General features: G+C 36.7%; 1 protein-coding gene and 5 long non-coding RNA genes across 7 annotated transcripts; 4 read left to right on the top strand and 2 right to left on the bottom strand.

Annotated features, from left to right (window-relative positions):
* Positions 1-50409: 50409 nt before the first annotated feature.
* Positions 50410-52403, bottom strand: LOC149623845 (uncharacterized). Its single transcript, XR_016374640.1, has 3 exons — positions 52022-52403; positions 51209-51322; positions 50410-50865 (listed from the first exon to the last, which is right to left on the bottom strand). It is a non-coding gene; the product is annotated as an uncharacterized LOC149623845 (long non-coding RNA).
* A 26046-nt stretch (positions 52404-78449) lies between these two features.
* LOC149623844 (uncharacterized) lies at positions 78450-79168 on the top strand. Its single transcript, XR_016374665.1, has 2 exons — positions 78450-78830; positions 78927-79168. It is a non-coding gene; the product is annotated as an uncharacterized LOC149623844 (long non-coding RNA).
* A 2742-nt stretch (positions 79169-81910) lies between these two features.
* Positions 81911-86704, top strand: LOC149623843 (uncharacterized). The gene is made up of 3 exons (XR_016374663.1): positions 81911-82173; positions 83182-83438; positions 86651-86704. It is a non-coding gene; the product is annotated as an uncharacterized LOC149623843 (long non-coding RNA).
* An 8801-nt stretch (positions 86705-95505) lies between these two features.
* On the bottom strand, positions 95506-96727 carry LOC149623842 (uncharacterized). The gene is made up of 3 exons (XR_016374646.1): positions 96577-96727; positions 95829-96483; positions 95506-95729 (listed from the first exon to the last, which is right to left on the bottom strand). It is a non-coding gene; the product is annotated as an uncharacterized LOC149623842 (long non-coding RNA).
* Positions 96728-98244: 1517 nt separating this feature from the next.
* On the top strand, positions 98245-105842 carry LOC149623841 (uncharacterized). The gene is made up of 10 exons (XM_089852200.1): positions 98245-98260; positions 100289-100455; positions 101990-102073; positions 102416-102477; positions 102577-102783; positions 103549-103615; positions 104230-104643; positions 104880-105083; positions 105244-105415; positions 105490-105842. Exons 1-10 carry the CDS (start codon positions 98245-98247, stop codon positions 105840-105842), a joined length of 1746 nt encoding a protein of 581 aa, XP_089708326.1.
* A 14659-nt stretch (positions 105843-120501) lies between these two features.
* LOC149623840 (uncharacterized) lies at positions 120502-121184 on the top strand. Of its 2 annotated transcripts, none has more exons than XR_016374661.1 (3): positions 120502-120612; positions 120843-120904; positions 120974-121184. It is a non-coding gene; the product is annotated as an uncharacterized LOC149623840 (long non-coding RNA). The 2 variants fall into 2 exon arrangements; XR_016374662.1 differs by having other exon boundaries at positions 120970-121184.
* Positions 121185-144179: the final 22995 nt, after the last annotated feature.

Below are 144179 nucleotides of genomic sequence, written 5' to 3'. Positions count from 1 at the left end.
CTTCATTTCTAAAATTCGAGTTCCGTTAATTTTCAATGATTCAGGTACAAATTTCTCGTCCCTATTAATTATTTCCCTAATTAATAGCTGGTTGTCATAATTGCTGCCAAAATGGGATAATACAATAACCTTCTTTACGTCGAATAAGCTGACTAAATAATCTAGGAATAAAGCTATGGGTTTTCCACCAGTGAAACGTTGTTTGCGAGGTCCAAATTGGTTGCATCTGACGCAATTAAAATCTAGAGATTGTTCTTCTATACAGTCTTCGCAAACAGAGATACTGACGCATAAGATAGCTTGATGTTCATACGCCCCCAGCTTCTCTTGACATATTTTCGTCTGTATACATTCCACATCAAAGAAAACATACATTAGTTCAGGTATATTACGACGAGGTCTTTTCGAAGGGATAACGCTGGGGTTTTTGTCCTTTATCACTTGAATGTAGCATAAATGATCGCTGGGTTGATGTTTTCCACATACTTGACAAACAATTTCTCCACAAGTATGGTTAGTCTTGCGGTTTGCGAAATCTATTGTTTTAAAACAATTTTTACAAAGGTAGAGCCTCTCACAAAGAGGTTTTTTGTTACTAGTTGGAACCAAGTGACTGTTATAACAGTCGTCACCCCAGAATTTTCGCAAATATGACCCACATGTTTTTTCACGGCCATGACAAATAGTGGGAGGCATACATTTAAAGCACCAGTCGTTGCATTTATGAGATTGAATACGCCAGTAGGGAGTGAGACACTTCTCGCAAAAATACTCGTGACTAAACAATGGTTTTAAATTTGTAATAACGTTGTAGTGATTATTTTCGTTAAGTAGAAAGAGGCGTGGTCTGGTGTCTGTAGGGTCATTTTCGCCTAATATTAAAATGGGTACCCTATTTTCGAATTTATATACAAAGATAGAGTAAGCCGATAAATATAGTTTAAATTTCTGGAACGAATCGGGTTTCCCGCATTCGTCTAAGGTGACTCCCGCCTTACGACATAGCTCTAAAGCGGCTTTTTTTTTGCATTTTGTTGTGAGGACCTGGTCTGGCTACTGCGATGTAATGGGTTTCGGCCTCTTTGTTGTTTTTGTTGTTCATGTAGTCACGATGCGAAATAGGTACACAAAGACTTCGGGCCAAACAGAGATTATCGGTACTCGTAATCCGACGTATTCCACGCCTATCTTTAGAGAAAATATTGAAGGGTTTAAGATGACGACGCTTAGATCTGCCATACCCTTCAGGAATTCTCACTATATGGAATATTATTTTTACGGGTCCTTGAAAAAAATGCTCAATTTCATCGTCGTAAAGCAATTCGGCTAGTTGGTCAAACAGGATAGAGGGATCTACTTGGTCTAGTCTTTTAAAGGATAATTCTAATTCAGACCTGCAATTTGTACCTAAGCTTCTCAATGTTATTTGGACATAATCATTCGCTTAATACGTGATCCGTAATAGTATTTATGCTATCAACGGGGTCGTCAGTAATGTTTAGAACTAATTCTCTACCGTACATATTAAATTGTCCATAGAATTTTTCGCTCTGTTCCAAGATTTCGCAATGGGGGACGTCCTGAATAGGTGAAGGTGGGTAGCCGCCACCCCATTGGTCGTACGCATCGGCCTCGGCTTCTTCCGAGTCCACAAGAGACTCCTGTTCACTGGGTAGGTAGTCTGAGAAGTTCAGAGACAGGTACTCAAAAGGATCGTTTTGTTGACATTCCTGATTCAAAAATGCCGCCATCTCTATATCGTATTGTGGATTGTTGAAATCGGCGATTAATGTTTCTTCCTGGTTAGTGGGTAGTAATTCATTCCGGCGTCTTTCTATGCGATCGGCGTAGGAAATATTTAGAGGTCTAGGGATTAAGTTACTTAGGTGGTCCAATTCGTCTATTGTATCGCAGTCTTCCGGTGTTCTAGGGACGGTTCTCATGTATTCAATGACATCAAGGAATGTCTGAATTATATTTAGACCCCCGTTCATAATAAAAGTGGGTAAACTTGAGGGTACATTAGCAGGGTCGATGTGTAAATAGGCACATAGGAAAAAATAAAACTTGTATAGTGAAGTTAGGGGCCAAGGCCTATTTACAGCTAATTCATCCAAATTCCAGCGAAGTGATTCAGGATCCATCTTGATGTTACGAGATCTAAAGTTCGAATGCGATATTCTGATTTTTTCTCGCGTTATTTTATACTAAATTTCTCTAGGCTTATTAGCAGGGGGGGGATGGAAGGTTACCTAAGCTTCTATTGGCCAATGGTACGTTGACCTACCAGACGTGTTTAAACACGTCTAATATTGTTTGTCGATCAACAATAGGTGATATAAGATTGACAGCCGAGTGATTTTAAAAAGTGGCAGATGGTAACAAAAGGATGAGCCATCAATAGATTTGGTAATTCAACAAAAGGATTGTAACAAAAGAGATGATGCGTCATTCCATTAGCGGGGTTTTTACGACATTACGTGAAGATGTATTGTTAAGAAAGTATTTCTTCAATCATTAAAATATTGACAGGTTAGGGTTGTCTCTATTAATAGATAAATAGGTCAAGTTTACTATTGTATAATTTATTTACTCGTAAGTTGTTACGAAGTCAAGTACACACCCTTATAAACCCGTGCTTAAACACGTCTAATATTGTTTGTGAATCAACAATTGTTGACATAAGATTGACATCCAGGTGGCAGATGGTAACAAAAGGATGAGTCGTCAATAGATTTTTTAATTCAACAAAAGGATTGTAACAAAAAAGATGATGCGTCATTTCGTGGGTTTTTACGGCATTACATGAAGATGTAAGAAAATATTTCTTCGATCAATCAAATATTGACAGGTCTATTGATAGATAAATAGGTCAAGTTTACTATTGTATAACTTATTTACTCATGAGTTGTTATGGAGTCAAGTACACAAAGGATGTCGAGAATTCGTCAGATCTTGGAGATTAATCCTCAAAAACTACTTATTGTATTATTTATTTTATTGATTTTGGGGGTGCTGGAATTCCATAATCTGTGGTTTCAGAACTTTGACATAAAAATACGCCTACAGTCTAACAATGGAACAGTTAAGGACAATAGATATTTCGCAATAGCTACGTAAGAAATTTTGTATAAAAACCCCTGATTCAATTGAGTAGAGCATCATTATTCGAGAAGATCTTAAACCTGCGAGATGGAAAATCAAGAAGCTCCCAAAAGGAAGATAGGTGTGACTAATGAACGTAAAATTAACGGCAGATTCCATATATCTAAAGAGTTGTTCTTAACAACTGGATTCGTGAACGGAACCTTGGATCCTGAGGTTCGTCTATGCCGGAAACAATCTGTAAAAAGCTTCGCCATTTCTACGGAAACCTGGGAAAAGCTGATGCCGCGCTTACCCGTTTTAGCGGGCTGGACTGCCGCCCATGAAGCCAACAATTTCGAAATGGTTTTAAACGATACCCCTAATGTAAAGACAACAGTTGTGGCGTACCATAACACATGCCATATTAAAGACTTAATAAAGGAGGACTCTATTGTTTTGACCAGTATGGAAACAGCGGCATTGAACCGCGTTTCAGGAGCTGTAAAGGAGCATCACGTCAAGATAAATAACCATGCAATTGTGTTTACACACATGGCAGATATCATTATAGAAATTTATAATGATATTTATGACAATTTATACGGAGACCCCGATCATATATCTTGCTTAGATGATCAACCTGAAAAATTCGACGCTGTGGTGGGGTACTTCACCAACTTTATAACGTCATACCAGGTCGTGACGAAATTCAACAATGTTCTACAAGAAGAAAATCTTGAAAATTATTTTTATAATTATAATTTATTTTCTGTAATTTCGGGGCAATGAACTTATTTAAAAACACGTATGCATTTATTAACTCATTTTTAATTTTATTTGTATTTAATTTTATAAGTTTTATGTTTAAAATAAATTGAATTGAACTAAAAACTGTTCCATTTTATATAGCTAATACTAAACATATCTTTTTTTCTTCTACTGTTTAAGCCTATGAAATTAGAGTTTAGAAAAATAAACTAAACTTTGAAGGTAAAAATATAAGGTAAAAAGTTTTTTTTTTTTAAAAAAAATTTACAAAAAAAAAAGATTTTCTTTTACATTTTTTTTTTAAACCGCCCACCCCCGCCGCCTCACGGCCGGCTGAGGATCTGCACTAGTGCCGAGAACCCATGGAATAGTACGTCATCCCAGTTCTCGAACACTAGTGCAGCAGGCACCGGCACCTCCAAAAATCGTACCCGGCGGTACAAGGCCAACTGCCCTAGCTCGAGGGTTACACTAAGGAAGAGAGAGAGTAAAATTAGTTATTACTTGTTAATATTATGTATAAGAAATGTATTTAGCTTACCGGAACCCTCGGCAGTTAAAGGCTAGGAGGCTGTAATAAAAATTATAAAATTTGGTTTAAAAATTTGGTTTAAAATTTTTTACCGAATAAAACCTTTTAAAAATACTTACTCATCAGGGATGAAGATCGAATGATTATAAATGACCTGCCGAACCTGATTCAGCAGGTCATTTAAATAATCAGCATCCCCAATGACCTCCGAAAGTACCACCAGGTACAATTGGACTTGGTAGACGAGGCTACGAATAAATAGAAATTATAATTTCGCGTTATATTACCCCCAAAGAAAAAAGGTTCACTTACAAGTCACTATTGACATTTAAGTCAGCCTCTCCCGGCCGAGCCATGGCTTGCCACGGATAGTGTATGGCCGGGAGAGGTTGATAATAGTGTTGAGGTTCGGGCGTCGGCGGTGGGGTAGGCGGGAGTGACGGGCTAGTCGGTGGCGGTGATGGGCTGGGCGGCTGCGGTGATGGGCTGGGCGGCCGGCGCTGCGGCCCGACGACGCAGTGAGGGCGCCGCTGTGGGAGTCCCCGAAAGGGATGTCCCCTGTGAGTCGGAGCACTCACAGGGGAGTACGGGGTGTCTACACCATGCACATAACTATAGAGAAAGATTTTTTAGGTCTTCTCTCAAAAAAAAACTAAGTTTTAAAAAAAAAAGTTTTTTCTTACCTGGCTGAAGAAAGGTCCATTGGTTGTTGCTGGTTGTTCATGGCTGACTTTGGTTCGAGAGAAAAGTGATGTCTTTGGGGTCTGAACCTCGGTCTTTTATACCTTTTACTATGGTCAGGGCGTGTTCGAGATCAAACACGTGTCCCCAAGATGGTTAGCATGTACAAGGGTAAAAATTTTCGCGGGCAAATTGGTCCGAAGCCATGTCATTGGACCACAGTATATCTCCTTTTAAGGATATTTTTGAAAAATTTCCCCCAGCATTTCTTTATTTCCTCATCCAAGCTTCTTTGGTTATCAGTACAAGCTTCTTTAACCGTATTTACCATCTCGAATAGTGACAGATCATGTTAAAGGCTTATAGAAGATACTTTAGTGAAAGGCAGGACGATGTCAACGCGCTTGTGGTGCTGGCCTACCCGCGTGAACCGCGCTTTTTCCCCCCGCGAGCCGTTTGGGGGCGTCCGACCGCGTTTAGGGGGTGGGGGTCGCGAACCACGCGCGCGCGTTTTAATTAATCGTGTTTAAGTATGAATGATAATTACAAATTTGTTTCATTCAAGTATTAGACATGATACCATTCACTACACCTGGAAACTTAATTATTTTTGGTCCTTCGGGATCAGGTAAAACAGTTTTATGTAAAAGAATAATAGAAAATAAGGATAAAATGTTTCAACCTAAAGTTGATTTAGTTGTTTGGCATTATAGTATATATTAGAATGGTTACGATGAATTAAAAGAAATTGGTGTAATTATGCGTCAAGGTTTACCCGACGTCACTATATACGATGGTACTCAAACAACATTAATCGTATTAGATGATCTCATGTTAGAAAATAAAAATAATATTTTATCAGAAATATTTACTAAACAATCGCATCATAGGAAATTATTCGTAATTACCCTTTTACAAAATATATTTGAAAAAACTTGAGAACGGCTTCCTTAAACGCTCATTACATGATTCTTATGAAAACCGTGAGAGATCTTATGCAATTAGTGGCCCTTTCTAAACAATTGGCACCCAAAAACTCTAAATTTATAGTGTAATGTTATTTGGATGCGACTAAAAAACCACACGGGTATTTACTTTGCTATTTAACCGAAAAATGTCATTCCGATTTAAGGTTTAGAACAAATATTTAACCGGAGAACAAATCGTCACCTATACTCCCAAGAAGAAAACTATATAATTAAATAACATTTCCGAGATTTAATCATTCTTTACGATGTCACCACCGAGAAAGGTCAAGAAAACATCGTTGAATAAAAAGAAAAAAGTTTAGCCGCTAAAAATATCAATTTAATAGCCGCTTTGGGGCAATTAAAAAAACCTCAAAGACTAGCTACTCTTAAAAATTCTAATCGAGAAATTATTGATTCAATTGGCGAGTGTTGTCATAACGCCTTACAAGGCGCCATCAATTTGAAACCAGTCGTTTATAATAAACTGTGTAAGCATAAGAAACCTATTCGTAAAATTGCTTGCAAAAATACCCGTTGGAAAGACAAAAGAGCTATATTATCTAAACAAACCGGAAGTGGTTTCTTTAGCGTCCTTTTTCCAGTAATTTCGTGCCTTTTAGGTGGATTATTCTCAAAATGATTAAAATGCTAGTTTACGCTAATAAAATGACCTTTGTGCCTTTGGAACAACAGCAACAACAAAGTCCTAACCCAACACCCCATCAATTAATAACAACAACCAAAAATGATATTTCAAAAGACAATGCAGTGTTATCAGAGTTGGATAAAGAGATGAACCTAATTATCTCAAATCCCGCTTTAGATGAAAAACCAAATGGGTTTTTTACGAGGTAGCCTTGAAACGCTACCAGAACATCTTGAAACCCCGCCCATCGAATAAACACGACAACTGGATTAATATCTTTCCACTGAAATATAGGGGAGCAGCGAAGAAGATATTTGATCATTTGACAAGTAACGCTCATAGTATACGTTGGGATGATGCGGGGATTCTTTATGTGAACGACCTTAAGATCCCTGATTCAGATATAGTTCAATTAGTATATTTTACTATTCAACCTATGCTCTTCAACAAATACGGGGTAACTCGTTCGCTTATGGGGATTCCCCCAACAGGATGGACAGAATTTGAACCTTTTGTTGAAAACTTTCTACCTTCAAAAAGTAAATCAAAGCCCCTCTCAGCACCGCCCCCATCAATCAAGACATCGCCTCTTTCCAAACCTTTAAAAAATAGGCTTCGACCCCGAACGTATTTAAGAGCGAAGAAAAGATTAACCTTTGACAATAAAGCCAGCCCTTTAATATTAAAGAAACAACCTTTTAATACCAAGGGTACAGTATGGGAGGACTATCGCAGCTCCAAAAAGAAGAAATCTTAAAGGATACTTATCTCAATAGTAAACACAAAGCCGCCTTCACTGGACTAAACCCTTTGTACCAAGCAGTCCGACATCTTGACATTTCGAGAAACGATGTCAAAGCCTTTCTTGAGGCCACTGACGTTTACACACTAAATAAAACTGCTATAAATAAATTCAAAAGGCGTAAAATACCTGTATTTAACATTTCGGATAGGGTCGAAGTTGATCTAGCTGATTTAGGGTCAATCGCCAAATACAACGATGGCTACAGATACCTTATGGTAGGCATTGATTGATTTTCCCGAAAAGCTTTTGTAGTACCCATGAAAAGAAAACACGCTGCCGAAGCTACGAAAGCTCTCGAAATAATCATCCAACAAAGCAAACCTAAAGCCATCTGGTCCGATTTAGGAAAAGAATTTAATAATAAAAAGTTCTAAAGAAAAATAAAATCAAATACGGTTCTATGACGTCAGAAAAATTCCACTGTCCTTTTGTAGAACGATTAATTAAAACTTTGAAACATCGAGTATTCAAAATGTTGACTCATTTCAATTCTCATAGATATATAGATCATTTGACAGACATAGTTAAAGGCTACAATGCCTCTTATCATTCCGTAATAAAAATGGCACCCGATAATATTTCCCCATCTAACGTTCTGGAAGTATACAAAAACATTTACAATCCAGAATTGAGTAATAAGCCTACTAAAAAAAGACGTCAAATTTCGTGTTGGTGATTACGTAAGAATAAGCAAGCTTAAACCAGAATTTTCTAAAGGTTATGAGCCTAATTTCTCGACGGAAGTATTTGTCATTTCCTCTATTCTGAGTTTCAGAAAACCAGTGTTATATCGTCTGAAAGATTTGGACGACAAGCATATAAGCGGGTTGTTTTACTCTGATCAGCTCATTCGAACAGTGGAACCCAAACTGTTTAAGATAGACTCTATTCTCAAGAAACGTAAGCGTAAAGGAAAATTAGAATATTTTGTATCGTTTATCGGTTTACCTTAATCACAGAACTCTTGGGTAACAGCCGAAAATGTCGAGGAAATCTGAATTCTATTTAACGCTACCTAGCGACGCCAGTATGGATATCTACCCTAATAACACTATGGGTAGTTACATCACTAAACTACCGGATCCTTTTAATTTACAAGGACAATGGGAAATTTCGTTAGTAGAAATAATATATACAAGCAGTTTCTACAATGATATATACAAAACGAGTAAGAGGAAGGTGAGCAAGAGAAAAACACTTGAAGATTTAATCGAAGAAAGTAGCTCTAAAAAATTTAAAAACCCAAAGGAATGTGACGTAACCGACCTTGTTGAACGAAAAGATGGGAAACTGACCAGCTACGAAAGCTACCATCTACATAATATACCGGCCGGCCATTACAAATCACTTAACCACATTGTGGAAACTGTCAATACTTCCAAAGTATGCGAAAAAACCGCTTCTTTATTTCATATTAACGAGACGACGGGGCATGTAAAACTAAAAACCGATGCCACTGTAGATACCAAAATTATCTTCAAGACACACGAATCATTAGCTGCTATTTTGGGGTACAGAAACCCTCTCAATATACAAGGGTTGAGCGATAGACCAGCCAGGTTAAACTACCACGTACCATCTCAATTATATCTTTATTGCGATCTGGTCGAAGGACAAATTGTCGGTAACACCCACGCCCCCCTCTTACGTATTATACCCATCGAAGACAAGAAACACGGGGATACCGTGTCTTACGTTTGTCTCACCCCATTACGTCCCTCTGTCAAAACATTATATTAGCGAGGTTGGCATCCATATAAAGGACCACATGGGTGAACCGGCTTTATTTCAGTTTGGACTGTTGCAATGTAAAGTTCATTTAAGATGCGCAAGTCCAACGCGTTAGATAACAAAAGATGTGTTTACACGGATTATTATACCCAACAAGCGCAGTCAGGATCAGGTCTGACTTTTTACGTCTGGAAACAAGGACAACAAGGTCATGGCCAAAACGGGGAAGGCATTGGCTCTTTCTTGAAATTTTTCGGAAGATACGTATCACCTTTCTTAATTAAAGGGGCAAAGTTCCTTGGTAAACAATTTCTGGGCACATCTTCAAATATCATAAGCGACGTCGCCTCTGGAAAGGATCTGAAAACTTCGGCTAAAAGAAGGTTCACCGAAACTTTGGATGATGTTCAACAACAATACGGTAGAAGGGTTGCCAAACAAAAGAAAATACTAGCTAAAAAGAAAAAAACACCAAAGAGAAAGAAATCTATAAAACAAAACAACACAAACAAATTTAAATCAGATAAACGTAAACTTTCATTCAAAACGGTTCGTGATATTTTCTCTCCCTAAAAATGACTGAAGCTTGCAGCACGGGTCTCGATATTTTCGCTCCCCCTCCCCTTCAAACAGCCATCGAAAATTCCAAATGGGTTCCTTATCAACCTTTGACATCTTTGAAAGGCGACCAACCTATTGAATTTGAAGTAACGTCTAGCGGTAGGAAATACGTGGATACAGCCTTAACAATGCTGTACACCAGAACTAAAATTGTAAATGAAGATGGAACTGCTTTAACAGCTACTGACGAAGTTGGACCCGTAAATAATTTTCAGCATAGTCAATTTGAGCGCGTCGATTTGGAGTTGAGAGATTGCGCAACAACACCAGCTGCTAGTAACTACGCGTACACGGCTTTGCTTTTGGCCCTGACGTCATACGGTCCGGCAGCTAAAGAATCCCATTTGGGTGCCTCCTTGCTTTACAAGGATACAGGCGGAAGCATGGATTCGCTTACAGAAAATATGGGTTTTGTTAAACGCCAGAAACTCGCAGCATTATCCGAGGAAATTGAAATGTATTCCAGCCTTTACGTAGATATGTTCAATATCCCCCGATACCTGATAAACGGCGTTTCTATGAAATTAAAATTACATAGAAGCAAAGCTAATTTTTGTCTTATTTATAAACTTAACGCGTCAGGCAATGGTTATAAACCCGTATTATACGTCTCAAAGCTTCAATTAGCTCCTAAAATTCTATTTGCTCACGAACAAGCTTTAAGCATTAAAGCCGCCCAATATAGTTACACTAGAACGGAAACTAAAATATTCACAATTGCGCCAAATATCTTAAACACATCAATCGGAAACATCTACTTAGGTACCCAGCCTTCACAGTCGTTTAACAAAAGAAGACTACAAAACTTGTCAAGTTCGACATGCGGACTATATTGTATCGCTTATATAATACAGAGAACAAAAAGAAAGAGCCACAAATCATTCATGAAGCAGTTTGGACGAGATGGTTTAAAAAATGACATCATTGTTACAAACATGTTGAAACGCGCCCGTAAAGAATAATTTAATCCTTTTGTTAAAATAAGACTCTTTGCAATCTCTTTTGTATTTTTAAAAAATAAATGTGTCACCTTTTTTAATACTGTTTTCTTTTATTTCATATATTAAGGAATGTGGGGGGGTAGGAATTGAGAGGGGATGTAAAAAATGGGGGGGAATGTTTGGCAGAGGTATAAATCAGATATTTCCATAATCATTTTCATTCCTCATCATGAACTCAGAGCTGCAAAGATATCGTACTTTTTACTCCTGGCCTCAAGACGGAAACTATATAAAATCTTTAAGCAGAGCGGGATTTTATTCCCTACATACCGACGATCTAGTACAGTGCTTCGAATGCGATGGAATATTATTAGCATGGAAACCCGATGATAATCCCTACGAAGAACATTTAAAACATTTCCCCAAATGCATCTTTATTAGAGGACGCCCGACAAAAAATATACCCTTCAGTTTTGATGAAACAGAAACATACACCAAAAATATAAATAACCACATTAAAACCGAGGAAGAAACACCAGATAAACCCATGGAAAACACCGAAGAACTTTATCATACCTTTGAAGTCAAAACAAAAGATCTCGAAAGATTAGTTTTGGAACTCTAGGCGAAAAAACAACTTAACGCTTTGTACATCAAAGAACAACGTAATGCCTTGCGTAAGATTTAAAAATAGTATTAAAATTTATCTTCTTCCTTACGAAGATAGAAGAAATTATTTTAGAATAAATCAAATGCATTTTAAAATGAAAATTGAAAAAATATCTTTAATATTAGAACCTATATTTTTAAAGAAAATAAATAACGTTTTACTCTATATTATGGTCTTCATTTATAAGCCTACAAATTGAAAACTTATCTTTAATATTAGAACATACACTTTTAAAGAAAATAATTTTTTACTTTATATTATGGTCTTAAGCATACAAAATCAATCAATTATTGGTATTCCTCCAAAAAAGAAGAGAAAACGTAAAAACTAGGCTCCCTCGTCTTAACAGTGGCCGCCATTGTTGTACGCTATACTGGCGTACTACTCTCTGAAGTGAAAACCACCCTTAGTAACTTTACTTTTTATAAAATAAACTATTAAATGGATATCTTTGACATTTTAACCATATAATGAGGGCCCAAATTTTAGTTCTGAGGAATTGTTTTAAAACAGTTAATACGGTACAAAAAAGTTATATACAATCAAAAACTCTTCCTTATACATAAAAGCCAGTATGAAGTTTGGTTTCCCAACTGGTTTTTTTTTGGCTCAAAGACCATTTCCAAAACGTTTGTTCATTGGTGGAATACCCAGAACTTACGCCAAGTTCAACTAAAAAAATATCAAACACGTTCTGTCCAACTGAACGGAAATTCCGTCATGCAATTGGCGTGAAATATTTCTGTCGATCTTCCTCCCACCGTATTCCGTTCTGATTTTTCCGCTCAGTAAGATCTAAGGTTTAAGCAATCGAAACTTTAATTACCTATATACATGCTATTTTTCCTAATATTGAACCATCATTACCAAAGCCATCATTGCAGCTTTTAAACAGTAAACAAAGGTTATATCCGTGTCTCTAAATTAAGGGCCATTTTCAGTCAACTTTTTCCAAGCTTTTTGCCTTTGGCCCTTCCTTTCGAACTTTTGACCGGCTTTCGAACACAAAAAAAATCAAAATCGAAAAGCTGCAACTCGGATCAATAAAAAAATTGACTGAAGATGGCGTATCTCAATTACTTTCACTTTGAGCGGTTAAAACTTAAAGAAAATGAGAAACAAATATCTTAACTCTTTTAGATATCCGCTTCTTGAACTGAATTTGAAGCTTGTTTGAAAACCATCTAAATTTTGTGTTACTGCCTTTGACTGAACATTGCATTTGACGCAAAGGCTTATTTTTTATTCCAAAAAATCTTGATTGAAAACAGGCCTTTAAAAATGAACATTTTAACTTCACGGCGTCGAAACGCGGTCGAGTTTCTAGTTTTGATTTCGCAAATGTGCGTGCAAAACAAGGTGGAATCTAAAATGACTTTAATAACAAACTGTGATTGCTGCTTGTAAATGCCATCATTTCAAAAAGTAATTATTCAAACTTGGTGTCGAGGGGCCAGCCACTCAGAGTAATCAGTGAACCTCGCTTATACAAAAATGATTACGCCTAATCTTTAAAGCATAGCGCGGCTCCAGTGGATCCTCTACAAGTTGACTTCCTTACGAACTCCATTTTTGGATTGGCGAAGCTAGCGGCATTTGTGGGCGGGATTTATACGTGCATGTATAAATCCCGCCCACTAACCTTTGCCAAGCCAAACCCGGAGATCAGGAGGAAAGTCCTCTTGTAGGCGATCCACTGGAGCCGCGCTAAGCTTTAATTGGTGGAGGGGGAATCTGAGAGTGATGAGCTCCTCGTTTGGCGCTGTTAATCCAAGTCTGTTTTCGTGTTTAGAAATGAACGTTTTAAGAAACATTATTAAGGCTCTGTTTTGACGGGATAATGATGCGACAACAAAATGAGCGTGCGGATATAATTGGACTCTTCGGTCGATTCCGGCGGTAAAACTCTTTTTGACTTCTCCTGGTGAGGGCACGCTGTAGATTCGATCATTTCGAATATTCAAGTTTAGCCTAAATTTTTTGTTGGACAAGGGGCTTCTATTTGCTTAACATATGGAAGAAGAGGTCTATAACGTAAGCGTAATCAGTGGCTTTGAAAAGGTAAGTTATCAATATCCGAAAACGTTTTAGTTGTTGTTAAGTGTTCGTATTGACGTTAACTTGACGCTGTTAGATTGCCGAAATCGAGGGGTCGGACGTTTTTGAAAAAGTGTACGTGATTTCTAAATCCAATTTGATTTCTTCGGATTTCGTTTGATTTCGACGGATTTCAAAATTTGATAAAATCCAAAGGATTTTGTCGGATTTAGCAATTTTTACCGTGATTTCGTGGGAATTTTCGATTTTTTCCCTTGTTTTCGACGGATTTTGGGATTTCTTTAGATTTTTTATTTCATGAATTTTGTAACGGATTTTGCGATTTCTTCATTGATTTTTTGATTTTGCTTCTGATTTTATTATTTTGCTTCTGATTTTATTATTTTGCTTCTGATTTTATTATTTTGCTTCTGATTTTATGATTTCTATACTGATTTTATGATTTCTTTACTGATTTTATGATTTCTTTACTGATTTTATGATTTATTTACTGATTTTATGATTTATTTACTGATTTATTTACTGATTTTATGATTTATTTACTGATTTTATTATTTCTTTACTGATTTTATTATTTCTTTACTGATTTTATGATTTCTTTACTTATTTTGTGATTTAGTTGCTGATTTTTTAATTGATTTTGAAATCAGTCTTGATTTCGGATTTCTAAATTTGGATTTCACGGGTAGCGTACCGAATTTCATGAATGACCGAGCCCTCGGTCGAAATAGTGCATCGCAGTTTTTTGAGTTTGAAGAAATTTCGCATTGAGATTCCGTGTTCCAGACTTTAGTTGTGAACTTTATAATAACATATTAAACTTAATCCTCTAATTTGAATGAGATTTAAATTTGTAAAATATAATTTAATTGCATAATAAATTTTAATTTCATAGCCGCTTTGGGATTTTCCTAAATTCTCTATCCAAAGAATGTATTATTACGTTTTTGAAAACACTAAACGTCTCCCAAGAGCAAATTTAGGTGGAGTACAATTCTTAGCTGTTAAAAATTCCCTTGATTACGAGTCTAAGCAAAAACAAATTTCACCTTGTCCATAAACTGTAAGAAATTACAGCAAAATTAAAGGAAGCAAAACGATAGCAAAAAACGAGACTAACAGAAATGAAGTTCACTGGCATATCATAGGTAATTAATTTTCATTGAATAATTGCCATTAAATTAACGGTTTGTTGCGTATGAAATTTTGGGTTACATCTTCCCCAAAATAAGCTGTTATCATGCACTCAATATTTATAAAGGCTGGGTTGCTGTTATACTAAGAGACTTCATACTGGCATAAATGTATAATGAAGGTTTTTTGTTTGGATGTAGTTTTTGTTGTGTTTTAACTGTTTTGAAAAATTCCACAGAGCTAAAATTCGGACCCTCATCGGGGGCAATTCTCTAACTTTTTAAACGAGTTATCGCAAGTGATAACTATCGTCTAAAGCGTTGTTGTCAACCTAGTACCGTCTATGAGAGAGCGATATATAAATAGGTGATTGGTCATAGGTGTCTTCAAACCTTGAACGAAAATCGGTAGATGTCTCGTGAATTCCGCTCGTGCTAATAAAAAACAAGGTGAGCAAGTTTATTTTTTACCGTCTTTAATATTCACGTGAGTGATAAATTATCGAAAGGATTAAGCAGGTCGATAAGTTATCGCTTTCTTTATAACTTAAGACGGTAAAAGTTTGATTTAACAACCTTGTTTTCATTAGCACGAGGAGAATTCACGAGACATCCACCGATTTTCGTTCAAGGTTTGATATCACCAATTTAGATATCACGCTCTCATAGAACGCACGAGGTTGACAACAACCCTTTAGACGATAGTTATCACTTGTGACAACTCGTTTAAAAAGTTAGAGAATTGCCCCCAATATGTAGTTAAAATTTAAAAGATATCCATTTAATAAATTATTTTTTAATAAGTAAATTTCATAAGCATAAAATTAATCAGCCCTTTAGACGAAAAACTCGAACTTTTTTCCATGTAAATAACGCAGAAAAATATTTGACAATTAACCATTTTGTGGAAGTCGTTATGAAACAACTATACGTGATTTGAAAATATTTTAAACGAATGCCTCATATTTAGATTTTCCGCTTTCCAATTTTCATTGATTAAGTTTAAATAAGATTAATTTTTATTTTTCAAAACTATTCCAATCTACGATATTTTAGCATGGATTTTCGCTATAAAGAGTCAGTTTATGATCTTAGAACGTTTAAACTTATTGGGTCCAATTTTCGAGGTGGCTGTAAAACAAAAGATACCCAGCCTTGTGTGAGGTAACAACTTAATTTGGAAAAGGACCCTCACTCAAATAAATGAAGTTACCAGATGACAGATTACTGGTAATTAATCTACCAGATGAGCGTTTGCGGGTAGTTAAGCTAGATGACCGATTACGGGTAATTAAGCTAGATGACCGACTACGGGTAATTAAGCTAGATGACCGATTGCTGGTAAGCAAGCTAGATGACCGATTACTGGTAATGAAGTTAGATGACCGATTACTGGAAATTAAGCTAGGTGACCGATTACTGGAAATTAAGCTAGGTGACCGATTACTGGTAATGAAGTTAGATGACCGATTACTGGAAATTAAGCTAGGTGACCGATTACTGGAAATTAAGCTAGGTGACCGATTACTGGAAATTAAGCTAGGTGACCGATTACTGGTAATTAAGCTAGGTGACCGATTACTGGAAATTAAGCTAGGTGACCGATTACTGGAAATTAAGCTAGGTGACCGATTACTGGTAATTAAGCGAGATTTCTGATCAAGGATAATGAAACTAGATAAGTCCATGACATCTGTTGGTGAACAGGTATACGGAATCATTTTGTGCATAGGTCCACGCATAATTTTTGTGCACAGGTCTACTTCATCTTTTTGTGGCATAACTACCGCTTCCTCTGTGAATGGCATGTGAAAATTAGAGTTTGATTGTGCAGTCAAAATTGTCAGTTACATAATATATGGTTCGTTAGTCAAACGCGTTAACTTTGGGACGCGCAACGCCCCAAGACTTTTTCTCTCATGTGGTTTTTAAACAATTTAATTAATATTAAGACTAAAGTTCCAGATATTATTAAAAGCTGTCATTGTAGACAAAGACGGGAAAGTGTAAGAAATAAGCGAAGAAAATTAATTGTCTGTATGTAACAGATATTCAAATTTTTACTTTTGAAATTATTATCGTACTTTTTTCACCAAAATTTAATTTTCCGAAAATATTTTTCAACACTATTTACCCAAGTATTTTGCTCTCAAAAGTATTTCAGGAAAAAATGTCACCTCAAATATTTTAAGGGATACTAGGTTTTACTTTCGACTAGCATTTGCTTTTAGGAGATTCTAATACTCGGATAACTGAAAAAGTTTGCTTGAAGAATTTAAATTTTTATACTTCAAAATTAAAATATTGCGAAGCTTAAAACAACTTAGGCCTTATGACTGTGATGTAGTTATTAGTGTCGAAAAATCTGCAGATTGATCGTGATCTTTTGTGAGCTATACAACACGTTAATTTTTAAAACTCCGAAAACTTTGCAATTAAGGAATATGTTTTGTTAAGTTTTCGTACAGTTTTTGTTTTAATAAGCTCTTATTTTATTCTCATTATAGGGACGAATTCCCAACCTAATTTTAAATTTTTGAGAGAAAATTAAATGCAAACGCGTTCTATTTTTAAAAAAGATGCGCATGTTTCATGTTTAAATATTATACTGAAGTAATTTTGGTGAAAAAAAGTAAGATAAGAATTTTTTTTAAATTATTGATGTTTTTAATATTGTCTTAGAAGTGAAAATTTGTATATTTGTCACTTTAAGCAAATAATTTTCACATTCTATCTTTAACAATTTCCCGTCTTTTTCTACAATGACAGTTTTTATTAATTTATTATAGTTGTCGTTGAAAACTTCTCCTGACCCATATATATAGTTGTAATCAGTTTTTAGCTACGAGTGTGATAGACCTTTCAGATTATGGCCTGTGAATATGTATGTTTGTGGTTTGTCTGTGGAGGCTGGATGGACGAAAAGTCCTTTTTTTTGCCCTAGAGGTGTGGTTAAGACCTTTATTTACCCCAACTGTTGGGTCATCTCGAATATTACCTTGTATTATATTGAAATTTGTCCAAGGTATATGGTGGGGTACTTCTGCTTTGTTTGCTCTTGGTGTTGTAAAACACGTTTTCCTAACTGAGCTTATATTTTAAGGTACATACACGTGACAGAGAGAACTAACGTTTCATTTAAGGTTTGTCACTATAAATAAAACATTTTAGCTCTAAGTTTTGAAATAAGTGCCCCACCCTCAGTTTCATTATATACTATTCAAGTTGTCAAGCAGACCTAATCCAGATAAAAGAGTAAAATTTGAAAATTGGCACAACTCCCGCTGCGCAGTCTGTCTTTAAGTTCAGTCAAATCTCTCCATGATAAATTGTAAACCATAGCGCGCTATTGATATCGAGAGTGCAACGAGCATTACCTTCCCTCACGCGCTAACGCCTTGACTAAAAACCTTAGGGCTCAAATATTGTACTTATGCATGAACTAAAAAAACATATATTCTCACTTCGCTAATCGATTAAGCTTTAAAAAGACTGCTTGATGGATTGAAGAGAGGAACTTGGTAAGATTAAAAGCGATGTCCACTGACTTGCTTTAGGGCACTCTAAGCTCACTCTGGGCGATTTTTAGTCCGCCACTGCGAACCCGAGTCTGTGCGAGTACTCAATAAGCAGCTTTTGAAGGGCTTGAAAAGTTTTCGTGCCTCTGGAATAGCTCGATGGAAGCTAGAGACCAAGACTTAGGATTATCGAGCTTCAATCTATGGCCTTTGTGATTCTAGATTAGGTTGAACATCGGGAATTACCATCTAAACCCACATTTGATTGGCTCTTAAAGCTGTTTTAAGTGACTTTCACTTTTGGGTAAAGAAAAAAAATGAAGAATCATTCTTCATGTTTTAGTTTTACTATTACTTTTCGGTGTAAAAAAGTACGCTTGGTTTGTATCGATAATGTCGGTGCACGTAAGCACTTTCGATTAGTGATAATTATAGTCATATAAAAAACTATCTGTTTTATTTACTATATGTTCGTTACTAATAATTGCTCAGCATTAGTTAATTTAACATAAAAATATTTATTCTACTCGTGTAGCACGTCAATTAAGCTACATTAGTATGGTTCGTTACATAGCCCGAAGAGAAGCGTCTGATAACAATAAAGAGCTCGCTTAAATATGGTTCCAGGTGGCGCTACATCACATGATCAAAAACTCCGATAGATAAGATAACGTAAATAGACTAATTAAATCATAGATAGTAATCTTAATCATAGAGTAATCATTACATCTATAACATTTACGAATTAAAAATTTTTTTTCTGTACAAAGGACAGTAATTGAAGTATAAAGGTATAGCATTGCAAATTAAGAGCAACAAATGAAAGTCGTTAGTTAAGGCTCGCCATAGAAATTGAAGGCTCGATAAATGCTCGAAACGAGATTTTGAACATGCAGCTAAAGGCTCGAAGCTCGACAGCCGAAAAAAGCAAGACTCGGTTCGAACCCAAAAAATCAAGGCTCGCATAGCCCTACAAGAGCAAAACTCACCCAGAGTCGCGATTTCCCCTGACCCCAAAAACTGCCAGAAAATTGCTCTTTCTTTTTCTGAAAAAAAATCAAACGGAGCGATGGTGCTCGAGTGCGACGTAGAAGCGTGTTAGATCGTGCTCCACTGCCGAAAGGTTCTACGTCATAACTCGTCGAGGGAGGTGAAATCTTCTCAACCTGAGAGCACTCTTGCTGCTGTAGCACTAAAATAAGCCTGGCTGTAGTTTACCCTTTTTCCCTGGCTGGTTTACCCCACACGTCATAGGCGACTTGAAATATCTTCGTGGGGTCCACGTGACCCCAACCCGAAAACGTTTAGAAGGAGACGAGGAGGGACGAGAGAAAACCAGAAGAGCTCTAGAGTCCAACCTAGGAACAGGTCAAGAAACTGGAACAAGGCGAGCGAGACGACAGAGCCGCTGGGGGATAATTTAATTATTAATAAACTTTACAATTTAACTTAACAAAATGAACTTATAGAAAGCAGTAGGAAAAATGTCACAGTGTATCCAGTGAAAATTGATATGAGCTCCTGGTTTTCTTGACAAAGCCTATTTCAAATGGCTGGTCGAGCCTTGCTATGAAATTCAGAATAAAAATGTTCGGGAATACATTTCAGACAACATGAAAATCGTTTAAAAAGCAACGCATTAGCTTTCGTTGAGCTTTTCGAATTTCACTGTATAATTTCAAAGCGGAGGAGTTCAACTTGTTTCAACCCTTCATGCTCCCATTAAGGGCCAACTACAAACTGTTTTTAACATACGCATTTCCAGGAATCAGACCTCATAGCAATTCCAATGAAATACGAAGCTGCGATAAGAATTTTTAGTTTAACAACATCGACAGAGCCATTCATGTACGTATATCAGAGATTACTGTCTGCCAAAAATCTGACGTTCAACGCTGCTCCAGTCGGAGCGTTCGACGATTTAAAAACTATTTCCATGGGCGTAAGTAGAGATGGAAGTCAGTGATTTACTGTCCGTAAATTACCGGTAATTTGCCAAATGCCGCGTAAATTACCGGTAATTTGCCAAATGCCGCGTAAATTACCGTAACTTTACAATGATAATTTACCGGAAAATTACAGCGGCAATTAGCCTGTCATGATATAAAATACAAAAAATTACAGTAATTTTTGTTATACCAAAATTTTAATAGGCAGTTACAGGTAATTTTTCGGTAATTTACCCGGTAAATTACTATTTTTGCTAGGTGTGTTTATGAAACCAGACCTTACTTTGTGCTGATGATTTGTGTGTGTGTTTGTGGCCAGAGTACGCCAGGAACAAGTGTGGCTAGATACCGATTAAGCAAAGTGTTATGTCTCTTATAAATAACTATATTCGTTGTACATCTTAACTTCAAATGCTTTAATACAAACAATGATATAGTTACACGAATGGGTTAAACAATGTTCCCGACATAGTTACTCGTAGCCTACTGGCTCTGCAAGTGTAATAATGTTCTCTACTCAACTCTACGTTGTATGGTGCCATCTAGCTAGGGCTATAACACAAAGAATTTCGATAAAAAAGTACATCGGGGCTTTTGTTTGCGTTTGCAGCAGTTTAACTGACTTCAGACGGACGAAAAATAATTATTCGGGACCCATGTTAAGAAACGGTCCTCTTCCGGCTCTTGGGAGTATTGGGAAAGAAACAACATTGATATCGTCAAAGAATTCGCCCTGTTATATCGCGGAAACTCTCAAAGGTTTAATTTGATGGAAAGCTGTGGCGAAGCCTATTTGTTGAAAGTGTTTCAAATTAAAATATTTTCTCTTTACTACGGTTTCTGGGGTTAGCGCGGGGAGGGGATATGGAATGCGGTCAAGGTAGCTAGAGTGAAAGATTCATTTTTAGGCGGAAAGGGCACTATGTGTGAAGGCTGGGTTACGATCTGCGAGTGTGTATGTTTGTGGTTTGTCTGTGGATGTTGGGTAGACGAAAAGACCATTCTAGCAAGGCGTGGAAAGACCTTAACGTACCCCAATCGAATATTACCTAAAGTGTTATCAGACTTTGCTGTAACATGATTACACAACGATATTGAAATCGTTCCCTTCATGTAAGCTATGACCAAACGTAACGTAACAATTTGAGTTACGAAATGTCAAACTACTCCAAGCAATCAGATATACTCGTCGACCAAACCAAGGAGTTACGATACGGGGCAAACATTTTCCTTTACTTCCAAATTATCTACTGTTCGTGCAAAATATTTCTTTCAAAATAATGATGTAGAATGGAGTGTATATAAAACATGTAGAATTTTATCTTCGTGTTAATCTGTAGAATGTATATCTTTAAGTATGTGAAGCTTATCCAAGATCTCTGTTGTTAGAGCCGGTGATGTTAAGGTTAGGCCTTTGGCTTGAGAGACATCTATTTTTTTGCAAAGTAATTCATAATCGTTGCTTCTCTGAAAACACTTTCAGGTTTGGACCGGGTTGCTTTGCGTCATGGGAGTCTTAACGATGATTGACATCGCACACAAGCGAGTCAAGGGAATTCCAGGATCAATGATGTCCCACGTTGTTCAGAAGCAATTTCTTTATTTCGGAGCCATGTTGGGAAAAGGTAGAGTCTCCAGAGGCGATAAACGATTATTTATAAACAAAGTTGTGGATATAATAAGATTTAAAAAGTAAGTTCCGAGAACAAATTTCGGGTAAATATAAGATGACGTTGACAATAGAGAGATAATGCCGAGTTCTAAAAAATCCGTCCTAAATACTTTAAAGCCACTATTAAACGCGGAATAGCCAAGGTAGTGAAATTAAACTTTTCCGAATTTCCCTGAAGTATGAATGCGGTCCAGAAAATTTAAACATGTTTGCTTTGATTTGAAAACCGTGAACGCGCTCCCCACACGTCCAGTACAGTGAAGTAAATGAACAGTGCCTTCAACCACTCATTTTTTCTATTGGTTTGTGTTGGTGCAGGCTTTGACATTCCTTCGTCACTGACGATTCGCTTCAGCGTGGGAGTTTATCTCTTGATAATAGTGGTTTTCATCAATTTGTTCAACGGAGTCTTGAAAGCAAGTTCTCATCTCAGAAGATAGAGAACATTAACGGAAATCCCGATTTATTGAAAGTTCCCGATGTCAAAGTTTTCATTTCTGAGTCAATAGAAGACAGTGTGAAACATCGGTGGAGCTTTTTAAACACTTTAATATCATTTTTAAAGTCCTTTAATAAAATTTTAATCCTAACAGACTGACGATGACATGAAAATTCTCTGGAATCAGCGACAGACAGATTTCTACGTTAATAAAGCGAGAGGCTTACTGTCAGGAAAGCAAATATGGTTTGGAGATTTACCTTCTTTACAGATGGGCTTGTTAATTTACTTCGATGAGCCAAAGCTGAAACTATTGCATTTTCATCTTGGTTTGGTCAAGTACTTGCAACAAGCTCTAGTGTTCCCAGTTCGTAATGCAACAATTAATCCGAAAGCTCTGAAGTACATCAACCGAAGGTTCGTTAACTTTCTTAATGCAAGAATAGTCTGCGTTTTCGCCTTTCTCCTTCGCATATTGACGATGATCTTTGACACGAAACGTAGTTAGTCGAGTCTTCTTCAATGATTCTATACCTTAACTGGCGTTCGCGTGTGCATTGACTAATAAAGCTGGAAAGTTTCTAATTATTATAGAACTACGTGTGAAAAAAAACTCTTTCCACAGTAAGTCCAAATTGTGGTCCACGGGCCCCTATACTCTATACTTTAGTTTCCATTAAATGATTAATATCTACCCAAGGAGATTTTTATATCTCGAAAACGTTATTCTCAATTCTAAATAACATGGAGGGTCGGATCACTCTCGCATTTCACCGTAACCAATTTACGCGTTGCGTGTCCAGTGAGACGCGTTTAAAAGATAAATGCGTAAACTTTAGGGCTCACGGGAACAATTACCTTTTCTTTCCATTATGGTCTTTATAATAATTGAGAAGCCGTCGCCATGTAGGTGGCATCTGCTAAGGTTTTATATTACTCTGAAATTTTGCTCGAGCACATAATCGCGAGTTCAAGAGCCGCGGATCGCTTTATGTTACTCGCGTATTTTAATCGAAATCAGGAAAATTATCGTCAACTCTTCATTGTGTCACTTGAAATCTTTGGGGAATAATATATTCGAGACCTTACCAAAATTGTCTTGTGTACCTTGAAACTATCAAAAAAAGTCAGCATTAATCACGCGGACAAATTTTGCAACCTGATTTAAGTTACTAATTTGAAAAATTAAAGTATTTCACCCATTCATGATTGCAGATTGCGATCTTTCTTGGAAACCGGCCAAATCACAGCATTTCACCGCGTGTTCGAGAAAGACTTTCACATCGAATTGGAACCTCAACATTCGACGGCTGAGAATGAAGTACACGTACTCGGGTTCAAGGACATTGAAGCCAAGTTCAGATTGTGGGCGGCAATGCTTGGAGTCGTTTCTTTCGTCTTCACCATCGAGCTACTGACAAGATTCCAGTTTCAAGAACAACTGAACATCATTAGGATGCAAAGAAAATTGTTGGGAATGTAAACCCTCTTTAACTTAAAACCGGAAACTGATTTAAATTATTTTGATCCATACTCATCACTAAGAGTAGGTTCAGACTAGTTTTTGCACGAAGCATAGGTATTTTCATTTTTAACATGCAAAATGAAACATTTGAGGCAGTTTTAGCATACACAATAGCAGGCGATGGTAACCGCGAACTAGCACAAGGCCTACTTTTAGGGAATGAATAAGCCTAATAAAGCTATGCCTATTCAACAGCCAATCATGGCAAAACTCTGATACCTCGCGACTTCTGGCCTCTTTCTAACTTTCCCCTCATCCACTTTTGGTGATACTAAGCTACTTTATTTCTTATTATCGTTCGCGGATGAAACCAAGTTTATTTAAAAAAGTACGACTTGGAAATGACCATAAGCTAAAGTAACTATAATGAAGTGTAAATAGCTAACGCAATCTTTGACAAAGACTCAACTAACCAAAGTGCTAAGTGAAACAAAATAGAAGTTCTCACAATAATTGTAACCGTAAACAAATTCTGTCAGCGGTTGAAAAAGGGCCTAGTCTTTTACAAAATTTTTAAAAATAAGCATGACCTAGTGATTGTGCGTTCCAATTAGGGAATCCAAAGTTAATAATACATACTACTAAAATTACTTAGAATATTGGAATTACTAATATTTTTGTAAAATCGCGATGACTCTTAAAACGAAAATACGCTTAAGAATTTGTTCACGAGATATTTAAAATACTAAATAGATATTTATTGATGTATTCTAAGATATAAATGGAAAATAAATAATTACTAATTGTGTTTGTGGGAAAATAAATAATTACTAAATGTATTTGTGGGAAAATAAATAATTACTAAATGTATTTGTGGGAAAATAAATAATTACTAATTGTATTCGTGGGAAAATAAATAATTACTAATTGTATTCGTGGGAAAATAAATAATTACTAAATGTATTCGTGGGAAAATAAATAATTACTATACAGGGTGTTTCTGAAAAGTCCATCACAAATTAAGGGGCGTGTTTATGGGACCAAACTGAGCGGAAAGTACCAAAGAACATGGGGTGTACAACATTTTGTTACGGAGATATGGCCTTCCAAACATTCGCCCCTAAAACAAGGAAATATCCAAAAATGAGGAGTAACACTTAAGACCGACTAACCAGCTTGTTTAAAATTACTAGACAATTTCAATAGCCTTTAATCGAACAATTGATTTCTACCTTTACTAATCAGAAGCGTATAAATGAGTAGAAGTATGCCTACGGTGGTAATGTAAAATTAATCCCAAGTGACATGATGTTTCAAGATCTTCCCAGCACCAAGTAAAATGGTTCTGATTGAAGGGACTTTTATTAGCACAGCGTAAACAACGTTATTTTCAGGAATTAGTCCAAATGTCCACGGGCGGCATTACAAAAACGAGGCAGTCTTTCGAATGATACTTGGACATGTTGGAAGATCCCTGGCTTGTTCCTGTTATCTCAAACCGTAAAAAGCTACGCAAATCTTCATCATCACGGAAAACACTCTTGTACGTTAGGTATGACCTTGAGAAAACCTAAAAGGACATCTCGAATGTATTTGAAAAACCCATCTCCAATTAAGGGGCGTGTTGTTTGTTTCCAACAGAGTAAACTCGCCCAGAGAACAATTACAATGCAGAGCCACGTTTCGGCGTTAATGGCCCACAAAGGTGGTCCCAAAAACAAGAACAAACTTTAATTTGTTTCGTTCAGTAAGTGTTTCATGTGTCATAGATAAAACGCCATGATTAATGCACGAAGAAAATGAATTTATTGACAAGTTTTAACATTTAATTGCAACTAGTTACAAAAATTGTTCAAAGTGTTCACCACCCGCGTTAAGGCACACATTAGCACGTCTTACAAATGATTCCCTTACACGTTGAAAAATGCCTGGAGTTTCGCGAATTGTTTGACAGCCGTGAATTATTCGTCGACGTAGCTCTTCAACATCGGGCACTTCAGTCTGATAAACTAAGTCTTTCAGGTGGCCCTAAAGAAAGAAATCACAAGGGTTCAGATCGGGTGATCGAGCAGGCCACTCCACAGGTCCACCTCGACCTAACCACCGCAAAGGGAAGGTCGCGTTAAGATAATTTCGGACCGCGATGCTGAAATGTGGTGGTGCACCATCGTGCATGAACCACATTCTGTTTACCAAACCTAAGGGTACGTCTTCGAGTAGTTCCGGTAAATCGTCCCGTAAGAACTGCAAGTAAGCCACACCGTTTAACCTGGGCTCTAGGAAATATGGCCCAATTAAATTGTCACCCACAATACCACACCACACGTTTAAACTGAATTGTACTTGGTGACTTCTAACGCAAGTTGCGTGGGGGTTTAGCTGGGACCATTGATGTTTATTATGTAAGTTAATAATACCATCCCGTGAAAAGTTAGCTTCGTCAGTAACCAACAAATCCCGTGGGAAATCGATATCGTTTACTTTAGCCAGAAACCACTGACAAAACGCCGTGCGTCGTGGGTAGTCCGCTGGATTCAAACCTTGAACTTTTTGAACATGGAAAGGATGAAACCGGTGGCTTCTGAGGATTTTCCACACGAGCGTGTGGTTTACGCCTAATCGGCGACCAACTTGGCGGGTACTTGATTCAGGCTCGTCCTCGAAAATGGTGAGAACTTCGTCTTCTACGGCCTCTGGGATGGCTCTCGCTCTAGGTTGAGGTCCAGCCGGTTGGATTCGTCCATCTTGCCTCAAACGTCTGTCCACAGCCTCGAACGTCAGTCGATTTGGTAGTCGCCTCTGCGGAAATCTTTCCTGATACAAGCGTACAGCTGCAGCGGCATTCCCCTCGGCTAGTCCATACATTAGGTGCATATCCGCATATTCGGCATTTGTGAAGAAAGGCATTGCAACAGACTTCGTTGAATTATGAGTTTAATAAAACAAACACATGTACGTGAAACCTCTTTTATTCCTTTCTTAAAAAACATAGTGCTCTGTTTTAGTGCTCTGTTTTTTAAGAATAGGCGAAATTCTCACTATTTTCGAGGACGATCCAAAAACAAGCAGCCGCCAATTGGTTTGCTGATTAAGAAAAAACCACACGCAACTTGCGTTAGAATTCACAAAGTACAATTCAGCTTAAACGTGTGGTGTAGTATTGTGGGTGACAATTTAATTGGGCCATATTTCCTAGAGCCCAGGTTAAACGGTGTGGCTTACTTGTAGTTCTTACGGGACGATTTACCAGAACTACTCGAAGACGTACCCTTAGGTTTAATAAACAGAATGTGGTTCATGCACGATGGTGCACCACCACATTTCAGCATCGCGGTCCGAAAACTTGTCAATAACATTTTCTTTGTGCATTAATCATGGCGTTTTATCTATGACACATGAAACACTTACTGAACGAAACAAATTAAAGTTTGTTCTTTTGTTTGGGACCACCTTTGTGGGCCATTAACGCCGAAACGTGGCTCTGCATTGTAATTGTTCTCTGGGCGAGTTTACTCTGTTGGAAACAAACAACACGCCCCTTAATTGGAGATGGGTTTTTCAAATACATTCGAGATGTCCTTTTAGGTTTTCTCAAGGTCATACCTAACGTACAAGAGTGTTGTCCGTGATGATGAAGATTTGCGTAGCTTTTTACGGTTTGAGATAACAGGAACAAGCCAGGGATCTTCCAACATGTCCAAGTATCATTCGAAAGACTGCCTCGTTTTTGTAATGCCGCCCGTGGACATTTGGACTAATTCCTGAAAATAACGTTGTTTATGCTGTGCTAATAAAAGTCCCTTCAATCAGAACCATTTTACTTGGTGCTGGGAAGATCTTGAAACATCATGTCACTTGGGATTAATTTTACATTACCACCGTAGGCATACTTCTACTCATTTATACGCTTCTGATTAGTAAAGGTAGAAATCAATTGTTCGATTAAAGGCTATTGAAATTGTCTAGTAATTTTAAACAAGCTGGTTAGTCGGTCTTAAGTGTTACTCCTCATTTTTGGATATTTCCTTGTTTTAGGGGCGAATGTTTGGAAGGCCATATCTCCGTAACAAAATGTTGTACACCCCATGTTCTTTGGTACTTTCCGCTCAGTTTGGTCCCATAAACACGCCCCTTAATTTGTGATGGACTTTTCAGAAACACCCTGTATGTATTTGTTGGGAAATAAACAATTTTTAAATGTATTTGTGTGAAAATAAATAATTACTACCAAAAATGATTCTCATTTTTCAGAAATTTTAAAATTTGTTAGAGCAATTTTTATGGCGTTAAAATTTAATTGGCAGAGAGGAAACAACATATCGCAATTTTGCATTGCTGAACGCTCAAGTATAAAAATAAAACATTAAAAGACTCTCATGCCAAGAACCGAGAAAGTTGACGTATTTAACAAACGTGACGAAGACGTATGTACCTTGTGCGTCGGTTGACTATCGGTAACTGCATCTTGCGAGGGAAGACTTAATAAATCAGTAAAATGTGTAATCGTGTTAGCGCGGTGTTAAGCAATATGGATTAGAACTTGCTCATTAGTGATAAAAATTCTTCATCATCCAATTCCAACTTAAATTATTTTCTAAAAGATGTTTCATATGTTAAGATACCTTATTTCAGTTCCCCACTTTATCTCCTTGATTTACGGAAGTTTATTCCAATTTCAACCATGATTAATGATGATCCTTGATTGAGAAATACCCGCTCAATTCAATACTCACGGGATACAGTGTCCACGGCAGTATAAGGTGCCATTTCTAGTTTAGCATACATTTTTTTAATTTCATAAATCGTAGAAAATCAATACACCCACAAATAAGAACGTAGAGTAAGAATTTTGTTTGCCCAAAAAATTAAATTCATCAACTTTCTGGTCAACTGAAGGTGTTCCATTTGTTTACGGAATTTCGAAAGCAACCTCACCGCCAGTCCGCCACTAATCGGCTCCTAATGAAGGAAGGCTTTTTGTACATGTATATTTTTACGAAAACTGGCTCTGAAGTTGTAAGGCTGGTACAAGCCGGGAAGATACAAACTCACGCGAAATTCTTCATTTCCAGGACGAGTATAACAAGTCACGAAAATTCTTTCGTATTAGCTATGTGTGTTTGGGATGGGGAGGCTTGTCATGCACGACGTGGAAAAAAGATTGAGGTATAACTTAAATTTTAAGAAATTCACTACGTGGGTTACCCTAACTAAAATTGTAAAGTTTACAATGGGTTGCAAACATTTCAATAGCCCGTTTGTACAACAAATATTGAACTACCAAAGTACCAAAGTCTTCACTTCACCAGTACCCTATAACGTTTTTATAACGCATAGCATCTCGTGCCCTCCCTTGCATCACAACTTACTTGAATTAAAAGTATGATGACTAAGTTAAGGATAACAAAAATTGACTCGTGAGAAGGGTGCAGTATAGTTCACCATGTTGTTGGAAAATTATGAAAATTTATTGATATTCTAGGAGAGCGGTAGCTCTCTTAGATAAGACCTCATACTGACTTTAATGTATAAGGATGGTTTTTTGATTGGATATAACTTTTTTTGTATTGTATTAACTGCTTTAAAAACATTCCACAGAACTACAATTCGGGCCCTCAATATGTGGTTAAAATTTCAAGAAGATCCAATCATTAGTTTATTTTATAAAAAATAAAGTTGCTAAGGGTGGTTTTCATTTCCATAAAATTAATCAGCCCTTTTGGTGAAAAAGTTAAATTTTCCCATAGAAATAACATGGAGTTTTTTTCAAATTTGGCCATTTTGTCGCCACCCTTTTGAAATGAAATATTCGTTTGTTACGTTTGGGAACGGTTTTATATCAAAATTTAAACCTTTTTCTAGGACCATTTTTAAGGTTTTTGAGAAAAATTAATTTTAAGTATGTTTAATTTTAAATTTTAAAAACTACCCCAAACTGCAATATTTTAGCATTTATACACTGTTTTATTAGGAAATATCAGCGAGACCAATGTTGGCCTTTTTTACCGACGACCGGTAATTAAGCTAGATTACCGACGACCGGTAATTAAGCTAGATTACCGACGACCGGTAATTAAGCTAGATTACCGACGACCGGTAATTAAGCTAGATTACCGACGACCGGTAATTAAGCTAGATTACCGACGACCGGTAATTAAGCTAGATTACCGACGACCGGTAATTAATCTAGATTACCGACGACCGGTAATTAAGCTAGATTACCGACGACCGGTAATTAAGCTAGATTACCGACGACTGGTAAGTTAGCCGCATTACCGACGACCGGTAATTAAGCTAGATTACCGACGACCGGTAATTAAGCTAGATTACCGACGACCGGTAATTAAGCTAGATTACCGACGACCGGTAATTAAGCTAGATTACCGACGACTGGTAATTTAGCCGCATTACCGACGACTGGTAATTTAGTCGCATTACCGACGACTAGTAATTTAGCCGTATTACCGACGGCTGGTGTTTAAGCTAGATTACCGATGGACGCGCAACGCCCTAGGACTTTTTCTCCCATATTTTCTAAAGAATTTTAATTAATATGAAGACTGAAGTGACAGATATTAATAAAATCTGTCATTGTAGACAAAGACTGGAAAGTGTAAAAGATAAGGTTTGAAAATGAACTGCCTGAAGTAACAGATATTAAAATTTTCACTTTTGAAGACATCATTATAAAACATCAATTATTTTAAAAAATTCTTATCTTACTTTTTTTCACCAAAATTACTTCGGGAAAGTATTTTAAAAAGGAACATGCGCGTTATTTTAAAAATACTACGGCTTTACATTTTATTTTTTATCAAAAATTTAAAATTAGGTAGAAAATTGACCCTATAACGTAAGAAAATCGTTGAGAGCTTACAAAATATAAACCGTATTAAAACTTTACAAAACGTATTCTTAAATTGTAAAGCTTTCAAAGTATTAAATATTAACGTGCTGTGTTGCTCTCAAAGATCACGATCAATCTACAGATCTTTTCGACACTAATAACTAAATCACAAAGAAAAGGCCTATATTATTTTCCGCTTCGCAATATTTTCAATTTTAAAATATAAAAATTTAAACTCTTCAAGAGAAATCTTTTCAGATATCCAAGCATTTGAATCTCCTAGAATCAAATGTTAGTTGTAAGTAAAACCAGTACCAAGCTAGTATCCCTTAAACCCTTCTAGGTGACAACTACTATTGAGGACAAAATAGTTGGTAAATATTGCTGAAAAATATTTTGGGAAAATGAAATGTTGGTGAAAAAAAGTAAGATAAGAATTTTTTAAAATAATTGATGTTTTATAATGATGTCTTCAAAAGTGAAAATTTTAATATCTGTTACTTCAGGCAGTTCATTTTCAAACCTTATCTTTTACACTTTCCAGTCTTTGTCTACAATGACAGTTTTTATTAATTATAATCAGAGCTGTGTAAACCTCATAGTAAAATATTGAAGCCATTCATCAGATAGTTCGGCCGCCATGTTGGAAAATGGCCGCCGGGAATGTCATTTAGATAAGAGTATATTATTCATAAATTATGAAAATTGGTAATAATTAAGTTGAAGACAGTCTAAACATCATTATTGAATATTGAAGACGTGCTACTGCTAGTTTGGGCGCCTTCTTGGAAAATGACTACTGGAAATACCAGAAGTCCATTAAATTAGCCTAGGAAGTGAACAATTACAATGGCTGGTATAGCGTACGTCTCTGCTGGGATAAAAACTCCTTCTAACTCCATGGATAGGGGTTTAAATTTTTTCCCCTTTCCTAACACAGTTACAAATTTCGAGCTCCTCTCTAGAAAGTCTTTCTTGACGTGAGCAGGGCGTGACTTCTTCAGCCCATGATCGCTGCATCTCTAAAGGTTAGATTGTTTGCTTTATAAAAAATTAAAAAAAGGAACAGCCACGGTTGTTAAAGGGAGGGTGAAGTAGAAAATCAAGTGGTTTTTTAATCGATTCTTCTACTAATTATAAAAAGGCAGTGGGTTACGCGATTGGTCGGACGTCCTTATTTAATATTATCTTTTAAATCTGAACATAATTTGAATTTTAAAATCATTCGGAGCTAGTATTTCCTGAATGTTTGACTATGCAGACTGGTCTTGTAAATAGTAGGGGAATCGATAAAAAACCACTTGATTTTCTACTTCACCCTCCCTTTAAATAGTTTTTTTCAATAGGTTTATGAAGAGTCATAAAAAACTGAATGACCTTGACTGTTCCAAAATTTACACCCCCATCCCTTCTCCTATTTTTAAGCGCGCTCGGTTTTACAGTGGAAGGGGGCGTTTTCGGCCAATAGTTTTTTCTCTCTCGATAGGGCAAATTTTGGCGTAAGAGTCGCACCTAAACCGGAGATCTGAGAAAAATTATCGCGAGGTGGCGAATGTGTCGCCCTTCTTCAGTATTGCTACACAAGAGAGGGGAGTACCAAACCCCGCTTTTGGTTACTTCCTAGGCTAATTTAATGGACTTCTGGAAATACTAAATATATTTCAAACATATAAGTCTTTTCGAAATTCCTATATTGAGTAGATGATATTCATTAACACCAAAAAATAGCCATCTTCAAGTCGATATTATCGACGCCATCTTTAAAAATGGCCACACAAAAATTAATACCCTAAATTCTGAAAAAAAAGAAAAATTATTCAAAGCTGTAATTCTCAACATGTTGATTAGGGTATATAATTTAATATTACGTTTTATACATTCTCGTGTTGTTAAAGATTAGATTTAAGACAAATCTCTAACAAATCGTTCATATTTATCTCGTCAGCCTGAAGACTTTTTTACAATAGTTGCATGTCAGAGGCCTTAAACAGGCGCAGCGCCTGGCTGGGGCTCATCAAATTCCAAATTGAACCTGTGGAAACGCCGTCAAGGCACACGGGATCGGCCAGCGGCCCCGACAAACGCAATTGATGTCGCAACCTTTGATGTCGCACCTCCCCCCGGCGGTTTAGTCAAAACCGCAGTTGTGGGAGAATTTCTTCTCCCACTAGATTCACGCGAGGTAGACTTTGCCCTTTCGGTAGGATACAATGAGCTAGAAAGGGTCGCTCGTAAAATTTCTTCTGTCACGCGGCCCTTTTCTATGAAGCTGCGCATTGTCCTTATGTTGTCGTTAAAGACATGGATGCGTATTTCGGGGAGGATATTTTTCTTGCAAATACCAACTAGTTCAGAGTCAGTGTACGGAACGCGTAGGTTTTGATTCAGCGCGGTAATACTGGCGATATACGCGTCAAAAGATACATCGGAAGGTTGTTTAAACTGCGCTATTTCTAGGCGGAGGGATTCCTCCGCTCTCAAAGAAAAGAAATAGTCTCTAAACGCTCCATTGCATGTACGCCACGTTTGTGCTTGATTAGGCCTATTCATGTCTCTAAACCAGGTTAATGCACGGCCCCTTAATTTTTGGGGGAGAAGCGCGATAATGTCATTTCCAGTCATGCCGTGATATTCAGCGAACTCCGTCAAAGTCCGAAGGAATTCCGGCGCGCTTTCACCTTCAACACCGCTAAATATTAAGTGAGGGCGTAGTTTTGGCCTATTTTTGGCGGCTGGTCTAGTTCCTGTGTTCTCTAACGTAGTCGCAAGCTTTTGAATAGTTCGAATCAAAACATTGGACGCTGCACCTTGCGGTGGCAGTGGCGGAGGTGGGATTCCTCCTGCCGCTTGTCCTTGTCCATGCGTAAGACTAGTACCAAGGCTTGGAGGAGGAGTGTTCCTCCTCGGGGGAGTATGGGATCCCGGTAACAGCGCGTTGAGCGCCGCGATCAAAGTTTGCGGTCGGCGGGATTCATGACGCGACAGTTAATTAATTCAAGCAGTGGCACAAGTAATTGTCACAAGTACGCGTGTAAGTACAACTGGTAATGTTAGTCTTAACGAGTCCTGGCAAGCTCGCCACTTTATGTAACCGTAAAATTTAAATGTAGGAAAGGGGGCCTAATTTCACGGCTCACAAAGAATTTAAATTAAAACTAGAAAAACTAAGAAGTGCCCACGTTACCCGTTTAAAGGACTTATTGTCCATGACTAAGATATAATTAGCAGGTAGTCCATTGTTGAGAAGAAAATGCAGTTGAACTACACGCAGTTTAGTTAGAAATAATTACTGACTTATTGAGAATAAACAAAACTCGTCCAGACAGGAGCGCGTGTACAAATTGACTGCTGACCCCGTTACAGCACGAGGCGGAAGCTTTTATTCCCGCGAAAACGTTTTTTGTTTTGACAGCAGTGGCCACTTCGGGACAATTTAACATTATACAAAAATAAATGTAAAAATGAAAAATGAAAAATGAACAAAGCAGACGACGCGGTTTTCCCCGGGAAGGAGGTGCTTGAAGTGGACGGTTAAAACTTTCTTTGCTTAATTATGTCAATCGCCCTCGCGAGTCTCAGCGCCCTTATAAACATGAACTACCTTGACTACGCAAACGTCACAATGTTTTTCCAGTCACGACGATTAAGTTTCGGCTTCATACACAAGCAACCGCATCCTTTCTTGTTTGCTTAAAAACGGGTCTTTATTTTATATGCCCAATTCCAGGGTTTGATAAGAATTGAAAAGAACCAAACCGTAATCTTCGACTAGAATAGACACGAAACAAATAACGATAACTGTGGGGAATGTTAAAATCACCAAGGAGACTATTCAATACGGAGTTGTCGATCGACATATTTCTCGATCTCGAAGGTATCAGCTGAGTTCTCGAAAAACTCTAGTCTGTAATAATTTCTGGAGCGAGATCTCATTCGATTTTAACAGACTTGCCGACGTCAATCTCTTCGACTTTCTTGGTGGCGAGAACCACAACGAATGGGATTTCATCCAAGCAAACGAGATTGTTCTATTTATTCCCCTTTTACTTCCACGTTTTTGTAAGATGCCGCTGCTGGGCTCGAGATGCTAAATGTAGCTTATAATAATAGAAAATTCAAATAATAGACGCAATTTACGATGAGAGAGTAATAAAAAGTGGTAAGTCGAGGTAAGTGACTTTAACGTTCGCATACTATTAGGAATTTGTCGGGTATGAGGAAAACAAATCTAATGTTGATTCCAAACTGAGTAATATCTGTTTATCTTAGAAATCTCTTTCCTCACCAACAAAACGACTTCATGAATGTTTTGATATTTCTTCACAGGACCTTTTTTTGAAGATGAGATTGAGTTAACAAATCTGTCAGGTGACTTTTGGTCACCGAAATCGATCAAAGGTAATGATAATAGAAATAGCGATGTTAAAAGTGAAAAGTTAAAGCCAAAGTTGGACAATAATGTGATAATTGTCTCTGATTGGCGTGATGCCGGAGATAAAATAGAAAAAATAGAATGTGAAGGCAAAAGGAACTTTAAAAATAAACAAGAAGAAATTTTGGAGGAAAATAACAAGGCTGAAAATAAACAAGAAGGAAAGTCAGAGAAAAAAAAACTAAAGAAAAAACATTAAAAAAATATTCAGCAACAGTTTATTTTTGGAAAAAAATAAATAAGTCATTTATTAAGAGCCGCCAATGTTTCATTTAATTTTTGTATGAGTAGTGAGAATGAAATAAGTTCAAATAATCGAGAAAAGTCTTTTCAAGAGTTAGTTTAGTGACCTTAAAGGGAGGGTGAAGAGAATAATCAAGCGATTTTTTATCCTTTAATTTATTGATCATAAGACGAATCTGCACAGTGAAACGTCCTGCCTTCTTGTCAACAAAATTCTCGTTGCACGCTTCATGCCGAATGAAATTTAACGCGATATTTCATAAAAGTTGCGCGATGCGACAATTGTGGCGCGAGATGTAGAGCTTGCAATAGAATTTTTTTAACAGGAAGAGCTTTATTTGATTGGTCGTAGGTGGTTATTTAAAAATATCCATAAAATGTCAATCTAGTTTTAGTTTCAAAACTATTAGGAGGTGTTTCCTGGATGTTTCACTCTTTAACCTGGTTTTGTTATTAGAAGAATCGATAAAAGGATGCTGTAAATAATTCAATGAGCCGACAAATTAATTTTTCAGTTTTTTACTTTCCCATCGAGCTGCGTGTTTCCCAACATGATTAGCAAACTTGCCTTAAGATATGGATGCGATTATTGGAAACACGCTCTCATGAACTACTAATAGGATCGAGAGATAAACATCGATCGCTATAGAAACTAGTAAATTGACAAGTTTTTTAAATATTTCATATTTTTAAACTCTTTATCGAGAAAATTTTGACTACAGGACTAGGTTTTCTTATTAGAGTTGTAGCCGTGACACTTTCTTAGTTTAATATTTAGTCTTTTATTTATTTAAATAAACAGGGAACCCAAAGACTCCACTTCTTTGCAGCTTGCGCTCCGTATACCAGAATGCCCTCCTTAAGTGGCAGGCCCCTCCTTTTATAGACACAGGGTCTCGAGTCGGGTCTAAGGGTTCCTTCCCCCTTGACTTTTGGTCAAGGGGTTAAGTCTCTGTCGGGATTCCGACGAGGACAGTTGCGCGGTGCAATAGGACTTTCTTAGACCCCCCTGATAGTTTTACAAGCGTATGCTCGTTCCGCTGCCACCCCAAGCTCGCTAATTTTAACGTTATGGGGAGCAACGGCCTACCAGGGGTAACGCCATTTCGCGTTTGCGATATGGCCGTTACAATAGTGATACCACTATATTGAATTATGCCGGAAACTAGATCCGGGGTTACCACTAATAATGACGAAGGCGCAGTGTCCGGAGATCCGGCGCTACAAATGAGTCAAATTATTAGTGATGCCCTGCGTCAAGCCTTCCAAGGTTTTGTCTCAGGTAGTGGGGTAGCTAACGTTGGAAATCCAACGCAAACTCCCCAGGTAAGGTTGCGAGTAGACGCTCCAACATATTTAGGACCCGCAGATGAGAAATCTCCGATGGATTTCCTCGAGGCTCTCCTGCGGTATCAATCAGCGACCGGCTATAGTGATAAGGATATCCTTTTTCACGTGATCCCTTTGTCTTTACAAGGGCCGGCCGATCGCTGGTTTAAATTTGTGGGGGGTTCAGCCGCTTTCAAAAACCATTCGGAATTCCGAGATTGTTTTAGAAAAGAGTATCAGGCTACTGATTACTCTAAGCGCATTCAAATTGAGTTGGATAACCGAACTCAAGGAGAAAATGAACCGTTGACTCAGTACATCCATTGTTTATCGGAGTATTCTCACCGATTAGAAACACCGGAGTCTGAGTCGGTACAAATTCAGCGCGTCCTACGGCAGTGTCATCCGACATACCGTAGGATGCTAAGGGGAAAAGCTTTCGCTACCCTAACTGAATTGGCTGAGGAGGCTAAGATTATTCAATCTGATCTCCTAGCCGAGGTAATGTACAGACCCCCACCGTCAATGGCGGAATCCTTGGAACCTGGTTTGGCATATGGGGCAAGCGCTACGATTGAGCAATCGCATCAATCGGTTAGTAAAGCCGTCACTATGTCTGTTTCTGCGGATGCAAATGCATTTGCGGGAAACCAGGTGGGAGTAGGATTGGCAGCCTTGGATCCGTACTCTTATTTTAGAGTACAGAGACAAGTGATGAGCGGAGTAAATACTCGCTCAGGTAATAATTCTGGTGCAACTTTTAATGCACAATCCAATGGCGGAAATCCAGTCCAAAGGAGAGGTAATCGGGGTATTGGGCGCTGTTACAAGTGCAACCAACCCGGCCATTTCAAAAGGGATTGTACTAATCCGGGAAATGGGCAAACGAGGCAACCAAGATAATCGGAAATCCGAATCATTCTTGGGAGGGGCCTCGTGATAAAATTGAAACCAAAATAACGAGGGCCAAAAACCAGGCAAGAAATTCGAAAACTCGAATTTTCGCGCCATCGGTTAATCGCTGTTCCGATTTTGGCGGGAAAACTCCCCCATTATTGAGATTTCAAGCTATGGGGCAATCGTTCCTTGGCTTGTTAGACAGCGGATCGTCAGTTTCTTTGTTGGGCGATGAATTCATACCCATGTTTGAAGAACGCGAAATGGCGATAAAAGCTAATAGGACAATGGTTAGATTCGGTCGCGGCACATGCCGCGTAGCCGGAGATATCCGTCTACAGGTATATTGGCCCGGAGGGAAAAGAAGGCAGCGCTTTCTTATTGTCCGAGGTCTTACACCCTCAGTTATTTTTGGGAGAGATTTTCTTCGAGGAACGGGGATAGACATTAGGTTAAGTGAAGGTGGGTGGTCAATCGGCCCCTTCCCTCAAAAAGTCATCCCGTTCGATACCGAAGAAATGGAAAAAAGGGCGTCTAATTGCTTTGGCGAAATCGTCAAAAGTGAAAAAGACCCCTTAAATGTGTTAAAAGCTTTGGCGTCGAAATCGACCTTTAGCAAAGATGAAAGAGCTAGGTTGGTGGATATCCTTTCGGAATTCCAAAGTATATTCACAAAGAAACCTGGCGAAACCTCGCTAATTGAGCACTCTATAGAGACGGGCGACGCTAGGCCTATAGCGTGTCATCCCCGTCTGGTTAGCAATAAGAAGAGGGAGGAGATCGACAGGGCTTTTGATGAGTTGTTGGAACTGGGAGTTATACGACCATCCAATAGTCACTGGGCGTCCCCGATAGTTCTTGTTGAGAAAGCTAACCCAAAGCCGGGTGAGATCAAACGGCTTTGTGTAGATGTGCGGAGGTTAAATGACGTGACTACCGCCGATAGGTATCCAATGCCTTCGATACCTGATATCTTAGCGTACTTAGGGAAGGCGCGGTACTTTACGACTATAGATCTCACAAAGGGGTTCCTCCAAGTGTGGATGAAAGATAGCGATATACAAAAGACAGCTTTCGTGTGCCATAGGGGACTTTACGAATTCGTAAAGATGCCCTTTGGACTTAAAAACGCACCGGCAACTTTCATGCGATTAGTTGACCGTGTGTTAGGACCCTGTAAATGGAATTTCGCTCTCGGTTTTTATGATGATATCACCATATATTCCGAGACGTTTGAGGATCATTTGATTCACATTCGAGAAATTCTAGGCCGCCTTAAAGATGCCGGATTAACTATTAATCCGAGCAAGGTGCAACTTTGCACAAATACCGTTAATCTTCTCGGTTATAAGGTTGGTCCAGGGCGCTGTATGCCAAACCCGGATAAGTTTCGAGCGATTGAGGAATTCCCCATCCCTCGAGACGTGAAATCATTACAAAGATTTCTTGGCATGATAGGTTATTACCGCCAGTTTATACCGAACTTTGCGGGAATAGCTCGTCCTTTGTATAACTTATTTAAGAAGGATTCCACGTGGCGTTGGGAGGAAACCCATACCAACGCTATGAGGGAGTTAGTGGAAAAGGTAAAGAGTACCTCGGAATTAGCTCTCCCGGATTTGAATAAGAAATTTCTTATTCAAACCGATGCTAGTAGCCACGGCTTGGGTGCAGTATTGGCACAAGAGACAGATAGAGGATTAATGCCTATCTGGTTTATAAGTCGTGGGCTGACTCCAGCAGAGCGTAATTATTCCACTACAGAGTTAGAATGTCTTGCAGTAGTATTCGCTCTCAAGAAATTTAAAATGTACGTTGAAGGTACTGATGTGATAATCGAAACCGACCATCAGGCCCTTCAATGGCTTAAAAAGATGAAAGAGCCAGTTGGAAGATTAGCCCGCTGGTCTCTAGGCCTCCAACCATTTAATTACGAGGTGCGATACCGCCCTGGTAAATTAAATTTGGTAGCCGATGCTCTAAGTCGGGCACCAATCGAAACCGAATTGGCCGATGAAGAAGCCGTCATATTGGTTGCAAATGAAGTAGTGGGGGGTAACACACCCAAGTTGGGTTTACCCTTTAATAGAGAAACCATAATAAAATCCCAAGTTACTGATCAAGAGTTATCTCGTTTAATCGAGGAATTAGAGCGGGTTAGAAGCTCTGTAGACCCGGAAACGGCGGTTCAAGCAGGGGCAGTTTTAGATCAGTACATAATGGATAAGGATGGGTTGCTATTAAGATACTTTGCACCATGGGACGAGGAGGATGAGGATGCCCTAGAGAAAGCTTGGAAGGTGGTAATACCTCGAAGCTTAAGACTAGAGGTAATCAAATATTTTCACGACGAGCCCCTTGCCGGCCACCTGGGTGTTTGTAAAACGTATAAACGTTTACAATCCCGGGTCACGTGGTCGGGTATGAAGCGCGACGTTTTAAAGTATGTTCGGGGTTGTGAGATGTGTCAAAAATAGAAGCCATCTGCACAATTAAAGCCCGGACTGCTATCAAGCGTTCGTAGCGAAAGGCCGTGGGAATTAGTGACCTGTGATCTCATGGGTCCCTATACCCGCAGCTCCAAGGGTAATCAATACCTGCTCGTCATCGTGGATCATTTCACTAAGTGGGTAGAAACCTACCCCTTACGAAAAATGACTACGGAGAAAATATGGGAGAAGTTATTTGAAGTTTTCTGTCGATTTGGATTCCCAAAGGAACTGATTACTGATAATGCTTCTGTGTTTTCCAGCCCGAAATTCAAGGAGACATGTAAAAGATTGGGTATACGCCCGAAAAATACATCTCCGTATCATGCACAGGCAATCATTACTGAGCGCATGAATAGGAATATCAAGCCTATGATTATTTCTTATATTGAGAAACATAGGGATTGGGATGCTCGTATTCCTGAGTTGGGCTTCGCCTTAAGGTCGGCTGAAAACAGCTCGACTGGGTTCACGCCCGCGGCGATGAATTTCGGTAGGGAGCTGTGCGCTCCGTTAGATTGGGAATTGGAACCGGTAAATACTTACCAGAACCGAGACCCAGATCTGTTTGCTGAGAGACTGAAGGTTAGACTTCATGATGTTATCGATCATGCAAGGCATAACCTGCAGGACTCGAAGCTGAAGCAGAAACTGCACTACGACAAGCGTCGGAGACACGTGTATTTTCGACGTGGCGACCTTGTTTTGCGCCGTACGCACCCACTTTCCGATGCGAGTCGTGGTTTCACGGCTTCGCTCGCGAAAAAGTACGACGGCCCATTTGTAGTGCAGGAAAGAACTACCCCGTTGACGTACAGGTTGGAGGAGGAAACTACGCGAAAATTCGCTGGTATCTCTCACGTTTCAAACTTGAAACGGTACACTCCACCTTGGACGGGAGACTCTCCACAGGATAGCGAAATCGCAGGTGAAAACTCACCAATAGCTAAGCCTAAACGTAGGAGGAGAGAGCGGAGAGAGAGCGAGAAGAGTGTTCCTCGCCATAGGTACAATTTACGTTCCACCAGAGGAAACCCTTTGTAACGTTTTTGGGTGGGGGAAACCACGACACTCTTTTCATTTAACCCTTGGGAATTGTAAGAAACCTTACGATTACCAAAAGACTAATTTATCTTGCGCATACGCGCGACTTAAATACTTGTACCAAATGCCGTTGCAACGGCAACGGAAGTAGCGCCCGGCGTCAAGGGGGCGGACCAGTGGTGGCGGTGGCCCAGGGCGGCCAGGCCCAACACCAACCGCCGCAACAACAAGGCGTCGCGGGACAGCGGGTGGGAAGGGCACCCGCCCCACCGAAGAAGACAACAAAAGGGCCCCAACAGCCAAGTAGGCGAAGCGTCGCTACTTGGTGCCACTCGGGCCAAGTGTATAGCAGTGACGCCAGGTGGCCGGCTGGCCAGATGACCAGCCGTGTTGGGGGCCCAACCCCCAATGTTTTTAGGGGGAGGACTCTCACCCCTGACGACCTCGTCGGGGTGAGTGGAGTCGAGCATGGTGCCGCAGCCGCGGCTCCATCTCCACCGGGGGCCCACGCATCGAGCGCGTCCGAATTCTCGGACGCGTTAGATTTTTCGCCATTGCTGGAGGAGGAGGAAGACCTGTTCTTCCCAGCGTTGGAATAGCACAGCCCTACCCATTAAGCATTTTTTGGGTGGGGGAGTTGTAACGGCCATATCGCAAACGCGAAATGGCGTAACCCCTGGTAGGCCGTTGCTCCCCATAACGTTAAAATTAGCGAGCTTGGGGTGGCAGCGGAACGAGCATACGCTTGTAAAACTATCAGGGGGGTCTAAGAAAGTCCTATTGCACCGCGCAACTGTCCTCGTCGGAATCCCGACAGAGACTTAACCCCTTGACCAAAAGTCAAGGGGGAAGGAACCCTTAGACCCGACTCGAGACCCTGTGTCTATAAAAGGAGGGGCCGGGGACCAGGAGGATATCTTTTTTCTTTTGGCTGCTCACCGAAGAGAGGAAGCTCTTCTTTTTACCTTTTTGTATTTTACTTTTTATTTTAAACTTTAAACGATGACTGGGTGAGTGAGAATAAATTATTGTATTGAAAAACAGTGCTGTATTAGTCTAGGGTAAGCCTACCAGTTTTGTAGGGCTTACAAGTGGCACACTAAAACATTGTAGTATACAGTTGAAGAGAGAAACAGATAGGCGATACAAAAGGATGCGAAAACGAGTGTGGACATTCGGCTCTTTTGAAGAAAGGCCATGAGAAAGCAATTTAGAATATGGGACCAAGTGTAAAGTTTATGGGAAGTAATTGGGCAGAGCACTTAGGTATCGTCGGTACGGTTTAGGCTAAAAATCAATTCAAGAACGAATTTTAGAATTTAACTCAAAATTGGTTCTTTTAAATAGTTTGACAATAAAGCATAATTCTTGGAAAAATATAGGATAAAAGAAATAACATATCCCCGGTTACATCTGTGGTCAGAAGTTGGATCATTGTGGAACGTGCTAAGAATAATTGGATTTATACATTGCGGTTTTACAAGTTGGGAAAGCGATTTAACTATGTTCCTAAATAACAGTCCATTATTGATATAAAACTCGGCTCTAAATTTCCAAAGAGGTTTCACATCCGGTACTGAATTTCCCGATTCTTCTAAAGCAATAGTCTTCTTATTTCCAAGCCAAATTTTTACTTGTCTGATGTGTGGATTCCTTCTGCTAAAGCTCAGGCTTTTCTACGTAGGAGTGAGTGGTTTCCACTTTACAAAGAGTTTTCTCATATACGTTTGAAAAGGTGCGGTGTTCAAGGTCTGAATTAGGTTGTTCTCGGTAGGTAAAATTAGCATTGTCCTGGACAATGCGTCAACATTGGTGTGATTTTTCCCGGTCCGATACTGAATCTCGTAATCGAACTCCACCAATTTGATAATCCAACGGGCAAGTTTCCCTCTCTTTTCTTTCACATTCTTAAGCAAAACCAATGGTTTACGTTTCCCAGCGTTAATGAAATGTCTTCCGAACAAGTACGGTCGAAATTTTTCCATAGCGTACATGACAGCTATTATTTCGCGTTCAACAGTTGAGTATTTTTTTTTTCACTTCTTCGAAGCATTCGACTTTCATATACTACTATTTGTTCAATGTTATTTTTCGCTTCTGATATAAAGCAGCCTACTCTCGTTTCAAAGCCACGCCTACAATACTGGGTAACACCTCATCTAAACGTTCAAATTCAAAGCCACACCCACACCTCGGTACAACAAAGCGCAACAAATCTATCCATTCTTGTAAGAGTATCTATAAATTCTTGACCTTCTTTCTTTTTACTTTAGCGTTTCCGTTAACTAGTTAAAAATCTTTGAAAGGGTAAAAAATGATGCATATATTTGATTTGGCCTAGTATAGAAGCCATTCTAAGCACTTTTTCACACTCTCTTATTTATTTACATTAAAACTCTTTTGGTATTAATAAGTTTTAAAATTTCAAATTTAAAAACTTGTACTTCTCTTTATCTCTCTGCATTAATAATAATGGAACAATAAAGAATGTCTTTTAAAAAATAAATTCAATCAAAGACCGAGACCAATATGATTTGGAAAATAGAAATAAAAAAACATTGTTATTTATTTTGGAAAACTAAAGTGCCAGTCTCTTCGGAGGCTTGGGTTTGAATCCCACCGCTGCCACCAAATGTAACGTGAGCGTAAGAAAACCAGCACTGTTAACATTTAGCGATTTTCAATATTTCTACTTTGTACAATTCTTCCTAAGCTTAGCATTATTCTTTAAGCTTTTCCTTTTTAAAACATACCAAAACCATGCGACCGTACTCGAAGTTAAAAAATACACTCAATAACTACTCCTAACCTCGCGCATAACGGCCAGAAATCTAAAACCACTCTCACGTGTACTCACTAATACAGCCTATATTAAAAACTTCACGCGCTTCCTTAATTTATTTTTATCCAATATTGTTACAGCCCTATATCAATTCTCTGTTCCATTGGTATGATTTTTGAATAAATCATGTACAAATTTATATACACTTGGTTCTTGAAGAACATACCAGATTCACAACATGGGTTTGTGAAGGTCAAATCTGTGTAAACAAATCTTATATCATTCTTGAACCAAATAAAGCCAAAGGTCCCCCAAAGAGGGCAAGTTGACGTTATATACCTAGACTTATAAAAAGCCTTTGACCGCGTATCGTATCCTGTAATACTAAAAAGCTTAATCCCTACGGCATAGATGGCAATATGTTATGTTGGGTGAGGAACTACTTAAACGATAAAACAACCAGCTAATATGCAATGGAGAAATAACCTCCATAAAATAAAAAGTGTCATATATGGGATTCCACAAGAATCATCCCTGGTCCCATTCTATTTAATATCTACATTACATGGAATTTGGAACCGAAAAGCAAATTTATTAATTACTCCGGATGTTTGGTTATTTGGCGATCAATTAGCTTGCATTTGATTTAAAGCAATTTTCATCTGATGTTGTTGACTTGTTACCATAGTCAACTGATCTAGTAAATTTGCATCAGCGTAGCAGAAATAGTTACACTGCCACTACATTTAACCGATGCACGGGGTTTAACAAGAATCCCAAAGCATAATATTTAAACATATATAAATAAAAAAGAAAAATAGTATTGAATTCATTACGTTCAGTTTCAACCTGTAGTTAAACACTCTTCTTTGAAACGTCAGCTCGTGTTTCGAAAACGGTCTCATAACATTAGGTTTTAATGTAAATGCTTCATCCCCAACAATTACATAGGGCATAGGTTTTTCACGGTCTGTTAATGCTTCGGGTTTTGTCATTTATCTTTATCTTTGGTAAGTGCTTCGTGGAGTTTTGTGTTGTCGAACGTGGCATCATCATTACATCGACCATTAGTGCCACCGTCAACAAACATAGCCTAAAATAGAATATAATACTTTAAATATCATTAAATCCCTGGACAAAATGGGTTTCGTTGTACTTTAGCATTAGCATCTACAAGAGCTAGAAGTATCACGCTGAAAGTGCCCTTATAATTGTAATAATAAGAGCCAGAGCTTGGTGGTGCTGTTACATTTATATGTTTGCCATCAAGAGCTCCAATACAATCATTACAATGATCGAGTTGCCACTTAGTTTTAAAGTCTTCCGCTATTTTATACCAGTCTTCTGTTGATTGTGGGTAGAGAATGTGGCTGTCAAAACAAACAAAATTAAGAACAATTTCAGATATTTAAACCCCGTGGCTTTAACTTTACAGTGGCGCTAGTTCATCATATATAACTTCACAGGTCTCGTACACTATGTTGTGAATAGAACTTAGGCCCAAACGGAATTGATAGCTAAGGGAAGGCATTGTTTCTCCTAAATGAAGACCAAACAGTTTTATCCCATTTCCACAAAAGAATCCCAAATGAGCAAAGGGATGTAACAAACCTGTGGCAAGAAATCTCAGTGATACAGCGAGTCTCTCTGCTGCTGGTACTGCTTCTCTAAATAATGTATCTTGTTTTTCAATTCTAAATTTGACAGCGTTTAAAATGTAGGTAAAGGTCTCGTGAGACATTCAAAGATAATTCCTGTAATCCAGGGAATCTTCAAGCCTAAGTTCTTTAATTAAATTAAAAAATTAAAAGCTCCTTTCTCGTTTCGTCTTGATATCCATTCTTTCACCCATATTATGCGCTTCGTTGTTTTAAGTTTACGTTTCTTTTCGGCTAGTATCTTGATTCCCAGCAACGAAGCTGATTGTTTCCTTCGATGATCGGTATAGAGATCCATTTACATAATGGCTTTAAAATACGCAATGCAACTTGGAGCTCAATCAAATACTACCCCAACAGTCGATAAAAATAATAGTAGCAGACAACTATTCAGTTTTATTTCAGTTCAGCTCAGTTTATTAGGGGCATGAGTAAGAACAAATATCAGACTGACAAGTCAGATAGTGTGAACGGTGGGCCTGACTCAAGGCTGACCTGACAAGTCGGTTCGCGGAGTCTGGAAGACTAGTCGGCCGGCTGACTAAAGTTGGTAGTGTGAACGCTATTTCAAGGCGCATTCACATTACCCAACTTTTGTCAGCTGACAATTGTGCTCCGATTAGTCTGTCGCACAAATCAGGTGGTGTGAATATACCGTATGACCTGATTTTAGTCATGTCGGGGACCCGTTTTAATCGCCTAGGGACCCGATTAAAGTCGGGCTGACAATAATCGGGTAGCTTAACAGTGAATCACAGCGCGACAGATTATGTCGCCAGAATCACGTGACTAACGAGCTTTTGGCTCGCAGACGACATTCCTCGAGTTTAGACCTAGGCTTAACGAGTGTGATGATGGCTACGAAGAATAAAACGGTAATGCTACGATATTTATTTGTTGTGCATGCATTTTATAATGCTTTTAATTATTTGTAGAAGTTTACTTGGGGGAGCTCCGATAGCCGACGTTTGATAGAAGTTATTCAATCGCAAGAGTTTATTTACAGTCCGAAACATGTGGACTATAAAAAAACGGGCCTGAGAGATAAAGTTTTTGAAGAGGATTCTACTTTATTTGGCTGTTCTGGTATTTTTCATTCCGTATTTATACATTTGATTGTTAAAACGTGTATATTGTTGGCGTTATGGATATTTTATGCTCTTGTTGTAGTGTCTGATGTTAAATCTCGTTGGCAAGGTCTGAGAACCTATTTCTCTCGTGAGTTGGTGAAGGTTGAATCCTCCAAAAAAAGTGGTGCAGGCACAGACGATATATACGAGCCGAAGTGGGAGTTCTTTTCGGACTTGCTGTTTTTAAAATCATCTTTGCAACCCAGAAAAGCTCGTTCAAGTCTCGACGTACTTCTTCCGAAGGGTGTGAAACCAGTTCAAACGGAAGATAACAACGGGCCAACATTTTTTAGTGATGAAATTATTGAGCCCCTTGAAATAGATTCTGATAATAATGAACCTGATAACGAAAGCACCACAAGAGTACCTTGCTCAGTACCAATTGATGGAGAAAGTTCACGACCAAGTTCAAGTATGCACTCTGAGTACGACACTTTTGAACCAAAAAAAACGAAACAAACTACCCCCAAATCCATTACTGATGAATTTTTGGGAGAAGCACTGTCGTGCCTTAAAACACCGTCGCAGCCTAGAGAAAAGGCAAAGGTTAATGACGAGCATGATATTTTTGGAACTTTTGTGGCAAGCCAAATGAGACTTTTGGAATCATAAGGTGCCGACATACTGCGATGTCAAATCATGCAAATGATTTTTTAAAAAATACATCAAGAGTTTAATGTTTAAACTTGATTTGATTACCAATTTTACCTTTGAGGTATACAAGCCCAAAATGTTTGTTTTTCTTCGAAGTATCCAAAACTAAACGACATATATTCCTTCACCTTTTAGGTTAGGTTTGTGTGTCAAGGCTTCTGGATACCTTCCAGTACAATTTAACCCTTGAGTTTCCTACGTTTGATTGTTTATCTACTTCAATCCTCAAAACATTCATGGTATTGAAATTATTTACAATGTTGAACGACAACTGTATTTTCCATAATAAGAAGTAAATCAAATCAGGATTTATAAAAATAAATCGGGATTTATAATTTATTTATTTTTATAAATCTTGAATTATAATTCCTGAATTTTCTTTTAAAAGTCCTGAATTATTGTTAAAAAATTATTGTTATAAATCTTCTTTTTACAAATCCTAATTTAATTTTACAAATCCTAATTTATTTTCAACTATCCCGAAATATTTTTGTAAATCATGAATTATATTTAAACATAAAAGTTGAATTATGTCCTGTTTGGCGTGCCATACAAGTCTATAAACCATAGATTGATATTTATAATTTAAATTAGGGTTGGACGTTTCATGCATATAACGTTTACTTTACTTTATAGATATAATATTTGCGATGGGTCGATATGCTTGATAAATTTTATATATATCACAATATCGGTTAATTAAAATGAACGCGTTATATTTCTCCGGAAAAGTACAAGTTATTGTTAATCATATCGAATTCGGTTCCACTGAAATTCCAGTGCCCCCTCATTTCAGAAATAGTGCATAAATTCTTCTTGAACCTGTTTCGCCTCATTAGAGAAGATGTATCACTATTCAAGGTAGTCACTCTCCATCCCTGTAAAACAAAATTAAAAACAAAATCTAGTCATATTTTGATTATGAAAAGGGTATTTTTTTAACCTTGGGTCCGCTCATTTCTATATGAAGTCTCTTTGGAGACCGATCTCGATTACCGAAAGATGAACTTTGCCCCGAGAGAGTTGAGGAAATAGTAGAACCGGACCACGTCAGAACCGAGACTCGAAATGACTTAGTCTGGCGAAAGCCAGCTATTCGTGACGTAATAGATCATCACGTGAAACGCGGAGGTGCCTTATCTTCTTATCATATCTTATCTATTACTCGTGTCCACCAAGGTCTATTGTAGACCACTTTTACATAACTAGGAGGGAAATACAAGGGGGTGAAACTTTGCCTTCCGTAGCGCGGGTATTGGGAATTTGCACTATGCAACCTTCCGCCAACGCCTTATTTAAGGATAGTCGCAAGTTTCTGCTCTAGGGGTGTCAGGTAGAATAGAGGATTAACACCCCGCGCGTTACCTTTGACCTTTCTCTAACTATAAAATGTTCAATCGCTGTTATCAAATCATCAAAAAGGCGTGATCTTCCCCCCAGAGCAGACGTGTTGATTTTAGCTCCGACGTTTAAGCCTAAGCCTAGGCCTTGGTGTAACGTATTTTATTATAACTTAGTTACTTCAAATTTAAATTAATTTTATTCGACTTGGTATTTATACTAAATTTTAAACTACAATGAAGCACTGCCTTGCTTCCTGCGAATTTTCAAGAGGCGGACAAAAACATGGAACAATGTTTTTTTGTGGGTTCTGTAAAATCTGGTACCATCTTTCGTGCCTTGGTCTCAAAAATGCCCTTACGGGATCATTTTGGATTTGCCCCGATTGCCTGGAAATATTATTTGATCTCAAAGACCTTCCATCTCAAGTAAATAAACTCGAAGAACAATTCCATGCCTTCCAGACAGACACGGAAAACTCCATAAAGAAACTGGAACAAGATATCACAAAAATCGGCGAAATATGTGATAAAACCTCAAGCGAGCTGCAAGCACGTTCCACTCAATCTCAGAACCAAGAAATTGAAGATATTAGAAGTAAAATAACAGTGATGCAATCAGCCACAGCAGAAAGCTTCATGTTATTGGAAGACAAAATTAAAAACAGTTCCTTACCCAAGCCAAGTACGTTCGCTGGAGCTGTACCGTTCGTAAAAACAAATCTAATTCGCATTAATCAAGTTGGAAATGTAAGAGACCCACTCCAACCTAAAACAGTAACACCGTTTCAAAAAAAAGCTACACAGATGCCGCTTTGCGTGAAAATGATCTTCGAACTGTAGTCCAGCAAAAGCCAACCTCCAAGATGCCAAGCCATACTAGACGAAGCCGGGTTATTGGGTCATCCACAAACCTAGCCTCCTCTGGCCTTGGATCTGCCGAAGAACTAGTAGATTTTTACACGTTCTAATGGGACCGCTCAGCTACAAATAAATCTCTTAAAACATACCTCAAATCGAGGCAAGTGGACTATGTAGATCGGACGCTACTCATTCATCGATTTTACAGTTTCGGTCTTTAATTTCGAAACTTTTGCTAGATGCCTGGGTCTATGATTTTCCTTCAAATTAATTACTTTCATTCATTTTATCTTTTGTATATTTATATCTGTGTATTAAGTGTTTTTGTATTGTCCCGGTAACCACCATGAATAGGCTTTGCTTCTGTGGTTGCCTGCGGTTTACTCGCTAAATAAATATTATTATTATTATTATTGTATATAACATTCGAAGCTTTGAACCGAAAGATGGCAGAAACTGGAAGGGGTTTTTCTTCCGATCTCTAAAAAGTAAATCTCCTGAAATCTTGAAAGAAGACAAATGGCTCCTGGGAATCTGCTGTACCTTATCGCGCAAAAACAAAACAGTTCCAAGTTGTGACTCCATAGCCGGCAACGTAGTTCTCAACCCTGAAGATCTACTTGTCGCCCCAGACATAGTTCACCATAGTAGTATAGGGCTACACTTCGTACCTCCGTAGGTGTAGAATGTAGGTGTAGAGTGTAGGTGTAGAATGTCAAGGTCACAGTGTCAATGCCCTCTCGCCACGCCCCCTTGGGAAACTCGCGCCACCTGGCGCGCCCCCAACTCGCGCGCGCCCCCTCGCGGGAAAACTTGCGCGCCCCCTGGCGGGAAAACTTGCGCGCCCCCTCGCGGGAAAACTTGCGCGCCCCCTCGCGGGAAAACTTGCGCGCCCCCTCGCGGGAAAACTCGCGGGCCCCCGCGCGCCCCCTGGCGGCTGCGCCCCCTGGCGGGAAAACATTGCGCGGGTATCTGGCAGTCCTGTCTACAACTGTATCTGTGACGTCATTGGCGGGAAAACACCTGTCAGTCTCTTCTACAACTGTATTTGTGACGTCATTGATAAGAGACGAGAATTTATTAAACGTACATGGCCAAGGCTTAAATCTTCTACAATTGTATCTGTGACGTCATTGATATAGTAGATGAGGATGAATTGATAAAGGTTGAACTTATAGCTTTAAGCGTACATTGACAAGGTTAAATAGAAAATCTTTCATTGAGAAAGTGTAATTATGGAAAATAAGTTAAGCCGAGTGTATTATAACAGTGAAAGTCCTCTCAGTTACGGTAGCGTTAAGAAATTGAAACAAGGAGTGAAAAATGTTTCGAAGAAACAAATTAAGACATGGCTTCAGTCTCAACCAACATATACCATTCACAAAGCAAGGAGGATATACTTTCCAAGAAATCGTACTTACGTTACAACAGCCAATGAAGTATTTCAGTGCGACTTGATCGATCTACGAAATCTTAAGAAATATAATAAAGGGTTTCAATATATTCTAACTATTATTGATATCCTCTCAAAATATGCTTGGAGTCTTCCTTTGAAAAATAAAACTAGTAAAGAGGTTTTGAAAGCTTTGCGGAGAGTTATTAAAGAAAGAAAACCGTTACGAATTAATGTTGATCAAGGTAGCGAATTTTTATCAAAATTGTTTAAAGATTATTTAAGAAAAGAGGGGATATGTCTTTATACTAGTGTAGGTGCGATTAAATGCGGAGTAATTGAAAGGTTTAATAGAACTTTAAAGGATAAAATCTTCAAGTTATTAACTAGAACGAAGAAACTAAATTACATTGATGCCTTACCCAAAATAATGAAAGCCTACAATTCAACTGTACATTCAAGTACTGGTTTCGCTCCTGTTGATGTCAATATGCAAAATGAGCATTTAGTGTGGAAACGTCTGTATGGTAAACAATCTAGTGCAAAACCACCAATGTTAAAGACCGGTGATCTTGTTAGGCTATCAAAAAGCAAACCTTTGTTCGAAAAGGGTTACAAAGGGTACTGGACCAAGGAAATATTTATCATTTCAAAAATTCTGTACAGAAACCCCGTTTGTTATATTGTGAAGGACTTTGATGATGAAGAAATAAGGGGAGCTTTTTACGAATGTGAACTTCAAAAAGTTATCTTGTAAAATATATAGAATAGTAATTGAAAAATAAAAAACATTTAAAGTTAACGAGTCATGTCGAACGATTCATTTTACGTAACTCTCGTGAGTACGGCTTCTATGAACGTGTTTCCGGGAAACACGCAATCTCATTTTAAAGTTCAATTACCAGCTCCATTGCATTTGAATGGAAACTGGCATGTGGGTTTAGCCGAAGCATTTTTACCTAAAGCTTGGGATAATGTGTCTTTAGACTATCTTTATTTTAGGGCCGGAGTCTACGATTATACGGACAATATTTGGGATCAATTTAAGGTGCAATTTACCGGCGGAACTTTACGTGGAGAAGGTTACGACGCGTACAAAAATTTATTAAAAATTATGAACAATACCATACCACCGGAAATACGATCTTCGGTATACATGTTTGTAGCATATAGTGACGATAATGAAAAAGCTTTTTGCGCCCTGAGGGCTAAAAATGGGTATGAAGTTCAAATACCTGAGGAGATGGGTAAAATCCTAGGATTGAGTTCCATGGAATGGATAAAAGAAAGATTTACGTTTCCCGAAGAACTCGTTAAAAGAAAGAAAGAGGACCCTCTCGTCCTAGATAGTTCCAATAATTTTTTCTACATCAGGAAGAGAAAAGGTCATAAAAATGCTCGAGAGTTGATATTACAAATACAACCGGGGCAATATACAAGCATTGAAAACGTCATCGAAGCTATGACCAATGAAATTCCTACGGAACATAGATCTATGATTAAAATAAACCTGAATCCCGACGGAAAAGTAAATATCAAATGTGTAAATGATTATTATCTACTGTTCACGAAAGAAAAGTCGGGTCTTGGAAGATTGTTAGGGTTTCACGAGGATCAAATGGACTATCCTCTCAGAAATTCAACTAGCAAAAGTATAGCGGATATTGACAAGGGCACTGCAAGTTTATATATTTATACAAATTTAATACTACCTCAAGTAGTTGGTGATGTCTATGCTCCGTTACTAAGGGTTGTGCCTATAGTCAATGATAAATCAACAACGTTAGCCGTCCATCGGTTTCAAAACATTGACTATTACCCATTAAGATGTCCGTCATTTGAAATGATAGAAATAGACATGAGAACTGATTATGGAGAGAATATTATGTTTAAGTTAAACAAATCAGTCATAAAACTTCATTTCATACTCAAACATGACACGAAGTAACATATACCTAAATTACTACTTGAACCAAACCGGAAGTGGTCTTACCGGAAGTGGTCTTAGTCACTTCCGGGGACCAGTATTTCAGAGAGGAAATGGTCTTGGGAGCATTTTTAAAAGCTTAATAAGATTTATAACACCAGTTTTTAAGCCCGTTGGAAAAGCATTAGGAAGAGAAGCCCTAAGAACTGGGTCCAAAATAGCTGGTGATTACATTGCGGGTAGAAACCTAAAAGAGTCTCTGAAATCTAATTTGAGCGAAGCTGGAGCCAATTTATTACAAAAAGCGAGTCAACACTTGTCACAACCGCAAACTGGTTCGGGTCGCCGTAGAAAGCTGAAGACTAGAAATCGAAGCATAAAGAAAAAACGAACCAAGACTGACTTTTTGGACTAAAAAACAATAAACATGGTTGAGGGTATGATGTCAGAACTGGATTTATTCGCGGTACCACCGGCGAATTACAATGTTGAAAATAGTGACTACGTAATTTACAAGCCTTTGGCATCAATTTCGGATCAAGGCCCTATTGAGTTCTTTGTTCAAGGATCTAATGATCTCTATACGGACTTGGCTAAAACATTGTTACAAGTTAGAGTAAAATTACTCAAAGATGATGGTTCTGCATTAACTGCTCTAGAAACGGATGTGGGTCCTGTGAATTTGTTACACGCTGCTCTGTTTAATCAAGTAGATGTGTTTTTCGGAGATACTCAAGTTAATACTTCGACAAACGCTTATCCGTATTTGGCATTCTTTGAAACGCATCTAAATTACGGTGACAGTGCAAAAAATTCCTATCTATCTGCAAAAATGTACTACAAAGATAATCCAGTAGACGCCGCAAAAATGTTTTTAGCTGCGAATAAAAATGATAACAATGGTATGTTGAAAAGGAAAAATCGCGTAGCCCTCTCAAACCCCGTTGATATGATCGGTGATTTACATCTTGATGTGTGTCGAATGGACAGTTTCTTTTAAATAACGTAGATGTTAGGTTTCGATTCATAAAGTCAGTAAACGAATTTGCTATTATCTCAACAATAGCAAATCAAAAATTTAAATTTAAAATATTAGACGTAACTTTACTAATTAAAAAGGTTAAGGTAAATGCGGAAATAATGTTAGCTCACGCTATGGTTCATGAAAAACATAACGTTATTTACCCTATTAACCGGACCGTGTTAAAATACTTTTCTATTAGCAGTGGTTTAACGGATATTACACGCGAAAATGTATTTATGAACAAAATGCCAGCCCGGGTAATTATTGGTTTAGTTAGAACGGCAGCCTTTAACGGCGATCTGAGTTTAAATGGTTTCGAATTTGCTCATTTCAATTTAAACTACTTGGCCTTAACAATAGGGAACCAAACATTTCCCAACCCTCCGTTTACCCCAAACTATAACGTTAACGAGTATTCCCGAGAGTATCTTTCAAATTAAACGGCTTTGGACTTGTTCAAAAGAAATAAAGGAAATTGTGTTTCTTACGAAGAATATAAAGAAGGTAACGTTCTCTACGGATTTGATTTAACCCCGGAAGAGCAAGCTAGTGCTGACCATCTATCACGGAATAAACAAGGAAACTTGAGAATATCAATGAAATTTAAGTCTCCGTTGGTTCATAATGTAACGGCTATTGTTTACGCGGAATTTGAATCGGAAATAATAATTTCAAAAGATCGCACCGTGATTTACAATCCCTCAGGAGAATGAACACCGTAGAAATAAACGAATTTTTAACGTGTGAATCCGTAACAAAACCATTTTTTCTCGGTGTTTTTGCCTTTGATCAAAAACCATTACCACCCAGACAGAAAAAATATTGTTTTTGTTTGAATACGGAACCAAAATCAAGCCGAGGCCTTCACTGGTTAGCAATCTACGTAGATAATGGAATAGGTACCTTTTTTGATTCTTACGGAAATGATCCTTTTTACTACAATCTTGTAGACCTTAACCTTTACGCTAGTAAATGGTATTTTAACAACGTACCTATACAATATCCTTTGTCAGAAACGTGTGGACTACATTGTATTTTCTATTTATTTAACATGTGTAACGGCTATACCCTAGATATGATTATTCAAGACTTATATAATCCTCATGATTTAATGTATAACGAAGCAATGGTACTTTTGTTTATGTGCAATCATTTATTAAATCATAAAGACATGTATTGTAATCAATAAACTTTATTCGTATAAATCGATCCATTTATTTTCCGTCTTTCGTCTTTTGTTTTGTCGTCTTACAGTTATGTTTGATTCTTCTTCTTTTGGTTTGGAATTTTTTTTAGGTTTCCTTCTTAGTTCAAGCGGAGAGTACAATTTTTTCAGTTCTTGATATTCGTGAATTACTTGGGCCATACTGATTTTCCTATTCTTTTTAAACCTTTCAGGATTTGGTAATACAGTAGATACTGGAGCAGTAAATGTAAATGGCGGAGCTGGTGCTGTTACTGCTGGTGACTGCGTTGGCATCACATTTGTAGGTGTTGATGGAATTATATTTGGAGGCATTGTATGTATTAGATTAGGTGTCGATGTGGGAACCATTGGAACTGGCAATGGTTGTACAATAGAGGATTGACTTAATTTTACGGTCGGTGGTTCAACAAATTTCTTAACGTTTAGAAACTTTTGTAGCGTTGTCAAATATTCTCTCAATTTTGTTTCGGATGTTCCTGGTTTTTCAAGAATTTCACTCATTTCTTTGTCTAAATCGGATAGTTCTCTATCTACGGTCGACAAAACTGTCGAAGCCGGAACTAGTATCATTTTTTTCATCGTGCAGCGTTAATCGCCGAAATTACACTAGGTACCAATGTTCCTAGTAGTAAAGGCCAGAATCCTCCTGTTTGATTCGTCATCAAACGACGTTTCTTTTTTAATGACAAAGATTTCAAAGCTAATCTTCTTATAACCCTTTTATGACTCCTAAGTTTTGCCTTTTGAGCCTTGGTGATTGGCAAGCCTCCAGTTGTAATATTATGACAAATATTGCAAATAGCTTTTATCTGAGCATTGCTACTATTTTTAAGAATTTTTTTTCTTTGTTTACTATGTTTTAAAACGTGTAAGAAGGGATAGTGTGGACGAAGTGATCGGGGTACCATCGTTATGGTAAATAATTTATTTTGGCGAGTTCACGTTAATTTAATCCTCGACAAAAACTATCATAGGACCATCAGAAGGAAGGACATTGCTCCTTAAACGAAGTTTATCATCTTGGTCCTGTTTACAATCAATTAATATATAACTATGCGGTTTCTCCGTAGCCATTTCATAGGCTTTAGCTAAAAAATGTTTCTTTTTGGGAAACGTTTGCCGTCCTAGGTATTCAACAGCGGACGAATCTCTCGGAGATTTATAGATAATTATATAAGAACAATTAAGACTTATTGTCCTGGCCTCTTTCCCCTTAGCGAAGAGGTTCTGCGTAATTAAAATCAACGAGGTATTGAGATGATGAGACCCCTTGACAAACCAATCAGAAATATGACTGCTACTATTACACTCGGATGATAAGTCGTCGAAAATCAACAGATTATTTTTAGTCCTATCGAAGAAATCTTCGTCATTAGGCGGTAAACCTTTTATAAAATCGATATTTCCAATTTTTCTTATTAATTCGTCAAATTTTGGTTGATACATAGAATAACAATAAACTATACGATCTGGAGGTGGCTCAATCATTAATCGACTATTTTCCAACAATCTAAACACAAATGTCGATTTTCCCGACATAGTTGGTCCGGAGCAAACCATTTGATAAGGATGAATAAATTTTAATCTGCATGCCATAATTTATAATAAGTGAATAAAACCTTTTTTAGAAAAACGTTAATATATACGTACGAAAAAGGCTGGTGCAAAAGTCGTCAAGACGACCTCGTGGATATGTATCCCGCGAATTACGTTGAAGAAGTTAAGAAGTAATTGTCAAAAATTGCGCTTAATTGAAAAACAGCAGCGCGTGTGTGCATCTAGGGACTAGAGTACGTTACTTGAAATAAACCTCAGAAACAGATGAAATCGTTTCTTCGGTCTCTGCCCCCTCGTTTTATTAAAAATAAAAAGAACGAAAAAAGAAATATCAAGGACAAATAAACAACAACAATATCTCTTCATTTAAAAAACAAACTCTTAATGAAACATCTCTTAGGATTGAGTTCGGGTTAGGTATAGGGTTCGAGGTTGGTTACGGTTAGGGTTTGGGTTACGGGTGGGGTTTGAGTTCGAGTTACGGGTTGGGATTTGAAGTTTAATAGGAGTATAGATTGAGGTTGAGTGTTTCAAAATGGTTAATATTTCCCCGCGAATTACGTTGAAGAAGTTAAGAAGTAATTGTCAAAAATTGCGCTTAATTGAAAAACAGCAGCGCGTGTGCATCTAGGGACTAGAGTACGTTACTTGAAATAAACCTCAGAAACAGATGAAATCGTTTCTTCGGTCCCTGCCCCCTTGTTTTATTAAAAATAAAAAGAACGAAAAAAGAAATATCAAGGACAAATAAACAACAACAATATCTCTTCATTTTAAAAAAAAACAAACTCTTAATGAAACATCTCTTGTTTGTAAAGAAAAACATAAAATAAATGACACTATTAAACATTGTGGTGAACTGTTTTATTATTAATTTTAATTTTCTTAACCAATCAATTAAGTTATTAGGATATTATTTCTGTATTTTTCATAATAGAGTTGAACTGCCTATCTGTACTAGGTTGAATTCAGGGTTCGTACAAACCTGGGAAACTGGGAAAACTAAGGCAAAAAATTCAGGGAAATTTAGAGTTTATGGTAAAATTCAGTTGGAGCGGCGCCTGTACGTAATTAACTGTTAGAACGCGTCTTCTATTGTAGGTCTTGGAGTAGTGTTACGGTTAATGTCTTCCCCCATAAAACCGTGTTCGAAGGGATAATTATTTGACGGACTATGCCAATCAGTAGTTTGTTCGCAATCGTCAGCATCTTTTAATGAGAATAATGGTTGTAAAATGCAGTTGGAACACCAACTTTTGTTATAGTTCCAGATATAATAGAGTAGCGCGTTTTTACTATTAACCTGATAGTGATCAGTTAACTGTTCATATTTAGCGTTTAAACAATCGTTTAAACTATGATGAAAATAGCAACCGGGACATATTCGTCTATAATTTTGAGGGCAACCACAATAGCAAATTTTTGCAAAATATTGGTAATGTAAATGATTTTGTTCATTTGTTAAGATAAATGGTGGCGTTTCTATCCGATTGCGATGCACTAGTTCAAATTCTTCAAACGTTAAGGGAATGAATTCGTCGAACACTATTTTTCTCTCTATAGACGATTTTGATTTACTTATATCCAAATCTTCGAAAGTTCCAGGTGGTCGATGTTTCTCTACTTCGGCGGCTTTAAAAAAGACTGATTCTATTTGCCCCCAAAAAGTTTTCGGTATAAAATTTTTTACATCGTTAAAATTAAAATATCTTTCATTATGCAACTTATATTTAAAAACATGCATCAAATTTTTTATAGCGATATCTTGTAAAGACGTTACTTTAACGTCTTCTATTTTTTGTTTTTTTCTCGGAGATTCTATTATATTTTCTTCTTTCATTTCGGTCACAAGAGCGTGTCTCTTACTTTGATTCGCTGTATAAAATAACTATTTCCCTTTTACTAAATTTTCTAGTCCATTTGAAAAGTATAAAGTACTCACCTTTTTATGGAAATTTGTTATAGCAAGTTGTTAGTAAAGTATTTTCCGGTCCGAATGATTCTCGTCCTTTAAGGTATGCTGAACCGAGGTTCATAGATTTTTGTAGAACGAAGTCTATAACCTTGACGTCACACGTATATTTCGAATTACCTTTGACGCCAACCTTGTTTTCGCTTTATAAAAACACCTGTTAGTTATAAGAGAGAAAAATATAACACGGTATAGGCGCTATATTATTCACCTTAGGTATAACGAAGCCTCGGATCCTAGCTAGCTTAATAGTATTTTATGGAACGAAGTCTATAACCAACAACTGTTAAAGGAGCAAAATATATTTTTATCACGGTATAGGCGCTATATTATTCACCTTCAGGTATAACGAAGCCTCGGATCCTAGCTAGCTTAATAGTATTTTATGGAACGAAGTCTATAACCAACAACTGTTTGTTATAAGAGTGAAAAATATATTTCCAATTATCTTTGACGTCAACCAACCTTGTTTTCGCTTTATAAAAACAACTGTTTATTATAAAAATATATCCTTTACAAAAGTAACCTTGGTTCGAGGGGATTCGAACTCGTGATACATAGAACAACGAGTTTAAAGGCAGATACGTTAACGAGCGAGCCAATGTTACTTGAGGGTGTATTCGGTTGATGACTATAGTACCGTGGATTTATTAATATAATATGATTCTTTCCCCCCGTGACGAAAAGTATATCTGCTGGATAATCAAGTTCGCTACTAACCATAAGTTACTGTATTCAGATCTAAAAACTATCAAATTCTCCCCGCCATAATAATAGTCATGTCTTTATCGAATATACCTTCTCTGTATACCTTGGCTAAAGAAGCGTCGCGCGAAACTTTTAATATACTATACGAGTATGAACTCGCTTCTCGGCATGATCTTTATTCGGGTTGTTTACCAACTCATATCGCTACTGAACTTGAAGAAACACTCGCTACCGCCGGTCAGTGCCTCGATTCAAACATTTTAAACTATCTTTCGGCGCAAGATGTTTTCGACACTCGAGTTAAAGCGCATTATAAACTTTCATTTCTTCAGTACAATTATGTTATGACGCACCCCTCGGAATTACCTCACAATATTCCCGATTGGCGTCACGGTAATCATGTTGTAAAAGACTATTTTAAATTAGAAAATGTTTTTGCGTGCCCCAACAAAAACGCACATTGCTTAAGGTGTCACGAAAACGATTCAAAACGTATATTAAAACTTTGTTCCACGTGTTATTACGATATCGATATGAATAATGAGAAAGACTTTGATCAAGTGACCCGTGTAAAATATCATTCAATTATAGATAGAAACGATATTTACGACAATATCGTTCTGGATAAGGGTAACAATTGGTGTAACAATTGCTACACTACCCCCTTATTCACTATTTTTCCGGAAACCATTTGCAAAGAAACATTTAAAAATATTTACCACGCCGTTAAACGTCCCCTAATATTCGATGAAACAGACGTCGAATTCAAAATCTTAAAATACCCCCGCTTGTAATATTACTTTTAATGTACAAATTTAAACTTTACCCCCCCAGTTCCCGTGTAATTTAAAAATCCTTGTAAAATATTGTTTAATTTCTGTTACTTTTGTATTATATTTCCTATATCACGTAATACGTGGGGTACATGTGTATTTTTACAGAGTTTCTGTAAGACTCAATATCATATTGATCATAATAACACGTGAAACAAAGTTTTTTATTTAGTTTATTATTAGTGTATTTAGTTTATTATTATTAGTTTATTTATATATTGTGCATTTATAACATTAAAGTAAAACGAAATAAATTTCCTTACCTACATCCCCAATATCACTCCAAAATTATTACGATATTTTTCGTTTGAATCAACTAACCATTCCACGAGCATCTGTCACGACAAAACGGAAACAGTAGGTGTACCATTCTTGAACGCTTTTCTCCCAATGTTAGTTCAATATAAACCAACTAGTTTTTTCTACCTTTGGCTGCATAGTGATAATTTATCTTGGTTTAGTGTAGTTTTAGAGTGTTCTATTGTGTTTTATTATAGATTTATTGTACCTTAGTGTATTTTATTTACTTTTAGTATATTTTATTGTGGTTTTTTTTATTTAAATCAGCAATTATACAGATCATAAACAAATAACATTGAGATTACTTGAATATCAAGTATAGATTAACTTAGTTTTGAAAAAGTCAATATCGTTTATGATACAATTAAAAAGAAATGGCTCGTCAATTGGTTGGTTAGAACCAAAATCATTTCTATAATTTTCCAAAACTTTTTCATAATCAATTTTTTTCAAGGCTTTAATGAGGTTTTTTTGCACTCTTTCATTCCAATCACTTTCCTCTAATTCACATTGTACATCGTGAGCAATCTGGTTTTGACAGGCCTCGTTTTGACAATATTTGGTTATTTCCAATAATATTTCAGTCAGATTCTTAAGAACAGCTTCTCTCATGGATTCCACGGCTCTAGTTTTCTCTACCAACTCATTGTCAAGCAGTCCTCTAATTTTTTTAAGTGTTCCCAAGAAGTATGATTAAGGGAAATTCCCTCGCCAGTAGCGTACATGACGTTATATTTTTCACATTTTCCTCTAGTGTATTTTCTAATGTCCAATATACGTTTCTTTCCACGGGTAAAACATTCCAATTTCAAATTTGAAGTAGTAGGATATAACCAAACGGAAAAACGCGGCGAATTACCCTTGAAGAACGTATCAATCTCGTTGGTATACTCAAAGATATTACACCATAGGTCCTTTTGCAAACATAACTCTACACCCGTATCAGTCCTTTTCCAGTAAACCTCCGGGGATAAGACGTTACCGATCCAAACCTCTACTTTATCCGCTACACTATGAACTTGACACATCTTCATTTAACAATGATAAAACTATGCCGCAGCCCCTTACGTGACACAACAACTCTTTGAATGACGTCACAGATACAATTGTAGAAGATTTAAGCCTTGGCAATGTATGTTTAAAGCTTCCATTCGTCTCTTATCAATGACGTCACAGATACAGTTGTAGATTTTCCCGCCAATGACGTCACAGATACAGTTGTAGATTTTACCGCCAATGACGTCACAGATACAGTTGTAGACAGGACTGCCAGATACCCGCGCAATGTTTTCCCGCCAGGGGGCGCAGCCGCCAGGGGGCGCGCGGGGGGCCCGCGAGTTTTCCCGCGAGGGGGCGCGCAAGTTTTCCCGCGAGGGGGCGCGCGCGAGCTGGGGGCGTGGCGAGAGGGCATTGACACTGTGACCTTGACATTCTACACCTACACTCTACACCTACATTCTACACCTACGGAGGTACGAAGTGTAGCCCTATACTACTGCACACAGGTCTTCGCTGTAATAGTCTTAAGTGGAATCATTTCCACGAATTTAGTCATATAATCAACAAAGACTATTAAATATTTAAAGTGGTGTCTACTCTGAGGGAAAGGTCCCATTATGTCGACACTGATTTGGTCCCAAGGACTTGTTATCTCAGAGGGTTGCATTAGCCTTGGCTTCTTTCTATTCCTAGCCTTAAATTGTGGGCATAAGGTGCATCCTCTTACATAGTCCTGGACATCATTAACTATAGAAGGCCACCAATATCTGTAAATCACTTTGCTAAGGGTCTTATCTTTGCCCCTGTGAGCTGATAGAGGGTGATCGTGTAATAACCTCATGGCTTCTAGCCTTAAACGAGGAGGTAAATAAATTTTTTCAGGATGGTTCCTGTAAGGTCTTCGATAAAGAAGATTGTTTTTTAATTCAAAAAGTTTATGCCTAACTGGGTTAGGTCCTTGCAAGGAATTGATAATAGGGGAAGCAAATGGGTCTTCCCTTTGAGACTTTCTTACGTCTTCCAATGTAAATACAGAATATAAAGCTCTAGTACCTGGGGGACGTATACGATCTTCAACAGAATCACTAGAGGAAGTTGAACTATTTTCACTACTACCGGTAGAATTTTGACTAGTACTACTACTAGTTGGATCCATATTACTAGTAGAATTGGAAGTAGAAGAGCTAAGGTTTATGCTAAGGACGTTTATCGGAGATCTCGATAAAGCGTCGGCTACTACGTTTTCTACTTCTTTTTTATGCTTAATTGTAAAGTCAAATGTTTAAAGGTACATTGCCCATTTAACTAGACGAGAATTAGGTTCCCTAATATTGATGGTCAGTGAGGACAGTGAATTTACGACGTTCTAAAAATGGCCCAAACTTCTTAACCGCCCAACAGATGGCTAAACACTCTTTCTCGCTAGTGGAGTACCTCGTTTCTGCATCTTTAAGTCCTGTACTAGCATACGCTATAGGAACTTCTACACCATATTGTATTTGGGAAAGAAGGGCACCTAACCCTGCATCACTAGCATCTGTAGTGAGAATGCACGGGGAATCCCTTCTAAAAGAAGCTAAGGGATGAGCCTAACAGATTTCTTCCTTTATTCTTTCGAACGCCTGTTGCTGTTCGATACCCCAAATAAATTTTTGATCCATTCTTTTAAGTTTATTAATAGGGGCTACTATTTGAGAGTAGTGATTAATGAACCTATTGTGTCAACCTGCCATCCCTAAAAATCTCTGGATTTCCTTAACATTTTTAGGAGGCGGAAATTTCTGAATGGCTTCTATCTTAGAAGGATCTATATGCACTCCTGATTCATTAACTATGTGACCAAATATGGTAGCATCTTTCTGAGCGAAAGGACAAGGCCAATTGACGACCAGGAGATTTTGATCTCTGATTATTATATCTATTATAGGATCTTTGATTATTTGAAGAGTTTTGAGCTCTAGCTTTTGATCTAGAGTCTAAGGGTTTCAAGGGATATTCCCATTGAGGAGAAGTAGGAGGATTACAAGGGCTTTGACAATGCCCGGGGGAACAATGACTATGGGCGGAGCCCTTGTTAGCTGGGCAAAAGGACTCAACTGTAACCTTAGGTTTTGGGAGTGATCTCCTCTTTTCCTATTTATTTATTTAATGATCAAGTTAATAAATCAATTAAGTTTACAACAGTCAAGTTAAGTTTATACAAATAGTCATGTAAGTTATCTAAATTCAATAGTTTAATTACAAAGATAATTTTTTTATTTAAATTAATTATGATTAATTAAGATTTAATTTAATTTAATTATCTTTAATCATTTACAATTGTGGAAGCCAAGGCTTAACTCCACGTGGGGCGGATATAGTATACCGACATCGGAGCGGCTAAATGTGCGCCTGTTTTTGTTATTATCAAGTTAAATCAACTGGATAAATTTCCCCCTTTTCCAAAATTGTATGTTTTACTTCAAAATAATTGCTAATTAGCTTGTTTATTGCCACCTTTTCCAAAATATTATTCTATCCTAAAAAGAGGCGCACTTTAAGCCACTCGTTAAAATTTGTCAAGTGCTGTGACAAACATTTTAATATTAATATGTCATGATTTTCAATTATTTTTAAACTTCGGCGTATAAAAAGAATTTACAACACTTAATTTTGTTGCCGAGTTTAAAAATACTTGGGAAGTAATGATTTAAATTTAAAAAAAAATAATTTTTCCTTTATTGATTTAAGATTCGAAAAAATGGAAGAAGAGCTCACAAAAGCAGAGGAAACGCTTCAAAAACTGGATGCAAAAATAAATTTCCAAGGATGCCAGGCGACATATAAATTTTTATGTGGGAGGTAAATGAAGGAGAGGTAGACAAAACCGAAAGCGATCGGAAATCAAAATTTGTTCAAATGGCAAAAAGGCGGGGCATCGTAATTGCCCGAAAAAAATGTGAGTTAAATACTTATTTAAACTTATCTCGGATTCCTAACGTTTTTCGGCGAAACTGTTATTGATTTAAATCTAATCTGAGGTGATATTTGTAAACATGTAATTGATGAGATTTAGGAGCTGTGATATTTTGGTGTCTGATCCAACTTTCTTTAAATTCTTAAAATTTCCAGACTTTGGTTAAACCCTAAAATTCCTTAACTGTTCTCAGACTTTTTTAAAAACCCTAAAATTCTTTGATTTTTTGCATATTTTTTAAATCCCTAAAATTTCTTGACTTTTCCCAGACTTTGTTTAAATTATTAAAATTCCCTCACCTTTCCGAAACCTTCTAAAAACCCAAAATATGTTTAAAATTTCCGTGAGTTTTCCGTCTTCAAATTCTCAGACTTTGCTTTAAATTCTAAAAATTCCCTACTTTGGAATTCCGGAACTTTTCCTTATTTTTCCTGATATGTTGCAACCCTGATTGAGCTATGTATTAGGGTAGTTTTTGGCCAGGTTTGAAACTAGGAAAGTAATCTTATAGCGTTTTCCTTTGTGTCCTCGCGCACTTTTAGCCACTCGTCACAAAAGGAGCCACCATTTCACTCGCTGAGTTAATGAAACGCCCAGATTCCATATTTATAAGCGTAAGGAGACAATTTTATTTTTAAGGAAAAAAATATCACAAACAGATTTGGGCAGGAAATGGCATTTTTAAATTTGGAACAATGTCTTGGTCACTTAAAGCAAGAAATTCAATGACATACTAGTCACTGTACCAAAAAAGTTAAAACATGTTTAGTGATATAAAATTGTAAAACTGAGTTACAATTAAAATAATTTTTTAAAAACCAAATATTCATTTTATTAAAATCTAACTTTATCTAATATTGGTGATGACAAGTTTACAATACCAGCTGCAATTAAAAACATAGGGTTAATGAAAGACGTCATCTCCCAATCCAGTTTTTCATTAAAGATTGAAAAAAGTTTCAATCTTTGTATCAAACTGTCTATGTGCACTCTTGCTTTTACTATTTTGAAGTTATCGAGTGATTTTGTTTCCGTAAACTGATTAGATTCTATCAGAAATGGTGGCATGAAAAATTCAATACCTTTTTATAAACATTCAGTCTCTATTCTGAATCCTTCATCTACCATGCATGCGTCTACATAGGGTGTTAATTTGTCCAATACTCCACTGTGCAAAGTGATAACTTTGTTGGATGCTCTTCCTACATAAGCTCTACTGAAAAAAGAAATCAAACCAGCCAACCAAAATTTTAAGAGTGTGGTTACATTTATAATTTGAATAAGACAAGATTGTATATTTAAGACAATTTGGTTTCTCTATTGGAATTTCAGTACAATCGAATACCAACACAGTTTTTTCAAAGCCTTTAAAACATTGGGGCATGGTATTAATGATTTCTTCCTTTGAGCGCCATTTAAAAACTTGCGCGACAATAAACACTGTTTGTTTAAAGTATCGGCGGCTACTTGTTTCAGACATATTAAACATAGTAGAAAGAACCCCGTACATCAAGTTTAGTTAAATTTTCGTTAAAACAAGAAGAGAAAGTCCTTCTATTGCGATCTGAGTTTTAAAATTTATTAACACTGTCATAGATTCCACAATGGCGTAAAATAATTTGAAATTGGAGATTCCGGTCATAGGACTTAAATCCGTGTCAGTTTTAACTGAATTCATAATATTAAAGGTCTCAGAATATTAAGTTTTGACTTGCACTGAAACGTCTTTTCTCTCTTGGTGCAAAGGCTCACAAATCTCAGTTTCGAGAGCATTCAAACCAAATTCAATATTTGCTTGTTTGTCTGGGATTCTGGGGCATCTTCTATTTCTCTTTCTGAACTCGACTGGCTATAAGTTGAAGGTTTTGCATAGCTTTTAAAGTTTCTTTGTCGATTATCAAGCCTTTTCTTCCAATCATTAACCTTCTGGTATCTTCAAAAATAATTTTGTCGTCGGCCAATATAGGCAAACATTGGGAAAAGGGAAGTTCCAAGCTTTACTTTCCTTTTCCCTGTCGGCATATCTGAAGTAACAAGTACATTAAATATCGTTCTTCAATTCTTCATACTTGAAAAAAAAAACTTACCAGGAAAAAAGTAATCAGTCTTCTTGAAATGTAAACTACATACAACCATGTGATTTGAAATATGTTTTCCAATTTTTAGGACGCGTTGCCACTGTTTACGCAACTTGATTTCTTTTGGGAAAATAATGCACACTTAACCCTGGGATATTTAGTTTTAATCTAGAATTACACTGTGGGACACAGCAATACTTTTTGCTAGGCGCCATGTAATGATTCATATGATAACTTAAGCCTAACGAAATATACAATTCCAATGTGTATATATACTGTGATATCTTAAAAATGGGTTAACCTGGTAGGTAAGTTGTCACTCGCAATCACCTTAAAATTTGTCAAGCTTAACTTTTATTAGCACGAGCAAAATTTTGAAACCACTACCTCTTTTTGTACAAGGTCGTACGATGCCCTCATAGAACGCGAGAGTTTGATACTAACTCTTTATTCAATAAGTACACTAAGAAAGTACCGTAAAATTTACAGCTAGCTGCCGTGTATTTTGAGAGTGAAAAAATCTCAAATTTTAGTTAGAAATCAATGCAAAACGGTAGCAAACAAGATGGGCCCGTCACACCAAAAAATTATTGCAAAAATAATAAATTTAGGGGAAATTTGTCCAGTGAGGCAATTTCCCCTATAGCTTTGTCAAAGTTATCTTATTATTGTCCCTGCTTAGAATATTACCGACATAATAACTCAGTAAAACAAACCTAACGAAAAGCGACTGGAGATCGGAAAGTGGGAAAAAGTACCAACCCATTTTTCAATACGCCTTTCTCGATTGCGGGAACTTTCTTTTTCTCAATAATTTGGAATTGAGACAAAACCTTTCATTCTTTCTTTAAATGTCTCCTCGGCAACCTTTAAACTTGGTTAGATCATATGAAACATTAACACGTACAAAAATTAGTTAACATTAGGGATGGTTCCATATGGAGATGGTGCTTTAAACCGTATTCTCTTTCTTCTCTAACCCAACTCCAAAATGGTATTTCTATCTCCCGCTAAACACTTACTCATCCCAAATTTTTCGCCACTTTTTCTTTTATTGCTTAATTTTACTTAAGCAAAAATTACATATATTTAAAATTAGAATTAAACTCATTTCTAAACTAAGTCTTTCCCAAAGGTTTTGAACAGTTTAGTTGAAATTATTTAGTTAAGCAATTAGTGATGGTCAGTTTACCAATATCGGTTACCAGTGGCGCCGCCAGAGGTAATCGCGGTAAGCGACTGCTTACTTCAAATTTTGAAGGGGGCCTAATTTTGGAGGAAGGGCCTCATTTACAAAAATACGATTTTACTGAAAATATTCAAAATTTAGTCCTGGAGTCGCAGGTGGAATACCGCGGTGGCTATTACAGGTTTGGCCGACTTTTATCGCTATCATAATGGGATCGGGTTAGGTTAGTAAAGAATGCGCTTTGGGGCTGGGGACCTTTAGTCCTACCGGGCCTAGAAGTGAGAGGCGAAAATACTTTCACTTGATCGAAACCTCCTTCTGATAGGAATTTATTGGAAGCGAAAGAGGTAGCTAAACCGAGCACTTTTCACTTCGACCAGCTCTATTGTGTTACTTTTTTGTGTACTGAGAAGGATCGTCAACGGGACGGCGCTGACTCGGGGATTATTATTAGAGAGTTTATGCTGCACTACTTTTAGGCTTCTACGGTGCATTTGTCCAATGCACTGTAGAACCTTACACGTATTGCAACTTAAACTCTCTACTGTTACTTCTTATTTCGAAATAGTAAATACGAAGAGGAGAGAAAGAGGGAGATTGAAGCGCGCTTTATAAAATCCGCCGAAAAATGGGAAAATAGGGGGGTAGTAAAAACAATTTTCGGTACGTTTAGTTTTAGGACGCACATCCTTTGCGCAGGGAGGGATTGACCTCCTCGCCCTATCTCTGTCATCCTCTACGTCAACTGTGCGCGAGAAAGCAGCGCTCAGGCACCGCGGTGTACCTTAGATTTACCCCCGTTTTCACCACGCATGGATCACGGCTGGGTAGGGGGCCCATACACAAAATACCGCTTACCCCGCAAAAGTTTCTAGCGGCGCCACTGTCGGTTACGCTATCGATACTAATTTTTTTAACTCAATTGAACAAAAATATCAATATTAAACTAATTATCTACGGGAAAATATATCAAGCTATTCTTCAATTTCAATTTTTCATGATTAGTTTCAAAAGAAGATAAATTTAATTATTTTCTGACACAAAAATTGGCGGCTTCTTAATTAATTTCCGAAGTTTTTCTACTCTAAAATAGAACTTTTAACGTTCAATTCTATTAAGTAATATAAATATTACTTTAGTTTCTTTTGATCTAGTTTCTATATAGGAAATTTAATCAAGTGACCATTACCAATAATTGGCCAATATTAGTTTAAACCGATACAAATATATCGGTTTAGCCAAATTTCGGTACCGATACCGATTTCAGTATCGGTATCGGCCCATCTCTATGTAATAGTTGGTATTATATTTATATTTCAGATTCATTGAGTTAAAAAAATTGGTATAGGTATTTCAGTTAATTCTGATATTGACATCGGTTAATATACGATATCGGCTAAGGATGCTAGTCGGTTTTCAAGGGGACGAGGTCGATCACTGTTAGCATTGGCAGGAAAACTTATGCCCCAGCTAACTTACAGCGCCCTATACTAACTGTTACCGTTAACCTCTGCAAGTTTTGATGGAAAGGAGAAACCGCCTTAGACCCGGGAGGAAAACTCCTTTTAACAAGTGGGGAGAGAACTTGAACAAGTGGGGAGAGAACTTGAAAACTCTACGCAGAAGGATTTGTTCCCAGATTTACACCCGGCGCCACAGTCCGGGATCGAACCCGGGATCCTCTTGCTGCGAGACGAAAGCACTAGCCGCTACGCCACCCCACCGTTGTTCTCGATGAGAAAATCACTGAAGGCATTTACTCGTGCTTCGTCATGAGTTTAATGCTTGTAAATGTGTAGCAAGACATGGGCAGTCGTTTTGAAGAAAACACAAATACCACAATGGTAGTCACATCGTACAAATGTACGATGTGTTTACCAAACAGATTAGGGGTTGTAAACTGAGACCTTAGTCCTAAGACAAAATGTTTAATTGTGCTTTTAAACATTTTGTTGCATTCAGGCGTATTCTCCAATATTCCTTTTGTACCTTGCCACTTGCTTAAAATAAAACATCAATTCCAAAGATTTATTTACAACCTGTATAGTTTAATAAAATGACGTCAGCCATTGGCAATATTGGGGGTTGTCCACAAAGGAAGGTGTTGGTCTGATCTCTTCCACACTATATAATCAGTTTTATTAACTAACGATATCCTAATTTTTGTCCGGCCTGAGTTAAGCGAGATAAGTCATTCGCGTCCTCCCGCACGGTCTCGCAGGGGCTCGCTTTCGCAGGCCGTCAAATCGGGCAATCTTCTGGAAGCGAGATAATTCTCTTGGCTGCTCATCCTGATCCTATGGCAACGTAGGTTCCCGACCCCTTGGCCCAAGTGACCTTGCGCCTACTATATTTTTGACCTCACGTGACCTTTCGCCTGCTACAATGGTGGCCCACAAACCCGTTAAGAATCAGAAACGACGTATAGAGGTGCTATCCAAGGCGGTATGAAGTATCCATCGCCGGCGACATACTGCTGATGGGAAACAAAGTGATAGTGCCACTCAATTAGTAGCGGAGTTGCACAGTTTTCACCATGGCATAGAATCAAAGAAGGTGCAAGTACGATCCAAAGTTCGGTGGCCAGGCTTAGAAAAATTAACTGAAGGAATGTTCACGTTCCTGTGCGACAAGCAGAGAATTTGCACCGATGTCCCAAAGATCATTATCACATTGGCACCTTAAATAATGCCATGGTAACGTGTACATGGAAAAATCAGTTTATACTAATAATCGTTGACTCATTTTCGAAGAGGATAGAAACAGACGTTATGAGGAACGCTGCATCGTCAACTGTTATAAATTGCCTGCAACAGCACATGACGGTTAACCCTAATGCCACATTCGTCACTAATAACGGAACTTGCTCCACAAACAAGGAATTCAAGAATATCGTGATCGAAAATAGGATCGAGTAAATCACGATAATACCTTACCTGTAAAAAACTACATTCGAAATTGAAGGTTTTTGCGTTCAATACCGTGCCACTGTTGTGGTACGCATTGTCAATAAAATATTAACGCATAAAGTGGTATTTAATTGTACACGTTAACGATATGTTTATATTTGAATGCTAATATTAACATTCAAAATTTCACGCTAAGGAAGCATGTAGATTAAGTCATTTTGCTATTTAAATATGATTGCACTAGAGTTTAAACGAGGGCGATTTGGCGTTCAACGAGAGTGTTTGGCATTCAAATGTAAGCGCTTTTGGCGTTCAAACCAGAACGATTTTGATGGCCTTACAACACTCTTTAGGTTAGAGAGAACCATCACCAAACAAGTTTAGTTTACTATGTAATTAATCAGTCAGTTAAGCAAGTAATTAAGTTTAGCTATAGCCTCCATTTTCTTATCATTTTCGTAATTTGTGTGTCCCTGTGTTCATGGAAAAATTCGACGTCCTAGCCTAGTTTCCGAAAACGAAAATCGACTGAAGAATTAATGGTAAAGAAAAACTGGCAAAATAGAATGTTTTTGGACATCTAAATATAACAAAAATTTTTTGTTTAATTATATTATTAAAATTTTGATTAAACCAGTGCTTTTACTTCGTGATTAAATAAGAGGAAAACCTGAAATTTTTTTTACAATACACCTGAAAAACTCCTGTGTGTATGCCAAGAAACTCCCATGAGCGCCCAAAAAGCTCTCATTTGAACAGAACAAAGCTCCTGTGTCAACGCACTTAACGCTCTCGTTAAAAAGCCAAAAATGCTCTCATTTGAACACTAAAAACACTAACGTTTGAACACCTAAAAGGCTCTAGTTTGAATACTAATACAATCCTATTAGAACGCCAAAACGACCATGACTGAACGTTTCATTTGAGAAGGCGGTTATTTAAAATTGAATGGGATAAAGATGTATTTTTGAATGGTAAATATAAGTTGTTCAAAAATGAATTCTAGCGTTAAGTTTTGATCGATATGACGGTAGTTTGTTCAAAATTGTATGTTCATGGTTAGTTTTGAACGCATAAAACAATCCTTGTTGAAATTGAATGTTTCTGATTAAATCTCAATTCGTCAATAGAGGCTGCTATAAATTGAACGGTCGCCAATCTTTTTGAATGCTTAAACCACGCTCATTGAGTGCATCTAACAGATTGGCAGAAAGGTATGCGAGGACAGTCAAGACGATAATACAGAGAATAGCTGGCGGTTCTTCGGAAGAAACGGAATTGATTGGAAGTACTCTGGTGAAATATAATTAAGGATCTTTTCGATAGAGACTAGCCCGATTTCTTTTAAACCATATACGATCGCCCGTTGAAGGAGGCTTATCCCCGGCAGAATACATCCTAAACAGGACCATCTTGACGAAACTGGATTTCGTCCTTGCCAACAACAAACAAGCCATATTACTTGACTAAGGACGAGATTTCCAAAACTATACAAGAAGTCATGGCAAGGTAGAACGGAAGGGGGCCGAGTTGGATAGAAGACAATGTACCCCGAAGACGAAAAAAAATTAAGTTCGAAATTAAATGCCAAATGGAATGATACGCCGACATAGGAATCAAATCGGGGACAAATTCAAAAATAGCAATAGACTCCTAAGTCACCGCAATCGGGCAGAGCAAACAACACAATAATCTTTTTGGGCACACGCAACCGGAAACGATATCTACACCATTGGCCAATCCTTCAGCAGTGACGTCAAGAAACAAGAACCCCCAGCGATGACTATTTCCACGCCTGGTTAACGGATATGCTCAGCACCAACGAGTACTTACGACACACAAATCACTACCCAACGTACAAGCCCCTTTTTACGAAGGATCACCAGAGGAAAAAAACCAGCTGATAGACTAGGACTATAAAAAATAGGGGAGTATTTTAGGAGTGTGCTAGCCATTTTCTGTGTATAAAAAGACAACCAATTGATAAGAGGGGGTATAAATGTACACTCAAATAACGAAGCCGGCATTCAGTGTTGCGCGGCCAATTGGTAATGATCATGTAACCCGATTACTTGTAATCAGTTATTGTGTCATGTGCATTCCTCGACCTAAAAATCCTACAGTCGTTCAACCTTCGGGCAACACATACTCTCTTCCGCAGATCTCATTGGAACGTGAAACCCACAACTACAACTTCTTATCTAGAAGCCCGATTTTTCACCAAGATCTGTCTTCATTACATTAAATAACGACCAGTTATTCATACTACATACGGAGGTCTGGCTTTTGACTCCACCATGTTGTTAAAGGAAAACATTCTATGTTTTGGCTAAATAAATTATTAGTTTTAATAATTTAACTATTTTTAATTCATTTTAAAAAGTACTAATATTCGGTGCCTCTCTGATCAGTGATCACTGCTCTCCGTTTTGTTGATCGGCAAAAACTCTAGTGAATCATTTACACTACCCTCGGTACCCTCTTCTCACTTGGAGAAACAACAGATTTGCATCTAAAAGTAGTTTTCAAACTTTCGCCAATTTAATATTTTACATTCCGATATAGATGCTTTGAAAGTTGCAAAGGAATGCAAATAGTTCCAATATAATTTTGGTGTTAAAAGTAAGAGGTTAACTATGTTAAAATAGAATGAAAAGTTTTTAGAGCTAAGATAGGGCCATTAGACTAAAATAAACCAATACCATTATTATTCATGAAACCTAAGACTTTGCCAAAGAAGGCGCTAATATTTTTACTACCGGTTGATCTCAATGATTATTTTATAGGAGCGTTACGTTAGAGAACCGTCATATGGTTCTATCTTGTAGGTCAGGGCATGAGCAGGATCAATTTCCTATTTACCTCTCTATCATCTCTATGGTTCTTACAATTAAGAAAGTAACATTGACTTCATTTTACGAGGAACTCACTTTAGAGCGAATGTTAATTACGAAATTCAGTAGAGTGCACAGACAAACGGCGGGTTGAGTATCTATTTCGTTTAAGTTAACTCAAGTGGCATTTAAATATCCCTAATCAGCTAGCATTTCTTCCAAGAACTGCAATGGATATGCAAGCGGAAAATGTAAACGATCTCCCATTTGTCTGTTAAATATTAGTCCTTCGACACGAGCCCTTTCGAAAATAATGCAAAAATATATGATAAAATATTTTGAGAAAATGAAATTTTGGTTTTAAAAACGAAGATAAGCATTTTTTTAATAATTGTTGTTTTTAATCAAGCCTCTTATCTGAAACGTTTCAATATCTGGGACAGTCAATCCAATTGGTTCACTTACTTTTTACGCTTTCTAGTTTTCTTAAAGATGACATTTATGATGTATCCAAGCGTTATGAAGGTATTTACAAATATTGGGCGTTGTTAAAATATTCTATTCTTACACTCACATAATCTTACACCAAAGCCACATAAGCTGACATTTGGTAAGAGGGGATACTGTAGGCGTCTAGTATTGGGGTAACACTGAGTTCAGAGATAGAAGGGTATGACTTTTACGTTCGTAGTACTGACACTACTCTATACTTTATACATAAGAAATTTCTAATGAATCAGTGTAAATACTGTTTAACTTCGAATTTTTTCTTTGCAAATTCAGAGTCACATGTTACTTGTATGGTATTTATTTCGAGACGTTTTACAAATATACAAAAGCCTAAATCATGGGTAATAGAACTGTACTGAAAGTCTTATTGCTATTCGTAAGTAAAGGTTTTAATCAAGTTGTTAATTCTGTCCTCGCACTATACTTAAAAGTTGTGTTGTAATTTGATTTGTTCACAACTTCGAAGATAATTTTCTATCTGCGTGCTAGGTTTAAAAGTGCTCGATTATTCGTGGTGATTTAAAGATTCCAGTTGTTGGTAATTTCTTATAAGTGCATTTTTTCAAGAATAGGGATAACGCGTGTGAAAAATATTGTATTACCATATTTTCAACTCCGGTATTTCATTTACAAACACGTAGTATTCAAAACGAGAAAGTGATAGTAATAACGAAAGAAACGAGTGAAACTGTCCGGTGCCGATTCGAAATGTCTAACTGCCAAACCGTCGGCCAACTTCTTTTATCTTAAATAATAACAGATCATTGTCCTTCTCTTAACTGTTATGTTGACCCAAGAGCGTTGCATTAGTTAACCAATAGCATATATGAAAGCAAAATGTTTCATTAACCGACTTAAAGTATCTTAGGTCTGCAGATTTGTGGCCGTTCCAAATTTAACCTTGCGCCCCACTTTGAATGCCAATATAAAATCAATTCCTTCGGGCTTCATTCAGAGGTTTGTAAACTAAAACGTGTTTTTTCTTAAACACTGTTCGAATAAACGGAAGTTAACCAGATCTAAAATTATTATATTTTGTATATTCTTGGTGTTTAGCTAAGAATAAGTTAAAATAGTTTTTTGGGTGTTCAGTCATAAATTTAAACGCAATCCAATCCGATAAAGGGAAAGAATTTCTCTCTTCGGTTGTGCAAAAAATTTTCATTAATTTTGAATAAAATATTTTACTACCAATTCTGAAACCAAAGCTTCTGTAGTGAAGCGTTTTAATTGTACTTTAAAAGAACGTATGTTTCGTTATTTTACCGAAAACAACACTCGTAATTATATCAAGATTCTTAAGGATCTTGTTGACGCTTATAACAAGAGTTACCATAGTTATAACAAGATGACCCAGTCATATAAGTTTTTACCGCCCTCTAGTGACAAGAATTAGTATTAGTATGTTCATCATAAGATGACCCCAGCTAATTTAGAATTTCGGGGTTTTTTTCATTGTTTATAAAATAGCATTCCTATTATGAATAAAATCAATCTAGTAATAAAATACAGTAACTTACTCATTAGGTTCATTTTAAACTTTACCTACAGAACTTTATCTTAATTAAATTACAGAATAATATTTATTAAACTAGGTTCCCTGACTTTGCTGAAAATTTTAAAATCCCTTGACTTTTCCCTGACCTTTTCGGCCCATTTTTAAATTCTTGGACTTTTCCAGATTTTCCAGGTGCTGTGGCCTTTCCTAGGGCCTTTTTTACTCCTCCCATTTGATTATCATTGTTGTTCTCATTTGGGTCCAGTGTTCAGTCACTACCTCCTTCAGAATTTAGGGTCAGGGTGTTTACATTTACCAGCGATTGTTCACATTTGGGGTCCTCTAAGGGGTTTATAACAACAGCTGTAGGACCTCTGTCCACTGATATCTCCAGTTTACGGATTTGTTCAAAACATTTTACAAAAACAGATTTCTTTCCCACCACTGGAAAGAGACTAAGTAGTCAGCAAGAACCGTTCGCGATTCCATCCTTATTTGGAGATCAAATTAATGTAACGGATGAAATTATCCCTAAACTGACTCTCCAAAATTATCCACTAAATATTTCATTAGTCTCCTACCTCATTTTGCCATAGAAATATTCGAAAAACCTAAAAAAGAAATTTTCCAAGTTACAAAAGTACAATTTCTTGCCCTCTTTCACTCTATGTGCAAATCTACATTATGGCCATGACCAAGGCTTAGCTTGCCTTAAATGTTTTTATTACTAATAAATGTATAAAAAAAGACGTTTTCATTCAGAAAACGGTAGTATTTCCTCGAAAGTAAGTAGAAATACAAGTTCCAAGTGTTTTTTTAAAAGATTTTACAGGTGTAAAATTTATAAAATACGTTTTTCCGCTCTTAGCACGTCTCCGCGAATCGCGGAAAAAATTGTTTCCGTATAAAATGGAGTAATGGCATATCCGAGGGTTTGACTTATTATGCCCTATAAGGAGTTAACATAGAGTGCCACTACTCTAAGCTCGTCCTTATGATAGTTCCAATTTTGGCCGCTTTGCCCTCTGTGCGCTTATCAGGCATATGGCTAACTCGTTTCTCTCTACATTCAAGACTGATAAGGTTTTAGGAAAAGAACTCTAAGCTTCAGACGTGACTTTGAGGCCGACTTAACGTCATATTAACGTGGTATTGGACGATTATTTAATTTCTCTCTCTAAGCGCGAAACGCGCCTAGACTCGAGGTGGATTTGTCTATCCCAGCTTATAACTTACAAAGGCAATGAGCCATATAAGAATTCGGTGGCGCATTTGTAGCGTGCCGGGTTTCTGAACCGTAGCGTTAACTTTGGTACGTTCGAGTCCCACCGGGGATTTGGAAATTTACGAAATAAAATAATATAAAGCTTAGCTACCTAAGGTCCATCTGTTAGCGTTTTAGAGCATTATTTATGAATTGTGAATAAATTTGAATAAATTAATGCGAAAATGGGCGGGGATAGGGCGGGGTTAAGACGCCCAACCAGCCGTAACATAGGCTAAAATGGGGGAAAAAGGGGGTTATATAGGAGGGAAAGGCACTAAAAAAGGGGGAAATGGGGGGAAAAGAGGGGTGAAAGGGGTAAAAGTGGGGGTAGTAAATCTTCGGTATAAATGCATAAGTTTTTAGCCCATCAATAGATGGCGCTAAAAACTAAAAATGTAAACCAATTGATGTTACACATGAGAATTCCGGAGAAATTTGGAAAAATTTATACGGGGATTTTGATTGTACCCCCCCCCCCTATTTCGTATCGTTTTGATATTGGAGATATTGTTAGAATCAGCAAAATTAAGAGAACGTTCGAGAAAGGATATATACCAAATTGGTCGTAAGAATGTATATAAGTTGGAGGATTTAAATTCCGAACCCATGTTAGGTATTTTCTAAGAGGAAGAGATACAAAGGTCAGTAAATTTTGAAACAAAGTCAAAACTTTGACGGTTCAATTGAAAAACTGGAGCCTTGGAAAGGTTATCCACCGTCCTTCGATAGTTGGGTGAAAGAAATAGTGGTAAAATAATATCATGAGTTTCTACATTACTTTGCCTTTCGATTTATCAATGGACTATTTCCCCGATAATCGTATTTGCCAGAAACTGTTAATTTAAACGGGCCTTACGAAGTTGGACTAGCTGAAATAAGTTATTCTAGAACTTGGAGCAATATCCAAACCGATGACGTAATATCGTTGTTAAAAAAATCAATTTGTGGTGAACATTAGATTATAGATAACAAATTATGATTCAATTACAGCTTTGCTACATTTTTTAAAATCTGAAACAGAAAAAGCTATATCTATGTCGAAACATTATGCTGGTAAAGAAGCAATGACATTTGAATATTTTCAGTCACGTTGAAGAAGGACTATATAGTTAACATATCAGGGTTCTTGGCGGTTGCACTTGGTTTTACAAAAGAAATGGTTCAAAATTTCAGTATCACTGATTATAATTTAGGAGATTTTACAGTCGATTTGAATGTTGGAATGGATTCATTATTTGTTTATTCCGACATTGTGGAAAATCGCATCGTAGGTGACGTTATTGCGCTTCTTTTTCGTATTGTGAGTGTACAAGGAAAAGACGGGGGAACTATAGATAAAGACTTCATACGTCCTCATTACATTAATTCTTTTCAAAATAAGAACTCTAACTAGCGAACTGAGAGTTCCAGTTCAATTTGAACGTGGTAAAGTTCATATAGTTCATTTGAAAAGAGGATATTGATAAAGGAGAATCATGACTTCAGACTACGAGAGGTATTACTTAAACCAAGGGAAATTTGACTCGAATTATCATCCTGGCTAAGATAATTATTATACTATTCAAGCGGGTAACGGAAATATTCCATTTTATCGCGGTATCCCAGCGTACGTTGATAAGGGCTTTCTAGTATAATTAGCTCGGCCTTTAAACGCGCTGCACCATTATTCAAGAAAGGAGCAATTTTTCTTGAGAAAAAATTGTTAAACACTGCCGCGTTGAAAACACGTGGAACTGAAGCTTGAAAGGAAACATTTTCGGAATTGAAGGTATAAATTAAGAATAAAATGACTGAAGCGGGATAAGGAAAAAGAGAAAGAAGATTGGTGTTAAAAGGAAAAGAAAATCGTCTACCCTAGTTAGTTCAGCTCTGGGAACTAAAAGGAGAAGGTCAGCGATATTTTCATGAATTGAAGATAATAACTTTTGAATGGCGTTAATTCATCCGAAGTCAGGTACATAAAAAATCTCTGACCTGGATATTTTCGAGGTGCCCCTTACCCAGTCGGGAATTATTGGCGGAGAATGGGCTGAATATAGCCCTTTATCTAATGTGGACGAAAATTCGACCATTACCTTTGTTATTCCTGGAAATTTGGAAACTTACATAGACATATCCAAAACATTTCTCCGCGTGCAATTAAAAATAATCAGACCCGATAAAGCAGTTATTGATTATACAAAGGAAGCTCTGGGACCCGAAAATCTTTTTCTGCAGGCTCTTTTCAGTGAATTACAAAAAAGACTGCTATGACGCTTCTGTCCTTTTTAACCTCGGTAAGTGGTATTTTACAATTAAGTAATAATAAAATGAGAGTCGGGCAAGAAGACATAAACGAGATTTATTAACCTTAAATATAATTTACCACTTAGGTACTACTACCCCTCACACATTTGCGATTGACAAAACTATACCCGATTATGAAAAAACCTTTGGCACTTAGTGAATTCTCTGAATTGGACGCTACCGACATGCTGAAAGCGCAATGTGAACAGCACAACACTATGATTGCTTGCATTATGAACACTTTCGTCACTACAATTCCGAATTCGGTATAAGTAACGACAACCAAGAAAGATCGACTGAAAAATGGTTTAACTTGTGGTAAGGTGTTTCTTCCAAGGCCCTTTACCTACGCACATTCGCAAAACTTTAACCTCATGGCTAGAAAAAATGTGTTGCAAAATTAAATGTGAACATTATGGACGTATCAGAAACTTATGGCCCATACATTAAGGACAAATTGGAAAAATCTAGTAACAACGGTCCAGCGAGCACATCCAATAAGGACAGTGGAGCGAACACATCCAAGAAGGACAGCGGAGTGAACACATCCAAGAAGGACAGTGGAGCGAATACATCCAAGAAGGGCAGTGGAGCGAACACATCCTAGAAGGACAGTGGAGCGAACACATCCAAGAAGGACAGTGGAGCGATCACATCCAAGAAGGACAGTGGAGCGAACACACCCAAGAAGGACAGTGGAGCGAACACATCCAAGAAGGACAGCGGAGCGAACACATCCAAGAAGGACAGCGGAGCGAACACATCCAAGAAGGACAGCGGCGCGAACACATCTAAGAAGGGCAGTGGAGCGAACACATCCAAGAAAGACAGTGGAGCGAACACATCCAATAAGGGCAGTGTAACAAGCACATCCGATATTAACAATACTCCTCAATCTACCATTGACGTTTTGTTTTCCCGGTTCAAACATACAAAACCAAAAACCGGACTCCTTTCCGCATGTATAAAATTACATGACGACAGTGAACTAACTACATATACTTCAGAAGTGATACCTTCATCGGACGTTCTGGTAATTAAATACTATCCAACATCAGAAATAGCTTACGAATACTCGTCAGAATGGTGGCGTCATTGTCAACTAGATATGACCTTACCTTTATTAAGTAACGTAGAAGACGACCAACCAATTTTAAACGCCTGGTCGACCTTTATGGGATGGGCCATGAAAATAATGGACTATCCAAAAACGCAAAACTCGACAAAATCTATTCACTCTTGGAAAGAAAAGTAAGTTTTCCTGCTTGGCGCAAGGGAGACGTGAATATAAAAGAAATTACTTAGTAAAATATATAATTTAGAAAATATAAAATATTTTGTGAAAAAAATACCCAAGTAGCGTTACTTCACGGGAAAGACTACATTGCAAGGGTGGATATATCTGGAAGTAAACTTAACGAGGTTTGAGAAATAAAAATTGTTACAACTTGTGGTTTGCCCAATAATGTCATAAACAAAAGACTCCACCTTTACTCTTACATTCTATTCTCATGAAACTCAATAGTTCTCCAAGACAATAGCAATTTATCGGCTAGCACGCTTGAGAGGGTAAAGGTGTGTGCATTTCGAGAAAGTCAACTTTACTGGGGGTTCCCAAGTAGCAATACTTCATGGGAAAGACTACATTACAAATGTAGGTATTGCTGGAAAGTACACTTTACGGAAATTACCGGAAAGACTACGATACAAGGATAGGTAATTCTGGAAAGTAGACTTCACGGGGAATACTAAATTGCAAGGGTAGGTATTGTTGGAGAGTAAACTTTAAGGGGATTACCGGAAAGACTACGTTACAAGGGTAGGTAATGCTGGAAAGTAAATTTTACGGGTAATACCGGAAACACTACATTACAAGGGTTGGTAATGCTGGAAAGTAAACTTTACAGAGGTAAAACAAGGTGCGCAAGGCGTAATTATCCGGCTAGAAAATCCGCTGAACGAAGACTCCTCCCTACTCATGCCATTTAAAGTCAGTAAAAGAGTTGGCCGCAAGCTGTAATTTGAGATGGAAAGTAGTATTTTGGAAAATTTCAAAGCCTGCTAAATTGATTTCATAAAGGTATTTTAGCTTCGGCAACAAGATTAAAGTTCTAACGGCCAACAGTTGAAAGTCCAAAAAATAGAATGTTTTGCTCGCATATTTGAAATCGGTTAACTAATACAATTCCCACCGGTTAGTATGACAGTAAAGAGAAGGCCAAAGGTCTGTTTTAGTTCAACGATAGGTTCACTATTTGGCGCTTGGGACATTTCGACGTCGCACCGGCTAGCCACGAAACTAAATTTGAACCAATCGTTTGAAAGGCTGTGGTTCTACTGGGGTTGTCTGTTACTAAACAGATAAGCTTAATTAAAAGAAAAAGATTTATGTTACAATATACTAAAATGCATTGTTTTCTTAGAACCAGTACAATTTTATTACGAGAACGTACGAATTGAATCATTATCATACAGCGGACAAAATTTTCCATGAATTCCTCGTGTTTCCGACAGGGAGGTAATATTTCCATCGTCAACATTAACAATTTTACCAGAGAACATAATTTTTTTCTCTATTTCAGGGTGAATGTTACGTTCATTGTTGTGATGGAAAAAAATTACGCAGAGGTATTTTTTTCTACATGACACACTTGTGGAAAATTATATTGATTTTATGTTTCGTTTTAGCACTTCGATGTAGAAATTGATTATCGTAGACTTGACAGTTCTTGCGTTCATTCAATGAAAGAACATAACGAAACTTGCACGCACCCATTTTGGTTCACAGAGCACAACATGCTTTCGTATTTCCGCGAAGCCGAATACCAAATATCATTGACCGGAGTCCTCGAAGTCTTTCGTCCTCAGGCATGTTTGTTTTCTAATTTTTTATAACTGGTCAGCAGGTGGATGAATATGACTAGAGCTGTGTTCCACAATTTCACATTTCAAATAACAATGGGCAGAAGCTAACCATTTTTACATTTAAGTTTTTTTAAATTTACTTTTTAGGTGTGGATTTTAATCAATCTTTTCCTCATCATGTTCAATTTCAAACTTTGGAATCTCTTGTTTGCATATGCCGGTCGATTCGTGCCCGGACTACGATTGGTTCCTCTTATCTTGGCTAAGAAATGCGACACTACCAAGAAGTTTATATTTGGGATCTATTTCGTCGGTTGTTTTATTTTGGTAGAAAACTTCAAGGCCAATCTGTCAACGAAATTGACGGTACACATTGATCGCAACATAAATAACTTCGACGATATTTTGAAATATCCGGACTTGCGAATTCTCTTACATGATGATGTTGCCAGCTACGATTATGTTAAGGTACAAAGTGGCTTCAAGTTTAGTGCCATGTTAAATTCTGTGTTTCTTTGAAGTGAGGGTTGGGAGGTATCATAATTCCGGTTTTCCCCATTTTTTAATTTGGCAATAGTAAAGCTTTAAGCTAGGTTCTCACTCGGTAGAAAACACGACGCAAACACGGAAGAAATTTGTTCGACGGAAATTTTCTTACGCTGAGCTCGACGGAATTGCTCTTCGGTCGGACAGAAATCGTGTTCTACTTTTTCCGTCGAGCGCGGCGTAAGGCTGGGGTATTGTCCAATGAGATTTCGAGCTACCTATGATGTACGAGCTGCCTGGGATGAACTTTGGTTTTTGTTTTTTGGAAATGTATGCGTAGTTTTTCTTCGGCCTTATAATGCCAGCCAAGAAAAACAAGAAACTCTCTGATTCAAGCGAAGGAATAAAATTTGGATGAAAACAAGGAAATAATTAGAGAGAAGTTTAGAAAATGTCCATATCTCTATAATTTAAGCCATAAGGAATACAAAGATACAATTTTAAAAGAGAAGTGATGGAGATCTATTAGAGCGCTTTTTTAAAATATCGATCAAGTAAATAATGTGAGAAGTTTTATTATAATTAATCTAAAATCAATTATTGTTTATTTAACAAACAAAATTGAAGTTGTAAATGCTTAAAAACCTTTTATCGTCACTGAAAAATCCTCCATTTTCGTTTTCTCTCGCCACACTCTCTATCTCGCGACTTAGCGCCAATTTCGTGAAAACGCGAGAAAATCCTTCCCATTGATCACGTGACAAGATACCTTCCGTCAAGTGTGTACGGTCATAATTTCTACCGGCGGATTCATGATTTCCGTCGTGATTTTTCTGTCGAGTGAGAACCTAGCATTAGACGTATTGGACAAACTGGTTTTCTGAGTCTCAGAAGGATGTATAACCAAACCCATAAAACATTATCATGCCAACCTAGCTTAAAATGGATTTGGAGAATGCAATGTTGAGTTAAAAAAAAATCCATTAATAGGCCACCCGCCAGGATATCTTTAAAGAAAACAGAAGAAGATCGAAGCAATTCAAGACGGAGGGGAGCAATGATTTCATCTTCAACAAGGGAAACGCAGTTTTTATCAGCACTCTATCTCATCTGGAATATTTTTGTCTTCATGGTTACAAACAGAAAAAGGCGTTATACTACGGGAAAGACCCATTCTTATCGATATTTTCAAGTGTTACAATGTCAAATAACGCATCTACTTTTATCAAAAACGTCATAAACATGAGGTAAAATATTCCACTCGTTATGAAGGAACAGGTATATCATAAGTTAGGCACTTAGGGCTCTATTTTGTCCAAAACTACATCGCGGGAAGCATAAACGGTAACTTTAAATATTCGTTTTTGAACCAAAACGTAAAAAAGCATGCACTGCTATTCGACAGCGTCAAAATTAGGCACAATATAGATCCTTTCCAAAAGTAAGGGCTAAATAGAGCCTCTTGTTTGACCACTTTATTTTCCTAAGAGCGGTCATCCAGTCTGTGGATCCAAAGACGTTAAATATGTAAAAGGATTTAAGTGGACTGGTAACTTTCAAGCCCCTAGCTAACCTCTTTGGATCCATATACCGGTTGTTCCATCTTATTCCTATAGAAAACAAACGATGCGGCGGAACTTCTTTTGAAACGTGTTCTTGAAAAGTGTTTTCAGGTGCAAAAGACAAATTTTATCCCACTTTTATTATACGCTTTTATAGCAAATACTGTTAATTGGCAAAAACGTTAAGCCGAAAGACTTTTGGTAACCAGAGCATGCTTTATGATTTTTACGTCCTGAGTTCTCCAACCTAAAGTGCTTCCTAAACCTGTGGTAGCAAAGATAAGCGCACTCAATGGTAAAGGTATTTATACATATACACATATACAAAAATATCTCGGTCAAGGGGGCGAAAGGGTGCCAGGTCATACGCGTTCTATAAATGCCCTATCCTCTTTGAAATCGACCGACCTTAAGACCATAGGTCCGGCGTTAGGTGAAAAATGGGGTGAAAGTAACTTAGGCCTGTCACGTACATTCTTTGAGGGCCACGTTAATGCTGTCTTTATGGGGCACGATTTCTTCCATTTCCCCAGGGTTCTTATAATCTATGGCCCTGCGAGTCCCGGAAACAATCAAGAGATCTACGCCTAAAACTTGTTACTTTACTTGCTGTTTCAAGTATTTTTTGCGTACTTATGACAAAAGCAATAATGTAGTTGGCTGAGTCGTGTTGAAATTCCGAGGCTAAAATTTTTTTGTTATATGAAAAACCCATTTTATCACGGTTGGAAATTTGTTTAGATTTGGTTAGTTTTATAAATAGTGTTAGAATTCCGTCCCTTTGTAAAAGACCAATAATTGGAGGTGCTAAAAATCTTTACGCTTAAAACAGTTTTCGAGTAGAATAAATAGTGACTCACCGACTCATTCACCGTACACGATGAAATGAAAAAGAACATCACTGCCAGTTTCAAATGCATGAGATAAAAAATACGGAACCGGACATTTGGGCGCCGACCTTTAGCCGCCGGTCATTTAGGCACCGCCACTAAGGCGCCGCGACATTTAGGCTCCGCGACAATTTGGCGCCGCGACATTTAGGCTCCGCGACAATTTGGCGCCGCGAAATTTAGGCTCCGCGACAATTTGGCACCGAGACATTTAGGCGCCGAGACAATTAGGCGCCGCGACATTGCCGTAAAATTTTCGTGAAAGATTTGAGATATTTAATAAAGGAACATGACAAGTACTTTTAGGCTTATATTCTTTTAATTCAACTGACATCAGAGTTCAACGATGTTGTTGTTTATCTTCTTTGACTTCCCAAAAAAAATTTGCCTTTTCCTAAATATTGTTTTTATCTTTATTGACTTCCCAAAAAATTTGCCTTTTCCTAAATATTGTTTTTATCTTCATTAACTTCCCAAAATAATATGCCTTTTCCAAATATTGTTGTTTATGTTCTTTGACTTCCTAAAATAATATGCCTTTTCCAAAATATTTTTTGTGGTTATATTCATTGACTTCCCAACTTAGGTTAGGTTAGGTTATGTTTATTTTTATTATTTTAAGATTGTTTTGTGAAAACAAGTAAGGTTTCGTGCCCTTTAATGGGGATTGCGAACATAGTCATGCAGTGACGCACAGGGACAATACACGGGTTGCCAAATTGAGAAGTCTTTACGAATATTTAGAGGAAATAATGGAAATATTATTGGCACGTAAATGGCTCGACGCCTAAATGTCGCGGAGCCGAAATGTCGCGGAGCCTAAGTGTCACGGTGCCGAAATGTCGCGGCGCCTAAATGTCACGGCGCCTTATTGTCTCGGCGCCTAAATAACCAGCGCCTAAGTGGCGGCGCCTAAATGTCACGGACCGTAAAAAATACTCCCTTCCAATTTTTCGTAAGATTTTCATCCCACACTTTAAAGGAAAAAAAATATTAAGCAAAAAAATATATAGAACTTGGGCTTTCATACAGCCGGGCTGCCAGATATCTAGTTGGGGATTGCTTTGCAAAAGCAGTCTATTTGGTTTTTCGTACTGAATGCATTGCCATTTTTAGTGTAAGAGCTTCTCACTCACTATTTCCCAATGTAAGAATTTTACAACTCATAACGTTTCAAAAAAAGAAACTCGCCGTCTCTGGTGTGGTTTCATAGTTCGAATTTCCAAAAATAGTTCCTGTTTCGCATTATATCAACGTTTTTCTCTTGGATCCCTGATATTGTTCTGTTAACCCTTGGCTAGCTGAGTTGTAGCCAAAGGGTCGATAGTAGAAACACTGTGTAAGTTACAGAGATAAGACTTCAAAAAAGACAAAATAGTGAACCGTTGCTTGTCCATTTTGGAAATAGATATTTAGCGTTTGTCTACTGTTACATATTTCCTACCTCATTAATGGACTGGTGCATTTTTTAAATGACTTGCCAACTGTATGTGATTGGCAAGAACTCGATGTTCATTGTCTGCTAAGTGAATATAGTGGAAAAACACAAAGAAGGTCAATATTTTGTTATAATCTTAAACAATTCTAACATTATCGACGCAAATTCAATTTTCCCACAAAACTTTATCGAACAAAACAATTAAAACTTTAATTATGTTATCCCCCTTAAATTAATCCCTCCTTGACACTTTATGTGCCAGCCCTTGCTGGAACCTAAACCAAGATTCTGTTGACAGACAATAAAGTTTTATTCTATTCTATATATATATATTTTTAAACCGATATAAGGACTCGGATTTGGTGTCATATTTACCCTCCTTGGTTGAGATGACAGTCCGTTGACTTTTGAATGTAGTTCGGTTCTTTCGCTCGTCAATGTTACACGTGTGGATCAAATAAATGTCATTGAAAAGCGAGCGAGCGCAATATTGGAAGCGATTTCAATGAAACGCCAAGTCCTTTAGATTTTTTCAGCCTTTTTAGTAATGTATGTAATTCCGATTGCAGAATAATGCATTTTTGGGAAACTGGACATATGGTCCGAGCGAATTACCTTCTGAACCGACATCGGTGCTCAAGATACATGATTCAAAAAAGAAATATGGAATTTTCGAAGACGTCTTTCCATGATATTAGCGTCTTGTTTATAGTATTCGGGGCTTTGACCATGCTCTCCATTCTGGCCTTGATCGGTGAAATCTGGTACGCCTCGAAAAATTGAAGCTTGGAGCGACCTCTCAGAGAAATGGAAAAGGATACGTATTTCGGTTAAATCTTGAAAATTGCTTTTCCTGTAAGTACATTCCATTCAAGTTTATTTTCTCCATAGAAGTTCAATTTTATACTTCCCAAAGACTGTAGTGTTGTCTCAAACTTCCCCTTCTTTCATTGATTCACTTGATTATGTGTGTAAATAATCTTAGAATTTTTTGCAGCAAGAATATCTATATATAGTTCACTCTCACTTTGAGCAACAAAAAGATTAGAGCTCACACCTAGATCTAACATTTTTCGTTGTACATTTGAATTCCCTAAATTTTATTAAGAGTGACTTTCCTCACAAAAATAATCACACAATTTTTTCAAAAACTTGTAACGTGTTTAAAACGTACCACGTTACATTTTTGGGTGTAGACAGTAAATATTGACTTAAGTGGAACAATAACAATTGTTTAAAGTTATTATTTCTGCACGCCACAATGTACAAATATTTTTTTTGCTCTTGACGCGAAAGTTCAAACCAACTCAAATAGTGCACGTTTGACATTGCCCTACATTAAAGGCTAGAAATGTATAGTAAAACGATGTTGCAGCGATTAAACAGTTTAAGGGACTTTGTCAAACCTAAAGTCCTTATTCACACTTGAGGTTCGAAAACCTTCCAAATTTAATTGTAAACTGATAATCGTGAACCTAATTACAAATACTCTTTCCTTACTTTCTCTACGAACCAACTTGAAGGTGGTTTGGAGTTCTACTATTAAGGATATTGTCAACTGGGATTATGATAGTCTTAAGTACACACGTTAGCTTCTTGCAACACCAAAGAAAATATATATATTCTGTAGACTTTTACTATCCCATAGAAGCTATTGGCCACAAATACCGAAACCACCCTATTACAGTGAGAATAATAAGAGCCTCTGCAGACAGTAATTATTAGAACGTCTTTAAGTGTGAGCTAGGACTGTCAAAATCGCTTAAAATTTCAACCTTAGAAGAAATTTCAAAACTAGTTGGACAAACCAGTTTTGAACCAATTCCCATGTAATATTGAACATAGCTAAAAATAATTGTCAAATTAATCAATAAAGAAATCCATTGGTTTTTGTGTTTTTCCCAAGACCTATAAAGTTTTTCGAAGCTTAAATTAGTCAATTATAGAGATGCACCGATATATCGGTTATCGGTATATCGGCCGATATATCGGCCTATTTTTTTCATATCGGTATCGGCCAATATCGGCTTCATGTAAACCGATATTTCCGGGAAAAAATTGACAAAATATAAGGTACTCAATAAATACTAATTGAAACATATCACAACAAATTTATTCCCCACATTTAAAATTTCCCTTTAAAAATGCAAGGTTTTCCAGAAACTTAGTTTCAACCCGTTGTTCACGACTATGAGTAAATAATTTCCCTAGTTTCCCATACCTCAAACAAACAATCGAAGTCGACACTGACGCTCTCTAATGAGTTTGGTACGTGTCACAAAAGTACATTTTGACCTTTTCACTTGTGGTCCAAAATTTTGCTTATAACGCTACTTCTTGTTGAACAAAGAACGGAGCTGCATTTTTACTAAAAAAAAAAGCAAGGATTTAACCACTTTTTAAGGAAGCGGGTTAAGGCTAAAATATGTAGCGGTACCGCATTAAAGAAAGAGATGTTAAACATGTCTCTAATAAAACAAAGGAAAAACGTAAATGGTTCGAAATAATGTTCATTCTACTCTTGGAAACGATATTCATGGAGAAATATTACTTTTTTATGGGCCGATAATATCGGCCGATATATCGGCTATGAATTTCCGATATATCGGGCGGCCGATATATCGGCTGAACCCATATCGGTGCATCCCTAGTCAATTAGCATATTCCATTTGTTCCCGCTTGTGTCAATCATCAGAAAACAAAACGTGTTAACTCATCAATATTCCAACGTTACTACATAATAAAATATCCAGTTATTGTTTATATACGAACTTACTAAGCGTGTGTTTTAAGCGTAAATTTGCACCTATTGAAATTCCACTCGGTTAATCCACTGTTAAGTAACGTGTATTGGTTAATTATTGGTAAAGCTACACTTTAAAAAATTATGGTACCTAAATAGTGTTGTAGTGGTGAAAATGTTATTCGGCACTATTTGTACACCTTGACCGGTCATTGAAATGGTATGAAAACAGTGCCATATTTTATTAACAGCATTAGCTATAATGAATGGAATAAAAAAGTATTCAAAAAACATCGTTCGATAAAAGGTGCTCAATGGATTAAAATAACCCCGTCGATTATACCAATAAATGGTGTTAAGATAACATGAAATTGGAGCTAATTCTTTAAAAACCATTTGCTCACAAATAAGGTGTAAAAAAAACTCCATTTAGAGGTGCGCAAATGATACCTATGTTAAATAAAATAACCCCTTCGCACACCACAATAAAAGGTGTTAAACTTATTTGGAACAGAAGCTAAATTCTTATAAGCCATTTGACTAAATAAAAAGCGTAAAGAAGCCGCCATTTTTTCAATGAAATTTAAATAGTGCATCAAATAGTAACTAGAAATGGGATGAATTAGGCCTTGAAATAGGGAAAATAGGGGTTTGAATTGGTGTATATAAAGCCTCGAAATATGGGTAAATGTGGACTTGAAGTGGGGTAAACAATTATTAGAAATATGGTGATTAGGGCCGCTTTGAAATGGTGTAAATAGGAACTGTCAAAGGGATAAATAAAGGTTTGAACGGGAGGGAGGTAAATGCAGACTAGAAATGGGGTATATAAGAACTTGAAATGGGAGAAATAGGGACTTGAAATGGGAGAAATAGGGAATTGAAATGGGAGAAATAGGGACTTGAAATGGGAGAAAGAGGAACTTGAAATGGGAGAAATAGGAACTTGAAATGGGAGAAATAGGGACTTGAAATGGGAGAAATAGGAACTTGAAATGGGAGAAATAGGAACTTGAAATGGGAGAAATAGGAACTTGAAATGGGAGAAATAGGGACTTGAAATGGGAGAAATAGGGACTTGAAATGAGAGAAATAGGGAATTGAAATGGGAGAAATAGGGACTTGAAATGGGAGAAAGAGGAACTTGAAATGGGAGAAATAGGAACTTGAAATGGGAGAAATAGGAACTTGAAATGGGAGAAATAGGAACTTGAAATGGGAGAAATAGGAACTTGAAATGGGAGAAATAGGAACTTGAAATGGGAGAAATAGGGACTTGAAATGGGAGAAATAGGGACTTGAAATGAGAGAAATAGGAACTTGAAATGGGAGAAATAGGAACTTGAAGTGGGAGAAATAGGAACTTGAAATGGGAGAAATAAGGACTTGAAATGGTGTTTTAATGGGTTTGTTTTACACCACAATCGTGCTGCTAATATAGAAAAAAAATATTTAACTTATTCACTTCATTTGGATTAGTAATGTAACGTGGCGTGATTTTGCCTAATTTTAACACCATTTAACTTAGTAGTAATATTAGAAGTCCAACAGACTGCCCAAAGAAGATGTTAAAAAGCACTATAAATGCGTAATAATTATTTAGTATTTGTAAATAATATTTTTAAATTAAACATAAAAATGGTGTTAAAAAACACTTTAAATGGTGTAATAGTTGGCGTCGAAAAAAGCATACACGGTTTTTGAATGCACAGTATTTTTTAGAGTGTAAGAACAGTAATAGTGCATTAATAAGAATCATCTACTATTTACCGGTAATTCAAGCGGTAAAAGGGATAGCGTTTTTTAAATTCTTATGCAGGTCTGCAATTGGATGTACTTAGTTAACTCTTAAGACTTAAACACCAATTCTAGTTAACCAACAATTCAAATTTTATTTTCAAATTGTTTAATTTTTAAACCTGAACGGTTATAGAACTGTTTAGAATTTTGAATCTAAAGCTACCTTCGCAAGGAAGCAGGTGAGGAAAGCTTAAAGCTGAAGCTGAAACTGGTCTTAAAAGCTTGATTATTTTTGTAGGAAACCAATTTTGAGTTTACGAAACCACTTTCATCTTCCCATCGGACCTTTTGCAAATGAGATGTTTTAAGAATCGGGTTTAATTAAAAACAAGAAATCGGTCAAAGTAAAATGCCGACGTTAAAACAAGGAAATTTTATTACTGTTATTATTGTAATGGAAATAATTTCTGCTAAAGAAAGAGAACAAGAAACCAAAAAGGTGCGATCGTGGGAACATCCCATATGGTGAACTTGACTATAGCATTAATTGTGATGGCTCAACACGAAAAGGTCACTTCGCGCCAAAAAAAGAGATATCCCCATTTCTTCCTTTTACCTTCTCTTTATTGGCTAGTGAAATTCACGTGAAATATCAAATTGAAATTGATTTTTGAGCTTGGTTTAAAAAGACCTGATTTGATCGTCTGCTTTTGAAATTAGGTTTCTGATTTGCACTCCTTTGCGAAGGTAGCTTGAGCGTTTATTGGGATTTTCTATAATTTGGAATCTGGGCTTTACTTGGAATTGTTTCGGATTTTAAATCAGAGCCATCATTAGAATTGTTTAACTTTTAATCTAAAAGTTGATGCCATCAATAATGTCGAAAGTATCGATTTATTTAAGTTTATTTTGTTTTATCTGTAAGAGTTGGAACAAAAACATTTTTCATACACCTTGTATTTTGCAATTAAATAAATATTAAATGTCCATGTTTGTCAAAATTCTTCGTTATTTAAACATATAAAATAAAAAGAACAAGAAATTGTTTACTAAATTGGTCCTCCTAATTGCAAAAGAAACACCGACTCATAAAACTTATTTAATTCATTTATTATTTTACCTAGATTTAAATATGCCACCTTGCGAAATCTAACCGACAAGTAGAAATGAAATGAGGCTACGAGAAATTGATTCCAGCAGCTAATTACACCCTCAATGGTGAGGACGATTGTTGAGTTCATGTAGGGATGTTAACATAAAGTTTCATTTTCACCAAATTTGAAAATACCCCAGTAGCACGTGAAGTTCTAATGAGAGTTGGGATAGAGTCTCAGCAGTCGTACTAGAGACGTACAATCTTGAAATTATATTAGAGGTCAAATCACATTGTTCGCCAACAGCGTTTATCAGTGTGATTCTACACATTTTTCTGAGCTCTAATTATATGCGGTCTGCCGACACTCCTTTTGTTGGCCATTTTTTTAAGGAATACATTTCAACAAACCGATTATTCGGCCAACTTCTCTTTTGATAGTCTTATCGATTAGTCGGTTGGCAGTCTGCCCGGGAGTAGGGAGAAAAGGGGGGTTCTTACTCGCGGTACAACCATGTTATTTCTCATAGGGAACCCTATGGAAACCACACTATATTACATAAAAAGACTTGGTTTGCCCAAGCCTTAAAAACAAAAGGATAAGAGTTTTTCCAGTTGTCTGAAGCGCGGATATTTTTTCTATTGAATTTTAAAGACAATCCGTATTTTACTACTCTTTAGAATTTAATTCAATCACCTGATTTTACTGCTAATGGACTAGTTTCCTGAAAATTAATTGAAATAAAAAAATTACTTATCTCAGATTTTTCAACAACAATTCCATTTTCCTGAAACATTTTATCATGAATTTTCTTTTCTTTTCAATGGAGAACGTACTTTAATTTTCAAATAATATTCTCATTAATTATGTATTATATGCGGTCTTTTCGAATACAAAAGGGGGCTGTTATCACCTTTCTTATATTTGATAAAGAGGTTCGTTTCTTCTTTAAGCACAGTCACAATTATTGAACTGTGTATATCAGTACTTGTGGGGAAGATTTTAGAAGTGTTGGTTGAGTTTACACGATATCCCTCAAAATAATAAATGCATGATTAAATGTTTCAGGAAAATGGAATTGTTGTTGAAAAATCTGAGATAAGTAATTATTTTATTTCAATTAATTTTTAGGAAACTAGTCCATTAGCAGTAAAATCAGGTGATTGAATTAAATTCTAAAGAGTAGTAAAATACGGATTGTCTTTAAAATTCAATAGAAAAAATATCCGCGCTTCAGACAACTGGAAAAACTCTTATCCTTTTGTTTTTAAGGCTTGGGCAAACCAAGTCTTTTTATGTAATATCTGTTTCTTCAGCCTTAATTTGAATTAATCTATTATAAAAATAATAATATGCTTGTCAAACGTCATTAACTCGATGTTCCAGTTGGCTCACTCCAAGTGCCTCTCATTATTTTATGGGAAAGATTAAAATTTTAAATCATTTGGCAGGGAAGTGGTAAATTAATTCACAATTGGTAGAAGGGTGGTAAATTAATTCACCATAGATGGGCGGGTGGTAACTTATTTCACACAAAAAGGCGGTTGGTGACTCAATTAAGTTTAGTTGACCTTTTTGTATAGGTTTAAAAAAAACGTTATTTCTAAACCTCGCGCCAGCACGCGCCTATTTCATTGAAAGTTTGTTATTTAAGAATTTTCCCTTTTATATACTATGATTCTTCATCAAAAATAGACAACGTGGTTTCCAAGACTCGAACCTGCAATGTTTTACCTCGAATGTCACGCGTTATCCATTACGCCACAAGCCCGTATTTCGTGACAAAAAAATTATCCAAACATTGTATTTATAGGATTATATCATTTATGTTGAATAAAAGATCTGTAAAAATAAACACCGAGCTTGCCAGGACTCGAACCTGCAATGTTTTGCCTCGAATGCAAACGCGTTATCCATTATGCCACAAGCCCGTATTTCGTAACATAAAATTATCCAAACATTGTATTTATAGGATTATTTCATTTATGTTGAATAAAAGATCTGTAAAAATAAACACCGATCTTGTCAGGACTCGAACCTGCAAACTTCTGCTCCATAGGCAGACGCGTTATCCTATGCGCCACAAACCCGATAAAGGCTGAACAAAATGCTATGCAAACAGTGTAATATATGTAACGGTTTTACCATGATTTATAAATTAATTAAAATAAAATACTTAGAATTAATTGTTCTTAATCAAACTTCAGAAGTTCAACATTCAATAGTTTCTTGATAATTCAAAAGTGTTCCGAACCTTAACTTCGCAGTAGTTTCTGAGTTATTCGATGGAGTGGACCACCAAAAATCCCATGCTTTTTCTATGGGACGCTAAGCCTAAAATCTGTGAATTATTTCTTTAACATTACGGGAGGGTGTGGGTTCTTATCTAGAAGGGCCTACCGGCCCTCTAGAATACTTTCTATGGCTACGAGAATCTAATATAAAGCGTCTCCGCGCGTTGAGTTTTTATGAAGTAAAGAATGAATAACAATAGCACGACGCACATCTTAGACCTACCTTAAGTTCTTTTTTACTTTTGCGCTCTTTAGAGCAGCGAAAGTATTGTTCTGACCCTTGCTGGAACGCTGGGCGCCTTTTTTCCCTCCTTTTTCCCCTTTTTTTCGCGTGCGCGTTCGGATATTTCCAACTAAATAAATATTTTGAATTTCAAATTTCCCGCGAATTTTCGACTCCAAATTCACCCGTAGTTCACATTACACTTCTTAGGTGGCGCAACGCATTTTATTTCAAATTAAATTATTTTCGTAAATTTCCAAATCCCCGAAGGGACTTGAACACACCAACGCACAGAGCTTTCACTCCACGGATTGACGCCTTTACGCTCTCGGCCGTCTACTCTTATTAACAAGCTCGAGTTATGTTGCTTAAACCTAGCATCTCTCTCACGTCGGCGGCCGGCGCGTTCCTCTCACGTCTTGCTTAGTTGGGGCAGGGAGGAGAGAAATTTGTTCGAGGCGGCGAGTCTCGCGTTTCCATGGTAGCGCGCCTATACAACTATACATGCCGAGAATTGAAATCTCTTGGCGGTAAATTTGCGATTGGTAGATAGGCAGTTTAAAACGGGTAGCGCTACAATTATAAAATCCGTCGCGTTTTTACAATTAGAAGGTTTACAAAATTATTTTAGGAATTGTACTCGTCGGAAAGTCTAAAATATAATAAAAACTAAACACATTTTTAAAGTGAGAGATATTTGATTTGTAAACCAAAAGAAATTAATACCGTAGTCTCTGGAGAGTGTATCAGGGAAACCTCTGTAACTAAGCAAGTTTATGATATTACCATCTCTTTAAGTGTTCTAATTAAATAAATATATATTTATATTGTAAGTTAATTAAATTAACTTGCAAGTGCTTCTAGACAGACACATTTTTGAGGTTAACTATACCTGTACATTTAATTTGGGAATTTAGGTTTTGGGATTAGATAAGCTAAAGTCTAAAAACTTATTTTTTCTCTTTAAGCGCGTTACAATTTTGGACAAACAAAAATGATAATTTGATGTTTAATTTTAAGTATTGGCATTCGCAATAAAATTTGATGTTTAATTTTAAGTATTGGCATTCGCAATAAAATCTTTCTATTAACGTTTGATTACTCAAATAAGCCTAATAATAAATTTTACGAAGCACAAGCACTTTCTAAGGTTCTTTTCACTTCTCAATAACAAATTTTGACAATGAAAAATTATCGTTTCAAGTTTAAATTTGCCTAAAAACGATAATGATAATTTAATTAACTCTTAATTGGGTTCTTTTCAGATACATATTTTCCAAAGACAAAATATCGTTTCAAGTTTAAATTTACCTATAAACGTTAATAATAATTTATTTAATAAACTCTTAATTTTAACTAATAAGAGTAATCAATTACTAATCATCACTTATGATCACCAACTTTAAGAATAAAAGTTCAATATTATTTTTATAAACGCAATCAAAATAAGCATTGTTAACATGATAATTAAAAACCTTATACTACAACTTCACATTAAGAAATGAGTTCAGAAATAAATGTACTTGTTTCTCTCACCAGAAGGAAAACAATTATCTAGACATCAATAAACAATATCAATATCATCATCCCATTCGTAAACGCAACAGTTATGAACCAAATTTCAAAATTTGCACAAACTATCTTCGAACTCACTTCCTTGCAGATTTCAGACGCTTTTCTATGCCTACACCCATGGACGAACCAATGCAGTATTGCTTTGTCCATGCTACACCTACCGGCGTTTCCCTATTGTAACGTCATCTACGTACACTACTATTTTAGCAACAATTTGGAAGAAATAATTATTCATTGTTAACTATCTATTAAATTTAGTTTTTTAATTGTAAATTTTATGTAAGAGCAAAACAGTTTAAAATTAATTTGGCATATGTATTAAAATTAGGCCGACATGATGGCGCTAAAAAGAGCCTAGATCTGACTTAGATAACTAGCCTTCATTCCGACTCTCAGAGCATTCCACCCCCATTTTTCCTTATAACTACTCCCCCAGTTCAAAGAATTCGATTTACATGCATAAGCGCGACTTTTGAAGAAAATTCGAAGGAACCGAAAATTAACATTAAGTTTTATGGGAGGAGGTAGGTTTTTGCCAGATCCTTCCTTTGTCCTATTGATCCAAATGACCTTAAATTGTAGTGAGACGTGTGTTTCAATGTGTTTTATTATACTAAGAAAGATTAAAGCTTTTTTGTGTAAAAATTATTTTCCAAGGCCAAACTGATGATATCTTCGGATCTACTGATCCAAATGTCCTGAAATTTTACCTTGAGGTGTGTTACAATCTATTCTATTATATTAAATGGGATAAATATTTTAATAAAAATGAATTTCTAATGTGAAAATTTTAAATTCAGTATTTAATCCACAATTCAGTACTTACAACCATTTTCCAAGAAAAAAACCCATCCCCATCCTTGTCCAAAACAGGCCTTTTAGAGAGTAATAGATTATAAAACCAAGACCTCTTGAACCAATATTCTTAGTTTTGTAAACGTGCAGAGGGGCAGGTCTTGCGAAACCTGATCAGTTGAATAACATATAATGAGAAAAATTCTGCGTTCGTTACCAAATGATACTGATAAAAAATTATTGCATTAAAATGTAAGGTCTACCTCGCAAGAAGCTTCAGAATGTCATCGAAAAAGCAGAGTATCGCTGCGAGGAAGCTATTTTCTTCTTGGACCTCCTTGACAACCAAATATAATTTAAAACTATATCTCAAGTAAATCCTGTTTTTTTACCAACAGTAACTGATATTGTGATACTTCACCCCCTCCCTTACAGTTAGTTTCTTAATCATGATTTTTCTACTCTTCATTGTTTTTCAAAATATGTAATATTTCCAATAAATATAGTTTTGAACTAAAATTGCGTTGCGTTTACATAATAACGTTTACTTGGTAGAAACACAAGGGCTCTTCTGAACTTTCCCATTTAGGTGTGTTGTAAGCTTTATGGCCTGTAATTTGGTTTAATTACAGGATTTTTAGTGCCATGTGTAAGCGATATGTTTAATCTTGGAAAGGGCCTGAAAGTACTTAATTTATCATTTTGACAAAGCTAATTAATTTGAAAGTTTTCAACCATTTTTAGATATAATACATTGTAGCACATCTCTCATTAAAGTTTCATTACATTTGGACCATTAGATCTAAATATATTGTGGATTGAATACTGAATTTACAATTTTGGCATTGATATTATTTATCAACTAGAGTGAGATATAGACCGAGTGGGGAAAGGTGAAGCCCCGCCCATTGACATGCGCGGTAACCACTGGATGTTTTACTTCCAACAGCAACACGTAGATGGCGGGGATATCTACACTTTGGCGCGAAATTTAAAATGCTTCGTTTTACAACATTGGTGTTGATATAGATAATGTTAGTTCAAATCTTAATAAAATGTTAAATATTTGTGTTAGAATATATTTCCCACGATGTTTTAAACACAGCATACACATTGTTTATTGCTAAATAATAAAGTAAATATGTCTAAGTTCATGATTTTAGCAATATTAAATGTATAATTACGGAAGTAGTTTGTCTTTGGGATTTGAATTTATTATTTCTTAAATAAATATGGGTTGTAAATGCCCATTTTCGAGTTTCAGAAAAACAAAAATGAATTTATATTTCGGATTATTTCCCAAATAATCCCAACGTTAGGAAATTTATCAGTGGACCGAGCAATGATGCCTTAAAATTTAGAATTTAAAGTACAATTCCCAACATGTTTTATACACAACATACACATTGTTTACTGCTAAACAATAAAGGATTACATGTATTATTATTAATCCCGACGTTAGGAAAAATGGTTAAAATTATTTGTAGACCGATCGATGATGCCTAAATTGGAAAATACCTGCACTTGCGTCTTTGCAAGATCATGTCTTGTTTTTTTTTCAATGAAAGACGTAATAGTTTTCCAATAGCTATTATGTTTGAAGGATCATTTTTCTCAGAATTTTCGCAGTTAATTCCACGATGAAGAGAGTAGTTTTGTAAAGTGCGGTGCTTGGAGTCAATTTAGCTACCAAACGATAATGAAACAGACTGAAAGTAAGTTTACTTTTGTTATTGTCATAACTTTGCATTAAAATAGCCGAAGCAAAACAAGTTTAACATACATTCATTCTATTTCATAAACGTGATTATTTACATTTTTAGCCAAATCAATTAACTTCATGCGCCGTAATTTACAAAGACTTCTTTCCTCATCCCGGAATTAACCTCAATAAATCACAAAAACAAACCTGATAACAAACAAGCAAGATATGTTATTAAATCTTATTTTATTATACATTTCCGCTGTTCATTCTTTTATTCATCATAGGGGCTTCAATTGATCTGCATATGGGAGTTACTTTATTATTTCTACCAAAGAAATTCAGAGAAAAATTACAATTGAATGTTCATTGTGTATAAACAAAGTTGTAAAACAACTCACGAGATTATACACTTGATACACATTTTCAATACAAAATATCAAGAGAATTACGCATAAATGAAATAGTCACGCGTACAAATTTAAATTGGAAAAAAGAAAGAAATAAATCAGTGATTTTTTCTCCCTCTCTTCTTTGAACATTCAGTAACCTTCAATAAGTTGAAGTCGAATTATTTTATGTACATCAGATACGTTGTTCGAAAAAAGATCAAAAACGCTAGTTAAGGAATTGCATTTGCATCCTAATTGTAATACTGCTATTGTAAAATGTACTTTGGGCTGCGCAAATGTTTAGGAACAGATAAATTAAGAGCATTTAATTGAGTTGAGGGCTGGAGAATGTTATGAACTAACTTGTGAATAAAAGTAACATGATTCAGTCGTTAATTTTGAGGAGATCAAGGATGGTCAATAATAGTCCATATTTATATGTATGGCTTTAGGTAAAAAGTATTTATGCCCGAACTCTATAAAACTACGCTGTATTGCTCTACCTTTTTAGGAGAAATTGGCTACAGGGCAACCTGGAACGAACTAGGCTTAAATATAAGATGCGGAAATGACGCAGAGATTTCAACTGACGACAAAACTAAAACGAAATCTCTAAGGAACGACGACATAAGCTAATAGTCTTGATGACGTTCCTACAAAAATGTAACTTAGCGTCGAATATTGTACCCAAATCTTTAGTTTGAGTTGCTGTGCGGATGTGTTAGGAGTTAATTAAGTAGGAGTTCAGCGACATTCAAACGAATTGGTTATTAGAAAACTATTATTCTCTCATTGATAGAACAAAACATTACCATGCAAAGACGGAAGTGCCGGTACTTTCTTTTTAAGGCATCATTGCTTGGTCCACTGATAAGTTTCCTGACATTGGGATTATTTGGGAAATATACATTCATTTCTGTGTTTCTGAAACTCGAAAATGGGCATTTACAACCCATGTTTATTTAACAAATAATAAATTTAAATCCAACAGACAAACTTTTCCATAATTATACATTTAATATTGCAAAACTCATGAACTTAAACATATTTACTTTTATTGTTTAGTAATAAACAATATGTATGTTGTGTTTAAAACATGGTGGGAAGTATATTTTAAAATCTATATTTTAACACAAATATTCACCTTTTTATTAAGATTTGAACTAACATTATCTATATCAACACCAATGTTGTAAAACGAAGCATTTTAAATTTCGCGCCAAAGTGTAGATTTTCCCGCCATCTACGTGTTGCTGTTGGAAGTAAAACATCCAGTGGTTACCGCGCATGTCAATGGGCGGGACTTCACCTTTCCCCACTCGGTCTATATCCCACTCTACTTTAGAGATAAGATTACGGGAGGGTGTGGGTTCGGGCCTACCGGCTCTCTAGAATTAACAACGGGTTGAAAGACCACCCCATTGAAGAAGCTATAGAAAGAGAGTTTTCGGGGAATTCCGCAATTCATTCCTAAAATTTTCCACACCTTAAGCTTTGGCCTTTGGGGATTGAATCGACGCTGTACGTGTACACTGGTTAGGTCAACAATACTTTAAACCCGGCAGGCTGCAGAACTGCTAAACATGTACTTTCGGCTTTTGGTTTTTCGTGATTAGGAAAGTCACCGACGGTATAACGCGTTTTTTTAGCCATTATTATGAGTTCAACTTCAAATGTTCTTTGCTTAATTTGCTACGGCGAAAGCAAAAGAAAAGTGATTCTCAAAGTGCCAAATCCAACGTTATGGGATTTAAAGGAAATGATTCAATCTAATTCTTTCTTCTCGGATATCAAAGATGGAGATTTTATTTTCCAGGTAAGATTAAATGTTTCAATACATTTTTTATTTACCAGTACTTGAGTTCACCGAGGGGCAGTCATTCAGCGTAATCGATATACAAGCTGTACTATTGACTGTACTATAATGATTACGCGTAACCCGTAATGAGTAACTGCCCCGCGAGGTCTCACTGTACTTCCGATGCCTTTGTTTAGATTCTATGATTTTAATTATTATCTCATGCGAAAACACCGAATGCTAATATTTGTCTACTCTATAAATATTATCTTAGTTAGTTTAGTTAAATGCTCATGTCAGATTAGCCACTCCTTTCTGTAAATTAGCTATGCATTATTTGGAATTATTTTTTATCGAGGACGTCTAGAGGGGTAGTAACAATAGGGTCGGTACCCTTGGTTCTACCATGGATAAAGAATGCGCGTGAGAAAATTTGTTTTCACGCTATAGGATTGGCAGCTCCCTATCTCGAACGACAACTTATTTTGTATATACTCTGTTACAACATCAGTTGTCAGCACGCGCAAAGCTAGCTCTCTATGTAACTTAGCTTTTTAGGGACGAAAAACTTCGGGACTTTCAGGATTAAAATATCCCCGAGTTTTTTTATCTCAAGTGCACGGACGTCTGGGCTTTTGTTTTAAATACGTGTAGTAGGCTGTAGGAAATCTCACACGAATTTGAAACTAAGGCCTAGAGGTCCGTGCACTCGAGATAAAAAAAACGCGTGGATATTTTAAACCGTGAAGTCCTGAAGTTTTTCGTCCCTTGTCAGCACGCACAAAGCTAGGTTACATAGAGGCCTAGCTTTTCGCGTGCTGCCAGCCGATGTCGTAACAGAGTATATACAGAATAACCTGTCGTTTGAGATAGGGAGTTGTCTATCCTGTAGAGTGAAAACAAATTTCCTCACGCGCAGTCTTTATCCATGGTTTTACTGGGTAACGGTCTTCTACAGTGGGCGGAATAAAGGGGACCAACAAACCAGGAGGATTCATACCATTTACACAAGGAGGCCTGGATTTAGACTCACCCAGTGAGTCAGTCCTCTTTGTGTAACAGAGTTTACAGACTAGGAGGATTCATACCATTTACACAAGGAGGCCTGGATTTAGACTCACCCAGTGAGTCAGTCCTCCTTGTGTAACAGAGTTTACAGACTAGGAGGATTCATACCATTTACACAAGGAGGCCTGGATTTAGACTCACCCAGTGAGTCAGGCCTCCTTGTGTAACACCCGAATCCTGGCATCGCTGTGAAAATGGAATGAATCCTTCTAGTCTGTAAACTATGTATACTGTCCTGTTTTAAAGTCAATAATCATTTACTTTTACTGTAAAAATTTAATGTATTTTTATTTTTTAATAGTCCAAATTAATTTATTTTTCAAGGCGTACGACCCTGACTTTAACCAAAATGTGGATTTAAATAACCAGTCAAAAATTGAAGATAAAATGCTAATTAAAGTTATTAGAAAAAGCAACATGGTTTGAAACCGTCTTTAATTTTTAGACGTTATACTGCATGCTTCTAATTAATTTTTGCCTATAGGAACTAGATTGTACACCTCCAGCTGCTAAAATGATGAAAACAATAGAAATAGATTCAATCACCAATGATGTTATTGAAATTGTGGTAAGAATTTTCTCTTTTTATACATACTTTTCACTAACGGGTTTTTTGCCAATCCCCAAGTGTTGGTGAGTCAATAAAGCTATCTCAGACACCTTAGTGTGAAGTCACCCATGCTATTTGCCCATAGAACCTAAGCGGTATCAAACATGGCCGCCCACTGGCAAAGCTGGTCTCATGACGTTTTACCTAGGCACTAACGTCACAACTGAGATAGCTCTATAGACTGCAGCGAGAAAGGCTATAGTAGTTTTGGGTGCACTGAAGTTAAAGCTGAGAGAGGGGGGGACCGCGTTAGTGACATTCATCGTATAGTCTCCTTAATTCAAAAATTTAATAAAATAGGAAGGAAATAAAACTTTACAATCAACGGTGGGTAATTCAAGTACCGAAAATAAAGAAACATGGTAAATATTAAAACAATTAGTAATGATGTTGTCTCCAGTCAATTGTGTCCCAAATTAAAAAGGAAAACCTTTTCAAACACCTTGCGTAAATCTTTTTAGTGTAATGAATGCTGAAAGGTATAACCTTGAGGAAACCACAAAAATAAGCAGAGCGACATTTTCCTTGCAACACAAGCTTCCCGAATTTCCAATGGTTTTAATTCAAAAAGAAAAATATGTGGCTTCAACTGAACAAGAGAAGAAGCGAACTAACAGGGAAATAGTCAACATTTTATACCATGATTTGATTAACACGTTTAATTCAGTGTAAGTACATTTCTACTAAATGTTTATCCTTTGCCTGGTATGAGGCTTGATCTAGCTTACTAGGGACAATTCACTTGGCTCTACGGTGGGTCAATCTGAATCGGTATTTAACGAATCTAAACAAATAAACGTGATTTAATCAATACTCAGTGGAAGTAAGGTGAGGGTGTGTCGTTAAACATGGAAGTGATGTGCCCCTCGATTGACGTAATCTGTGTACACGCTGTACCACTTTATTAAAGAGGTAACGCATAATATTTAAAAGCCCTTCGCTTGACAGCGCCGAAGTGACTACGTGAAGTCCACTATCAGTGAGTCTGAGAGCGATTAGCCCCTTGAGGTTACTATAGAAAATCAGTTGATAATATCCCACGAGTTAGTTTCAAGCTTTATAATGTACACCGATTAACCTGAAGTGATCATCCTCTCATAGTTTTGCAATATTAACATAACAAACTATAACCTTGTTCTTGATTTTATCATAAGTGTATATTTCCATAAGTATGACACTTCCTATACTTCGTAATGCTAGAGACTTACTGGGAGCTAGTTCGAGAACGAAGCGAGAATTGACTTAACTCGGTTTTGCAGTCCATCTTCTTATTTAGTCTGTACTAACCCTTTGACAGCACCTCACCAGGTGTCGCTTAACGATAATATATGACCTACGTCACTTCATGACAAGGTCTACCAGTTACAAATTTATGGAACCTATCTTATGATTTTATGTAAAAAATATTCTAAAATTGTATTACACATGTTTAGATATCCACCATCTCACGCCCATGTGTCAGCAAAACTGATTAATGCATTTCCTTATCTTGGAGACTCGGTAAGAAATATTTTTATTGCAACTTTCTATATGAACTCCTGATCTCGCATAAATAGAAATAGAAATAATCGACCTACACTAATTTATTTGACAAAGTAACTACAATTAAAACAATAAATAAAAGTTATTGGGTTTCCTTTAATCATAGTACAAACGGCTGAAACTTTGAACAAAATGACAGCCCCTTCACCCAAATAATATATTTGCAGGATATTTGTTTCTCGGGGAGCGGGTTTCATAATGGGACCACGAACTGTTGAAACAAGTTTGATTTAATTTTTACTCTTGGTTTTAAGCCATATGTAACCGGCGTTCTCCTAGACCATAATTAAACCTAATTATGGTGCTCTGGTGAATATGACCCATTAGTAGTCTCCACAAGGTTAACTTAAAATCCACAGCTCCATTTGCACGAGAGCATGATCAGTACAATTACCTATGTCCAATGTGAGTGCAGGTCAGATTTGGCTTTAAAATCAAGAGTTGAATTAATTCCAGATTTTCATCATTCTATATCAAATGAAATTAACTTGCTTCAAAACTTCATGCTCCCTTTATATATAAAACTACAGTAGGTCAACATTACCAGAAATAATAATGAATTTTCTCTCTAGGAATTGTGGAGTTTGTTGTGGAGAAACAAATTCAAAAACAGTAGGAAGCAAATGAAAGGAAACAAAGCTATTGAAAATGCCAAAAAAAAATATGGACGAACAAAGTTTCAAATCGAGGCTAAAAAGAGTCAGCTTGAGAAAGAAAGAGTCTTAGCCAAAGATTTTAATCCACATCTTGAGAATGAGCTGGGAAAAAGCAATAATACAACTCGTACTAGTACTAGTAACGAGTCCTTAAGTGCAATTAACACAGATCAGAATTCTTTGGAAGAGCCAATTATTGATGATGTTGAATCTCAAAAGCAATGTTCTTCTATGGAGGACATCCTTAAGGAAAAAAGCCCGGAATTGAAAAGGCAAACTTATTCCAAGAATTACAAACAACTTGATAAAAGACGTTTAACTCGTTTCAAAGTATGGAAATAGTTTCGATGGGTAGATTTTCAATCAGCTGTAACTCTCATAATCATATTTTATATTAACTTTCTTATATTGAAGCAATATCACAGATTTATGCCACTTATTGTGGACTTGCTTAACTAAATTTACTGAGAAAAAATGCATATGACAGTGAAAAAGCTGATTGAGTATAGGCCTACTTGTTTTAATTTAAAAATGTGAAGTTTGAAACTTTTTGCCAAAATTCAAAGGTAAAGGAATCTTTTGAGGATAAAAAAAGTATTGAACATCATATCAAACAGATGAAGGAGGAGCTGAACAAGAGAGTTGTAGATTACCGTCTCATAAATTCAAAAATGACTAGAACTTTTCAAGATCGCGCTTCTAAAATTCAACTGGGTGTATCCATTACTGATATAACAGAAGAATATCCAGCGTTATGCGAAGTGAAACAAGTAAATTGATTGTTCATTGTTTTAAAAGAAAATTAATGTGAAATTATAAAATCTCTTCTCGCGTGAAATGATTTCCATAATTTATATAACTTTCATAGGATCATGAGTACCTGCGCACCCTAGTTATTAGAGATTTTAATGTTTATAAATTTATTTTCAGTTTATTATGGAATTCCAGCGAATTAAAAACATAGATATTCAGAAAGAATTGTTGCAGTCATTTGAGAAATACAACGACAAAATTTGGACTCTTGCACCTACAGCAGCAAAGAAGTTAAAAAACGACATTTTGGAGGAAATTGGGGATGCTACAGATTTGAATGAGAAAAAAGGTAAGTCACATCACGAAGATTTTTGATCTTCAAATCATATCTTATCAAATTGTATTTTTTTACTTTATATTTAGAAACAAAAATTAGTGGAGCACTTCTACTCATTCCCAGCATTTACAACGAAAAGTTTAGCCGCATGTTTTTAAAAGAAAACGACATTAATGATATCGATGTCGAACCTGTACTAATTTATGGAAAATCAATTCTTGGCAGCGAAACGTACAAGTTATATGTCGATAGAGTGAAAATATTGGAGGCTAGTGAACTGTCATCTGCTATTCTAACATGGTTTTGCTCGTTTTGGATTTTCAATATAAACTACATGGATGGCTTGTTAAAAACCTCCATGGTTTACGAATTCCTTATTTTGAACATAAGCAAGTGTAAAACTGCTAGTGGAAAAAATCTTTTGTCGAAATTTTACTAAAAGTTAAATTTGTGAAAAACTAATTCCAGGATTTAAAAAAAAAATAAACATAAACAATTTGAAATGGAAAATAGTTCTAGATGCATTTTAATTTGCCAAACCTATGGGGAGTACAGGCGACGCCTAAGGGGAGTACAGGCGACGCCTAAGGGGAGTACAGGCGACGCCTAAGGGGAGTACAGGCGACGCCTAAGGGGAGTACAGGCGACGCCTGAGGGGAGTAAAGGCGACGCCTGAGGGGAGTAAAGGCGACGCCTGAGGGGAGTAAAGGCGACGCCTGAGGGGAGTAAAGACCTCATTTGGGGAATAATTACACCTCATTTGCGGAATAATTACACCTCATTTGCGGAATAATTACACCTCATTTGCGGAATAATTACACCTCATTTGCGGAATAATTACACCTCATTTGCGGAATAATCTCAAACACAGAGAAGTAATTGCGTGCAATATATGGTGTCATCTCATAACATTAAGGGAATAAGGAAATTGTGCGGTAGTGTTATAACACTGTTCAAGGATTTAAGTTATACCGTATTAGGAGCTATAGTATACCATGTTGAAAGAAATCCACACCGTTGGAGGAATATAAATAGCCCTTTTATGGTATGATATTCCACCGTGTTGAATTCAAAACTTGGTTTTCTTACACCATTTAGGTGATTTAAATAGGATATTTCGGTTATAATTTTATTACTTCAATGGTAAGTTTTTAAAATTTTTAACACCGTTATAGATATTATTGTACTCTCTTCACGGAGTTTAATCAGGCCTTTTAACCACGTTAGAAATGATTACTCAAAAATTTTTTACACCTTATAGAGAGTAATGTTATTCCATAATAGTAGTAAAAAACACACTTTAATGGGGTGCAATCTGGGACAAACTAAAACTCCCCATATTGAGTAACTTTACTCCTTGTTTTTTAAGAGTGTATTATCTTGCTCTCTAGTGGGAGGTGGTGGTGGCCTCGGTTTGGTATTTGGGCACCCAAATGAATGATTAGGGACTTGCCCGTTTGATGGCTTACTCTTAGATTCAAATTTATCGGACCTAGCGTATAAATTGGATTTAGCCATTTCAGTTCTTATGGCGTCTGATACTAATTCTCTGATAGTGCGGTAGGTTTTTCTAGCTAAATACACCTTTAATTCTCCCAGTAAATTATTATAGATAATGCTTATTTGGGTGGAGGTTTCTAATGGTTTCTTAAGATTCATAAACCAGTCCTCCATTTTCTCAATGTACTCAACCGCTGATTGACCATAACGCTAACGGGTGTTCATAATCTTTTCTAACGTAGCGTTATCAGTATCATCCGAAGCAAACTCTTGGGTTAAATGGTAATCAAACCGAAGCCATGTTCTAATATTTACTTGTTTTTCCCACCATTTAAAAGCTGGACCCAATTCGCGAGAAAAGCATTTTCGGGCATTCCCCTACTCAATAAAATTTGTATTACTTTGGTTAAAAATTCTTGGCGACCCCCCCTCTGAGAACTTTCCCGTAAAGGTAGGTAGGGACATGGCGGGGAGCCCCGAGCTAGGAACGGGTTGTGGCCCATTGTTATTCCTGTTAACACTTTCTTTAGAGCTATGTTTTTCCAACGAGGGATGACTACCTTCAACTTGACCAAGCGACTTAAAGGGAGCAACGAGGGGAGGCTCTTCAGTGAACGACAAAAACGGGGCCTGATTATTTTCCAGGTTAACCTCCGATTGGGCGTTCCGCGCGTTAGCACTGCTTGATGCAGCAGCATTGGCATTGCGTAATAGCGAAACTTCGGACCTCAATGATTTTAATTCCCTTAATAATTCCGCTAATTCTGATTTTGATATGGTTGCCTCGTCCCCTAAAATAGTTTTACTGTCGTCACTATCTTCTCCCTCATCGTTTTGTCTTATATTTAACTGGTTTTTCCTGAATTGCGTATAGCCATTTCTCTTTGTTTTAGTCTTTCTGCCCTTAATATAGCCTGATATGCATTAAAACAATCAACACAAGAAGAATAATTGCATGCTACGGGATCACACGAGTTGTGATCGCCGGGCATAAAAATAATCTAAGTTTACTAAAGGGTACTAATTAAATTCTGATTTATTCTTAACCTCTAAAGGTAAATTTTGGTTTTATGGGATACGGGCTTTGTAGACCTGGATCCATCCCGGACGGACCCCCAGTTTTGCAACGTTCTTTCGGGAACCACTTATCTGGTCCTCGCTGGTTCCCGACTTAGCCTATGGTTGTCAAAAGCGGATCTAATACTTAATTCTAATACTTGATTCTTAAGTTAATAAACGGTACCAAGGTCTTCAATAACATTTAACAAAGATTTAATGGTAATTATAAACACACTTTAATTATTAATTAAAATACTACTAATAAACAAAATAATAAACATATAACTCATGCGCAATAATAATACTAAATTGCATGCCCGCGCTAGTACTAGAAGTAAGCATGCATTGCGCCTTATCGTTTTATTCTTGTTCTTATCTAAACTAATTGATTATTAAGCATAGTTTCGTAACTTTTTAACTAGAACTTTTAATTTAACTATTTATTGGTGTAGGTGGCCAATCTCTTAGTTTCAAATTGTTTTTATTTTCGACGTCAAATGTCTAATATAAACTAAGGTTTCCCTTCGTAATATCAGTGGCTAATGCACTATAGGTGCGTGCGTCTTATTTGTTAATTACTTTAATACCGGAGTATTCTTAGTAGTAATTACGGTTTCGTTTTACGTAATATTACGGTAGGGTATTTGACTGGTTATGGACTTATCTCATAGTTTCTGCTAAACTCCATTTGCGGCGAACTGGCGATTTCCTTAATTGCGGCGAACTGGCGAAGTCCTTATTGGCGGCGCATAGCTCCAATCCTCAAACTCATTTCATCAAGTAACTGTTTTGTCGGATTCGTGTAATTGGTGGGCTGCTTCTTCCTGATGCTTCGCACATAGTTCTTTGATTCAACTTTTTAATTGCGTAGTTTTAAATCCGCACGAAACATAGTTTAAGTCTTTAAGTCCTTTCTTACATCGCGCACTCTTAGGGTAGTAGTCCGCTTTTCTAAAAAGAGTTCATGCTCACTGCTCAGGATGAGAGTCCAAGCGAGAGTGTTTTTCTTATTTTTTTAACCGTGTACATAGAAAACCTAATGTGACCCATTTTGTGGGTGGGTCACGGCTTTTCTCTGGGTAAGCTTATTCTATACATGTTTACACCTGCATGGCGTCAATATGTTTTACCAAGGTTCGAAGCCCTTGATTTCAATAGTTTCTTTTCAAAGGGGCATAAGATCTAGATAAGTCTTGACTAGTTTCAAGAAGCTTTAAAACCAACTCGAAAGAATCCAGGTCAAAGTTCTTACAGCCCTCCCCTTTTCCATTGCAAAAGTGGAGTAACACAAATATACGTTACAATCTAAAACGCACCTGAAATTATTCTACAAAGTATCTGAAACGCGTCTGCAATTATCCTGCAAAGTATCTGAAACGCGGCTGCAATGACCCTGAAAAGTAATATTAATAATAATAATCTAAGCTTTTGTCTATGAAGGGATTTCCACACTAAGCCTGTGGCTTGCTTACAGGTGGGTCCCTTTACATTGCATAGAGGGGTGGTGGCTAGCCCCTATGCCACAGCTAACCTACAGCGCCATATACTAACTATTGCCGTTAACCTCTGCAAGTTTTGATGGAAAGGAGAAACCGGGTTAGACCGCAGAGGAAAACTCCTTTTAACAAGAGGGGAGAGAACTTGCAAACTCTACGCAGAAGGATTTGTTCCCAGATTTTCAACCGGTGCCACAGTCCGGGATCGAACCCGGGATCCTCTTGCTGCGAGGCGAAAGCGCTAACCGCTACGCCACCCCACTGATCGCGCCTGCAAATATCCTTCAAAGTATCTGAAACGCGCCTGCAATGATCCTGAAAAGTATCTGACACGCGCCTGCAATTATCCTACAAAGTATCTTTAACGCGCCTGCAATTATCCTACAAAGTATCTTTAACGCGCCTGCAATTATCCTACAAAGCATCTGAAACGTGCCTGCAATTATTCTACAAAAGTATCTGAAACGCGCCTGTAATGGTTCTTAAAAGTATCTGAAACGCGCAAGTAATGATCCTGAAAAGTATCTGAAACACGCCTGCAGTTTTCCTACAAAGTATATGAAAAGCGCCTACATTTATCCTGCAAAGTATCTGACATGCGCTTGCAACTTTCCTAAACATTATCTGAAAAGAACCTGCAACTATCCTACAAAGTATCTGAAACGCGCCTGCAATGATCCTGAAAAGTATATGAAACGCGCCTGTAATGGTTCTGAAAATTATATGAAACGCGACTGCAATTATCCTACAAAGTATCTGAAACGCCTCTGTAATGATCCTGAAAAGTATCTGAAACGCGCCTGCGATGGTCCTGAAAAGTATCTGAACCGCGCCTGCGATGGTCCTGAAAAGTATCTGAAACGCGCCTGTGATGGTCCTGAAAATTATCTGAAACGCGCCTGTGATGGTCCTGAAAAGTATCTGAAGCGAGCCTGAAATTATCCTAAAAATATCCGAAACACGAATGCAATTATCCTACAAACTTAGCAATTTCCGACTGTAACATGCATACAAAATATCTGGAAGGTACCTGTAATGAGCCTACAAAACATCCTTTCTTACGGGAGTTACTTTTTCCCGTATGTTTTCTAGCTGAAGGGAAGCTATTTTATGACTCTAGAGTAGCTAAATTTTGTATACTGCTGTACTGAGTTTTCCAACGGAAGATGTTTTTTCTGCGAAACGTCTAAAATGTTCTTCACTGCTCTCTGAAGTGCATCTTAATTTTGTCTGAAGTTGAACTTTTTTAGGTTTATTTCCGTATTATTCCCGACTATTTCAGTTTATTTGCAATATATTACAGATTCTAAAAAAAATCTACTTAACAGCAAAATGCAGCCGTAAATTTTTGTACGGGGGTGCATGTTTGTTACTCCATCTCGAGCTTCCTTAAAATAACACCTTTCCATTGATAATTTCCAAAATTTACGGTAATTCTTGGCACAAACAACTACAAATTTCACATTTTTTCAGATGATTCTTCATCCATAATAGATGGATATGAACTCATAATTTTCTGAGTTTTATCATCGAGGAACCAGAATCTTTGAATAGAAGTTGTTTGGCGAAACAGTTTTTAACAGTGTAAAATTTTAATATTTTATATGGTGGCGGCCCGTTTCCGCACAATTTTGCATAATTAATTATCGGACAATTTTACATAACTCCTTTCCGCTCAGTTTGGAAATAAAACATTTTTATTTTCTTGCTGATCACTTTTTAAAATCCTTAAAATCATGTTGCTGGCCTATGGGACCGATTATAGCCAAAGGGTAAGGTTCTAAGATCATAAAATTGGGGAAGCTATTTAACGATAGATTTATTTTTTATGCAGTTTTTACAAATGAAATTAAAAAAATGCATCTGCTACTCTTGTTTTTTAACAAAGACACGTTTTTCATGCTCACGTATATCAATACTTTTCAATGTCGATAGTGATATTGCAATTTATCTAATTTATCCTAAACCTAACCCTATCCGAACCAAATTTAACCCTAAATCTTTGCGGAAATGGGTTATGGTAAAAAAATGGTGAACTAAAATTTCGACGTAAAAACTGTGCGCAAACGGGCCATAAAATTGTGCGGAAATCGGCATCCTCGGTTTATATTGCTGTGCTCGACTAAGAGACTACGATTATATTAACATAAACACTAACGTTTACACTAAATGAAAGTTAAAAAAAATTTTAATAACTCTATAGAATCATATTTTTTGTGTATTTAGTCTTATTAAATATTATAAATAGATTTCCTTAAATTGACAGATATTGCTGTATTGTAAACATTTCAGTGACTACAGGCTACAATTCGTATACGCTTCAAAAGAATTTGTTTCGAGTGTTTTGAAGTTCACAAAGAAAGCAAATATATTTTTACCGCATCAAGTAGCACGCCAAGTTCAATTGATCCAGACATGATTGATACTAAAGAAAATGGCTTTCAAAAAGACTTCGACTTCAAAGATTTTATAAGATTAACATAGTATGGCAACCTGTCTGGACACTTACTCGTTAGAGTATCTAAAATGATCGCCGCCGAAGGTTTCCACCCTTTTATATTATTTAAAATGTTTCAGGGTTCTGGTTTGAGCTACGCTCGACGTTCCAGAGCTTTATTTTGAAATACAATTTTATATACAGCCCTCTGTGTTTGTGCAAGGTCTAGGCTAACAAAATACTTCTTTGCACTTCATTATAAACCATGTTACGATAAAACTTTATGCTAAAACAACAACTCCGATATGCTTATATATTTTTACAGTTTTCGATCGAATTATAAGTAACGAAATTAAATAGAAGTGTTTAATTTCGATCAATTTAATTATATTTGATTTTGAAATCTTTGTAGTTGGCTAAAAATTATTATTTTAAATTTATTAATTTGCAAAGGAATCGATATTTACTTCTTAGCATTGTATCAATATTTCAAATTTAATTTCACTTTCAATTTTTTATAATTACAAAAAAAATTACATCACTTAAATTATTTAGTGACACAATTTGGTTCAACATGGGCCTATTTAGAGGGCTGCAAAGTGAAAAAAGTCATTCCCAAAGCCTGCCAACTCCAATGGTAAAATTTTCACAAACGCCACTGCCACCCTAACGCCATCGTTATATTTTCAACTCCTCCCTAACGCCACACTAAAGTTCATTTCATTTTTGAATCCCTGCCAAAGCCAATTGTGAAGTTTCACACGAATTCCAATCCCTGCCAAAGCCGATTGACAGATTTAAAAATATTTCCAATCCCTGCCAAAGCCGATTAACAGATTTAAAAATCTTTCCAATCCCTACCAAAGCCAATTGATAAATTCAATAATATTTCCAATCCCTGCCGAAGCCAATGTGAAATTGGAAAATTTTTCCAATTCCTGCCAAAGCCAATGAGAAATCCGACAAGTTCTCTAATAATCCCTGCCAAAGCCAATGAGATATGCGACAAGTTTTCTAATCCTTGACCAAACTAATGAGATATCCGGATTATCCGACAAGTTTTCCCATCTCTGCCAAAGCCAATGAGAGCTTCAACAAACTTTCTTACTCCAAACACAAAAGCATTTAACCTAACTAATTTTCATTTATATTTACCCCAACGTTTCCCAGCCGGCCGTGTGGTATATTATGAACTTAAATATTATGAAGGTTTTCCAACGTTATCCCACTGCATTTTTTCAATTATTTTTACTATAAACTCGAACATTGTTTATAATTGAAGTTTTCTTTTTTACGTTTAATCTAAGGCGACGGAAAAATTTATGACTCTCTAACTTAAAAAGAACAAATAGTTTTAGTTTCGTTTTCTCTCGCACAGCAATGAATTTGATTTTATTTTGCGGCTGACGGCTGTACCAGCCGCGACCGTCATGTCCCGTCTGTGTAGGGTTGAACTTCATGCATCCCGCTTGCGCCAAAACACCCGCGTGGGGAATTCAAATAGGAAAAATTGACTAACATCACTAATGCCACCCAACTCCGGTTGAATAAAATAAGGCTGGCTCTCAATGCCACCAACTCCATTTGGATACTATAAATGCCAACGCCAGCCATAGCCACCTGAATCCAACAATAATCCAGTCCCGACCGACTCCCGTATAAGTTTTCGAAATATTTCCACTCCCTTCCGACTCCGTTCCATTTCAGAGATAATATTCCCAAAGCCACCCAAAGCCAAATTATTTATTTTACCCAACTCCAACTCCGACCAAAAATGAGGGAGTCCCTTGGCTTTCAATGGAGTTGGAGTTTTCCCAAAGCCTTTGCAGTCCTCTAGGCCTATTAGACTTTCAATAAATAACAAGTAGGTTGGCGAAAACCATATTTTACATGGAAACACATAGAAATACGATTGAAAAGACATACTTACTTTGGTTGTGTTACAAATGAGAAACCAGGCAACCAGAAAGACGTCAATTTTAACTTTGTTCATTAATATTTCTAATCATCAAACAAAACTTTGATGTTTGAGTTGAATTTAAACTTTTTATCGAGTGAACAAGTCTACACTTGTTCAATCGACAAAGTTGGTATAACGGGAACGTTACTTGGTTGTACACATGAAATTTTTACTTCTCTTATTATTTCAAAATAAAATGTTTAGCACGTAAGTGTACCTAGTAAATTTTTGTTTTCACGAGCTTATAGTCAATTTAACTTACACAACGTTGAATAATGACGACTTTCTACCTAGCTTGAACGCTTCACACGTTTTTGCGGCTTTTGCTATCGACACGGCACCCGTGGCTTTTAACCTCTCCGAGTGACGTATTTAACGGAGAGGTTCTAATTTCGACGAGCCTGTCTGTGTATCTGTGTGTCTGTCTGTTTTACACTCCAGGGGACCGCGTTCACTGTTTTCAAATCGGAGCAAATATGTTCTCAATTGCCGAATCGCATTTACCATTCTCGGAAATTTGGATTCCTCATACACTGGAATTTACTCCATTATCTGCCTAACATTACCATCTTCTGGTCTGTTGTCCATCCCATATGAACACCAGTCTGTAATTACTGGCTTCTAAACACCACCATCATCAGGTCTTTGGTCCATCCCACATAGACACCAGTCTTTACTTACTGGCTTCAAGACACCATCATTTTCCGGTCGATGGTCCATCCCACATGGACACCAGTCTGTACAAACTGGCTTCTATCTCCATCATCATCGTTAAGGATAAGACATACGCCGCGAACGGCAACGGTTACGAGAAACGTCCGGCCTCCCAAATGGTGGGGCTTCCACTAAAGGTTGACGCAAATGCGCTGTTCTTATCCATTTCTAAGATTTGAAACATTTAAATAATACCAATTTGAGCAGGGTAATACAACAGGCGTATCCTTCAATTTAATTCAAGCCTCTCAAGAATGTCAAATTATTCTTTTTTAAAACAATGTAACGCTCAATAAGGTGAATAACTAACGAATAAAATATACATATAACATTAATTATCTTTATTTTAGTATCTAAGATTATCTTGTTTCTCAACTCCAAATTAGTACCGAAAGAGTTAAAAAGCAGTCTATAAGATTTTCTGTGTGTGCGTCCGTTGTTACATTAGAGCCCTGCGTTAGCAGTTTGCCTTGTTGATGTGTAAAGAAAACTTACAAAACTTTAATATTCCCCTTTTCTATAATATAAAGTGAATATGTTGAAATATTTTTCGTAACTACGATGCGTTTAGTAGTTTTGTATCTTTAAAGCTGTGTTTCATTCTGATATTCCAAGGACGTTTTTTACTTAATTATTTGAAATGTCTGTTTATATATTACTTAATTATTTGAAATGTCTGTTTATATATTACTTAATTATTTGAATTGTCTGTTTTTATATTATTTAATCTATACTACATCTGTATATAGAATAATCCTTGCTTTAATGACTTCGAGAAGAAAACTAAGGCCTGGACTCTGGCGGGTAAATCAATTATTTTCCGCAATAGGTTTAGTGAATCGTAAAGTAAATAATTGAGACCTGAGGTGAAGAAAACTTTGGGTTTCAATTTTCGTGTCTGTAATGAAGGGACATTAACGGTTCAGAGTGAGCCGAAAGTTAATTACACGTTTAAATAATCAGGTTTAGATTTTATAAGAGAAGAAACTATCATGGTGGCCATCAGGTCAATGAAAGGGGTAATCGTTATCGGGTTATAGCTTAGAAGTTTTCATTCTTATTTTGGTGCGCATTGACTTTCAGTCTAACCACATGTCAGCTTTGGTGATATTTAACGTTGACACTCATGTTGGCAAACTAAGAATATCGTTGAGGTGAAACGAGACAATAGTGTTTATACTGCTAACCAGATGTGTATGTAGCTATAAGAATATAGGGTTAACAGAGAGGCGTAGACAATTGAGCCTTTTCAAACACATATAGGTTATATTTCTCCAAAATCTATAAACTTCATTTCCTGTTTTTCCCCATTTACTGATTTAAATGTGTCCATGACATATCTTTATTGGATGTAAATGTCGTCTGCTTAACTGTATATTCGCTATGCTTGGAATACTGCTTTAATAATTCGTAAATTTTTTGTTCAAAAAAGAGAAATAATTCTATATCTAGGTTAATAAGTTTGTAGTAGTAGTCCTCTTCTTGACTCGGAGAGGTAATATTTTGGTTTTTCCAACTTGTTTTTATTTGATTTCGAAATCAGCATTGATTTTGGATCTCTTAAGTTGGATTTCACGGTTACCGTACCGGATTTCATCAATGACCGACCCCTCGGCCATTACAGTGTATACTAATAATAATTTTTATCTTTACCTTCAAAGGAGCTCAAATATAGAAGTCAATGAAAAATTCATCAAGTACAATTCGACCTGGTATCCTTGACATTTTACCAAGTACGATTCGAACCGACACCTCCGAAACCTCAACAAGTCCAATTCTAGCCAACAATCTTTCAGAAGGATGCTATCTTGTTAAAATAGTTCTTAACGAAAGGGGTGTAGTTGCAATTGTAACGTTACTCGGTGCGTTAAAAGAGGTAGATGTTCCTTCCTCATAGACCCACCTCTTTCAAATTCATTAATTCTTATAACTATCAAGTCTTTTTGTAAGTCTATCGAAACAATGAATTTATGAGTTCATACCAAAATCAAGAAAAAAATATATATTATGAAACAATACTGTAGTGTTCCGGTATATACCTATTAACTAATATTAAATTTGAAGTACAGTATGCGAGAAGATAATACAACTACTATACCCCTAGTCAACTGTTTTATCACCTTGTATAATACACTGTATAGGTTTTTTATAGCAATAAAATTAATTCCGTTAACACAATAGAATTTGTTTATTTTTATTATAATTTAATTTAAACTTCAACCATAGGGCTATTTATGCCGCTTTTACCAAAGTGCAATTATATTGATTTTTATTTAAAGTGCAAGCAAAAGTGGTTTCACCTTCTGTATTCCTTAGTAGATGGCAACCTGCGCCTTTCACGTTAAACAATCCAAGTTCAATATCCTAGATAGGAAACATGCCTTTTTCCAGACCCTTTGTAACGAATACGAAATCCTGCTCCCGAGTAAAATCACTAATTTTATATAGTGACTCAATATGGTAAGTCTCCTTCCTCAAAACTCATGTCACACATATTACGTGTAAGCCACCTGCATTGTTGTTGAACTTGTCGGGATAAAGAGGTAAATGAACATGGTGACTGGAAAATCCATACTTAGTGTTCTCCCGTTAATTTCATATACATCGTTAATTCCTTAACAACCAATGAACCACGAACTTAAAAACAATTGACGATTCTTTCTAGATTTGTCCGTCTTTTCTTTTTAGATTGAAGATCTGATGTAAAGAGTCTTTTATAGTAATATGTCTAGCTCATAAAATTTTCTACAAATTCCAAAGTCATCAGTACACTGAGAGAAATTTCTGTAGTTTGAACAGAAGTATTTTACAATATTGAAATGTAACAAGTTGGGAAAACCAAATATTACCTCTCCGTGTCAAGAAGATTATATAAACTTAAGTATCCAATGAAAACGTTATTATGTTTCTGAGTTGGGGTTTCCCATTTTTGTTGTTGTTTTGAAAAATATATCGCAATGCACGGACATTGATAGATATAGGAGGCAATGAATGAAATATATCGCAATGCACGGGCCTTGATAGATATAGGAGGCAATGAATGAAATATATCACAATGCACGGGCCTTGATAGATATAGGAGGCAATGAATGAAATATATCACAATGCACGGGCCTTGATAGATATAGGAGGCAATGAAGGAAATATATCGCATGCACGGGCCTTGGTAGATATAGGAGGCAATGATAATCTCTCTCTTTGCACGAGAGGTTTATCTTTAATATTTAAATAAATATAATTATTTTTAATTATTTTAATCTTCAATAATTAACATTAATAATAGTTAAATTGTTTAAAATAAAGTTATACCTATTATCTTCTCAAACTTTGCTAATATTGACGTTTAAAGTGAAGGGTACCCCTCTTGCCCGCTTTCCTCAAATTTCGGGGTATATATACGATTCGTTTCCATTATAATAGTAAGGAAAAAGCGCAATTGCGAAACCTCTGGTGGTCGATCCCACCTTATGGAGGCTAGACGTTTCTCGCCGCGTATATCCTAAAACCAAACGATGATAATGGAGTAGAAGCCAATGATACAGATTGGTGTCTATGTGGAATAGACGGAAGACCAGTGGATGGTGGTGTCAGAAGCCAGTGTAAGTGCAGACTGGTGTCAATGTGGGATTGACAAAGAACAGAAAATGGTGGTGATTAGAAGCCAGTAAGAACAGACTGCTGTCCGTGTGGGATGGACAAAGACCAGAAGATGGTGGTGTGAGAACTCAAGTAGAGGAGCCATTTCCGTGACTGTGAAAGCAGTTCGGAAATGGCGAACACGTTTGCTCCGATACACAAACTGCGAACGCGGTCACGTGGGTGTAACAACGGACAGACAGACACACAGACACAAACACAGACACACACACAGACAGACACACACACAGACACGGCCGTTACAGAACCTCTCCTGGACTACGTCACACGGAGAGGTAAAAAATATTAACGGAGTTTTTCTGCTGAAATACAAACACAGTAAAATCGTTTTTACTATTTTACGGAAAACCTTTGTATATTTCACTTATTGAACTGGTATTTCTAATTCTAACTGTAAAAATTACACATTTGTTTCTGTAATTTTGGACCCTCAGTTTTGAACGGTGAATTCCACAGAAATATTTTACAGGGTGACTGCTCGATAGGCATTGCAGGCATTTACTGTATATTTTACAAAAAATATTTTATAGAAGTATCTGTTAATTTTAGCACGAAACTGTGAAAAATACAGCTTTACTTATTTGATTGGTAAAACAGATGCATTCTGTAAATTTTGCAAAAACATTACACAGAATGACTGTTTTGTAGGTATTGCAGATATTTTCTGTACCTTTTAAAATAAGTATTTCATGGTATTATCTGTTAGTTTTAGTCCAAAATTGTGAATATGACAGATTTGCGTATTTGATTGGTAAAACAGATGCCGTTTTTAAATTTTACTGATATTGTGCTACCATGACTTTGTTAACGTTACTAGCAAACTGTGAAAACTACAGTTTATTGGCGATTAAACAAGCAAAGTATGTTCTATGTATAATTTTCAGATACGTGTGTTACCGGAAACCTTTAATAATGCTTCAAAACTGCAAAAACTAAAAGATTTGGTTCTTTAATGTTTCATTCACTTTTCCCCCCAAATTTTACGGTATCTATTTTGGGAAATTACAGTTAAACCCATATAATTGCTACATTAATTTTGACAGACTATTTTCTGTAATTTTTAATTGCGCTCACTTCTTTAACCAATGGTGAACTCAAAAATAATCGACCTCTGTTTGACAGTAAAAATACTAGACCTAATTTTAAAATAGCTCCTATCATTTGCGGCCGTTACTGGAGTTTGGAAGCCAGTTATGGAACCCCTCTTTCCAAGGAGATATTGCCCTCCTTGATAGTGTCCAAGGTCGTGCTTCCAAGCTCTGTACGTCCCTGCGTCATCTTCCTCGCGCCACTAGATTATCTGCTTTGGGCTGGACCCCCCTGTCGCTGCGACGTACCTATCTCGACCTCGTCAGTCTCTATAGAGTTTTAAGTAAATCGAACCAGCGTTACTTCACCTCAGTTCCCCACTTACATCAAACGCGCGGAAATAATAGAAAGCTATTCCTTCCCCCTTCCCGCAAGGGCCCTCTGAGACACTCTTTCTTCCGTCGAACCATTCCCATTTGGAACTCCCTCCCTGATGACCTAGTCTCCCAGACATCAATAATTCATTTTAAAACTGGAGTTAAGAAATTTTTGGGCATTTGAATTCTGACATTATCTATCCTATATTTGGAGCTGTAAGGCTATACAAGCCCTAGCTCGGCAACTTCGTTGGAGCAAAAAAAAAAAAAAAAAAATTTATGGTTTAACTAATATATAATTTTCGAGTTGCAAATCTTCAAATTCCACCATGTCGGTTTATGTGTAATTTTAGCTTTGTGAACGGGTATAGCTTTTAAATATATAGTCTAACCCAAAGTTTCGACGAGATGCAAATCAATGCATATAATTGAAGTAACAGGTGAAAAATGCATCAATTTTTAGTCAATTTAATTTTTTAACTCATCGTGTAGGGGACTAGACTATACATTTTTGGTTCATGAGATGTTTATATTTAGAGTGCATTTTCTCTAAGATTTAGTAAATATTCTACAAATTAGTAAATATTTATATTAGCCCATTAGGTGCCGCGAGATAAAATATAAGAACTTAATAATGCTAAAAACAAGTGCAGGTGGATTCGAGAGAAAGTTCACCGGCCCCACCTTTAGAATGGAAAATAACCGCAACCCCAGGAGGGGGAAATTCTTTGGAAAAAACTAGGAGGCTCCTCTGGGTCAAGAGAGAGACTTTAACCCTTTTTTGTCACTTCCCTCTGGGCTAGAAAGTTTCCATTGTGCGCGGTCGAGTTCGGGTTTTTTTTGGACAGGTTCGATATCAACGGTCTCCTCGCGGGTAATGCAGGTGTGGTTCTTAGAGCTAGAAATGAAACGCGACTTACTGAGTATTATATTACCTCGTTTACCAGCGCCCATTAAGTGAGATTCCACAATTTGAACAAGTACGTTAAATACATTTCAGCATCCTGTATGATAAATGATCTAGGTATAAATGGTGAATTTTGCTGTTTATTTTTAATAGAAGACAATTGAAAATCCATAAATCGGTTACTTATCTTTGGTGTTAATTAAACAGTTTTTCTTTAAAAATAAGGAGATAAAGCCTAGATCATTTATATATTTAATTTATTATAGAACCAAAACGCAAATTTATGTTTATGTTTGTTTACAGACTATGACTAATATAGAAATACCACCTTGATTATTGCGTCATAACGAGTGCCAACTAAACAAGTAAGTTATAAATATTTGCATTGTTTATATTAAAATAGACCCTAATATTGCAACCCCTTGGCCAGATAGGTTTTTCTTTACTTTTTACGGAAATTCAAATGCCGCTTAAAAAATATCAGCCATTATTGCTTTACATTGGCCCTTAAAGGGAGAATGAAATAGTCAGAACAGGTCAAGTGAAAGTCTAGGAAGCTGAAACCAAAATTTTTTGTCCGTCTTCAAAATGTCGTCAATGATTACACCTAACAACGAGAATTTTACCGTTCTTTGGATTGTATTTCGTTTTAAATATCGAATATCCAGAAAAAGCGAGCATGGCTAAGGAATTCATCCTAAGGTATAACATCGTCTTTCTCATATTTTCCCCTTATTGTGTATTAAAATCCATGTTAATATAGTTTTTAAAAATCTAGAAAACCAAAAATTCACATTGAAAACCCGTTTTTCTGCAAGAGTTTTCTTTTTGGGCACTCAAAGTTTGTAATTAAAAGCTATTGTTAATTTAATATTAATCATTTAATTATTTTTCCTTTAGATGCACCGCGAAGATTAACCCAGATAATCTCAAAGGGTGTAAGTCAAAAAACTATGTTTTTAATTAAAAATATGTTCGAGTTTGGCTGGCTTTAAAGGATTTTTAAAGGTTTGGCCTTTACTTTTATTAAAATTTTGCATATTTTAATTTTTTTTTTAAATTAAAAAAATAATGAATCGTTATCAGAGCGAACTCTTTTCAAAAATGGCTTTTACCGAAATTCACGGAATCAATGAATTAGTTTCCACATTATAGGATATAATCAGGCTACAATCGGTTATGTCTTTAATTCTTTGGGTGTAATGGTCTTACATAAAATTTATGGATTTTATAGCCCTACAAGCTACAAAATCAATGTTTCTGTAAATATTGGAGACATTAATCTTGCATCGATTGAGTTCCCGTGCAAAAAAGTGATTTTGATAAGACATTTCTGTGAAATTTACAGGTTCAACACTGAATAATTCTGTTAAATATACCATATCATCTGTTTAAAATACTGATATTTAGCGCACCCCAAAAAAGTAATATATACAAATGTTTCTGTAAAATCAACATATTTTTAACACCAATAAAAACGATGGACTTTACACGGGTTTCTGTAATTATTACACATTTTAAAAGCTGACATATACAGTTATTTCTGAAAAAACCACAGACATTAGTTTTAGATCAGAACAGTTATTTCTGAGAATTTTACAGATTTTGAAAGCAGATCTATACAGTTATTTCTGTAAAAACCACAGCACTTAATTCCACATCAAAACAGTTATATCTGTATATATTGCAGATTTTTAAAGCCTATCTACGCAGTTATTTCTGTAAAAACCACAGACCATTATTTCAGATCAAAACAGTTTTTCTGTAAAAATTACAGATTTTCAATACTGATCAAAACTGTTGCAATCACAGTTGTTTCTGTAAAAACCACAGAATATGGTTACAGTTTTAACTTGTAAAATTGACATAAAAACTTCTGTTTTGGATAAAAACGAATAACCTATAATTATTACAGAACCGTTCTGAAAATCGAAAAAACCATAGTTGCTGTAATATTTACAGATATTTTCTGGCATCACGTGCTGCCAGAAGTTTTCTGTTTTTTTCACTGAACATATTTTTCTCAGTGCACGAACGAAAAATATCACCTGACCACAATTCTCTCCCATTCGCTCTCCCTTCAATGACGATCGAAAAATTTTATACTGTCTCTTTCACGACGCCGCCACCACCACCACCACCAACAGGCCGGGTCAAACTAAGACCCACATCGTAGATGTTCATCATACGATGTGGTTAATGATTCTACTCTTCTACAAACTCTTAAAAGATACGTTTCCAACTCCTTTTAACAACCCGAGATGTATATCGACCTTCAAAACCGTTAGGTCAGCATTGGTTTCGTTAAATTTGGAGTTGTCGGTTTGCTTACGCAAATTGTTAAAGCGCATCAGTTTCAATTAAAAATCAATTAGGCTTAACCAATTAATACATGCTAGCGCTGACTTTTCTGTACTAGTCATGGCATGAACATAAGAATATGTAAAAGAGAGGATTAAATAGAAAACTTACCCTTGTACAACTCATGGTTTTACTGGGTTATGTTTTCAAATTTCAGTTCACGATGGTAAAAAAACCTAAAATAAAAGGCTTATAAAAAACTGTGTAAATCAAAAATCATAACGCAGCTAAACGCGTTACATTCCATTTTTAAAATTATTTGGTTAAAGTGATTAAAAGTAAACAATTAGCGAACTCAGCTTAAAATATTAGTTATGATTTTAAAAGAAAAGTTTACTTACATTTAACAAGTTTTATCAAACGGTCTTGTTTGAAAAACTATTAACGACGCGCCGCTCGGGAGCCGGAACTATTCGGGATTCTGGTGGCACAGGACAAGCTAGTGGTAAGTAAGTAAGTCGTAACACGCAGAGTCGAGGCTGCCAGGTAGAACTTGTGATTTTCAGCCAAAACACGTATGAAAAATAGGCCAAAAATCGGCAACTATACATATCAATCAGCCCAAAATTTCGCCCAATTTCAAATCCTTAGGGTTTGAGAAGGCCTTTTAACCCGACCTATCCTCCGTTTTCACCGCTCCTCTATTGTAGCCCTGGGCTTCTCAAGTACTTGAACCGAAATCTTCGAATGGAAAAATGCACCTCACGCCCAAGTATTTATTATTTCCGCAACTGGTAATCACAAGGAGCCCAATTGGGCGGAAAAATAGTCCATATGGCAGCCGTTATCAGTTTTCTCGAAGATGAAGAAGAGAAAGAGACTGGTGCGCGTACATAGGAGCACTATGGAAAACCCTTTCTAGCCACGTGTGCTAAAATCCCACCTCCCTCCCTCTAATCCCACCTGGTAGGGGTATGACAATAAGAACACTATATACTTGTCGTCTTCTAAAACCACTAGGCCCATAAAAGTCAAAATAGCCTTTGGTTGTGGCTATTTTCTATAGAAGCAGTAGATAAGCATCATCGAGCTTCCTCGGGTAAAGGAGTGTACGGGTTTTTTTTTTTCGTTATAATTTTAGGGGTGGTCGACCTTGAACTGGTAGGATTTTAAAATATAATGGGTAGCTTCTATTTGCTCGAACTTTAATCTCTCTTTTCCATTCAATTTTGTTTTTCTCTGCGCTCTATAGAAATGCCAGCCCTATATATTTTTACTTCCATATGTATTTCCATCAGTTTACACTGGGAAATTTTCAACAAATAATTCAGAACAAAAAAATTGTTAAGCTAAACCAAATTAGGCTTGGATTTCATTTAAATTAGGAGTGTGATTCACTGACGATAACTCTACAAATTTGAAGCCTATCTTATGAAATTATGTTAGATTATAATAACTCGTAAAATATAAAGATTACATGTAAGTTTTATTTGATGATACTTTTCACGCGTGAAAGCAAGAGCTTCTTTCTTAATATAACTTAGAAATGGTTAGAATCTTTACTATGGCTTGAAAAGGGGGAAAGTGTTTATGTTTACCAATTCCACCCATATATTTTATCAAATTCCCCATCCGTTGCCGATCCGTGGTTTCCAAATACCAACCATTCTCTTTTCCAAATTAAGAAACATTCTTTCTTTTCCAACCGTTACCGAAATCTACAATCGAAGAAATGCATTTAAATACCATTAGCATAATTCAATATTATATATGAACAACGCCTGGCCTGGACTGAGGCCTAGTTGCTCTCAAGTCGCCAAGTAGCATGAGTCACTTCCAAAATATATTTTCCGAGAATTTGGCGCGAAAACTTACAATGGACTGATTGCAGCTATAGCCGTGAATCTCGTGTATGAACTATAAGACGATAAAAAATCGATTGTTTTCGATTTCACCCTCCCTTTAACCACTTCCATTCCATATTGGTTTTTTCCCGTCCATTCCCGATCCCAATATGTGTCATTATTAGGAAAACCATCCATTCCACGGTTTTCCATGGTTACCACGGTAAATGGAAAATTATTCTTTGGACAGCTTGATTCTTCCAAAAATTACAGTTAAATAGCTCAATTTTCAATGTAAATTGAAAAGCAAACAAAGTCGCAGGAATATATTATAATGAGAAGAAACACTAACCACAAAATGTCATTCCGAGTGTAAAAACTATCAAAATGGCTATGAAATTCACAGACTTAAGTTATATTAAAGATTAAATAAGAAGTGTAATTTATACTGTTCGTGGTAAAATATGGCAGAACAGATGTGTAAAATTTACAAAATTAAGTTGTATTAAAGATGGAAGTAGAATAACTGTAGTTTTTTCAGTTCTTTCTAAAATATACAGTATCCGCCGGCAAAACAAGTCTGTAAATTTTACAGAAATAAGATAAGTAAAGTAAGTGCATAGTATATCTGTAATTTGAACTGTTCTTGCTAAAATATACAGTTTCACCAGGCAGAACAGGTGTGTAAAACTTACATAAATAAGGTTCATTTAAGAATATAGTAGAATAACTGTACTTTTTACAGACCTTTCTAAAATATACAGTATCGCCACCGCGGCAAAGGTCTGTAAAATTTACAGAAATAAGGCGAATAAAGAAATTATAAAGTTTATCTGTAATTTGTACTGTTCTTGCTAAAATATACAGTTTGCCCCGGCAAAACAGGTGTGTAAAATTTACAGTGTAAAACTGAGGGTCAGAAATTACAAAATTGGATCTGTAATTTTCACAGTTTTGACTATAATAACAGTTTTCTTTGTAAATAGTAAAGATTGATACAGTACTACATAATAATTATGTTACTGTTTAAAAATTCCTCCGAAAATCTCTGTGAAAGTTTCGTGCATTTCGACACTGTAAAATAATTCTGTTTAAATCACAGACATTTCTCTCAGTTCATGCCCAATTCAATACACGCAAAATACAGTGACCACGACACTATAAGGTGCCATTTCTAGTTTAGCTTACATTTTTTCTCTTTCCGTAAATCGTAGAAAATCAACACAATCAGAAATAAACCCTCGCAGTAACAATTTCAGTTTTCCTTTGCCATAAAAAAAAACTAAATCCATCAACTTACGGGTCTGGTGTACCTGATGTCTATGTAATTTAGAAAGGAACCCCACCGTATCGAATCACCCCTCAGTGAGAGAAGGCTTTCTATACATGTATATGCATACAAAAACTGGTTCTAGTGGAAGACAAGGACAATATATACTCATAAACGGGACTATCAAAAAATGCGAAATTATTCATTTCTAAGGCGAGTTTAAAAATCATTCTACACTTGTGCAAACTAGTAAAAGATACGTTTCGCAACTACTTTTAGAACCCGAGCTTTTTATTTAACTTCAAAACCGTCCTCGTGCCACGATTTTTGAAGTATCAAACCGGTCTCTTTTACCAGTCCCCGTTACGATTGCAATAACCATGTAATCGCGTGCATGTGTCAACCACATAAGCAGTCGTTTAGAGACAAATAACAAGGTGATGGACACTCCCAAAATAATTGTACCCCTTAATTTCTTTCTACACTCTACACATACTACAATAAATCTAAGCTTTTGTTGTTGGAATTTCTTTTTAGTGTTTTGTCTTCGAAGTTATTTATATCATTAGATTATTAATAAAATTTTAATAATCATGGGTTTTAAAAGGTTTTGAGTGCTTTTACTGGATATTAAAACCGTAACTGAAGTCTCCAGTTTTGTTTTGACTGTACTTCTTCAGTTTTTTACCCAACACCAACGCTATGACAAATTTGTAGTAGAAAAACAGTAAAAGGACATTGCTTTCATTTCAAAAGCATCGGAAAGCTAAAAATTCTTTAAGCAATCTCCTTGTCTGTCCCTTGAGTCAATAAGTTTTTTGTTCCTGACTCTGTAACCCCCCCCCCCTATATTGCAACCATCCTGTCCTTCTAAAAGTAAAAGGTTTCCCATAGCTTCTCGTATACAAAATAACTAAGTGAATGCTTTTAGCACAACAATAAAAACTTTGGGCAACCAACAAGAGGAGCTGATAAGCCTGACTATAATTATATCGAGGGGCTAATCACTATCAGATTTCGTGTTCAAAGGTATTTTATGTAAGAACTAGCCGTTACCCGCGGCGTCGCTCGCGTGTAATAAGAACTTCCATCTAAAATGATATAAGGAATGTGTAGATTTTACTGATGACTAATATTTTTGTAGCACCCTAGGAGCGAAGGCACTCGTCACAGTCCGTCAGCCCGTCGGGATATTTTTTATTACTTTTCACGCGGACATTGTTCAATAAAGAAGGGTTTTTAAATTTCTGGCCGCCATTTAAAAAGATGGCGTCAAATCTTGATGTCATGAAAGTTTAATTTGTCTCGTCTTCAATTCATGCAGGAGCAGATAACAAAGGAGTCTCGGACGCTAGTTTCCACAATGTAGAGGGCAATGAGACCCGCGTACGTCACAGCTGTAGTGGTATAGTTTGCCATAGAGGCGCTATCAGACAGAATAGCAGACGACACTTTTGGTGGATTATTTCTGGCACCAAAGGCTGCTGGGAATTTTTTGTAATAACGTAATAACGGTGGCTACTGAGGTTCGTCTTATCCGTTCGCGACATAATTATACACATTATAATTACTTTATTGAAACAGCTGTAACCGTTGGTATTAAGATAAAAGATAAGACTACATTTTGTGACTTTAAACTTACTAAATAGTCAAAGTACGTCCAAACTAGCAGAGAAACACATCAAAAGCCAGGTAAATAAAGGCTTAATTAACAATTTGTGCCCACTGGAATCGGTTTTCAAAATATAAAAGAAAGTGCTTAAAAGATGCCGAAACACAATGCTATATATATGTGTTTTAGGGCCAAAATATTCCGTATTTCTTTTGAAATAATTGACTGCTACAAGAGGTTGGAAAACGATATCAGTATCTCTTACTCGAGGGGCTTACCACTGGGATAAGAATTGTACACCAGATTACAGACTACGCCTTACTTCCCCGAATTTTTCCAGACTACGCGTAATTTCCGCGACTTCACCCATAATTTGCAGACTTCGCCCACATTTACGAGACTACGAAAAAATTCGGGACTACACCACAAACATTTGGGACTACACCTCAAAAATTCGGGACTAAACCTCAAAAATTCGGGACTACACCTCAAAAATTCGGGACTACACCTCAAAAATTCGGGACTACACCTCAAAAATTCGGGACTAATACTTCAAAAATTCGGGACTACACTTCAAAAAATCTGGATTGCGCTTGAAAAATCGGGACTGCGATTGAAATACGGGACTGGGGCTTGAAATACGGGACTGAGGCTTGAAATACGGGACTGAGGCTTGAAATACGGGACTGAGGCTTAAAATAAGGGACTGAGGCTTGAAATAAGGGACTGAGGCATGAAAATCAGGACTAAGGCATGAAAAATCGGGACTGCGCATGAACAATTAGCGACTTCATAAATTGCCCTTAGAAACGTAAATATACTCGAAATATATTTGGTGAATGGCCCCTATGGGAATTTAAGTAGCGAGCGTTGCGTGCCGTGTTTATATCGAGGGGGAATTCATATAGGTTGAAAGTGAATTTTTTAAAACACGGATACACAACTTCGACCTTACCTAGAGCGCCACAGCGGGCTACTGCGAACTACAAGCAGGGGAAAAAAACCGCGTGGGGTTGCGCCTTAGCTAGTTGGGGTAGCAATCAAAGAGCAGTTTCCAGTCTTTCCCCCGCCAGGGTTGCCACAGTACCTGGAAATCCTGGAAAATCTGGAAAAGTCAGGGAATTTAAGAATGGCCCGAAAAGGTCAGGGAAAAGTCAGGGAATTTTAAAAATTCAGCAAAGTCAGAGAAAAGTCAGGGAATTTGATTTTAGTGGGTAAAACTTCTGGGAATACGTCTTTATTGAAAGAGTAATGAAAGTTTCTCCCGAGGTTTCTCCTCATGCTCTCTCAACGCAAAAAATTCTAGATTAATCCTTAAAAATGTCTAGAATTGTTTTTGTAAAGTAAATGCTCTCTTAGACTGTTATTTATAGTTAAAATGTTTCTTTTTTGATTTGGTGCAACAAATACATGGGAAAACTTAATGTAGAGAGCTAATTTAATTATAATCACTTAAAACGTGCTGTAAACATTCACATTTTCGGCCTAAAATGTCAGGGAAAATCTGAGAAAAAGGTCAGGGAAAACCTGGAAAAGTCAGGGAATTTGGTTCTGAAAATTCCGTGGCACCCCTGCCCGCTCGCTTTCCCCTTGCGGCGCTTCGAGCGTGGGGCCCCGGGCATGCGCACAACTGAATGTCGAAGCGGTGTATTTACTACGATATATCAAAATTTAAACCTGTGTGAATGTTCCTCCAATTAAAGTTGAATATAATTTACTTTAACTAATACATCTTATCTTTAAAGAACTATTTTTCTCGCGGTTTTACTCGTAGTTCATAAAAACCTGTATGAATTCCCGGAATTCCCCTCGATATTAACACGGCACGCAACGCCCGTTACTTGAATTTCCGTAGGGGGCATTCACTATGTATATTTCCGTTTCCAATGGCATTTTGATAGCTTGTCACGTGCGTGACACAGATTGCCAACAATCTTTAATCGTTTAATAATGCATTTAAGAATATATATACCCAGTTTCATGCTTTGATCAAAAATATTAGTTAATATTGCGGCAGTATTTTCAATTACAATTTGAACAGCAAATAAATAATTGTGCAGTGCTAATTAACATATGCGAGAACATGATTCATTCGCATTCATTATAAATTGCGCGTTTTACAAATATATTCAATACATTGAATTAATCCTCAAAATTAACGAATTGCTTAAAATTTTCCAAAATTTCTTTGTACAAAATATTGAACGTCTAAAGAACTTACTTTTTCCTCGACTTTTCCTCAGTCATTATGATCGTCAATTGAGTTTATTATTTATTTTACTAGAAGATTCTCGGATTTACATGACACCTCGCATGACACAAATATTTATTTTAAACTTCATATGTTATTTTACGAGCTCTTTAAGTTAAATTTGCTACTGCACTCGCTATGAGAAGATTACTTTGTGAAAACAAGTTGGGAAAACCAAAATATTACCTCTCCGAGTCAAGAGGTCTACTACTACAAACTTATTTACCTAGATATGGAATTATTTCTCTTTTTTGAAGTAAAAATTTACGAAATATTGAAGCAGTATTCCAAGCATAGCGAATAATACAGTATAGCAGACGACATTTTACATCCAATAAGGATAAATCTTGGACACATGGAAATCAGTCAATGGGGAAAAGATCAGGAAATGAAGTATACGCTTCAGCTGTTTACCGTATATTCTGATAGCTACATTCACAACTGGTTTGCAGTGTAAACACTATCGTCTCGTCTCACCCAAAGAAAATATACGCTCCGGGAATGGAAGCTATGTCTCGGGGTTGGGTTGACCAAGGAACTTCCGGTCTATGCAATTTCAATGTAGCCGGAAATACCTCGGTCAACCGAGCCTGCCTTTGGAGCGTACTAGGAGGGGAGAGACAAAAATTTACACTAGAGGAAGCTACACTTTCCATTCCTGGGGCGTGTATCTTCTTTGTCTCACCTCAACAATATTCTTAGTTTGCCAACATGAATGTTAACGTTAAATAACACAAAAGCTAAATTGTAGCTAGACGCACTGATAGTCAATGCGCACCATAAAGAGAATAAAAGGTCTGTAGCTACTACCCGTTTACCATTAGCCCATTTACTATTCTAATTGCCACCATGATCTTTTCTTCTATTATGAAATCTTAACCTGATTATTTAATAGTGTATTTAACTTTCGGCTCACTCTGAACCGTTGATGTCTCTTCATTTCAGACACGAAAATCAAAGCCCAAAGTTTACTTCACCTCAGGCCTCAATTATTTACTCTTTGTTTCACTAAGCCTATTGCGGATGATACTTAATATACCCGCCGGAGTCTAGGTCTTAGTTTTCTTCATGAAATCACTCAACAAAGGATTATTGTATATACAGATGTAGTATAGCTTAAGTAATATATAAACAGCCATTTCAAATAACAATATTAAAAAAAATCTTTGGAATATCAAAATGAAACTGATCTTTAAAGCTACAAAAGTACTAAATGCATCATAACTACGAAAAATACTTCCACATATTCACTTTATATTATGGAAAAAGGGAATATTAAGGTTCTGTATGATTTCTTAACACATCAACACAAGGCTAACTGCTAACGCGACGCACTAGTGTAACAATGGACGGACACACACAGACAAAAACATAGACTGCTTTTTAACTCTTTCCGTATTAATTTTGAGTTGAGAAACAAGATTATCTTTAATATTTAAATAAATATAATTATTTTTAATTATTTTAATCTTCAATAATTAACATTAATAATAGTTAAATCGTTTAAAATAAAGTTATACCTATTATCATCTCAAACTTTGCTAATATTGACGTTTAAAGTGAAGGGTACCCCTCTTGCCCGCTTTCTTCAAATTTTGGGGTATATATACGATTCGTTTCCATTATAATAGTAAGGAAAAAGCGCAATTGCGAAAACCTTTGGTGGCGATCCCACCTTAGGGAGGCTAGACGTTTCTCGTAACCCTAGCTGATCGCCGCGTATATCCTAAAACCAAACGATGATAATGGAGTAGAAGCCAATGAGACAGATTGGTGTCTATGTGGAATAGACGGAAGACCAGTAGATGGTGGTGTTTAGAAGCCAGAATGTACAGATTGGTGTCCAAGTGGGATGGGCAAAGACCAGAAGATGGTGGTGATTAGAAGCCAGTATGTACAGACTGGTGTCCAAGTGGAATGGACGAAGACCAGAAGATGGTGGTGATTAGAAGCCAGTATGTACAGACTGTTGTCTATGTGGGATGGACGAAGATCAAAAGATGATGGTGATTTGAAGCCGTTAAGTACAGACTGGTGTCCGTGTGGGATGGACAAAGACCAGAAGATGGTGGTGTGAGAACTCAAGTAGAGGAGCCATTTCCGTGACTGTGAAAGCAGTTCGGAAAGGGCGAACACGTTTGCTCCGATTTGTAAACTGCGAACGCGGTCACGTGGGGTCTGACAGACAGACAGATAGACACACACACACACACACACCCCGACACGGTCAGTGCATTACCTCTCCGTGACGTCATCGTCACTCGGAGAGGTAAAAAATAAGAGTAGGTAACGAAAAAGCGTGAAAGAGTGAAAGCAAATTTCCATGGAAAACTCAAATACTCTTTATTTTCTTAACAAAAGACGCATAGCCTTGAAAACGTTGGTATTTTTCCCTAAAATGCGAGATGCCCTAAAATGAGCTAAACCTCTAAAGGTTTCAGAAATCGACAAAGACTTCTTGGGACTTCACTAAGAATACACAAGACCGCGCGAAAATATTTAAGACTTCTCTCATTTTTTATGACTGCGTGGGGACTTCATGAATTTTAAAGGGATTTCAGGGACTTCACCGGAATTTCGCGTAGTCTTACGAGAGATTCGGGGCTTTAAATGGGAGTACATAATTTCAAAAGACTTCGCGAAGTAAGTGAGATTTCAAAAGACTGCGCCGGATTTCACGTAGCCTTTTTTCGGACTACATTCGGGACTTCAGGAATTTTGTACACCAGATTTCGCAAGTGAATAGCCCCTCGTAATACACTTTGAAACTATATTCCATAGGTTTTGAAAATTTCACCATAGCTAAAGAAACAAAGCAGCTAAAGGCCTCTTCAGTTTTTACTCATTTAAATGAGTCCACTTGAGTTAACTACTTGGGAAGTGAATACTTGAACAAGTTGAATGCTAAATAAAAAACAGCCCACTGACCAGCTTTTGCTAACTCAACGTTTTGTCTAGTTCAGTCAAAAGTTGTATCGTCTTAAAAAGCCTCAAGAAAAGTTTAAAAAAAAGGATTGTGCCAAAGAGAACTCTACGCCGGTAAAATATGAATGGACAACTAGGCTTCAGTCCAATTAATTTGCCATTTTCATCTTTGATCGATAGTGGCTGGTAGGCTTAAGTTTCACTTTCGGAGAAATGTCACACAAATAAAGATGCAACTAGTAGTCACTTCTATTAATAGATTCATTTGTATTAAATCAGTTTAATTATAACTTTTAAAAATAAAATAGCTATGTTTCAAAATCATGTATACCATCATTTGGTAATTTTTTTTTGTAAAGGGATGCAAAGCATTAAAGTGCAAATGAGGATCATGATCACAAGCATTATGGTTGAACTAGGATAATCAACGAACCTTCGGTTGATGAATTTGATAGCTTCCGAATTCATGTTTTTTCTTTTCCAGAGTATTCTAGGTTTGCACAAGTAGCTCGACGAAGAAACGTGATAATCAGATCGATCAAATGGCGTGTTTTCTACTTCAGCTTCAAATGCCAATAAATCGTTAACCAAACATCATTTTTTCTACGATTACTATCATTCATTTTTAAAGCACAGAGAATTCTCAATTCCTCGTCCGTCTGTAATCATTAGAGTCAGAACAGAGTGAGTAGTCATAAAATGTAGAGGTTAAAATTTGTTTTACCGATTGGCAAAGGTCTTCTGTTACGTTTGAGTAAACGTCGACGTCATGCACATTCAGTAAATCCCATGCACTGTTAATGTTTTCTTTCTTCAGAGATGAGTAACTGGCTTTCAAGATTCCCTTGAACAAAGTGAAAAAAACCACAATAATCAAAAGAAAGGCTCCAACGCTGAAGCGAATCGCTGGTGCCGAAGTAATATCGAAACCTGCGTACACAAGTCTTTATGACACTAAAATCGAAGATAGAATATAGGAGTTCGTATCATTTTTATGTTGTCTCTTTCTTTCTTTGCTAGTAAACCAATTTGGTCGTACACTTTCATCCGAGTAGTGGTAAATTGCGTGTTCTATATCATTGTGTGGCGGAAATGAGGCAGAATTGTGAAACCCCAAAACCCCAGGTTAAAATCCCTTAGAATTAGTATGGTTGGGGGTTCTATTTCAAAAGTGGGCGGTTAAAAAATTTATAGTCAGACTCTTATCATGTTTGAAGATAAGATAACGCTATTCGAAAGAATATAAAATTCTTTTGTAAGTGTTGGTGTGCTTCGGATAAACAAAAACTCCTTATCACGTTTCTTTGATATGACACTATATAAGGAATTCACATTATGAATTAAAAGTACTGTACTTAAAGTAAAATTAAACTATGTAAGTTAAGACTATATTGATTTGTATTTGATTAATCTAAGTAACTTCTCTTCTAGGCAAGGCGTTAACATTTTTCCCTTATATAATAATAATAATAAAAGGCTTTTATTGGCGGTCCGTGACATTTAGGCGCCGCCACTTAGGCGCTGGTTATTTAGGCGCCGCCATTTAGCCGCCAAGACAATTAGGCGCCGTGACATTTAGGCGCCGCGACATTTAGGCGCCGTGACATTTAGGCGCCGCGACATTTAGGCGCCGTGACATTTAGGCGCCGCGACATTTAGGCACCGTGACATTTAGACTCCGCGACATTTAGGCGTCGAGACATTTGCGTGCCAATAATTTTTCCATTATTTCTTCTAAAAATCCGAAATGACCTCTCAATTTGGCAACCCGTGTATTGTGCCTGTGCGTCACTGCATGTTCGCAATCTTCATTAAAGGACACGAAAACTTACTTGTTTTTACAAAACAATCCTAAAATAATAAAAAACAAACATAACCTAACCTAACCTAACCTAAGTTGGGAAGTCAATGAAAATAAACAACAATATTTTGGAAAAGGCATATTCCTTTGGAAAGTCAACGAACATGAACAACAATATTTTGGAAAAGGTATATTATTTTAGGAAGTCAAAGAACATAAACAACAATTATTTGGAAAAGGGATATTATTTTGGGAAGTCAATGAAGATAAAAACAATATTTAGGAAAAGGCATATTATTCTGGGAAGTCAAAGAAGATAAACAATAATTTGGAAAAGGCATATTATTTTGGGAAGTCAAAGAAGATAAACAATAATTTGGAAAAGGCATATTATTTTGGAAAGCCAATGAAGATGAACAACAATATTTTGGAAAAGGCATATTATTTTGGGAAGTCAATGAAGATAAACAACAATATCTTGGAAAAGGCATATTATTTTGGGAAGTCAAAGAAGATAATCAATAATTTGGAAAAGCATATTATTTTGGGAAATCAATGATGATAAACAACAATATTTTGGAAAAGGCATATTATTTTGGGAAGTCAATGAAGATAAACAACAATATTTTGGAAAAGGCATATTATTTTGTGAAATCAATTACGATAAACAACAATATTTTGGAAAAGGCATATTATTTTGGGAAGTCAATGAAGATAAACAACAATATTTTGGAAAAGGCATATTATTTTGCGAAATCAATGAAGATAAACAACAATATTTTGGAAAAGGCATATTAATCTGGGAAGTCAAAGAAGATAAACAATAATTTGGAAAAGGCATATTATTTTGGGAAGTCAATGAAGATAAACAACAATATCTTGGAAAAGGCATATAAAGAAGATAAACAATAATTTGGAAAAGGCATATTATTTTGGGAAGTCAATGAAGATAAACAACAATATTTTGGAAAAGGCATATTATTTTGCGAAGTCAATGAAGATAAACAACAATATTTTGGAAAAGGCATATTATTTTGCGAAATCAATGAAGATAAACAACAATATTTTGGAAAAGGCATATTATTCTGGGAAGTCAAGGATGATAAACAACCATATCTTGGAAAAGGCATATAAAGAAGATAAACAATAATTTGGAAAAGGCATATTATTTTGGGAAATCAATGAAGATAAACAACAACATGGTTGAACTCTGATGTCAGTTGAATAAAAAGAATATAAGCCTAAAAGTACTTGTCATGCTCCTTTATTAAATATCTCAAATCTTTCGAGAAAATTTTACGGTAATGTCGCGGCGCCTAATTGTCTCGGCGCCTATATGTCTCGGGGCCAAATTGTCGCGGAGCCTAAATGTCGCGGCGCCAAATTGTCGCGGAGCCTAAATGTCGCGGTGCCTAACTGTCCCGGCGCCTAAGTGGCGGTGCCTAAATGACCGGCGCCTAAATGTCGGCGCCCAAATGTCCCGTTCCGTTTATTGGAGTAACCCTTGGTTACATATGCATGACTGCATGATTCGTCTAGCGTCTATAGACGGTGGAAAAGTATAAATCTAACCCTAGAAGAATTCCAACATTTATGGACAACCAAGGAAGATATTGTAACGTTCTTTCACACTAAATCCTCACAGTGCTCTACGAGGTATTTGGATGAATCAGGAGCAGATGACAAAGGAGTTTCGGACGCTAGCTTCCATAATGTAGAGGGCAATGGGATCGGCGAACGTCACGATTATTAACCAAAATAATTACGCCAGTGCCACCTCTCGTAAGAAATTTGAGCTTTATTTTCCAACCAATAGCGTGGCTGCAAAGTCTCGAAAGGAGATTTGGGAAATCGCGTCTGGAGCCTCTCTTTATAAATACGTATCGTCTGCTTATACTTAGTATATAGGCTTGGAGCCTCTCTTTATAAATACGTATCGCCTGCTTATACTTAGTATATAGGCTTATCGAGTATTAGAGTTAAAAAATTGATTTCAAAGGCGTTTTAGTCATTTTTGGGACTAAAATTGATAATGAAAAGCCCAGCAAGTAGCGTATGTGAACTATTAAAAAACTAAAATGTGTTTCAGTACCAAATTTCTTCTTGAATTAATTGATAGCTACAAGAGGTTGAGAAAAGAAATCACTCACGATCTTTTAAAACACAAAATGTAAGAGCGAGGGGCTATTCACTTGCGAAATCTGGTGTACAAAATTCCTGAAGTCCCGAATGTAGTCCGAAAAAAGGCTAATTTTAATAACAATAGATGTTACTCGACACACCCAAATATTTTGATGTGTAAATCCGCAATTGACATGTTAATAAAAGTAACTTTTATCCATTAATCAACGACTATATTGTGTTGGCAGTATTCTACATTTATAGATCAATGTTTTATAAGAAGTACCAAAGACAAATAGAAATAGCAGAAAGTGAGGCATTAAGGAGACTTACGCGACTCATGAATCAAGTGGCCAAGCGAATTGCATTCACCAGCTTTTCACTACGAAATAGATAATCATAAAGAACAAAAATCATTCTAACCCTCCGAACGCCTAAAAGCCAAGCGTTTTCGTAATAAAAAACCCCATTAATACGGTACAGTAGAGGACTGACTGGTCAACAGTCTGAACTAGAATGATCGCGAGACTTCACGTCGTTCACTTTCGGTTTTATTTATTTGTATTTGACAGTATTAAAACTTTGTCGAATAGGAACAAAATAAAGTTAATTTTTAGCGGACAATTCGTCAGATATAACCGTATTGTTAAGTTAACCTAATCAGAGTTACACTCGGTTGAAATAGTTCCAATCCTTTGGTTTAAAGGTCGTTTAACCATGTGGTATCGCAGTCAAATCCCTTTTAGAGAAGCGAGTGCCCTCGACAGATCAAAGAATATTCCTAAATGTGTCAAAAGATACAAACTGTTTAATTTCATATTCCAATGTTTGAATCTATTTGGAATATTTAGTATCAATGAGCAATTTACACTCAGAAAATGTATGACAATAATTGTAACAAATTTATTTTTATTGTGGCAAACTGGTGTATACATTGACTGCTGTTATAGATATAGAAATGTGAAAAATAGCGTCATTTTGAACTCCTTCGTTAACGTCATTAGATTGTTTTCAATAACCTGCTTTACAAACCTGTGTATGTTTAGAAATAAATCCATTTGCGTTTGGTAAAACTCACTGAGATTTTGTGATGGTGCTAAACCAAAAGCCTTGTATGTAATGAACTCGGTAGTTGCTATAATATTTTGTACGCTTTTAGGATTAATTATTGTAACACACTTAAACACATTTCAAAAAAGTGGATTGAAAACCTTCGTCGAATGGTTCTTGTTCAATTTGGAGTACTTGAAACCACCTTGGCTTGTGACATACTTAAGCGTGGAAATGAGTTTAATGCTTTGGTTCAATTCGACAATTTTATCCGTTCTAGCCCAAGTTTCACTGACTTTTACAATAGAGTGCCTCATAATGACGGTTAAAGATCTGGCCGATGATATAGTTACAAACACAGACGTACAGGTCGTAGCGAAGAAACACACCGAGCTCTTCGTCATCGTACAAGAATTGAACCTAACTTTACAATTCATTTTGTCTTTATGGTCTGTAGAATGGATAAGTGTATTTTGTTTCTACGTTCCATTGGTAATGGATTTACTGAGAGAACTGGATTTCGAGACGGGTAGTATTCTGTTTATGGAAACATTAGTTCCACTATGGTGCACGGGAGCCTTGTTCGCATCACTGTCTTTTATGAATAGCGCGAAAGACACTTTGCTATCAGCCTATCATTTAAGGGTGCTGAAAAATCAAAGTGATTTGTCGAATTATAAACAAATTGGTGAAAATTATTTGTGGCTTAAATTGAGCACCGGTAACTTAAATTTTTCTTTATTTAAATTCGTAGAGATTAATCCGTACGCATTGGGAGCTGTTGTAACCACAGTCGTATCTTATTTAGTTTTCATTTTGTCAGTTTTACAAGCCCAAACAAACTCGTGCGAAGATAAATTTTCACATTTTCTTACGAAATATAACATTACTTTTTCAAAATAAATATAATCAAGAGATTTTTGTTAGCGTATTTACTAAATACCGTGCAATTAATTAAAAATTTTATAGCTTAGCGCTAGGCGTTTTGATGATCGTCTCTCAAAAACGAAAGAATCGCCCTGCGAAATATCTCTTTTGAAATACTTTACACTTTCAAAGCTTTAACTTTGCATTCTACACCCTTCTGTTATAAATCTACTAAACGAAGAAGTTTTTCCAGTCAACTGTAGAGTCTCAAGTTCACAATACCAATCATAACTAAAGCATTAGATGTATTTCAATAATCGAGATTATAGACAAGTCACAACTATATTTGAATAATGCGTTTGTCCCCCAACAAGTGGAGTTTTGTACTTCCAATTTGCGATGAGTTAGTCGAAATATAATACATTAAAGGGTCTTGCATGGTTCTTGGAAACATTTAATCCATTATAGGACATCGAATCAATTTTTAGGGCAGTACTCTTTCAATAGTGTAAAGACACTTTGTTGTTTGTTCGTCATCAATATGTAATTAAAAGTCATGAACACGAAAATTTCAAAAAATTATGAGATTGAATTCTTATCAATAAAAATGTGTACCGTTAAATCAATTTTGTGAAAAATACCATAATGTATTTCTTTTCCAGTGGATGGAATAATGTAAAACCAATTCCACACATATTGTTATATTGAGGAACATTTCAAAATTCCAAATATTATGTTCGGCGTTGTTGAATTAACAAATATTGCAAAACCTAATTCCCCAATTTATGTTTAATGAAAGTGTAACGATCTTCTATGTCATTAAAACGTGTTAAAAAGCAAATTTTTACATATAAGTAATAGTTAGCCTGAGCTAACGTAAATTTTCCTAGTTCATCAAAACCACAGTTCAATGAAAACTAATTGAAAAAGCGTTTATTGCATCTTATCGGTTGGTATGGTTTGACGCTCGCCTAAATAAAAAGCGGATTTAAGACATAAGTAAACCATGTAGCATTTCAAATTTACATTATTGCATTTTCATTCGTTTCTATAATTACTAAAGTTTATGAACTAATATACTTACTTGTTAGTGTGTCCGTTTCCAAAACCTACAAGAATCCACAAGTACCCACAAGTACCTACAAGCACCTACAAGCACCCACAAGCACCTACAAGTACCTACAAGCACCTACAAGTACCAACAAGCACCCACAAGCACCCACAAGTACCCACAAGTACCTACAAGTACCCGCAAATACCTAAAAGTACCCAAAAGTACCCCTAAGTACCTACAAGCACCCACAAGTACCTACAAGTACCCACAAGCACCTACAAGTATCCACAAGCACCCACAAGTACCTAAAAGCACCCACAAGTACCTAAAAGCACCCACAAGTACCTAAAAGCTCCCACAAGTACCTACAAGCACCCACAAGTACCCACAAGTACCCACAAGTACCTACAAGCACCCACAAGTACCCACAAGTACCTACAAGCACCCACAAATACCCACAATTACCTACAAGCACCCACAAGTGCCCACAAGTACCTACAAGTACCCACAAGTACCTACAAGTACCCACAAGTACCTACAAGCACCCACAAGTACCCACAAGTACCTAAAAGCTCCCACAAGTACCCACAAGTACCTACAAGCACCCACAAGTACCCACAAGTACCTACAAGTACCCACAAGTATCTACAAGCACCCAAAAATACCCACAATTACCCACAAGCACCCACAAGTACCTACAAGTACCCACAAGTACCTACAAGTACCCACAAGTTCCTACAAGTACCCACAAGTTTCTACAAGTACCCACAAGTACCTACAAGCACCCACAAGTACCTACAAGCACCCACAAGTACCCACAAGTACCTACAAGCACCCACAAGCACCTGTAAGCACCCACAAGTACCCACAAGAACCCACAAGTACCTACAAGTACCCACAAGAACCCACAAGTACGTACAAGCACCCACAAGTACCTACAAGCACCCACAAGTACCCACAAGTACCTACAAGCACCCACAAGTACCCACAAGAACCCGGGCAAAGCACCTACAAGTACCTAAAAGTACCGACAAGCACCTACAAGTATCCACAAGCACCCGGGCAAACCACCTACAAGCACCCGGGCAAACCACCTACAAGCACCCGGGCAAACCACCTACAAGCACCCGGGCAAACCACCTACAAGCACCCGGGCAAAGCACCTACAAGAGCTCAAACGCCATGTTTTTCTTGCTTAATATCCCTCTAACGGCGTGAATCACGACATAAACGCCGTAAGTCCAATATAAAAAATTAGGGCTAAAGTGCGTGTCTCTAAAGGCCCATTTACACTAGACTAAAATCTTACGTTCACGTCGGCGAAGTCGCTTTGTTCGCTTCATTAGACTGTTCACACTTGTAAAATATTCGCGGGTTTAAGGTTGGAAAAGTTCAATTTAAAATCCTAAAATAGCCGAATCGCATTACAATAAGGACAAGGTCCAAACTGAGTAGAGCCCTATAGTGCGTCTACCGTCTGCTAAAGAAAAGGCGCTAAAAAGAGGTGCTGCCATCTCGACACTGACCGACGAAATTGAATTTTTTTCAACCTTAAACCCGCGAATATTTTACGTAGTCGTTGACAAGTGTGAACAGTCTAATGAAGCGAACAAAGCGACTTCGCCGACGTGAACGTAAGATTTTAGTCTAGTGTAAATGGGCCTTTACAGTGGTAAAACGCCGTAATTCCTATACCCAAAACAACGTAACTCAAAGTATGTGTTAATAATGATAAAAATCAATACTTTAATTTAATTTATCTTAATGAAACTAAAAAAAGGCGCCACATTGAACTGTTCTCTTTCATTTAAGATGGTTCCCAAACGTATCGAATGAATAGTTTTCCTTATATGCCTGCTGACATAATCCTCTTTTTTTATAAAATTCCCATGTTATGTCTATGGAAGAATATTGTATCTTTCACCAAAATGTCGGATTCATTTTATGGATTCAAAAACCACCCTTAACAACTTTTTTCTTTATAGAATTAACTATTTGATGGATCTCTTTGAAATTTTAACCTCATAATTAGGGTCCAAATTTTAGTTCACTGGCAAAATGTCAAAGCAGCAAACACAATACGAAAAAAGTTACGGCCAATCAAAGAACCCTCCTTTAGCATTACAGGCAGTATCAAGTCTTATCTAAGAGAGCGACCGCTCTCCTAGAATAGGGTCGAAGGTACGGGCCCTCGAACATTAGCCCCACAACAACGAATTTGTCACTCGTGTGGAGTACGTCGTATCAGAGAACTCATCTTGTTCAGTTAATTTCAATAGTCTTATCTAGCAGAAGTGTATTTTTAAGCTGAAAATGCAAAAGTTGTTCAATGTGTAGTAGCAAAACAGTGCACAGTTTGAGTAATAATATAATAATATAATGATGTTAACTTGGTAATTGTAAAATGAACTAACTGTTAACTGTCGAGCTATTACTAACACTCTTTGAACTACTTTTACATTACCAGCTTAGGCACACTTCTACCATTAAACGTACAACTCTGCTGGATAAAGGCACATTAACGTTCTTACATTGGAGGCTATTGAAATATTTTAAACAAGGTAGCCAAGCTGGTATATTGTACTCGACATGTGAGACAAATTCCAGGTTTTAGGGGCCTCTAAAGCTAAATGTTTTAGACCCCGTATACTTTGACACTATTCACTCAATCTAACATAAATAATAACATATTTATCAGGATTTAAAAGGAATTATAGGACTACTTGCTCTCCTGAAAATCTTGAAACTTGCCTTGCCAAAAATAAATTTGTTATCGCTTCAGACGCAAATGACCAATATCATGATTACTCGGAAGCATAAGCATTTTGAGTGGCGCCTTGGTTTTTTTTCTGCCCGAAACAAAGAACAAACCTTTACCAGAGACGAGAGACGACATAATTTCCAAAGTTGCGAATAAACCCCAGGTAAGATTTTTTCAACCGCATTTTGTAATTTTATTTACAAGGTATTTATAAATTTAGATGGAGGACAGGGTTAAGACATCGAATGTCCCTGTAATTCTAGACGCGTCGTCTCTCTGAATTTAACGACTATATTATTTAATTTTTGGAGGATTTTAGACCTTTTTTTAATAAAAATTTTATTGTTAAAATTGACTTGTAAATTACATTTTATATCAAAAACCAAACATTAAAAACATGTATCTTTAATCAATAGAATTGTATGCGCAATGACTAGAGATGCCCGTTAATTAACTTTGTTTTGAACTATAAAACATTTTTTTGTTGCAAAAATTTTCGTAAAATCCGTGACAAGTTAGTTTTAACTGAAAGGTGAAAACTAATATTCGACAATGTATCATATAATAAAATTCATACCAAATCTGCCGTTATATTTATTGTTATTCTATTTAATTGTTCAATAGACGTTTACCATTAGACAACAAATATTACATTACATAATAGAAGTCAATGAAGTGGTAATAAACGTGGTTGTCGCGCTTAAGTGATAGACTTTTGCTTTTTTGGGAGGGGAGGGAACACATTATGAACAATTGTGGGCTTTGAGAACAAGGAAAATTTAAACCGTTCCGGTATCATGACACTTTCAACCTCGATATAAGACATTTAACATATCAAATATGTAAAAACGATTATTTTCCTGAAACCATTATTGCATTATTGACATCAAAATTATCTTAGCCTACTAAGACGAGATTTTTTTAAAGTGTGAGAGAATATATTAAAAAAAAAATTATTTTTCATAACTTATGGAACGTTTTGTACGTTTCACATTCAGAAACAATAAATCCACAATTACGTTTAGCAATTCAAGTGCAGTTACATATTTATTCTCTTTAATTGATATTTTTGAGCTTATGTTAAAAATTTATTCACTGAAATGAATAAATATCTCTAGCATTACCGTGTAGTCATCACCAATATTATTAATACAGGCCTGATCGCGCTATCTCGGGTAAGGGTATCAAGGCTCATTTCGGCAACACGCATAGATGTCACTTTTGAAAATTTCTAATCTCTAAATTGCCCGCGAAATTTTAAACCCAGTAAAACTTTGAGATTGAGGCATTGGCTTACATAATTGAAAATAAGGAATAGGGAATTTTTTGTACTTGTAAATTTCAAATTACATTTTTTATCACATAGGAATGTTAAAACATGAAATATTTTATTACGTTTTAAAACTAAGAATAAAATAGTCTCAAATTTAAATAAAATAGTATCACATTTTATAAATATATATAAAATTATTCACATTTTAAAATTGGGAATAAAATAGTTTTAATGTGGTACTATATTATTTGTAGTTTTGATATGGCGCTATATTGTTCTCAGTTTTAAAATGTTGTAAAACGATCTGAATCAGTTTTGTTTAAATTAAGTAAAAAAATAATGTTCTGTTGTAACATTCCTATTTTTAAAATGAGATAAAAAACTTGCTAGAAAAATAAAACGAACAATATGGTTTTTTTCATTCCTAAATTCCTTATTTTATATTTAGAAGTTCCAACGATTCCCTCATATTCTAATAATTCTTGATTTTCTATTATCTATGCTCATCCC

The sequence above is a fragment of the Phalangium opilio genome, unplaced genomic scaffold (genome assembly GCF_054372755.1).
Source record: "Phalangium opilio isolate 3A_F unplaced genomic scaffold, DU_Popi_V2 ptg000106l_1, whole genome shotgun sequence".
Taxonomy (NCBI): domain Eukaryota; kingdom Metazoa; phylum Arthropoda; class Arachnida; order Opiliones; family Phalangiidae; genus Phalangium; species Phalangium opilio.
The sequence above is the reverse complement of the archived record's forward strand: the minus strand, read 5'-3'. Positions and strand labels throughout refer to the sequence as shown.

Coding starts and splice junctions, on each gene's coding strand:
- LOC149623841 (XM_089852200.1), top strand. Junction 102,478..102,576: donor ACCGAAAATAAAGAAACATG/GTAAATATTAAA, acceptor AAATCTTTTTAG/TGTAATGAATGCTGAAAGGT. Junction 102,784..103,548: donor ATTAACACGTTTAATTCAGT/GTAAGTACATTT, acceptor ACACATGTTTAG/ATATCCACCATCTCACGCCC.